At 41.4% G+C, this 109,909-nt stretch overlaps 1 protein-coding gene across 7 annotated transcripts; it reads left to right on the top strand.

The window, feature by feature from the left end:
* Positions 1–4,383: 4,383 nt before the first annotated feature.
* Positions 4,384–59,990, top strand: znf516 (zinc finger protein 516). 7 transcript variants are annotated; one of them, XR_009788929.1, is made up of 7 exons: positions 4,387–4,695; positions 40,651–42,906; positions 45,892–47,112; positions 50,595–50,699; positions 53,239–53,309; positions 56,435–56,588; positions 57,710–59,990. XR_009788929.1 is itself a non-coding variant. In XM_061776260.1 (7 exons), the coding sequence occupies exons 4-7, from the start codon at positions 41,166–41,168 to the stop codon at positions 56,623–56,625; spliced, it is 3,258 nt and encodes a 1,085-aa protein (XP_061632244.1). In that variant the 5' UTR covers positions 4,387–4,695; positions 16,717–16,785; positions 17,030–17,367; positions 40,651–41,165; the 3' UTR covers positions 56,626–59,990. The 7 variants fall into 7 exon arrangements, 5 of the variants coding, with proteins under 5 accessions (XP_061632246.1, XP_061632244.1, XP_061632245.1 ...); XM_061776260.1 differs by lacking the exon at positions 53,239–53,309 and adding exons at positions 16,717–16,785; positions 17,030–17,367 and having other exon boundaries at positions 56,435–59,990; XM_061776262.1 differs by lacking the exon at positions 53,239–53,309 and having other exon boundaries at positions 4,384–4,695.
* Positions 59,991–109,909: the final 49,919 nt, after the last annotated feature.

Consider the following 109,909-nt stretch of genomic DNA (forward strand, 5'->3'; position numbering starts at 1 on the left):
TGTCATAACTGAACACAGCTTCTTCGTTAAAAAAAAGATGACCTTGGTGGAATCATTTGGAAAGACTCGGACAAATTTTCAAATTGTCAAAACAAAAAAAATTTATGATGTGACCTTGACATCCCTGGATCAACTGCAGCATAAAGGGCTGTGCTCTACTCTGAGTAATTATTGTGATGCTTTGAGGTAATGCAAATGTGTGCCAGTATCTCTTTGTTAATGCAGCACTTGGCTAGAGCAGCACACATGATACCACAGGTTTGCCCTGAGGTGGACATAGTATGTCTGTATTGCATGCACGAGCAGCTGGGTGTGCTATCAGGTGCAGCTGCATGGATACATCTTGTATTTGCTCTACTAGTGCAGTGACAAGTGCTTGGGGAGCATTTTCAAATCCTTCCATTTTTAAAGGTGACGGTTCACTGGGGGTATGTTTTCTAAAATGCTATGAGCGCCCAGCAGAGAAAAGGGCATGTGCTAACGACATATAAGCTTCTTCACTGATTGATTCCAAAGGAAGCAGAGCGCGGACACCTTGGTGTATGTTGTGCATGACATTTATACAGACTAGAAAGCAGGTAGAGAGAGAGAGAGAGAGAGACAGAGGGAGAGAGGCTTGTTCTAGAAAGACTGCTCACTTATAACAGAACTTAGGAAGTACAGTATCTGAATAGTGACTCACGCTGCAAGGTGAGAGAAAGAACTGGTATTGCGTTGTCATATTCAGGGGAGTATGGTTGTTTCCTCCTGTGAGTCATTAACTATTGGACAGTGAATCTTTTATAGCTATGGAAGTCAAAAAATATTTGAGAATGTGTGTATGCAAGAAAATTTCATAAAAGTGATTGTGGGTGTGTATTATTTGTGTTAGCAGATCATAATTTGTAAATTATGAGTTTAGGGGATGATGATCTGGAAAGCTCTTATTTGTACATGTGTTCCAAAGTCTCATTTACACAGCATGCTATTGCATTACTAGGATTATATTACAACATACAGGTATTTATCTACAACGTATATCTGGCCTGTCTACACTTGTTATTATTATCAATGTGTTTTATTTTACAGTGTGTGCCCTGGTGAAGTGCTATAAAGCATTCTGCCTGCCATTATAATATAAAGGCCAGTCACTAATAAGACGTGTCTCCTAAGTCACTGGTATCAGCAGTCAGAAACATGCTTCTCTCCCTCATCCTCTCTCTCTCTCTCTCTCTCTCTCTCTCTCTCTCGCTCTTCCTCTCTCTCTCACTCTCACAATACTCATTTGAATGCCTGGGAATGTACATGGTCTTTTCTCACTCTCACAATACTCATTTGAATGCCTGGGAATGTAAATGTTCTTTTTTTTCAATCAGATGAGTCCGTGTTTCCACATCATACTTTATCACAGTCATCTTCCTTGTTTCTCCAGAAATTCCACTCCTCTAAGAGAGTCAGTTTAACCGCTTTCTTCCTGGTTCTCAAGAAGCTTGAGGCAAACATGTCCTAATTAATCGCCTCACTTTGGTTATTTTAGGGAGGTTTTCTTAGAAGACATATATTTCCAAGGTGAATCCCAAGGCATAGTGTATAAGACCGGCAACAAGAGGAAGGCTTACTGTAGTTAGACTCGCTGTCAGATGCTAAGTTTCTTTTTCTACAGCTGGCTTTAGAAACTACTTATAACAGAAGTGAGCAGTGTTTTTTCCAAAATTAGTAAATTTAAGCAGCTCTGGTCAGTTTTTTTTAACTGAAGGGTGTAGAAAAATAAATTGTGACATTTTCTGTATTGTTATAATTGTGGTATACAGTGTAACTAGAGACTCAGACCTTGCCCTCAACAGTACGTACGGTATTGTGTACCAACACACAGTAACAACATTTGTTCTCCAGCGTAATGGACCTCTTGTCCACATCTTAAAATTGTTTTAAACACTCTTAGCTGGTGTTATTGTGTGTGTGTGTGCGTGTGTGTGTGTGTGCACGCATGTGTGTGTGTTATGTTAATTGTCAGCTGGTATGGCTGTGTTGTATGCTTGATAGAGGATATGTGGCTGTTTCAAACACAACTTATAATTGTCTTTCATTTATGGTTAGTTTGACAGGTAACTCCAAGTGGGAGTGGCAATCAGCAGCTTGAATCCTCTTTTTTGAAGAATATTTATATCAGCCGAACTCTGCTTATTGTGAAGTGAGTGGAGCCATCTGCTGCCATGCAGCACTTGTATCTCAAGTTTGGGCTCAAAAGTCAAAGTAAAACCTCTACCGATAGACGGCTCGTACCTCCAAAAACTGAGTGAGGTCACTCGTGTGACCATTTGGTGATGAGAAAGCACGGCCTGCCACAGGAGCTGTTGAAGCAGTTCTACACAGCAGTCATTGAATCAGTCCTGTGTTCATCCATCACAGTCTGGGTTGGTGCTGCCACAATAAAGGACAAACTCTTACTGCAATGGACAGTCAGTACTGCCGAAAAAAATCTTCAGTACTCCTTACCCACTCTTGAGGACTTAGGCACGATGATGCAAAAGATGATGCAAAATCCTCTTGGACCCTCCACATCCTGGTCACCACCAGAAAAATGCAAACCAAAACTAGCAGCCATTCCAACAGCTCCTACCCTCTTGCCATCAACCATTTTACAATTCCATTGTAACAAGCTGAAAATTTAGCACATCTCTATTGAGTTTCAACTTTTTGTTGCTCGGAGGGTCACATAGGGTAAAAAGTGGTACAGGTCAGTTTGTCAGCCTCTAGAGCTGGAATGAAAGAATAGATCGTTTACTCGGGCAGAGTGAAGGTAGGGGAGGGTGAGTGAGAACTGGGAAGAGTTTGCATTAATACAATTAAGCAGGTACGTACATGAACTATTGTTAGTAATATTGAAAGCTTTTGTTGGCTTTAGCAATCCTGTCTTCGTGCAACATCATCTACATGTGCGCGCATGTCCCGTGTGTCTGTGTACATGTCTGTGTACGTTGTCTGTATGTCTGTGTGTTTGTTCATGGAGGCGGAAACGTGTGCTGAGGAGGAGTAAAGGGAGGAGGGGTCAATAGAATGTCTGTTTGCCGATGCAACTTTTTCCCTTATTGAAGAGGAACCTACAGGATGTCGTTGTTGCCTGCTGGGTTGTGGGTTGTGGAGAGGGCACATATAGGTCATGTAATCTATCTAGCTAAGTATTTAACACGTCACCATTTTTCTCACTACATATATTTTCAAAGATGCTATTGACCTGAAAATTTCACCAGATGTTGGAAACGACCCGATTAATCCATACATACAAAGAAAGTAGAACAAATTAGCTCAGAAATTAAGTTATGTGTAAATATGTGAAATGGTGCAGGGAAAAAGTATTGAACCCACCAACTGGTATTTATTTAAGACTTTGTACAAAAGCCTTTGTTTCCAATGACAGTTTCAAGATGCGTCCTGTATGGAGAAACTAGTCGCATACAAACAGTCTTCAAATCTTGAAGGTTCTGTGGGCTTCTTTTTTGGACCTTTAGTTTCAGTTCTTTCCATAGATTTTCATTTGGATTCAAGTCAGGTGATTGGCTGGGCCATTCTAGCAGCTTTATTTTTTTCCCTTTGAAACCAATGGAGAGTTTCCTTGGCAGTATGTTTTGGATAATTATCCTGCTGAAATGTCCACCCTCATTTGATTTTTATTTTCCTCGTAGATGGCAGCAGATTTTTGTCAAGAATGTCTTGGTAAATTTACCCATTCATCCTTCCTTCAATAATGTGAAGTTTACCAGTACCATGTGCTAAAAATCAGCCCCACACCATCATGTTTCCCCATCCGAACTTCACTGTTGGTATGGTGTTTTTAGGGTGATGTACAGTGCCATTTCACCTCCAAACGTGGTGTGCATTATGGCATCCAAAGACTTTAATTATATATATATATATATATATATATAAAACATGACCTATATACCGTGTATGTGCATAGCTGATTGTGCATGCGTTGGATGGGGACTGTCTCCTGATGAGAGAATTACCCACGACTATATACTTGGGGACAAACTTTCTGTTGTTGCTTTCAATTGTCGAACAATGTCGAGTCTCGCGCAGGGCTCCTTTCAACTTGTGATACATTCATGGACACACTCAAAGCTGCGACATTAACCAAGTCTCGCGGTATGACAACAGATCATACAGGGCAAATGTTTCTTCTCAAGGCTAAAAATATAGATAGTTGTATACTTACATAGATGGATGGATATGCACTGATAGGTATAATTTAGTCTCCCGCTACGTGTTACTGGGGGCAGCGAGAAGAGATTCTAATCAATGGTCCAATTGCTCAGTGTGTAATTAATATGGGACGGCTACAACCGTAATCTTCCACGCTTCTGCTGCCACTCACTGACTTCTACTGTTCACTTATGAAATTGAGCTTTCCGCAGTGTCAGTGAAGGCATCGCCGGTGAAACGACAGAGACGAGAGACACATACACACGGAGAGTGGAGTGAGAGAGGAACCTGTACTCTTCCACAACATAAGAGACTGGAATCCACAACAGATAATAATCGTTGTACTCGATTTCTGCAAAGTTGGCCGTCAATGGCTTCAAGGGAAGACACATAATTCTGTTATCCATGTTTGCCTCGGCTGGATATGGACTCGATCTTGACATTTGCTTTTTGGAGTGGCGCACCGGTCTTTTTGTGTGTGCGTGTGTTGGAGCTTCAACGGTGTTTCAACTGGTAAGGAAGTGACTGCAGATATGCATTTGTTCTTTTCCTGGTGTGTTTGCTGCGCTGCTGCCGTTAGAGTCGCCCGCTGTTTCGCCAAGAGCGCGTGCTTCCTTTGAACTACTCGTTTCCCATAAGAGTGACAAAACAAAAAGTGCATCTGCTACAACAGAGATAAAGGGTCATTTTGAGCAATTGCTGAACTCATAGGACACTGGAACCTCGCAAAAGAAGAGCAAACAATCCATAATGTAATTATGCGACAATGTATGTTATGTCTGGCAAAATAAGTTCTTTTTTTTTGGGGGGGGGGGGGAGCAATTTAGCAATACGAACTGAAGGTAGCAGACAGATGACAATAGGTCAAGTGAAAAATAAATGCAAAGCGCTTCAAAATTCTTATTTAAGGATTCAAGATTACTCTACGTAGTCATCCTCCCTCGGGAGGCAGACCTATCATAATTGTTATGTAAAACATAGTTTTTTTGTGTTTGAGAGAGAGAGAGCGAGAGAGAGAGAGAGAGAGAGTGTGCACGTCGGTGCTCGTGCGCGTGCATGCACGCAAAGCTGTCTCACTGGATGTTGTTTTACAGTTTATCTAAGAAGAATGATCAAGAATCTAGGCGTGTCCAATTTTAATGTTGCTGGAAGTTTTGCTGAATATAGCCTTGATGACACACGCACGCACACATGCGCGCGCACACCGACACGCAGTCAAAACCCAAAACTATTTGTCACGTATTTTACGTTTGAAGTTGGCCTATTTAATAACAATGGGCTCTGCTACAATTCAAGTAGCCTAGGTTTGTTTGTGATCTCCTTCACCTGCACTTGCTGTGAGAAGTATGTATTTCCTTCACTGGAAAGAGAAAGACGGGAGAGAGACGGAGACCAGTTTTGCAGACGGGATTGCATGTAGATCTCAGACACTATTTGATTTTTTTTTCTCCCATCGACAGCCAGCTGCTCTCACTGTGTAATCACACAACAGCCAGCAACACCACACAAAAGTAATTCATGATTTATCATAGCCAAAGTGAGTGAGTCACTGACAGTCATCGATTCTTTAGTCAGACAGGTTTTATGGAAAATATGAATAAAGACTCGATTGGGATCTTTTAAATCCTTACACCTGATTCAGTAAAAAAGAAAAACAAAAAACAGAAATATACTGTACAGTGTTTTCATGTAGCGTGAGAGTGTTTTCATAGGTGTCTCTATTGCTTGTTCAGCATTGTGTCGACAGAGACTGTAGAAAGTAAAAACAGGAACATCAACCAAGTTTTACTAGTTTTTTTTGTGGTTACAAGTTGTCTAATGACTAAATATCAATGCGACTGTGGCTATTAACTTTTTAAAGAATCCAATTTCAGGTTTAAAGATGTTGACCTGAATGACTCTTGTTGCTATCTTCCACTATTGTGCCATATACACATATTCCGGTTTTGTCAGTGGAGCTGTTTGTCTTTTGTAAGTAGCTTGTATGCTTCACATCCTCTGTGCTTATCATGAACTTTCAACTGCCATGACTATATCTTTTCCAAAAGTAAAGTCACCCCCCATACTCCCACCCCCACTCACCCACACACGTACATAAACACATTTTTGTCCCTGTATTTTGTGGATAGAATTTCATATCCAGTTAATATCTTTTTTTAGTGCAAGAAAGCGTTTTACTGATGTGTCAAGAAACAATGAGGACAAGGCAGGGCTTTGTGATGGTAGAAATGCATGTTTAACCCATGTGAATGAATGGAGCCTCACATTCCACAGCAGCAGCCCCCTTGCTGAATGGCAGCACTAACTGTTGTTTTCATTACTCATTACTACCTTGTGCCTTTGTCAGCATGAACATAGTCATTTACCTATGAGTCTGTAGACTCTATCAAAACATCAATATAGATTTCTATGGTAATAATAGTGTGAAATTTTCTGCCAAAATTTGTAAGTGTTCAGTAACTATTCCATATGTTTTACTCCTAATCAAATCTCACACACACACACACACCCATCTCATGCAACCCCCCTTCCCCATTTCATTGACTTGAATGCACTCTTGTATAAAGTACCTGAATGCGATACTCTCTTAAAAGTACAAGTATCTTAACAGAAAATAACTTTGGTCGAAGTTAGTCACCTTGAAGAATATAACTGTCTGTCTGACATTTGCTGTACTTAAATATCAAAAGGCGGCACGGTGGGCGACTGGTTAGAGCGTCAGCCTCACAGTTTTGTGGAGCGGGGTTCAATCCCCGGCCCCGCCTGTGTGGAGTTTGCATGTTCTCCCCGTGCCTGCGTGGGTTTTCTCCGGGCACTCCGGTTTCCTCCCACATCCCAAAAACATGCATGAATTGGAGACTCTAAATTGCCCGTAGGCATGACTGTGAGTGCGAATGGTTGTTTGTTCCTATGTGCCCTGCGATTGGCTGGCAACCAGTTCAGGGTGTACCCCGCCTCCTGCCCGATGACAGCCGGGATAGGCTCCAGCACGCCCGCGACCCTAGTGAGGAGAAGCGGCTAAGAAAATGGATGGATGGATAAATATCAAAAGTCCATCCATCCATTTTCTGTACCGCTTCTCCTCACTAGGGTCACGGGCATGCTGGAGCCTATCCCAGCTATCTTCGAGCGAGCGGCAGGGTACACCCTGAACTAGTCACCAGCCAATTGCAGGGCACATAGACACAACCATTCGCACTCACATTCACACTTACGGGCAATTTAGAGTCTTCAATCAACCTACCACGCATGTTTTTGGGATGTGGGAGAAAACCCACGCATGCATGGGGAGAACATGCAAACTCCACAAAGGCGGGGCCGGGATTTGAACCCCGGTCCTCAGAACTGTGAGGCAGATGTGCTAACCATCGTTCACCGTGCCCCCAAATATCAAAAGTAATTTAATGATATTAAATGTACCTAAGTATTGGAAGTACATGAGTAAAATTGTTTTGATTTATTTAAATGGTATTTTTATTTATTTAGTTTACTTTAGCGGTGTACAGTAGTTGAAGATCTGTTTCTTAGCTAATGAGTGCCGCTGGTGTCTGCTGGCATCAAAGCGGGGGTGGGGTAGGGGGGGGATGTCAGAGAAAGACACACTACAAGTTTTCCTATCACCTGCATCTCAATTTCATTACGTCCCTCTACCGGTAGGCCTGTCACCGTAACAATTTTTTTAAGACGATATATCTTACCAAAAACTATTATGATAAATGACAGTATTGTTGACTTTGATATAAAGATTTGAGTATAATAATCAAAGTACATCCTTAGCGAACATAATAAACAGTTAACTTTCCCTTTAACTGTCTCTGTTGTGTGGATCTACACGCAGCACAAGGAACAAGGCTGTGGAGCAGGGCCGGTTCTAGGAATACATACTTGAGGGGGCAGACAGAAACATTAGGGGGGCAACATGTGACTGCATATTTTTATTTTATATATTATCATTATTTATTTGGCCGCTAAGTTGGCAATTCCTGTACAGCATCTTTCACTACTTAACTTTGTGTAAAACACGCTTATAACACACAGGTACTTACTATAAACAGGGCAGTTATACATGTGTGTACTACTCGCTTGTCATTAAAGCACACAAAGAAATTTATAATCCTGTACAGTTTAAACACACTATCTTCCACCAACTGCATCTCAGGCTTAGCTCCTCCATTGTGACTCCTCCAGCCACTGTGACGACACCACTCATGCACAAATCATGTGAACCGGATCGCTCGAGTAGCAATTATACATGAATATGGAACTAAAAAATGCTTAAGGTACCCAAATTAGATCAAATAACCGTTTGTGGGACACTCATGAAAATTCTTGCAAATTAAACATTTCTGACTTTTTTTTCCTTTATGTCAGTTTTTTTCCTTGAATACAGTTGTCTCTTCATGCATATGTTTAGTTTGGTGGAGCTGGTTTTCTAAGAGAACAAAAGTACATATAGGCAAGGGCACATAACATTTGATCAATAAGTAGACTCAAAGCAAACCTTTTTCTATAGTGACAATAAAAGGCATTCTATTCTATCAAAACAATGTTAAGTCTGCAACATTCAAGCAGCAAACACATCACTTTTGTTGCTCTCACTTTGAAATTCAAAATTGCACCATTTCCAGCGGCGGACTCTTCAAACTTGACGATCTCCAAACGGGAGCGCAGCAGGTTCACTATGAATGTCACATCTGTGCGAATAACGTAAATTAGACTCCTCAAAGAATAACATTATACAAACACATACAATATAGAAGGCACTTATATGATAAAGATGTAAATATTTCCTTAATCAATAGATGACTTTGTGGCCAAATCTACAGTCTCAGTAGTTCAGATAGTCAACACAAAGCACGGAGCGGAGGAGACTTGAGGAAGCATGCGTGATTACGTGGATTTGGTTTGAGGGGGCACGGCATTTATTGGTTTTAGTTTATTAGTATTGGACGGAGCTAACAACCGGTCCAACGGCGGTCCACGAGTCCGGTAGCAGCTAATACGTACTAGCCTAGCCGCTAAAGTAGCAGGCCACTTCGCAGTGGAGCCGTCCAACTCGCGTGACGTCGGCTCACTGCATGAGCTACGCGCTGGTCACCACTAAAATGAGAATTTGTCGAGTCATTTATCCAGTCCGGAAAAAACTGTCCTTTTTATTTATCGAATGATTAGTTGATATCGTAATTATCATGAAGGCCTACCTCTCATGATAGCAAATCTTTTAGGATATATTTTCCCCCAAACTGTCATGATAAACGATAGTGTTGTTGATGTTTTTGTTTTAATACCACTGATGTAATTATATTAGAGCATAATAATTGAAGTAGATCCTTTTTAAGTACAATTAACTTAATTCTAAAGAATATTGAACAGTGGCATTGAAATGTAGAACAAATAATAAAATATCTTAGATGAATTAAAAAATATATATAAATAAAACAGACACAGGCTCTGTTCACAAAAATTGCACTTGAACAAAGATTAAACATTTGGCACAGAGGTATATATAGTCAATAACCCACGAAAGAAGTCTACATTTGATACACACCAGAGAAGTGTTTTTAAAGTCTTCCAAATTTGAATGAATAAAAAAAAAATCACCAATGAATAAAAAAAAAATCACCATGTCATGTAAAATGCATGTCAATCATGTAAAATAAGGCTCTGAAATCATGAAAAATTAGGCCTGACCTCAAACTGCAGGATGGTGGGGGCGTGTCCGTTGAAGGCACTGGAAATGAGCCCTTCACCTTCAATCAAATACTGTATGTTTGCTGTAGTCAACTACTGGCTAAATGACGTTTCTGGATGTTGTTGATAAATGGCTTTTGCTTTGCATAGTAGAGTTTCAAGTTGCACTTAGGGATGTAGCCCCAAACTGTATTTACTGACATTGGTTTTCTGAAGGTTCCCGAGCCCATGTGGTGATATCCTTTACACATTGATGTCGGTTTTTGATGCACTGCCGCCTCAGGGATCGAAGGTCACGGGCATTCAATGTTGGATTTCGGCCTGGCCGCTAACATGCAGTGATTTCTCCAGATTCTCTGAACATTTTGATGATAATATGGACCATAGATGATGAAATCTCTAAATTCCTTGCAATTGTACGTTGAGGAACATTGTTCTTAAACTGTTCGACTATTTTCTCACGTACTTGTTCACAAAGAGGTGAACCTCGCCCCATCTTTGCTTGTGAATGACTCAGCAATTAAGGGAACCTCCTTTTATACCCAATCATGGCACCCACCTGTTCCCAATTAGCCTGTTCATCTGTGGGATGTTCCAAACAGGTGTTTGATGCGCATTCCTCAACTTTCTCAGACTTTTTTGCCACCTGTCCCAGCTTTTTTGGAACGTGTTGCAGCCATAAAATTGTAAGTTATTGATTATTTGCTAAAAACAATAAAGTTTATCAGTTTGAACATTAAATATCTTGTCTTTGTAATGTATTCAATTAAATATAGGTTGAACATGATTTGCTAATTATTGTATTCTGTTTTTAATTATTTTTAACACAACGTCCCAACTTCATTGGAATTGGGGTTGTAGGTGACTCTCTCGACTCAATTTTGATCGTGTACAAGGTCTGCTGTCTATTTTGCAGTGATGGAATTGATCCTCTGCTGCATGGTGGGGGTTTCCACTCTTAAAGGGCAAAACTCACTGTGTTAGCCTAGAAACAGATCCAGGATTAAATTATAAACGAGCCTCTGTGGGAAACACTGCTTCATGCCATGGAATGAAAATTTTATGCAGCTACCACCTTACAACTTGTAATATACTGTATGTATACATTAGTGCTATTTGCTACGTTATTCGTAGTTGGTGCATTTTTGGAAACTAGCAGCAGGTGGGTAGTTAATCCCTTTATTTGGGTCACATCTGCATCCTCCCCTCCCATAAGGATCAATCAAGTCAGTGCCAAGCAAGTCAGGTAGTGCAGTGTAAAGCCACATCGCTATCTAAATTAGAGTCTAAGAAATTGATGTAGTAATCAGAGGCTTAATATTGAAGAGAGTTCGGAGTTGTTGGGTGGCAGGGGAGGTGCTGCTGTGGGGATTCAGGCACAGGCACATTTTAGTCTTCGCCCTTGCTGGCAGCAAGGGGCGAGAGGAATGTGTTGTGTTGGTCTCAACTGTTGATAATACCACTATTGTTTAGTCAGTGTGGCCAAAAGTTGAACGTTTGCACTGGAATTATTTTAAACAGTAGTGCAAGGAATCCGCTAAGATGAACTGTGAACAAACAATGATTTTGCTCATTTTAGTCATACTGCATGCATGAGGGAGGAGCCAAGTGGATATTTCATACTTTCATCATAGCTTCTTTGATGATCTGGGGAAATTAGTATCGCATTTAGAAGTTAAAACAGGAGACTTCCCAAGGGGGTTGATGGAAAGCAAAAACAGCTATAAGCGAGAGAATAATTGCGTTCACCATTCAGACACAAAAATAACAAATAAATAATAATGTTGCTTTTTTAGAAGTATCTTTAATTACAACATGGGTTACATTCACTTGCCAATAAAATAATTTGATATGGGTCATGTGAACAGAACAAGCATTGAAAATAACAAGAACTAAGGTTGTAAACCATGGGTTTGTGAGATCTTAATTGTAGTTTGGCGTTGTAATGTCTTCTAAGGGGGAAATGTTTAAAAGACTACAATATCCTATCAGCTTCAGACACATTCCCATTACTAACTCAAACAAAGCAATGTATCACAGCATCAATTCGGAAATAGGAGCACATTCTGAAAATCTGCTTTTGGTAAATGTGTTATCGAAAAATGGTTGAGATCCAAAAATAGCATATACATGTTTTTAGCATTTTCATTGCACAGAGCACCATTTACTGAGAATGTAAGCAGTGAATCTGGCCTATTACTGTAGCTAACTGCATTATCCAAGTTTATTTGCATCCAGTGCAATGTAATTATTAGACATATCAGCCATTTGCTATTATCTTACTTCGTGGTGATACTTTTATGTCTGATTAAACCCACTGATGACATCATTATGTTTAACACAAGCAATGCTTATTTATGCTGATGTTTTCCACAGTCATCTGCACCTCAGTGTGGGTGTGAATTTGACATATTTGCTGTTTGAACACTTCTCAATTCTACAAATAACCCCACTGGAATAACCTGCCTGCCTAGCACACTATTTCCACTCCTATGACTATGGCTACAGTTAAAGTAATGCAGTACAGCATTTGTCTTGCAATGGCAGAGGGCCTTATCAAACAGGAGGTCACCCTTACTGAGAAGCTAAAATAATCTGATCACAATGGCTAAGTATCAACCCCATTTATCAGTATGCTGTTTGTTTTAAGTCGGGACGGCCACAAGGGATGAACCTGTGTTGTGATGCAAGCAGATTTAGAGCTCTTTTTCAGCCTGAAGAGTAATACTCTCATTGGACTGTATAAAATGACATTTTAAAAGGAGAATGTTCTCACTTTAAATACCTTTTAGTGCATTCAATCAGCATTATCCCTCACTAACAATGTTGATTCCCTGCCATACACATCATTAATGATCCATTAAAATAGCAATTTTGATCACAGAACACCCAATTGAGTGTAGGAATTATTTAACTGTGCTAATCAGTTTTAGTTGACACAGTGATTATAGTTAATAGATTTATGCTTGTATTTCTGACCAGCTCATAGCATTGTTGCAGTGATTGATGCAGGATTAAAGAAGCGAAATAAGATTATCTGGGGAAAACCACGTGATTGTGATCAGGGATTGAAAGAGAGAGATAGAAGGGGAGAGCGGCTAGGGGAAGGAACAGCACTCTTCATCCAGTCCAGATGTCACTGTAGTAGACACTGCTTTGCACATGCACACATACACTTTTTAACTGAATATCATTAGAATTCTATTATTTAAACCCTGTATCTGTTTGCTCGACGAAAATGAAACCAAAATCAATACATATTATTTCAGATACTCTTCTGATTACAAAATAATTGTCACTAGTTTATTTGTATTAGAACATGCTAACACAATGTTTGACAATAAAAGCTTTTAGCAATTGCATTCTTTCTTTATTATATTTATTACATTAAAAATTAGGGGCCGCTGAATGAACATTTAAGTTATACACTTATTGTATCTTTAGCACCTGTGAAATACAGATAAATGACAAATCATATTTTGCTATATCATTACATCATGCATCATTTTACGAGCAGGTCCTGTTATTCAGAAAGTGGGGGCATATGAGTCCATGTATTTAGAAGGACTGACAGTGGGTCTTCTTAGGGAGGCGACATGGCACCTAAACTTAATCCAAACTCACAGCAGCCCAGAGGGCATTAAGAGTGAGTGGGGGTTGGGGTAACAGATTCTTAAACAGAGAGGCTCCCTCTTTTTAGCATCTGCTGCTTTGTTGCAGTTGATAAACACACTTCACATTTTTTAAATAATCAATAAATGTGTCTAATGATAGACAGTACAAATGAGAGTTCCCCATAGTGTTTTCTTATATCAATAGTATATTATTTGAGAGAAATAAAAGTGAGGTTTGTTATTGCCACATAGACAAAACAAAAGCGCTTTTCACAGCGGTTTTAGGCACAGTTTTGCACTGCTTTTATGCCTCGATGTTTTCTATAAATTTTGCAAATACAGAAAGTTATGACAGAATGTCTGCCAGCAGTGGAGGAAATAATACTGTAACTGTAACACTATTGAAAAATGTTGAAGCTGTAATTATGATACATCCCAGTTACCTCTAAAGTCTTCGAGACAGTTATGGCATCATCCTTGGATATAGATATTTGCAAAACTAAAGATCACTGGGAAACTGTTTGAGTTATTATTCTTTTATTAATTTATAAAATTGGTGAGAATGATGATGTGATTTTGAGACTTGTTAATTAATATTATTCTAAAGACTTGAAATCACAAGATGACTACAATGTGTACAATATGCATAATGCTCCTCTCCCAGCTACCATCTGACTAAAAGAACTCACTGAAAATGCAAAACCAACAATATTATTTGAAGTCACAAGTCAATTCCTGCTTCATGTGTTGAAGAGCTTCTCCAGAGGTTTTCCAAACTAGATATTATAATACATAATATTTAAAGAATATCTTGCCGTTACGGATTTATAAACATGTATGCATTCATGCTCGCATACTACTACAACTCTACTTTTACAACTCATTCTACTGAAATATGAGAAAAAAACCATTGGATAAACAAATAATACCTTTACACACGCCACATTGTCTCTTCCCATAATTCTTCAGTCAACATTCTTATTTGGGCAACTAAGAGGCTGGTTGCTATGCAGCTTCAACGCCAGTGATGTTGCCTGTCTGACTAACTTAGGGAAACAAGCTGGAAATGTCTCCAGGCTACTGCAGCTAATCATTCAGTCCACAGAAGAACTAATCGTTAGACGCTGATGTCAGTCTAACCTTGGGATGATGCTTTTTGTGAATGTGTGCATGCATGAGTGCAACTGTATAAGGGAGAGGGCCATGTATGTGGACCCTATCAAACCATTCCATTGTATGGGAATACAAAAAAATGACTATTGATGATAATTAGATAATTTAACGGTGTAATTTTACAAATAAGACGATATGCACTATGCCCAAGATTATTCATACTCAAGATGGCTTTTCAGTTCTAGTGGCATTCTAATCTCTGAATTGTTATCTTGTGACTCGAAATGACATGTTCGCTCATGTCTCATTGGTTTCACCCGTGTCATGTCATTGGTCTACTCCAATCAGCTCCCCTACCACTTGTGTCCTGGTGTTGCCAGGTGTTCCTCGTGTTTCATTAAAACCCCTGTAAACTGAAGAAAAACAGAAAGACACAGCACAGAGAAGAATTTTGTTCATAAATCTGCCAAATTTTAATGAATACAAAAATTGTCTCTTGTGTAAAATGAGGCTGCAAAATTGTGAAAAATAGAGCCCTCCTCCCAGCTCTTGGACGCTGTGGGCGTGTTCGCTGAATGCGCAGAAAACACGCCCAGCTTGACCTTCACCTGTCACTCAAATGCGTGCCTTGTGGCTCACACAATGTCTGTAGTCTGAGCCACAGACTAAATAATGTGTGCCACTGTGTTCAGTAAACAGTTAACTTTCCTTGAAGTGTCTCTGTTATGTAGACCCACACAGTGACACAACAACGAGGTGGTGACATTTTGTACAAGCCCATTGCCAGTTCACTCTTTAGCTTGTGAGCTAGTGGGCTAGCGAGGCGGCTAGCGAACATTATAAACAGTTAACTTTCTCGAAAGTGTTTCTTTTTTGTGGACCCACGCATGCTGCACGGAGCAAGGTGGTGGCAAATTGGACGGTCCCACCACTGGTCCAGGAGCCTGCTCGCTAGCGGGCCCGCTAACAAATGTTGTCAGCACTTATCATTCATTAATTTCCGTAACGCTTATCCCACTTGGGTCACAGAAGCACTTCAAACATATTTAACATATTTAGAAACAAATAATAATTTTATGTGTACAGCATTTAACTTTTCTTATGAAAAAAAATAACATAGTTAACAATAACACAATATTGCTAAAAATATATATATGTACCGACAACATTGCAACAAGTAAACAAAAAATATGAGCAAATTGATATAATTTTTGGCGGCACGTGGTAGACTGGTTAGCACATCTGCCTCACAGTTCTGAGGACCCTGTGTCGAGTTTGTATGTTCTCCCCGTGCCTGCTTTGGTTTTCTCCGGGTACTCCGGTTTCCTCCCACATCCCAAAAACATGCAAGGTTGGTTAATTGGCGACTCTAAATTGCCCGTGTGAGTGCGAATGGTTGTTTGTTTATATGTGCCCTGCGATTGGCTGGTGACCAGTTCAGGGTGTACCCTGACTCTTGTCCAGAGTCAGCTGGGATAGGCTTTAGCATGCCCGCGACCCTAGTGAGGATAAGCGGTACAGAAAATGGAGGGAAGGATAGACTTTAAAGGTCCCATATTGTGGCTATTTAGACCTCCATAGACTGACTTTCTAACATGCACTTAGTATAAAAGTGTTAATTTCATTTAAAAAAAAAAAACACCTTGGTTTTATCATATAAGTCTCCAGAAAAGGTCACTCTGACAGCTTCTTCTGTTTGACACAGTTTTGTATCCGCTTTGTCCATATTTGGCTAAGACTGCCCCTTTTCCTCTGATTTGTTGCCTCTGTATAGAAGACCCACTTGTCAGAGCACACGTGTTTGTTCTGTTGATAGCGCTGGCTCGGGAGCGGAGAGGTAGACGGAGATCTTCACTATTTGAATTTAGGCCTCTTGACAGACAAACGTTTTGAATTCAGGAATGCAGGGAAGATTTTAAGTCATATTTCACATATTTACGGAGGCACCATAGAGCCAATATTACATCCCAAATACTAGAAAAAGATGGTTTGGTAAAATATGGGACCTTTAATATGTAAGAACAGCGCGATGTAACTGACAGCCCTTGGTGTACAATTTTTGGCTACTCACCCTGTAAATCCAAAAATTGTATGTGTTTCTGCTCTTCTTTTACAGTCCGCATCTTCTTCGTTCTCTCTTTGCTGTTGCGTTCCACACCGGATGAGAGAATTCCAAAAAACAAATGTAAATCTAAAAATGTAAAATAAAAAATGTAATCTGTAAACTGTCAGAATTTTTACCACGGTTAACTGATAAGATGCAAGTTTTCCTGTGTGCTAATAAAATAAACAAAATGCTGTCCTCGGTAGTTCTCAAACCACCTCTTTATAGTGGTCAAACAAGTACATTGTCAGCTGCCTATTATATCTGATGTTATCTCCTATGGTACCACAAGATAATTGTTCGAAACCTGTATTTTCGCTTCCAGATTGTTTGGAGGCTGCTGTTTGCTACTCACCCCAGTTCCCAGTTGCCTTTCTGTCTGTAGCTTGGGGGCCTTGCAGTCAACTACACAGGAAAGAAGAGACCAAAGACAGGGAGCCTTTTAGTAGACCCCCCTCCTCTTCTCCACTGCAACACACAACCCCACATCCACCATCAGCACCACCACCTTTTCCACTGGCTCTTAAATCTTTTCTAAAGAATTCCCCAGCACACTTACACCCTCCCTTCAGCTATCCCCTTGGCCTCAAAGCACTGTTCCCACATTGTATCCAGATGTGAGGATGATCGCTGGGGAGAGAAAGCCCTAGGCAAGGCCCACTGGTAATGACCACCACGTTTTTATGTCAATATTTTATTATCTTTTTCCCTGACTATTTTTTAATATAAGCACATATCCATAAATGATAACTTTTATTATTTTTCTTCCTTCTCAAACAAAAAGACCTTACATTCAGCCCTAATCTAAGGCTGAGTTTTGTTGTCTTGGTAAAGTTGTAGCAATGTCTTTTTGTTATTATTATTATTATTATTATTTTTTTTTTAAAAAGTGGTTTCCAAAAAAAGGAAAATAATCTTCTTCTTGCTCTTGTTCTTGTTCTTCTTCTTCTTCTTCTTAAATGTACAATGTATTGTTGCATTAATAGTATACATTGTTGATTTAATACATCTGTTTTAATCAAAACTTTGCTTTTCGGTATTGTCTTTGTAAAGGCAAAATTGATATACCAATTGTGTTGAATCTCTTATTGTGTGCTTAATGTTATGACTGCTATAAAGCAACTGTCGGAATTTGAGGAATGCATTTTGTTAAAGATGCAGATTCATATGCACTTTCACAAGCATCCTTACAAGTTAGCTAAAATAGAAGAAAATAAAATAACCACAGCAAATGACTTTCATTAAGACTACTTGGACTGTGTTTCTTTATACAGTTCCCAATGTCACTGACTGCAAAATGAAGTTTTAAATTGTGCTAATTTTCATCATATAAAAGTATATCTGGAAAGTGCTAGTCTATCTCCTCATACTGGACTAATGTAAAAGTATCAGTAACTCAATAGTGAGGAAGTGGCATTACAAAATAGGATCTATGAGAACTGTCATGTAAGTGTGCCATTTAAGAATCATCTTCTAATTCTATTGATCTGAAGTCATCACATTGGGAGATGATTTGGTTACCCAATCCGTAAACTAAATGAAGTATTTTTTAGGATGCAGGTAGTACCCAAAATTGGATCGCAGATGACATCTAACTACTGTATCTTCAAAACTAAAACCTGTGACGAAAATCAGTTGCTTTTCCAACTGGTTCTGATCATCTAATCCCTGGCTGCTGAATTCTACTGAAAGATCATGTTTGGTAATCCCATCAGATTATACTTGACAAACCCAACAAAACCAGCCAATTAGTCATCCTAAAAACGGCCGTAAAAGGTAATCTTCCCCAAAAACAAGTCGTGTAAATGAGATATGAGTCACTAACCCATTTATAATGTCCTAATCTCATACAATTAGTCTCATACATGTGAGGAGAGGTTGGTAGGAACGCGCTACATTTACTCCGTTACACTTACTCAAGTAAAATTTTGCATGAATTGTACCTGTCAGTGTATATTTAATGAAGCATACATTTTACTGTTACTTGAATATTTATGTTAAGAACAAACAGAACTTTTACTCTGTTAGAGTACACACGCGCGCACACACACACACACACACACACACACGCACACGCGTCTGGTCAGCAAACAGCTTCTTCATTCAGTCATTTTAGTGGATAAAGCAAATAATGTTTCCGATGCATGTGTTGTTTTATTTTTCACTTAAAAATTTATATGGTGGTAGGTGTGTGTGGACTCCCATTGAGCATGAGTTTGAATGTGATCTGTTACTTCTGAACGCAGCCACATTCCAGTTATATGAGTGAGTGCATCCTTGTGCAGATTTATTTTTTATTTATTTTATTTAAGCTTTATTTAACCAGGTGAAAGACCAGTTAAAACAGAACATCCTCTTTTGCAATGGTGACCTGGCCAAGAAGGCAGCAAGTTAAATGTTAAGTACAAGTCAATCACATTCAAATTTATTACACTTGTTTATTTTCACCTCCCCTCTCAAAAAGATATACAAATAAATCAGTTGAGTTGCACAAATTCTAAGTCAAATTAATGGCGGAAAAAGTTCCAAAATGATTTATCTTGGTCAAAATTATTTTACAACACAGAAACTTAGTATTTGAATAGGGGTGTGTGTACTTTTTATGTCCACTGCAACCTTATTCCTGTTTTTCTTAATCTGCCTGTTGAGCCTACAGTATTGTGCTGTTGAACAAGTGGAAACAATATAGTATAAGACCATTTCTTGGAGCTGAATTTGCCTTAATTTGTTAATTAGATTTTATTAAGATTCCATTTATTATGTTTTAGATTAAGTGATATTGTTCAGCAAGATCTGAATTTGCACATTCAGATTTCATTGTTATTTTTATTTTATTTGCTCTGGTACTTTCGTTATATATATTTGCTATATGCTGTTTTTTTAAAAAATAAATCAGAAATTACTCAATAGTTACTCGGTACTTGAGTAATTTTTTTTCACTGAGTACTTTCTTACTCTTACTCAAGTAATTATTGAGAGGACTACTTTTTACTTTTACTTGAGTCAGATTATTCCAAAGTAACAGTACTCATACTTGAGTACAATATGTGACTACTCTACCCACCTCTGCATGTGATCCTATATTTTAAAGCATTTACCGATAGAAAAACAGTGGAATTTGACTTCACAGAAAAGGGTCCCCATCCAAATAGGTGCTCTGGGTGGGTAATTGTTCTGTCGGTCTTGTTTGTCTTCGATATTCATGCAACGACTGTGCAAAGATAGTCAGTGGATACTGCACACATCCTAATGTTACATATTCATTTCAATGTTGGAACGGAGACCAAAGTCCGACAAGCAGTGGGACTAAATACCTGGGCAATTGCCTCCACAGGCATCATTGTCCCAGATAGATCTTAGGTGGAGATTAGTGTGCTGTGTTAGTGTATGTGTGGATATTTGTGACCACTGTTTTAGCCTGTCGCAGAGAATACTTTATATTTGAGACACATTTTTTTTCTTTCTTATTATCTATTTGGAATAGTTGATCCATCCAACCATCCATTTTCAGTACCGCTTCTCCTCGCTAGGGTCGGAGGCGTGCTGGAGCCTATCCCAGCTGACTCTGGGCGAGTGGCAGGGTACACTCTGAACTGGTTGCCAGCCAATCGCAGGCCACATATAAACAAACAACCATTCACACTCACATTCACACCTACGGGCAATTTAGAGTGTTTAATTAACCTACCTTGCATGTTTTTGTGATGTGGGAGGAAACCGGAGTACCCGGAGAAAACCCACGCAGGCACGGGGAGAACATGCAAACTCAGTTGAGGCCGGATTTGAACGCGGGCCCTCAGGGCTGTGAGGCAGATGTGCTAACCAATCTCTACCGAGCTGCCGGCATAGCTGACGTTAAACACAAATCTTTACAAGGAAATTTATATCATACAATGTCATTGTTGTCAAATAGCTGCTTGCACTATGCAAAACACTACTTTTATAGTAGTACATGTTGTATTTGTGGAACAGCATCTAAATTATGACATTAGTAGGTAGTTACACAACCGCTATAATATTTTATTTTATTATTTTTTATTTTTTAAAATAAGATTGAATATGGCGCCACGGTGGCCGACTGGTTAGTGCGTCAGCCTCACATTTCTGAGGAGCGGGGTTCAATCCCCGGTCCCGCCTGTGTGGAGTTTGCATGTTCTCCCCGTGCCTGCGTGGGTTTTCTCCGGGCACTCCGGTTTCCTCCCACATCCCAAAAACATGCGTTAATTGGGGACTCTAAATTGCCCGTAGGTGTGAATGTGAGTGCAAATGTTTGTTTGTATGTGCCCTGTGATTGGCTGGCAACCAGTTCAGGGTGTACCCCGCCTCCTGCCCGATGACAGCTGGGATAGGCTCCAGACCCTAGTGAGGAGAAGCGGCTCAGAAAATGGATGGATGGAAGATTGAATATATTGTAAGAATTTATTTATTTAGTGCAGCAAAACAATCAGACCGAAATGCATTCTGAGCTAAAAGTTGGATGTTCAGAAACTGATGATTGTAGGATTTCTCTCGAGGTGTGTAGTCCCCATTTTTAGTAACTATATCCCACAGTCTTTGAGTCTGTGTGTATGTGTGTAAGGCTGTCCACTGCTGCGATGTGGAGAGAATGACGGTGTGTATAATTCTGCAGCACTTATTTCTTGTGTAAAATGGCCTGTCATCTTATGGTGGATGACTGGCTGCTTGACTGAGTTAATGACTATTTTGCTGCTTGGCTGTTTGTACAGTAGGTAACTCCCGTTGGAAGTGTGTAATCTCACCAGGGAAAGCTACATAAACATGACTAATGCAGCATTTGACCTCTTCTCAGGTACTCACCTAAATTTACCATTTTAAATTGAATGGCATGGATTGCATGTCCTCTCTCATCTTGTCCTATTGATTAGTTGTTGCAAGTCCTCAATCATCCACGCATTCCTGAGTTACAGACGTTTTTCTGCAGAGAGGCCTGAATTCAGTCATTCTTGAGCTTATCTATGTCACTAGCGAAGATCTCCGCCTTCCCTCTCCGCTCCCGAGCCAGTGCTGTCAACAGAACAAACACGTGTGCTCTCACAATTGGGGTTTCTACACGGAGGCAACCAATCAGATGAAAGGGGGCAGTCTTAGCCAAATATGGACAAAGCGGATACAAAACTGGGTCAAACAGAAGTAGCTATCAGAGGGTCCTTTTCTGGACACGTATGACAAAACCAAGGTGTTTTCTGAAATGAAATTGACACTTTTATAGTCAATGTTAAGAGAATCACTCTATGGAGGTCTAAATAGCCAAAATACCCATTTCCACTGACTTTAAACCATCTTGCATCCTGGTACTCATAGACATCTAACATAAATAGATCCCACCTTGGCTCGGAATTGTACGTAAACGTCGTCACCATATTAAATATGGAAAGTGGTGTGATTGGTGAAGATGTCCTCATTCATTTGCTTCTTGGTGATGTAACAACCATTTCACATTCAAAGTCAGATCTCATGGGATTAAACGGAAACAAAACCCCAAATGTTTTTACAAGAATACATTGGTTGTGCCACCACTAGTCTAAATGTGGCGTTCTGTTTGATATTGCCTTTGTGGAATAAGAATGAATCAGATTAATTTCATTTCAAGGGGGCCGCCATGTTTGGCAATTTGTCCCTGTGATGGTGATTAATAAGAATGAATCAGATTAATTTCATTTCAAGGGGGCCGCCATGTTTGGCAATTTGTCCCTGTGATGGTGATTAACATCACAACTGCTCTCCTGCTTGGATTGTGAACGACACATGACCAAACCCGGAAAACAGATAGCGGACTCCCCCCGTGTACGCTGCGATACCTAGCATAACTACGGATTGATGACATGATGATTTGAACCCAGATTTACTAACATTTTGTCCAAACCAACGTGTAATGAAAGATGATGGTCTCTCCATCATGTTTGCTAAATTGCAAACTACCTGGTGGCTTGCTAACTGTGTTAGTTGCTGTTGCTCATTAAAGCTTCTTTTGCAAGCTAAAAGTCCCTCGGTTTGCCTTGTGAGACTCATCATAGCCATAATAGTAATGTACAGTGGCTTGAATAAGTAATTTTAATCTGATTATTTGCTGGAGATTACTCGTTGCGCAAAAAAGTGGTCATATTACCGTAACACCTCATACTAAGCAACATATTACTGGGATCACTATTCATCAATTTCAATCATTAAATACAGTACATTTCCTAAATTTCAAAATGGTCAATTGTTGCAATGTTAATTGTGTTACACTTATTTTTAGGATGGACATTTTCAGCATACAACAGCCTCTCCGTCCTCGTTATTATCTGCCCCCCTTGATCGCTCTCCCTCAGGTCTTACTCTACCACTCTATCTCTTGCTGTGACTTTACATCACTACTTAGCACTTATCGTCCCTCTGCTGCCTTTCCTCTTATCACTTGTTCTGCATTTTCTACTCTCCTTGACATCCACCTCTCTTCCTCCATTCACATGCCCTGTTTCCCCCACCATTAGTGTATATTTCTTTCCAAACCCGGCAGGTTAACAAGCTGGCATGATTTCATCAATAAGAGTCACTAAAATAAGATTCACCCAGATGGGCTGCTCGACTTGTTTTTTTATTTTAAAGCTAGTCATTGTGATCATAATCTGTCTTTGTCTGTCAGGTGGCATATGAAACAAATGTGTCATGTAGTTGAAGTTTCATTGTGTTTTGTACAAAAACTCTTCGTCCTTACAATGTGATCACAGTTTGTTATTATCATAAACAAGCCCAATTCCTGGAGACTATCTCTTTCCTATCATTGGCAAATAAATCCAGGGCAGATGTTTAAGCACAATTTCTACCACCTTATACACTCTTTAATGCATATATAAATATAATTTATTCATTTGCAGGCCATACCTGATCTTTTTGTCATGAAGGAATATGTGGGTTTTCTCCGGGCACTCCGGTTTCCTCCCACATCCCAAAAACATGCATGATAGGTTAATTGAAGACTCTAAATTGCCCGTAGGTGTGAATGGCTGTTTGTTTATATGTGCGATTGGCTGGCAACCAGTTCAGGGTGTACCCCGCCTCCTGCCCGATGATAGCTGGGATAGGCTCCAGAACTCCCTCGCGCGACCCTTGTGAGGATAAGCGGCTCAGATAATGGATGAATGGATGGATGGATGGATGGAATGGGGATGCATGTTCAGTGTAATCCATTCTGTGTAATATTAATGACCTCCAATCTATAAACATTGTGATACTTCTTAAATTTAAAAATCTCTATTAGTTTTACTGTGACTTGCCTTATAATATTGCAAAGATTATTATTTGTTTTCGATTTTATGGTCACAACAAGTAGTGGATGGTCTTGTTCACATTTTTAAAGCTCAACACATTTATACTTTGATTTTTTTTGTCATTATGAATACGATTTGAAGATTAAAGAAGGGGTCACCAACCTTTTTGAAACTGAGAGCTATGTCTTCAGTGCAGATTAATGGGGCTACCAGTTTGAGACACACTTCTGAAATAACAAAATTCCTATAATTTCTGTAATGTTATATTTAATAATTAATTATATTCATCTACTATATGGGAAGAAGCGGTAGAAAATAGATGGATGATGGATGGATGGGAAGATACTGACCACGTTGATGGTTTTTCACAATAATTATCAATAATGATTTAACATGGTAGAAGATTTAAAGTCACTATGCAACCCTTTCTTTCTCTACATTTCTGTAAGTGTTAAAATTTTCAAATGGAAATCACAACATCCCATCACTAGTGAGCTATTTTTAGAACAGGCCCACGTGCTACTCATGTGATCCTTGGAGGCTACCTGGTGCCTGTTGGTGATTCCTGTGCTAAATTGTCTTTAGGTGAGAATGTGAGTGTGCATAGTTAGCCACCAGTCGAGGATATACCCTACCTCTCGCCCAAAGTCACCTGGGATAGGCTCCAGCTCAGCCGCGACCCTAGGATTTCATTATGACCTTGTCATTTGAGCCAGTGTTTCTCTTTTTCTTCTTTTTTTCATTATGGTAATCCAATAAGGATATATGTATTGTGCATTAGTATCACACTTTTTGGCATGATTGTACTTTCCATCAATGTGTGAGACACCAAGCAATGTTGTTTTTTTGTTTGAGCCCACACACATTCTCTGTAGGAGATTTTTGTGCAACGCTATCCTTGTCAGCTTACTGTAGTTTTGTGTGCATGAGTTTGTGCTGGCGGCAAGGAAGAGTCCAAACCAGGTCTGTTGCCCTTTTATGTTATCATACTGTATCTACCACTGACAACTGACTTAGCTGTGGCCCTGGAGATAAAAACAGGTTTAAAATCAAGCTACATAGCAACCGAGAACAATATGATCTCAAGTAAATGTGAAGGCTGAAGAATTAAATTCAAGCGTCAACATTTTCATTTGGTGTAGACATAATAGACGACGGACACTTAATACCCAAATACTCCATTAGATCACCGGGCAGCTATTACCTGGTGAATGTCACAAATTGCTATTTGTTTATAAATGATAAGAATTTAACTGCATTATTTTTATTCATATTACAGCTCATGCCCTTGTAGTTACAGTAGCTGTTGTGCCCTCTAAACACATAACCTATTCCACAGTTTTTTGTTTGTTTTTCCCCTACAAGATACATTTATGCTCATCAATTGAACTCTAAGCCACATTTTGAAGTATTGTTTTTTATTTATGGTAATATAAAGAAAACTATAAATCTGTGATATAGTTTAAAATGGTACTGTAGCTGCGTAGTGTGCTTTAAGACATTGTCCTCTATTTGTTTGTGCAACCAATCACACACTATTTCACCAACAAAGATTAGTAGTTTGTTCACTACGAAGGGCTATAATAGCTTCTCTCCATTTGATCATCTTGAAAAAAGGACTATCGTAGTGCACACTATCCCACTTAAAGATTTAGCGCATCAAAATCGTTTCCAGATATTGTGAAGGACAGGTGTGTGTGTGCTTGTGCATGTGAGAGTCCTCGCTTATGGCTGGGCCTTCTTGGCGCAATGACGAGCAAAATAAAACGGTTACATCAGTGTGAGTGTGTGAAAGAGTGGTGGGTAGTGTTGAGGTCACCAGTTTAATTACACTTCACAGAGACTGATTTAGGTCTTGCAGAGGTTGTTTGGGGCTGCAGATGGATGGAGGACAGCAGGGAATAGTAGAGAACAGGAGGGAGATGGTAACGAGAGTTCTGAGAGGAGCGGACATGCTGACATTGAGTGAAAAGACAGAGGAATTTCAATTTAGATTAAAATCGAGCATTGGTACCTGGCGTACTCTATCCATTTTCACAGATATTTTATCTTTTAATTTGCAGAAACATTTTTGTATTTTTCTGACCTATTCATTTAACCATGGTATTTTTTTCAGCAAATGCTTACGGTTTGGAAGAAAGCACTTAGGTGAATAGAAAACATTAAGACATCAATGATTGCGTTAGTTGTAATTATAATGGTACAGTTCTGAATGTTTTGTACTGTATGTGCTCATGTACATAACATTAATTGTTATTCTTCATTGTATGTCCTTATAAGGAAATAACCAAGATTAGTGTGAATATTGTTTCACTTAGGGCCATATGCCCCTATACGTGCAAGAGGGAAAAGGCATGCTGTTTTGTACTTTTCAGGCAGCTTAGATTATCCCTAAAATTTAAAAGCCTCTTTATACTCCCGCGGCCGACAACGCCTGCATTGCATCACGTGACCGACGCATTGGGCCGTGCGGCACCTGTGCGTCACTTGATGTGCACACGGCACAAATTGTTGCTGCGCGTAGAATGCCGCAGAGATCATCTCTCGTGATTGGTCCGTTTTAGTCACATGCTGTGATGACGTACTCAGCGTTTACCTTGGTTCTACATATCACATTTGCCGCTGCCTTCTTGATCGATTTTGCAGCATAATTAAACTTATCATCTGGTCATCTAGGTCCATTTGTTCTAGCAGACACTGTTCCACGGTCGCCATTGTTGTTGCTTTGTTCCTTGTTCCGGAAAGGAAAGTAAAAATGGCTCCCGGAATTGGCCAAAAAATGCAGAGTAAACGCCACCCTGTGATGTCCTAGCCAATACCAGCCGTAGCGACACCCCCGACTTGGAGGAGAACTGTTGCACATTTTCAAAACAGTGCACGTGGATTGCGCTAAAGTATAATGGCAAACTGCGTGTGGGATAGCCGTAGTGATGTCAGCGCTGTCGTCGCCCGCGCGAATATCAAGAAGTCTTAAGTCTTGTCACATTTGCACCTTCATGCCAGATACTGACGTGGGTGGAGCAATCCTAAATTATGGGCATTCCCTGTCAAATCTGGCCTTCCCGTGTATTGAGTTAACCACAGTCACACTTAAAGAGCCACTAAAGTGGCAAAAAAATGCCTTGTAAATTTGACATACCACAGAGAATAGTGTTTTTAAAAAGCCTGCCAAATTTGAATGCATAAAAAAGAAAAAAATCACCATGTACTGTATGTAAAGTAAGTCTCTGAAATCAAGAAAATAAGGCCCACCCACAAGTTGCAGGGCTGTGTGGGTGTGTCTGCTAAAGGCACTGGAGACAGACAGCCCTTCACCTGTCAATTAAATATGTTCGCTTGTACGTTGTGTGCTCAAATTGTCTGGAGTCAGCTACTGGCTGAATAATGTGTGCCGCTGTGGTTATGGTTCATAAACATCTAACTTTCCTGTGTCTCTTTTATGTGGGGGACGCACACACAACAACTCTGAGCAAGCCGCTGACGTATTAAACGATCCCACCGTTGTCGAGCGAGGTCCTTAGCTCGCTAGCTCGTTAGCGCTCGCCTGATTTTAGCGTGCATTATTCAGGTAAAAAAGAAAGGTCACATAAGACTACAGTACTTGTTTTTTAAAGCTATCATACAGCAGGGAAGAATGATGCCAGCCATGATTTACGGATTAGAGACAGTGGCACTGAAGAAACAACAGGAAGCGGAGCTTGAGGTGGCGGAAATTAAGATGTTGAGGTTCGCTCTCGGAGTGACCAGGTTGGATAAAATTAGAAATGAGCTCATCAGAGGGACGGCCAAGGTTCGATGTTTTGGAGACAAAGTTAGTGATCAGACTTCGATGGTTCGGACACGTCCAGAGGAGAGAGTGTCTGTATTTTGGTGGAAGGATAATGAGGATGGAGCTGCCAGTCAAGAGAGCTAGAGGAAGACCAAAGAGAAGGTTGGTGGATGTTGTGAGGGAAGACATGATGGCAGTTAGTGTTAGAGAGGAGGATGCAGGAGATAGGCTTACATGGAAAAGGATGACACGCTGTGGTGACCCCTAACGGGACAAGCTGAAAAAAACGAAGATACAGCAGGGAAGAACCAACAGAGCTCTGTCACAGATCAGAAAGCTCTTCAAAATACAACATTGCTTCCACCCATCTTTTACTAATACATGAAAAAACTAAAAGAAAAAACCTAGCATTGGTCGCACACTACTCAGTATAGTGAAAGAGTTTGTGTAAATGTACATGCATGTGAGATTCAAGCTTTAAAACCGAATTAAAAGGGAGATTGTGAAGTACGGTAACATCATTGTTTATTATGAGCAAGAACATGTTTTCTGTAAACTGAATTTAACGTGGAGAAAATGAGAATGCACCCAATGAAAGCTAAGTTTCTCTGTTTGTACGACAGTTAAAATATTTTTTTCCGTATTTACACTATTTATTCAGTATAAATATAATGGAAATTAGGGAGGCACAAACATTTTTTTTTCTTCTACCGATACCAATAACCTGCTTTTTCTCCAAGCAGATACCAATACTGATAACGGATATAAGTTTTTCTTAAAGGTTTCCAGGCCAAGGTCCCTCAAACTAATGGAAACCTAGCGCGTGGACTCCCTACTTAAGTATATTTTAAATAATTGTATTGTATACAGAATGCATTTTTATTCATATGAAATATAATTAAAAGGTGGCACGGTGGACGACTGGTTAGAGCGTCTGCCTCACAGTTCTGAGGACCGGGGTTCAATCCCCTGCCCCGCCTGTGTGGAGTTTGCATGGTCTCCCCGTGCCTGTGTGGGTTTTCTCCGGGCACTCCGGTTTCCTCCTACATACCCAAAAACATGCGTGGTAGGTTTATTGAAGACTCTAAATTGCCCGTAGCTGTGAAGGTGAGTGCGAATGGTTGTTTGTTTATATGTGTCTGCAATTGGCTGGCGACCAGTTCAGGGTGTACCCCGCCTTTTGCCCAAAGATATCTGGGATAGGCTCCAGCACGTTCGCGACCCTAGTGAGGATAAGTGGTATGGAAAATGGATGGCTGGATGGATGTTATCTACACATGATATATGATAATAAATGATGATATATTAGTATAAAACAATTTTAATTTTAATTGTATCCATCCATCCATTTTCTGAGCCGCTTCTCCTCACTAGGGTCGCGGGCGTGCTGCAGCCTATCCCAGCTATCATCGGGCAGGAGGCGGGGTACACCCTGAACTGGTTGCACATATAAACAAACAACCAGTCGCACTCACATTCACACCTACGGGCAATTTAGAGTTGTCAATTAACCTACCACGCATGTTTTTGGGATGAACTGGTTGCCAGCCAATCGCAGGGCACATACAAACAAACAACCATTCGCACTCACAGTCATGCCTGCGGGTAATTTAGAGTCTCCAATTAATGCATGTTTTTGGAATGTGGGAGGAAACCGGAGTGCCCGGAGTAAACCCACGCAGGCACGGGGAGAACATGCAAACTCCACACAAGCGAGGCCGGATTTGAACCCGGGTCCTCAAAACTGTGAGGCAGATTTGCTAACCAGTAAACACTGTGCCGCCTGTATACAGTATAACATGTAATGTAATATAAGAATAAAATAATATATTTTTATGGTCTCTATACACAAATACAATTAGATTGAGATGTGATGCAATGTATAAATGTACTTTGTTATTGTGGAATCAATACTATAGTATTGATAACACAATGAAATTGTTTTTTTTCCTCAAATTTGAATAATGCACAGGCTCAAATCTTTTTTTATTTTGAACAATATAAGAACAGACGATCATTCATGTTAATGTTTTTAAAGACATTTTTGAATTTGTGGTTGGGCAAAGAGCGCCAGCCAGGGGAGGCATGTTGGTGTTTGAGCAAGCCACCAGATGCGTCATTAGTGGATAAGAACTCACACTTTCCTCGCCGAACGAAGGAGGGCCGTTGTGTGTTTTGATGTTAATTCCATTTATAGATTATCTAATTTATTGTCCAGTGAGCGAACGGTGGAGGGGCATTTGCAGGGGTTAGCTGCTGTTACATTAGCTTTTAGCCCTCTGCGACAACCGTGCTTCCGCATGCGGCCAAACTGCCCCTGCTTGCTCCTCTATCGGCTTGAGCTCACTTTTTGTGACATTTTTGTTTGTTGGTGTGGCGTGAGATTTTTCAATTGTAAAATATGTGCCTTGGCTCCATATAGGTTGGAAATCACTGCTCTAGTCAGGTCATGTATTCTAATCAGTCAGGTCAAACCAGCATTACAGCATGACAGAAATCATGGGCGCTAACTTACTGTAATTAAATTACTTTATTGTAATTAAATTACTTTACCCACACCGAAACTTTAGAGCATGTTTCGACAGAACTGCGGCATGTTAATGTACAACCGTTAGTGCTAGCACTAGCTTGCTAGGCTATATAACGTTTTTGTTGCCTGCTTGCGAGCCGTATCGTATTAAAAGTACGTGACCATACCTCAAGCAAGCCTTAAACGAACGTCCTCTCCTGTCCTGAGCACAAGTGACCACCAACACACGTTTTCCCTATTTTGTCCTTATAATACAGTCGGCGCGATCCACTCTTGTTGTCGTCGCCACGGTAACGAGTGTATCCAGTCGCATTTGTGTTGACAAGATAAAGCCCAATGATTGTAAAAAAAACGGATGTGGTGGTATCAAGATTACAAGATTTTATTGCAGTAGTCTGACAGTGCGATCGTGAAAGATCAAATTTGTCTTGTCGTCTGATCTGGGCATTACGTGTTGTCTGTCACAGACGGGTTGTCTTATTTTTTTTATAATTTTATTGGCCATCAGATGTTTACAGTACTACGTCAAAAGGCTAAAAATAAACTAGCTTTTGGATTCAAATATACTGTGGACGATGGCGACGCGGAGTAAATGTCTTTTGCGGAGCCATTGATCGGATCGGCGAATTATGACATTAAAGCCGATCAGCCGATCAGCATAAAATGCTAATTATCGGCTGATACCGATCAGGCCGATAAAATCGGTGTAAAGTCTAATAGTTATCAGTCCGATAGTTATCGTGCATCCCTAATTGAATTGGTTCACGTGCAAAGGCTCTGTTAGAAACTTCCTAGTACATTGTATATTTTTGCCTTTGCTTTGGAAGTTGACACAATTACTGAAGATTAATTCATGTCATTTTTCCAGCCCTGTCACACACCCCTATGCAATAGCTCTGTGCCCTCCCACCCTCCCACCTGCTCCCTCTTTGGGAAGGTCTGCCTTAATCCCTACTAGATACAGCCATGTACTTCTTCTGCATAGGGACTGATTTGGCATATCATATATATCCTCTCTATAAAGTTTTCAATGAAATGTGGACAAAAAGTTAAAGGCTGCCAGCAAAGATCAGGTTTGATGTCAAGACTGTAAGGTTAGGCAAGGCAAGTTTATCTGCAGAGCACAATTCATACACAAGGCAATTCAAAGTGCTTTAAATGACAGCAAATAAAATAATTCCATAAAACATACAAATAATCATTAATGAATTAAATTGAAAGCGAGGAGATAAAATGTTTTCAGTTGTTATATGCACAGCTAAATACAACTGTTTTCAGCCTGGATCTAAATAAACATTGTCAGATTTGAGGCTCGTCTCAAATTTTATGGGAGACTGTTCCAGATTTTAGCAGCATAAAACTGAACTGCATCCTATCCATGTTTAGTCCTGACACTCGGCACTGTCAGGAGACCAGTCCCTGAGGTTCTCTGAGACTGAGAAGGGTCATATGGCTATAACATGTACTGTACTGTAGTCTGCGTACTTGTGGTAGGACACTTTATAGCTTCATATTAGCTGGCAAAATAGAAACATAAAGATTGAACAATAGGGATTCCAAGATTGGGCAACAACAACAGTGGTGATAGCCATTTGGTTTGAGACAGTTACAAATTTCAACAACGTACATCCTGTCCTCGTGATAGGAATTGTACCAGTTTAGAGCAGTACCACAGATTCCCACCCAGTGTTCTTACCTCTGTAAAAACATCACCTGGGTCGACTGTGTCAAAGGCAGCACTCAGGTCGAGCAGAATTAAAACTGAGACTTTGCCAGCATCTGTGTTCCGGCAGATATAATTTCTCATCTTGATCATATCTGTTTCGGTGCTGTGGTGGTGATTAAATCCTGACTGAAAAGTATCAAAAGAATTATTAGACAGGAGAAAGTCAGTAAGTTGTTGGTATACAACTTTTTGTAGGACTTTCTGTTAAAATGGCAGTTTTCATATGGGCCAGTAGTTGTTTAGTACTGTGGTATCAAGACTGCTCTTCTTTAGAAGGGGCTTAATGACAGCAGACTGAAGTGACATAGTGTGACCAGAGGAACAGTGGCGGTAACAAACTGCTAGCACAAAATTTTCATATCGAGTGGGTATTGGTAACTCATCAACGCAGTACGTCGATGGACCCAGACTGGAGATGATCTCTTGGACTGTTTTGTCAGTGACAGGTGGGAAATGTGGCAGCTCTAGGTGTCTACCTGGCTGCATAGTAGTTATTTGTGTAATGGAAACTTGCATTTTTAATGCCTTGAAATTTGTCATTGGGTTATATTGAAAAGTCATTGCACTTAGATGCAGAGGTTAATTCCAAGGGCAGTAAAACTGGAGGGTTTGTTAATGTGTTTACTGTGGGAAATACGACATGGGAGTTGTTACTGCAGTTTGTGATGATTTCACAAAAAAAACTTCCTTGTCTGTCAAAGTCTCGTAATCCTTGAACAACTGCAGACCCAACTGTTGGTTTTGGTGTAACAGACAGGTCAAAGTAACACAAACGTGATCAGATAAAGCAACATCACTGACATTCACATCTGAAATACTAACACTCTTAGTAATGAGCGCATCTACAGTGTGCCCTCTGCTGTGGGTGGGCCCAGTCACATGCTGAGTTAGACCCAACAATTCAAGACCAGAAGTGAGCTCTTTCAGTGTGCCTATGATTGGGTACACCCACATGCACATTCAAGTCCCCTGTAATGACTAAACAGTCGAAATTACTGCAAAGAACTGCAAGTAATTCAGTAAAATCATCAATAAAACAATTCTGCCATTTGTGTTTGTTTCTGTGGAGGATAGTTTAAACTCCATTTTGAATGACACATACACAAAGGATGAAAAAAAAAGACAATTTGTGGGTGAGTATATCGTCCCTGAATATGGCACAGACACCATGACGCCTCTGGTTTTGTCGTGTTTCAGGCACAAAATTAAAGTGAGGTGGACTGGACTCAATCACTGTAAAACAGTGAAATACGATTTTTTTCAGACAAAGCAAATACTAGCTCATTGTGGCCATCAGCCATGTTTTTTTGTTACTGTTTGACTGTGTTTGCCTGATGTCCGAACTTGTAAATTGCATTTGTAACTTCCTAGTTTTGACATATGCAGCATTAAGGATGGATGCGTGATTTGTGTTCAGTTTTAGACAAGAGTTTAAATCAGGTGTCAATTTATATTTAGCAGTTAGAAGCTCATCAGATAACAGTCTATAGTATAGCTATTCCCTTATATTGCACTTCTGCTATTTTCTTACATGCTCAAGTATGGATCCAGTTTTAGAAATGAGGAAGCAAAGTGTACACATTGCGTGCCTGTGTGCATGAAAGAGAGAGAGAGAGAGAGAGAGAGAGAGAGAGAAAGAATGCTGCTCTGCTGCAGGGGGACATGGGGGGGCGTCTACAGACTGGAGCACCCAGGGGTTAACGACTAGTGTGAGAAAAACAGTTTGATGGGGGGGAGCATGCACACCCAACACAGAGACACGCATATGCACATGTACCCTATCAAACAACAACACAGTATGCAGTGCTATTGAGAGCGAAACATGGCCTTTAGCATAGTTGTACTGTATTTTGATCACTAGATTACATTAAATTGTATAAGAATAGATAATGATTACCCAATCTAGCTCTCTAATTTTGATACTGGTGTGTAACCTGCAGGTGATTATCACTAACCACGAAGAACAATTAGCCTATAGAAAGTTGGATCACATCTGTATCATTAACTAAATGACCTGAGACTGAGAACCCATCCTTTTCCCTTGTGGTATGTCAAGTAATCCCACTAGCATGGAGCGGTCACCAAAATATAAAATAACAGTATTGACCTAAACACCTGCCACTTCCTGCACAAACATACACACAGACCCAGTGGACTCTTTATCTAATGGCCCTTCTCACGCAAATTGGGTGGGGTGGGCGTTGAGAAGGGACAAACAGAGCGCCCCCCCCATTGTCCTGGTTTGGTTTAATGCTTGGAGGGTGGGGGGGGTTACTGATAGAACCGAGGATAGTATGGGAATAGGGGAGGCCAACAATGCCACAAAATCCCCCACTGCTCTTACTGCTTATGAGCATGACCTGCTGTGACAGTCCGGTGACAGAAACTGACTAAATTGTGGTAAATCAGAAGTAATCTAGAGTTAGAGCCACAATCTGGATAACATGAAATGTTTGGAAGATTACTTTTGAAATGTAGTTGGTGACGAATACATGTTACCGTGTTGAAAATGTAATTGTAGTGTAACTATTTCAATTACTTTCTCAAAGTAATATAGCTAATTACATTTGATTACATGTTGCATTATGTCTGTACAGAATGTGGAAAAACACCATACCATGTTGACCTAATGACAAATGTGCATAATTTAGGCAATATTACTTCCTATGACAACCCAGACAAGTGATGTAATACAGACAGAATATTTGTTTCATCTATGTATTATTACATTTGCAGTATAATATTTGTAGATTTCACTTTCAGTTGCAGACATGAACTTTTCATCTTTTCAAAACCGTTCTCTAATTGAATCAACATTTTTTTTTCTCTACGAACTTGTTTTTTTTCATTCCACAGCTGCCCTGGAAACCGTCCATTTTCTCTGTGTACATTTTGGATGGACTGTAGGTCTGTTTGAGAATGTGTGTGTGTGTGTGTGTGTGCGTGTATACATCCAGCTGAGCTTTACCCCTCTCGCTCTTCACTACAGAGCTACAGCAGACCCCCTTGTCTAGTAGTTTAGCGCAACGAGGGAGCGGGGGTGGGGGGGGGGGGGGGCTTCGGCAGTTTGTTCATAATGGATTATTGATTGGTCTGAGAATACACACTGTGCATGTGTGTTAGTGTGTCACTGCATTTTAGGGAGAGCACCACTTTCTTTGTCCCACTCTGAGCAGCTAGTGTCTCCAATTCATGAGCAATTGTGTAGAGGCTAACAAGATTTTTTTTCTTTGCAAAGCATTCACTGTATGTTCTCCACTGCAAATCAGTGTGTGTGTGTGTGTGTGTGTGTGTGTGAGCGAGAGCAACCCTCTGTACAAACAGTTAAACTTTCAATGCTGCCTGTATGGAACACAGTTAAAACCCCACAGTGTGCACATCGGCTTCCAAAAGATGTGTGGGCAAATTTAAAAGCCCCCTCTGTTTTGCGCCTTAATTCCACATTTGCACTGCTTGTGTGCGGGTGTGTGTTTGTCAGCATTCAGACAGAAGGTTCACTATTGATTCTCCACTGTGTGTATTTGTCCTCAACTTTAAATTAGATGTCTCTTGGTTTGTATGGAACATCAGCGCATCAGAGATGACGGCTGTCCCTCACGAGAAGAACACAAATCATCAGTCAAGGAAGCGTTGCATTGTGAATGCATAAAATTAACTTTAAACCTTTGGGGCCATGTTGAAGGTTCTTGTCAGAATCAGAATCAGAATCAGAATCATCTTTATTTGCCAAGTATGTCCAAAACACACAAGGAATTTGTCTCCGGTAGTTGGAGCCGCTCTAGTACAACAGACAGTCAATTTACAGAACACTTTGGAGACATAAAGACATTGACAAAAAACAACAACAAACAACAATTGTGCAAAAAGATGCAGAGTCCTCAGTTCGAATGGCTAATATCGCAATAGTCCGGTGCAATGACCATTGTGCAAAGGGCACTGAGACTTCAAGGAGTGTATGCGGTTTAAAGTGACGAGTAGTGCGATAATCTGGGACAATGGTTGTGCAAATGTTACAGATACTCCTCAATCAGTGTGCAAATGGAGCAGATGCTACTCTGGCATGAGTGGCCACTATATGCAAATAGTGCAGCACGGCGAGACAACTACAGTGAGTGCACGAGTAATACATAATTGGCCCCACAGAAATGTGACAACGAACTCAAGTCAAAAAATTGCCAGCTTGTTGTAATGGAATTGTAAGTTAGCTGTTTAAGAAGTTGATTGCAAGAGGGAAGAAGCTGTTGGAATGTCTACTAGTTCTAGTTTGCATTGATCGGTAGCGCCTACCTGAGGGAAGGAGCTTGAAGAGCTGGTGACCGGGGTGGGGAGGGTCCGAGAGGATTTTGCACGCCCTTGTCTTATTTCTGGCAGCGTGCAAGTCCTCAAGGGTGGGTAGGGGGGTACCGACAATCCTTTCAGCAGTTTTGATTGTCCGTTGCAGTCGGAGTTTGTCCTTTTTTGTAGCAGCACCAAACCAGACTGTGATGGAAGAACACAGGACTGATTCGATGACCGCTGTGTAGAACTGTCTCAGCAGCTCCGGTGGCAGGCCATGCTTTCTCAGAAGCCGCAGGAAGTACATCCTCTGTTGGCTTGATGATGATATTTTCATGACTTTGATAGATTATATTACACACAGCACAGCCGAAATTGCTAGTATCCATCCGTTAAAGAAAGAAGACAATGAAATAACTTACGAGATTTTTGACTCGTATATATTGCATATCTGCATATATATATCCAGTACTTATTGCATATAAATATATATATATACAGACCCTTTCCAAAAAATAAGAATATCATGGAGAAGTTTATTTATTTCCATAATTCCATTCAAAATGTTAAGTTTTCATAGATTATAGATGCAGGGCCCACAATTTAAACAATTTCAAGTATTTATTTGTTTATTTTTACATAATTTGGGCTTCCAGCTCATAAAACCCACGAAATCAGGAATTCCAAAAATTTTAATTTGTGAGGAACTCACCATCCACTTCTTTCTCAATCTTGTAGAAAAAAAAGAAGAAAGAAATAAGGGTTAGATTAAATCAATCAAAATACGGTACTTTCAAAACGGTATGTTAATCTTCAATACTTGGTTGGGAATCCCTTTGCTTTAATCACTGCCTCGATGCGCCGTGGCATTGAGACAATCAGCCTGTGGCATTGCCTGGCAGTTACGAAAGCCTAGATTTCATTGATGTTTGCTGTCAGTTCTTTGTTTTTGGGTCTGGTGCCCCGCATTTTCCTCTTGATAATACCCCATCGATTCTCAATGGGGTTTAGAATCCAGTCAAGCACTGTGATGGTACGGGCATCAAACCAGGTTTTGGTGCTTCTGGCGGTATGGGCAGGGGCCAGGTCCTGTTGGAAGATGAAATCTGCATCTCCATACAGATCCTCAGCAGAAGGAATCATGAAGTCCTCTAAAACATTCTGGTAGACTGTTGCGGTGACCTTGGATTTAAGAAAGCAGTTTACCAACACCTGCACTGGACATTGCACCCCAAATCATGACTGATTATGGATATTTCACACTGGAGCTCAAGCAGCTTGGGTTCTGTTCTTCACCCGTCTTCCTCAAAACCCTTGGACCTTGATTCTCGAATGAAAGGCACACTTTACTTTCATCGGAAAAGAGGACCTTGGACCACTGGCCAACGGTCCCGTCCTTCTCCTCTTTGGCCCAGTTGAGACGCTTCCTACGTTGGCTCAGGGTCAGAAGTGGCTTGACCCGAGGAACACGACAGTTGTAGCCTATCTCCCGGATGCATCTGAATGTGGTGGTTTTTGAAGCTGTGACTCCCGCCTCATTCCACTCTTTCTTGATCTCTGCTAGATTCTTGAATCTTCTCTGTTTGATAATCTGCTGAAGCCCACAGTCATCCCTTTTGCTGGTGCATCTCTGCCACATTTTGTCCTTCCACTTGACTTTCCATTGATATGCTTGGACACAACACTCTGTGAACAGCCAGCCTCCTTAGCTATGAACTTCTTTGGCTTACCCATCCTATGGAGGGTATCAATGACGGTCTTCTGGCCAGTTGTCAAGTCTGCAGTCTTCCCCATATTGAACCCAACAGACATTTTAACCAAACTGAAGCAATTTAATGACACCTGGGGAAACCTGTGCAGGTGCTTTGAGTTTAGTTGATGATTAGTGTGTTAGTTGATGATCAGTTTCAAACATTTATGGCCTGGGCTGAGTTCATCACAGTATTCTAATTTTTTGAATTCCTGATTTCATAGGTTTTATGAGCTGGAAGCCCAAATGATGTAAAAATAAACAAATAAAAATTTTTAAAGTCCCTCTATCTATACAACTGGAATGCAGTATGACGTAGTTACTGCTGCTTTTATATAATATTTGAAATGGCAATAAGCTATGTGAACACTGAGTGGGAGTCTCAGTTTTTGGTGTTATCTACAGTACAGTACACAGGTATTTTAAAGTTTTTAACCCACTTCTGATTTTGTCTTCATTAAAGCTTCACTGATTTCAATTGTATAAATAGCCTACATAAATAAGTGGTTCTGGTACAGGGTATTAATTTTCAGTGCAAGATAAAAGGACGTATGATGGTTCGTGTGCGTAAGTCCTCTTGTAATGGTGATTAATTATCCTTTTATAATTAGAGCCTGGCAATCGCTCCACTATGATCTTTAACAATAGCATCAGTGTAATTTCATATAGTCCACCATTTGAGTTTCTAGAATCCTCTCTTAATTTTCATCTTTCAAAAGTTTCAGAATTTTAACAGTGATGGTATAATATAGTTGGTGAAAGTCTATCTTGTTCTATAGCAAGAGAGTTTATTGAGCTAATTTGGGGTTAATCTTGTTGTAAATATGGTAAACCTATAGGGTAAAGCAGAAGTCTTGTTATTCAAAAAACAAAATATTCTAAACAATAACTAAGCAAGTAATGAAAATAAATCTCATTGCCTGTGGCTAAAGTAAATAAACAGTATGTGAGATTAAATTTGTCCACAGTATCACAGTATCCCTCTTTCCTTCCCTTTCATTTTGACCCTGACTGCGACAGCATTCAGCTCCAGTGAGAAAAGAAGGTAAATTGTCTGAAGAGCCACTTCCTTTTGTGTACTTAAGAACCTTGTCATGTGAGTGAAGGCGGGCTTGTGAGGCCATTATGGGGAGGGAATATGGCAGCGCTGCTGATCTTGCTGATGTGAACACGGAACATCCTCCCCGCTCTTCCCCCACCGCGATTGTGTAAAGTGTCAACTCAGCTGGTGTGGCTTCAGAGCCCCCAAACCCTGCACAAATCACTGCACAATCATGCAGATGGATGTTGTGCATAAATACAGTTAAAGGCGATGGACACAGCCACACTTAATCTACAAGCAGTAGCCATATAGTATAAATGTACAATTACTGAGATCAGGTACAAGACCTGTATCAAAGTTTGAGCATTAACCATGTGTGTATGTGGTCAGCACGTCTTCCTCACAGTTGTTCTGGATTTCAATCTCCACATTCCCATTTTCTACATGGGTTTTCTCCAGAAAATCCGTCTTCCTCACACATTCCAAAAAACATACATTTATCCTTCCATCCATCCATTCTCCTCCGCTTATCCGAGGTCGAGTCGCGGGGGCATCAGCCTCAGCAGGGAAGTCCAGACTTCCCTCTCCCCAGCCACTTCATCCAGCTCTTCCGAGGGGATCCCGAGGCTTTCCCAGGCCAGCCGTGAGACATAGTCTCTCCAGCGTGTCCTCGGTCGTCCCCGGGGTCTCCTCCCGGTGGGACCTCACCAGGGAGGCGTCCGGGTGGCATCTGAATCAGATGCCCGAGCCACCTCATCTGGCTCCTCTACTCTGAGCCCCTCCCGGATGACCGAGCTTCTCACCCTATCTTGACCCCGGACACCCTGCGGAGTAAACCGCTTGTATCCGGGATCTTGTTCTTTCGGTACATACATGTACATACATAGGTTAATTGAAGCCTCTAATAGTTGGTGAGGTACCGTACAGTTGTATGGGTATGAATGGTTGTTTTTCTGTAATTGACTGGCAACCAGTCCAGTGTGTACGCTGCCTCTTGCCTAAAGTCAGCTTGCTTAGGCTGAAAGGGATACGCAGTAGGAAATGAGTGAATGAATAATCAGCTCAGTTTTTAGCTCATGATGTGTAAGTGTACCTAATGAAGTGTTCGATGAGTCTACATTTTTTTTTTCCGTTTTAGGATAGCGTGACCAATCTTCCTCATTTTTAATGTCTATCTTACTGAAAGGACTAATTCACTCATTAGAAATAATCTTAGAACATTCTCATATTACCTGTTCCAGTTTTATATTAAGTGTTACTGTTGCAGTCATAGCCTCTTATCTAGTTTTTGTTGAGCTGTGTACACAAATGTTTTCTCTGGGTACTCTGGGTTCCGCCCGGATACAAAAAATATGCAATTGACTCACTCACAAATAACCGGTCCAGGGTGTACCCCACCTCTCACCCAAAGTCAGCTAGAATAAGAAGTGTAATAGAAAATGAATGATCAAATGTACACTAATAGTGAATATGTCAGTGCAAACAATTTTGCTAACATTTTCTTTTTGTCTCTTTCCCATCTCCTCCCCATGCACCACTTTCTATCTACCTCAATATTCCACTTTCTTTGTCTTCATTCTTAGGTGGATTTTGTAGATGACTGCTGATATGTGTAAAATATGAAGATGGAGGACAGATGCCAGTGAAATGAATGAAGAAAGGAAGTGTGGTTTAATAATCATGATATCGAGACTTTTTGAAATGATACCTCAAGAGATGAAGAATTAAAGTCCCTCTTTATTCAGAGATAATTAAACATCAGATACAACTTTTTTAGATCTCTATCTCATAATGTTTACACTGTAAGGCATACACTGTTTTCTTTATGTTAGGGTACTGGTAGAACAGAATAATTCATATTGACCAAAATTACTGAGAGTGATAGATGAAGATGGCTAGATGGCATTGTTTCCTGTAACCAGACAGTGTTAAATGAGTTGCTGTGACAGCAGCTTCATCTCTGAATGACTGCAGGCAGATAGCATTTTAATTAACTAACAAAGGCCAACTTGACATCTCTAGATGTGCAACGACAGATAGCAGTAGATTGAGCTTTTTTGCCTGAAAGAGGCCAGGTAAACAGGGTAGATCAAATCCCATGACGAATCCTAGTGTGGGGGTGATGGATACCCAGGTGAGAAATCAGAGGGAAAGGTTGACTCCCATCAAGGCCAATTCTAAACATGATATTGAGGGTGAGGATGACAAAATATCAGGGTCTTACGACTGCAATGTTTGCGGCCGCAGCTTCCCTTTCCTGAGCTCTTTGTCACAGCATATGAGACGCCATACTGGTGCACGCCCTTATAAATGCCCCTACTGTGACCACAGGGCCTCTCAGAAGGGCAACCTCAAAGTTCACATACGCAGCCACAAACTGGGCACGCTCTCTAGCCACCACTCCAATGAGGACGAAGAAGGGGGCGCAGAGGAAGAAGAGATGAGTGTTTCAGAGGGTCTTGATGGAGGCACAAGTCCAACCAAGAGCAGCTCAGCTTGTAATCGCATGATCAGTGGCGATAATGCAGACAATAGTCGCAGGAAAGTGCCTGTAAGGAGCTTGAAAAGAGAGAAACCTATAAGTGACCAGCAGCCTTACTGCTGCCGTCTTTGTGGCTATGAGGCCCAGAGGGAAGACCAGCTCCTGAGCCACATTGAGAAGGTCCACATCACTGTGGACACAGGCGAGCAGACATGTGTTAAGGAAGAAGTCGTGGCTGAACCAGTTGAATCCCAGTGTGATGGGACCTTTCCCTGTGAAACCTGTGGCCAGGTGTTCACACAAGCCTGGTTCCTAAAGTCACACATGAAGAAACATGCAGGAATCCTGGACCATTGCTGTCGCATATGTGGAAGACGCTTCCGTGAAGCTTGGTTCCTTAAATCCCACATGAAAACACACAACACCAGATCACGCTCTCGTGCAAAATCTGATTCTACTGAGCATCCTGCCACTATCAATGATGTAGCACAGGATCCTGAAATTGTTGGCTATTTTGCGTCTGTCTACCAAATGTGCTCGAAATGTGGGAACCTGTTTCATTGCAAAGAGAGCCTGAGAGCTCATGATAAAGTCCACAGTCTTAGTTATGGAAAGAAGTCTCAGAACCAATCACAACTCAGTGATGATGAGGACTCACCAGCCACAAAGAAACGTTTGCTTGACTATTTAGGCCTTCAGCCTGTTGGAACAAAAGTCAAGGAGAATGAAAGTGATAAGATACAGGGTCAAAGAATCACAGAGCTTGATCCAGTTTGCAGCTACCAAGCATGGCATTTAGCTACAAAAGGAAAAGTTGTAGAACCAGTAGAGAACAACAAGCCTTCCAGTGATGCAGGAAGTATTGGAGAGGAAGAAGGTGCTACAGCCGCTGTAGTTTATGAGAAAGAGAATAGCAGTTTTGCCCTTCAATCTCAAGAAAAACGCAGCACAGGTCGCCGCAACAGCTCTGGTTTGGGAAACCAAGCCTCATCTGGAGACCAGACACCGGAAAGCCTCAGCGATTCAGAGTACCGACCGTCATCTCGCCAGGAACGGAGACGACCATCCCAGTCGCAAGGTCCCTCTAAATTCATTGAGTGCTTTGAATGTGGCAAGGTGTTCCGCAGTCGTCACCAGATGATTGTCCACCAGCGAGTGCATAGAAAGGATGGGGGCAGGACATCAGTGGGCGACAAGGAAAAAAGCAGAAGTAAAGACCAGTGGAGCTCCACCAGTGACCCAGAATCAGGCTCCCCAAACCGACCTTTTACCCCGGGGTATGGAGATTCTCCGCCAGCCTCCACTTTCAGAGACCAGGCATCTGAGATGGGCACTGCTAACTCAGGAGAGTTTCCAGGTTAGTCACTACTCACCAAAGAAAAATGCTTGACACTTTCACGGTGTGGGGCATGTCTTTTTGTCTCTGCAAATGGTAATGTTATCTTGGAGTCCAATAATGTGCCTTGATCAATGGATGGTTGGATTAGTTAGTGTAGGTTGGTATCTTTAGGGGGGACGACAACCATAAATCTACCAATGTGTTTCATTTTTCTGACGGTGTAATGACGTTTGTTCACTAATAAATACACTATATGGGCACAAGAAGTGATACACTTACAGGAAATCTAATGGAAGATACCAGCTACTGGGGGAATTGTTGTCCATTCATCCAGAATAACATTTGTGAAGTCAGAGGTCAGTGAAGATTGACAAGTGCGCCTGGACCTCAGTCTCTCTTTTACTTCATAGCCAAGGCTTCACACCGGTGCGTTGTTCTACACCAAATTCAAAACAGAAAAGGGCTTTTCCCAAACTATCCGCATTAAATTGGAAACATATCAATCCATCCATTTTCCATACCCTTTATCCTCACTAGAATCCCGGGCGTGCTCGAGCCTATCCCAGTTGACTCTGGGCGAGAGGCAGGGCACACCCTAAACTGGTCACCAGCCAATCGCAGGGCACATATAGATAGGCAACCATTCACAGTCACAGTCACACCTACGGGCAATTTAGAGTTTTAAGTTAACCTACCATGCATGTTTTTGGGATGTGGGAGGAAACCGGAGTAACCCACGCAAGGCACAGGGAGAACATGCAAACTCCACACAGGCGAGGCCGTATTTGAACCCGAGTCCTCAGAACTGTGAGGCAGATGTGCTAACCTGTCGTCAACCGTGCTGCAAAATTGGAAGCATGTGATTATCTAAAATGGCTTTGTGTGCTCAAGCATAATACTTTTGTCCACATAGGATTATGGTGCCTGTGTGTATGACAGTGGTAACAACCACTCTTCTCTTTTTGATGTGCTGACTTAATTTGCTGGCATAGCATCATAAGCATGTAATAAACTGAAGTTTCATTCATTGCTCATTTCAAACCACCCACTATAGTCTCATGACTCCACCAACGGGTAGTAAATATCTGGTCATGAAATAGGATTTAGGGTAGTTTTCTCCTCAGCTCTTCAGTGTTTGTGGAGTGGTAACAGATGCCACCATGTGGCTGAATATCAAAACTTAAAAGTACTTGTGTTGCATGTGTTTTTGTTACATACTGCACTGTAAAAATCACTGTTCCTAGAAATTATCTTTACAGTTTCACAGTGCACATATCAATGAAATACAACACCTTTATTAAATCTCACTGCCTTTTATTGGCATGGCAGTTAGGGAAAGGACATTTTTGTCACATCAGTAACCAATAAAGTGTATAAACAATACTGTAAAGCTAAACAAAAAGGTTAATCTGTCCTTGCAAGGGCAGACCATCGTAATTATGTGGATGAAATTTGGCAAAGTAAAGCTTTCTGTGTATGCAGCAAATGAGTGGGCTGTCTTACTCAGCTTTTCAAAACGTCAGTGTTAATGGCTAGATGCATTTGCTGTAAATGCTCAAAACTGTAAAGAGAGCATTAGCAGTAGTTGTTCCTAGTTTTCCCTGCTCACAGTAGTGATCAAAAATAGCAGAAACATTTCTTCAGGCATGATTGAGCTGTGAGCTATTTCAGGTCTTCCTGTCTCAGGAAACCCCCCCCTCATCCCCCTGTGTGTGAGTAGATTTTTTATTGGGTTGGTGTTTATCTCGTTACCTATCTTTATGCATTGTTTTACTATCATGACCTCTAATTTTATTACTTTTGCAACACCCAGTTAACATCATGTGTTACTTTAACAACCCTAGCAGTGGTTTTGGTGTATGTATACTTCAGAGTATTCACTCTGAGAAGATGAAGATTGAAATTGTATTCTTGTGTGCAAAATCAACAATGTGTAAAGAATGTGGAAAGTGTGTTTTGCAATCATCAAATGTGGACCCAAGATAAAAAAAAAAAAAAAAAAAAAAAACCAACAACACAATTTGTATGTAACATACAAATGTAGTGTGCGATGGTGTAGAAATACATTACAGCATGAGAGATGGACAAATCATTTAGTAACCTTATTTAGCTATAAGGGGGGTTGAAAAAGAAAACACCCCTCTATTCAGGGTGTTGTTTACTATCACTGACAGTAATGGCAAATCAAGTCAATATAGAATGTTTTGTTGTCATTGCATGGTTATTCCTAGTGAGTTTATAGTGTGTTCTGTATATGTTACATTATTGATATGTTGTACATACTGTACGGCCTATTCACATGTGCTTGTAATTAGATTTTCAAGACTTAAGAGATTTAAAATTGTATGGAAAAAAACAAACAAACAAAAAAACAACAGTGGCCTGAAAAACCATTCATATCCATGTTATCAGTAGACTGCTAAGCTTCCTATTCAGCTGTTTTATCATGGCAGCGTGTGAGCTGTGTATGTTGGTCATTGTTGCCAACAAGAAGTCAAACGAAAAACAGATGACAAGTTACTAGTGTACAAAAAAAAGGTAGAAGAAAATGGTACAGAGAGGATCTGTAATGTGACCCTGTGTGTGTCTGTAGCTGAGAGATAAATTAATGCATTTCATCAGACTTTTTTTCTGTTTTTTTTGTTTTGTTTTTATTGTTATTGTTATTTTTTTTATTGTAACACGCTAGATAAAACTTCTGTACTGAGTGTTAATTTCAATGACGATGGCGTTTTTTTCTCTCAAAGGTGGGGCGTCACCGCCCTCAAGTGGAGAAATCTTAAAACTGCACACAAAACTATATTCCTGTACAGTAGTCTTATTTGCTCAGTGTAGAACACCTGAATCTTTTAAATTTAATACAGTAGTAGTTTCAAAACAATATTTCGATTCATAGTTATAGAATCAAAATGTGTTTCATGAGCATAATTTTTTTCAGTTATTGTGGTGATGAGTAATTTGTTCAATATTTGACCTTTTGTGTTTTACATTGCTCGTTTACAGATGAGAAGCCTTATATCTGCAGCCTGTGTGACTTTGTTGCCACTGAGTCACATACCTACCTGGCTCATGTCCGTGTCCAGCATCCGGCTGCCTCCGAAGACAGAACCAGTCCCATTCTTAGAGTCACACCCAATGGATACCCCAAGTTGAAGAAAGAAAATATTCCATCCCCTCCTTCTCATCCTTCAAGTTGCTCTTCTCCCCTTGAGCCTGTTTTGACCCCTGTGGACTTATGTGTGAGGGTTGAGGGTCACAGGGGCCAAGCCCCCATCACCCTAGACAGGAAAATCCTCCCAAACCACAAATGTTCCTTCTGCTCCCATTGTACCCTCTATCCTGAGGTTCTGTGGATGCACCAGACTGTGGCTCACCGCATGACAAGTAGCAGCTCCAATCTGGTGCCTAAATGGGCTCTGAAAAAAAACACCAAGGGGCCGAGAGACTTGGCCTCCAGGAGACGTACTGGCCCCCCACCAGTCTTGGAGGGTAAGGACTGTCCTCCGCTGCCAAAACTTGCACGTGCCCAACGCACACGGCCCCCAACCCAGTCCAACGAAGTACTAAAGAAGAACAAAACAGGCTGTCGTGCAGGTACAACCTCATCATCGTCCTCTCACTCTTCATCTTTATTGTCGAGACCCTCCACTTCCACCTCAGGATCTCATGCTGCGAGAGTCTCTCAGAATCAGCCCCCCCGCTCCAGACCCAAAGTTGATATTTCCTGGAGGAGCTCGCTGTCATCCTCCACCTCTAAGGAGAAGAGTACCAGCACCCTCTCCCGTTCCCCAGCACAAAGCCTCAACTCTGCTACAGCTTCCAAAAGGGCAGAATGTTACATGATGCCTCGGGAGGGACTTGGCTTCATGCTTTCTAGCAAGTACAGTACCCAAGCAGAGTACAACCGCGCTAGAGGCTCCTCTCATCAACCACTCACCAACTCCCATGGCCAGCTACAGACTAATGCTACGAGGCCTAATAGCGTCATCCACAGCTCCACAGCGGGGCACTACGGAGCGATGCAAGCATGTGGTGGCATTCTGCAGACTTCTTCATCGTCATCCCTAACCTCAGAGGCTCTTGGGAATGTGAAGCAGGAGCAAACAGCAGAAATCCTAGAAATGCCAAACAACATCCTCAGCTTCCTCAAAAACTACAGCCCCCATGAACTGTCTGCGCTGTACCACCACTGGGGTGCTACTAACTCACTTTTGGATCCTAATGGTAAGGAAGTATTTTTGTTTTCTTTTTTTCTTTTGATCAATATCGCTCACAAAGCAATGAGGTGAAGAAGACACATCATACACATTTTATACATGTACAACAAATCTGAGCACCATAAAATAATCATTTTCTATGACTAGTCATAAGTTTGAATTGGATTTAGACTCGACAGTGATTGTATTGCGTGCGTGTAGATATCACTATATCTAAATGTACACTGACCAGCCACACAATTAGTTACATTGCACTAATGAGAGCCAACAGAGAGCTGTTTCTAAAATTATTCCATCAATAATTTATCATATAATAATGCAGTTTTGATTTAAATGAATGATTAGTATTGTTGTAATGGCACTGTACTGCATCATACTAAGGGGTAAATATTCATATTTAGCGACAAGGATCTGAACAGTAACCAAAAATAAAAGTGTCAACACCACACAGCACATTAACTCAACACATTTTTTTGACAAAGTTCTGCAAAATGAGGTCTTAAAATGACTACATTTAGTTGTGTGCATGTTTGTGAGGTATGATAAACGGATGGATCTGGGGCAGCAAGTATGCCATGTGTGTTTTTCAGTCTAAAATATGTGTGTGTATCTGTATATTCATTGTGGAATATTTTTATATTTGTCTGTGAAAGACGTGAGAGAACCTTTGGTGCGCTCAGGTCTGTGAGGCATGCCTCGTGTCCAGCTCCACTCTCCCAGAAAGCTGTCACAAACTGTTTAGGTCACGGCTCTGCCTGATGAGAGACTCGCACAGATGCGAACGGGGGAGGCAAAAAAAAATAATTAAAAAGAAATGGGCGAGAGGAAACATAAGAGGCAAAGAGCGAGAGAGCGAGATGAGACAGAATAATTACCCCACCAGCTGCTTTGGAAATGGTCATTACCGAACATCAACATTATTTTCCCATTTTCAGTTGTGTCTCTAAGGTCAAGTGGGGCTGTGTGGAGCTAGGGGTCAAAGACAACAGCCCCAGAGCAGACGCATGACATCACTGTCACCCGTCCAGGCGCATATCGTCACCATCCGCCTTAGCCCTTTGAGTCACATGCTATAAAGTGACCTTTTTTGAGCAGCTAAGTCTTTCTCCCTTTTCCTCTGCAATCTGTGTGTGTGTGTGTGTACGTGTGCTTGTGTTTTCCATCCAGCTCTGTCTTGTCTTTCATTAGTGCATCATTGAGAAGGGCTGGCAGCTCAGAGTAGAAGTGAAGTAACCAGAGGCTAGTCGGCAGTCGGGGTGCCAGAGACGCTCTCTGTCACCTCTCTCCCACTCCCTGATCTTCCTTGTCCTGCTTCCACCTGCTTTCCACATGTAAACATATGCAAATACACATGACACAAGGACACCGAAGAGGTTTGCAGCAGGTCTCTTGCGTGGACTTTAGTGTCACCATCATGCTCCCCAAAAGTAGAGTTAGAGTTACATAGCCATGATCCAGTTATGGGTCTTAGATACAGTGTTGACAATTACATATTTTTCCATTTTTTGCAGATTTTTTTTTTTTTTACACATTAAACATATAACATAAGACAAAAGATAATGATATTAAAAAAATAGGGAAAAGGTTGTTGTAAAGTTAAACAAATACTAAAAGACAAAGTATTGTAAAACAATCAAATGTTTTGCCTGTAATTCATATCTATATTGTTGTAAGTGTTAATGCACACAAAAAGTTGTTTTATTTATTATATGTATTTTTTTTAAAGTTAATCAGCTGATTAATTAATATTGTTATTGGAATTTTATTCAGCCAAAGATCAGAATTGGCATCAGCCTTCAAAAATCCATGTTGGGCGGGCCCTAATTCTGATTCAGCACATAGGTCATCATCCAGTTATCGAGAGGCGAGGGATTATAAAAGAAGTTTGAATAGTTGTGGCGTCAGTAAAAGTTAGGTCATGTAAGAAAAAAAATATCTTTACCTATAATCAAGCCCTGTCATATAACTGAATTGACGGCTTTGGAAGCAATTGATATTTAACAAATGATACTTTTCAACTTCAATTTTTATGCATGTGTGCATCATTATGTGTAACTGTGTGTGTAAAGGTGGTCAGCGTGTGCCCCGGCCAAAGCCGCGTATATACAACTCTTTAAACATATACACATGCAGGCACGCACACCTGACATGTGACACACGGGTAGCGGAGCGGGCACATCACAGCCGGGGCGTTTTAATTGCCTGTAATTTATGCGGTGTGTGTGTCTGGCTGTCAGCCTGTGAAATGATGCTGTGTGACAGCAGCAGTCCAGCCCCTAGAGCTAGCCGCTCATAATGACACATTAGACATACTAATGATGCCTGCACTTGTCCACTACTCATGCTGCCTACCTGCACCACTGCAGCCATGCTTCTGTGCGAATGTGCACGTGTTCAGTGTGTGCACACTACTGACCTCTACGACTTGATTTGGCCTCAAACAAAACAAACAAGGTTTTGGAATGAACCTTACAATGATGCTCATGTTTTTCTCCACTCCAATTTGTAAATAACATCATAGAATCAGCACTATTATCCAGATGTGTGAAGTATACTTTAAAAATGTTCCTATGCTATTTCAAGTTCCTTTTTTGTACCCCATTTGTCAGGCACTTGCACAAACATTTTTGGGGCCAGGTGCTCAAGCCAAAAAAAAGACACCCATCGCCAAAATTATTCATACAATTAAAAAAAAAAAAATACTATATATTTAACGTATGTATTTATTTCTGTTAACACAATCAACACAACCAATAGTACAACTATTAACAAATATGCTGTAACATATAACCTGTACAACGCAATTGGGGGGGGGGGGGAAACATTTAAAAAGGGGTAGTAAAAATAAACAACTGAGGTTATTTGCACAAGTGCACACACCCTCTTATAAATGGGGATGTGGCTATATTCAGAATTAAGCAGTCATATTCAAACTCATGTTAAATAGAGGTCAACACACACCTGCCACCATTAACACTGCCTCTGATTAACTCCAAATGAATAAAGGTGTGAGCATACTGTATGTACAGTTCTCCCAAGGACTTAAATAAATGCCCCGCTTATAAAAACACTTTGGGTGGAATTGATGACAGAGAGGGTAATTATTATTGTATTTTTAATACAGTATTGATGAATGAAGAAAAAAAGGGCTGCAGTAAAAAGGGCACTTTTGTTCATCCAAGGCAAAAGAGCAGGTGCTTAAGCACCACTAAGGGTCTATGTGTGCACATGCTTGCCATTTGTGTTCAATAATATATGCCATTCTCATTTAGCTAGTTAAAGCCACAAATAACTCCCAGAATGATGCAGTGCAGTCGTAGAGCTACCATGGATCAATAAAAATGGTTAATTTAATATCTCTATGACCGTAAAAATCTTGGTATCCTGGAATATCTACATATCTCTGGAGAAAGTAAAATAAACTACTAATACTGTATTTAACATCTTGATTCATGCCAGCCCTGCAAATGTGTATGTGTTTGTCTTTAGGGATGCTGAGGTCTCTCATGCGACAGGGACAGCATTTCTGCCACGAATGTGGGAAGAGTTTCAGTCAGCCCAGCCACCTGCGCACTCATATGAGGTCCCATACAGGTAAATAGCCATTTATACCTCTACACTACTCCCTAGCATACAAATATTCCTATTCCTTATAATGTGCTTACACGGCATATTGATAATGTACACTCTCCAGGCAAAGGTTTGTGTACCTGCATTATCTAATGGGATCCACTATAAGATACCACAGTAAATACGCGTTTACAAAGACAACTCAGCAGTTCCATGATTGTGGAAACATAGAGTACTTAACAGAAGATTTGGTAAACAATAGTTTGAAGTTGTGTCTAACTACACTTCATTATAATGTAAGCTGTTTCTTATATTTTGGTTACCTTATTTAGTTAGACGACTGGCAAAATATTAGTAGATTCAGCATAAATCTTCATTGTATATACTGTAGTGTAGTATGCATTAGCTGCGAATCATTTGACATGAGAGTCGCAAGTTGACGCTGATACAGTGGTCTGTGGTTGGTAGTAAAACAAAAGCAAATCACACATGAAGCAAGAGGAAGAGTAAAGGAAGTTAAGTCAACATGTAAGAATCGGCCAATATCCTTCTTTAGTTTGTAAAATAACCCCCCATCTTGTAATTATTCATCTTCTAGCACATTTGCAGTCATTCACATGACACTTGTGCACGCACATCGTCATTTTCTCAGCTATTTATCCACACAGAGACACTCACATGAATTATGGAGAATATATGCATGGAAGTATTCACACTCTCAACAATATTTCATTGTCGGACATTCCTGCATGTACCCAAATAAATAAAACCTGATCTCTTTGTTCAGTTGAGTGTGACAGCCTGTCTGTGAGTCCTTCCCTGCCCTGGGCAGCTTTCGCTATTTTTTAAACTGAAACATATTTTCTCTGGATACTGACCTGTGACAAATTGTATACATTATTAATCACATGTCAATTAGAGAGATGCAATTGTGCATTCCAATGAAGCACACCATCATTTATTCACACCAGTGTCATGAGGCCATTTGCATGTCTTCCAGTGCCATTTATTAGACAACTTCACTAAAGCTATATGCACGTATGTTTATTTATTTATTTTTTTTAATGTTATGATTCCTTACTCTGGAATTAAAAAAAAATCTCTGTCCACTTCACTGGTGTTTAAAAAAAAAGACAAAAAACAAAATCAAAATCTCACGAGAAACCTTTGCCAGATTTGCAGGCTGTGAAGCTTGTGCCAAAGCAACAGGTGGCACCATAACTCCTAACTGGAAGGCTTTTTTTTAAAAAAAAATATTTTTTTTTTTTTTAATTCTTTTTTTTTTTAAGCAATCAAGTAGCCTGAAAAAAAATTCGGAATCAAGCATTTATTGGTGGAGTTGTGCTCACTCCAGGGCGTACGCTGCCTCTCGCCTAAACTCAGCTGTGCTGTGTGTTAGATGGTTAAACAAACCTCACAAAAGAGGAGATTTCTGCTTCTTAAACCATCACATTAAACTGATGAATGTGTTGATGTGTCGAAAAAAAGGCATTTATTTCATTGGTAGTGAAAATAACTCAACAAGATCATCAACAGTCCTCAAAGCTACATTTGTTAGGAATATTACCACTTTATTATCGTAAAATTACAAAAATGTTCTTGTGATGTTATGAATTTATTGCCATAATATTTGAAGTTTCTGTATATGGAGTTACTTTCTTTTCTTTTCACTTGTTTGTACACGTTTGTGTGGATATTACTTTATATTTTCCCGATTTTCTATACCATACCATTTGTTTCCCTTCATTTCCTTTCCATTTCTCTTTCATCCCACTGACCTCCTCCCCTTCTCATCCTTTTGCTTGACTCTCAATTTCATTCTCGCTGTCCCGTGTATCTCTAAAATTCCTCTCCCTTTTGACAACTTCTATATTTTACTCCACTCCCTCTGGATTCCTACACTTGCGTTCTTTCCTCTGCCTCCTACCTCACTTGTCTCTGGCTCCACTATTCCCTCCCCTGTCCTGTCACGTCCATCATGGTAGCATGCAGTGATCACGGCAGACAGTGAGATAAGTAGCTTCTTTATGGAGAGTGTGAATGATATGTGGCATCGCCAGTGATTCTAAGTGACAGAGGCCAAATGGTAAGTGATGCAAAATTCAGCTTCCCTTAAGCCCTATTGTAAACACTCAAACACACACATGCACACACACAAAACATTAACACACTCACGCCTATCCATACACGGGCTCTGTAAACACTAGCCAAGACTGTAATTAATGTTGTCACCGACGATTGTCCTCAGCATAGACATACGCGCATAGAAAAGGCCAGCCACCCCGAGGCCTCTATTAAGATGCGTCATATTAAATCACTGACTTGGCTCCACTGAGTTCCATCGCCATCATCATCACCTTCACCACCGCCATCACCATTACCGCTAGCTCCCCTCCATTAGCATGAGCACTGGTGGCAAATGCCGCACTTCATTGTGCGGCTGGTGGCACGAGGAGAAAACCAAATGCTTGTGTGGGTCTTGATAGAGCTTTTAACCAGATGCCCCCCCTTCCCCTTCCTCCTCCTCCTCCTCCCCCACCCTCACCCTCCTTCTCACCCACAGTTGGGTTTGATTTTAATGGACTCCACAGAGGTACTGACGCTCACAGCACCGCTTCTGAAGGTCCCAAACAAGTATGTGGCACAATGGCTAATCACTCAGCTCCACCATTGCTTTTGCATGTGTCGTCTTTTTGTTGCACTTGTCTGCATGTTGTGCAATGTTGTCGACTTCTACCTGCAGTCGTGCTCTGTGTGTTTGTTTTCTTATTTTTTTTTGTGTCACACACTGCGCACCTGGCATCCTTACAAAAGATTTTAGTCATGGGGAATCATATTTGTACAAATAGTAAATTTTGTATTAAAAAAAAAAAAAAAAAAAACATGACGGCGGTGTGGGACAGACAACACTACAAGACAAATTTGCTCTTTCAGGATTGCAATATGTCAAGACTACTGCAATAAAATCTAAAATCTATTCCGATACCACCACATTTTTACGATCATTGGGCTATATCTTGTCAACTCAAATGCGACCGGATACACTCGTTACCGTGGGGACGACAACAAGAGTGGATCGCGCCGACTGTATTATAAGGACAAAATGGGGAAAAACGTGTGTTGATGGTCACCAGTGCTCAGGAGAGGAGAGAACGTTCATTTAAGGCTTGCTTGAGGTATGTTCATGTACTTGATCTGACTGATTAGAATACACCATCTGACTAGAGCAGTGATTTCTAACCTTTATGGAGCCAAGGAACATATTTTACAATTGAAAATCTCACGGCACACCAACAAACAAAAATGTCACAAAAAGTGGATACATTAATTACCTTATGTACTTCCTGCCATCTAATAGAAGACCCTTCATTTGTTGTCTGTCACTATGCCTAACTGGCATAAATAGATGAACAAAGATACATTATTTATTGTAAATATATTTTTTTAGCAATGAAGTATACAAGTATATACAGTAAATGAACGGTTTAGACACATTGCTCGGATCGGTGATCGGTTATCGGTTTTTTAAACTTGCTGATCAGCCCCAAAAATCTTGATCGTGTAAAGCCTAATATATATATATAGATATAGATAGATACGAGGTAGGCATGTAAAATATTTAATATTTTAATAGTTTTGGAAAAAGAAATCCTCCTTGTAACCTATACCATAATCTACACCATAAAGTTGGCATTGCATGCATAAGCTAAACATTCACCTCAAAATGGGACTATGAATAATGTTAGGCATAACTGGAAGCAAATTCAATTTTAAAAGCACAATACACAAATTATTGACTATTCAAGAGCCGAGGCCACAAATGATTTTGGTATATTGGATGCATTATATTTAGATTCCACTCATCAGCCACAACCAATACAATACTGAAAAAAATCCTTTGAATTCACTTAATTTGTACATACATAGGTTGCACATGATTGAAATATGCTCAACTGATGTAATTGTCAAGAAGAAAGGAAAATGTTTAAAAAATGACTTCAGTTTACTACATTTTAATCATGTGCAAGCTTTTTTTTCAGCAAAGAGCTGTATAATAATCAATGATACGTCTTTGATAGTGTAGTACCGCAGTGCATCAGACTAAGAGGTGTTTTCAATATGGTATAGCAATACATTCTCTTATTCAGCTAGTTAAGAGGGACACAAGTCATACTTTACATAACTTTTCTGACATATTTTCTTAAAAACTTGTAACTAGTGACTAAAGTGAAGCACGAGCATGTCAAACACGGTGATGTTGAAACACCGGTCAAGGAAGATTACATTTGATACAGTTAAATATCGAGGTAAGTTGTTGTTGTAAGCTACTTGACTTTCCAGCTAAACAAGTTTATCATTCAGGATTTAAATGACAAGTTCAAATTTCATATGCGGTTGGAAATAAATCAACAGGATAACATTTGCTGTGCACTGCAGTCAAAGGTAGAGACAATAAATACATTTAAAAAAAAAAAGTGTTTTTATCAGAGTATACATATTCAAAACTCGCAGCCTTCCATCCGTGAATGCCTTTTCTTTGTTTTTTGAGTCAGTCACAAGAGACAAGAATTGAGGCCGAGTGGGAAACAAAAGTAAATCTGCCCGGCTTTGACATTCACTTGTACACGCTGCACCCTCAACTTTATTAATCACACACATCACACTGACACACATACACGCGCACGCCCCACATGACTGAGATTTACCGCGCACTATATGAATGATGGGAGCAGGCGTCTGGCGGAGGGGTCCAATTAGATGCAGTGTTGACGTTGCTTTACGGTGACGATAACCTTTAGTATAATGTAGTGCGGCAGTCCCGTCAGCCATGTTTCCTCACAGGACGATGTCGGCCAGGTTCTTGCTTTCCTTTCACGTCCACTCCTCACCTTCTTTTCCAGCTATTTTATTATTTTCCTTTATGATTAATTATACCTATTTTGTTGTTATCGCTCTCTTCCTCAAACACCCCTCTTTCTTTCTCTCTGTTGTACTTCTGATGATGTATGATAACTGCTATATTTCCCTTGTCTTCTTCAGGGAAAATGCTGGGGGAGGGGCACAGGGAGTCATTTGTTTTCCAGCTGTGATATTCTTCCATTTATCAAAATGATAATTAGGTGCAATTAAATGGCAATCTCATTTGTTTTGTTCAGGTGTGAGTTGCTTATTTTTTATTATCTTTCTATTTTTTGCTGAGATCCAATGTCTGTCCCATTGTAGGTCAGTCTAATTAGAAGATAGGGTGTGTGTGTGTGTGTGTGGGGGGGTGTGGAGGTGATCATCGGGCGGCTGGGTTGATTGAGTGAAATACATGGAGATAAAATGAGGACTGTTTAAACAGGATTGTGTGGCTTAATTCTCCAGAAGGAGTTTGTCGGGCATGTTGCATTGAAATAAAACCTACACTATATGGACTCAAGTATTAGGACACATCTTAATGGAATAAATTAATTGTCTACAGGTGTGAATGTTTGTCTCAGGGTTGGATCTCATAGCAGTTGGGTGGACTAATTCCATGTTTTATTACATTTTCAGTTATTAGGTGTAATTGCCAGGTGTCTTAATATTTGAGTCCATATTGTGTATATAAAGTCTCCCTTCTTCCTTCTAAATGTGGCTTATGCGTGCCTTTTCCTCCCCATTTTATTTCCACTCGCTCATCTGTGGTTTACATGTCATGTCACCAAGTCGTTGGCCGCCACCACATGACCTTTTGGAACGTTGTGCTTTTGTGTGTGTTTTGTTTTGTTGTTCAGGAGAGAGGCCTTTCTGCTGCCAGCTCTGCCCATACAGAGCCTCTCAGAAAGGGAACCTGAAGACACACGTCCAGAGTGTCCACCACATACCTTTTGACAACGGCCAGTACCCAGATTCAAGGAACTTGTTACTGAGCCCCGAGGAGCAAAGAGAGTTAAGACCACCGCCCACCTCACAAAATCCGCATTAAGGCCTCTCTTGGACATCTGAACTTCAGTCCTGGCTAGTCAGGGACTCACATCAACTGAAAACGCCATCATCACATCTAAAAATAGGATGTGGCTCTGATCAACTTTGGATTTTATGGGCGACAATGTGAAACCTTTTCTTCGCCTCAGCCATCATCCTTTAATGAGGGTTTTCTATGTTGTTTGTAGTTTGAGGGAGAGGTTTTATAATGAATAAATACAAAAATGGCTTGGCTGCTCTTTACAGTACTAAAATAACACAATGGGAAAAGAGTAAACTATTAAGTCACAAACCTTTTTTGCTGTACTTCTTGGAAATAATGATCAGATGTGTGGAACGATTCCTTCTCAGGTCCTAGACTTAGCTCACTGGTATTTGAAAAAAAATCTTTTTAATGTAACTGCTGTGATATGCTACTGTAGTGGCCAACATTCTTCTCTTTCTTTATAAATCCTTTTTTTTAATTCTAGATGTATCCCTGATGGCAGAAATCTGTCTTTATTTACTTACTGATTTAATGAATTTGTTATCACCGATTATCAAATTGAATGATGTTCTCTTCAAATCTTTGAGCAAAAACAATAGGAATCAAAATATTTGAGAGGTCGCAGCAGCAAATCAGCTTTGAAAAAAAAAGTCTGAAGTGATTATTTGATTATCAAGTATAGTAGCTGATAAATGTTATCTGCATTGTATAACTGATGAATCGACTCATCATCACAGTCATAAAGACTTTTTCTTCTGGGCTAAAAGCCATTAAAATGTCTTGTGCGTGTCAGCATGTGCAAATGTGGTAAAGTCACTTGGCTCTACTCTTTCGTGAAATCTTAAGGGTGACCACTGTGAGGGGGGTGATTAGTGAGAGTGTGTGTGTGTGTGTGTGTGAGAGAGAGAGAGAGACTGCACTAATGCTCATTAAAAAGACTTGCTTTTTAATAGCCATTATAAATGAGTGTACCATTTTTATGGCCATACAATTATTGTCAATTGAAGAGGAAGGGGCTGAGTGCCGGCAGTTTCCATCTATATAACTCCTTTAAATTACTGAGCCTTTCTCACATTGACACTTTGACTTTGATTTACAGTGCAAACCTGCAGTGAGAGCGGCCTGAAGACTCAGATTGAAATTACACCAAGTAAAGGCCAGCTGGGGCATGTTTGGAGACAAATATGGTTCTGCTACTGCTAGCCAGTGTGATTGCTCTGTGCTAAATGGCTATAGTAGTTTTTTTGTGGTCTTTTAATTTGTCCAAATTTGCTGCAAGCTTTTTACACCCACAGGCTGACGTTAAAATCCCTCAAACGGGTCAAGGATGCCAGCTCGGGCTCACACCAATAGACATTACATTCTAACATTCCTACTAGTAAAAATATGCTCTGTTTGACCTTTTAATGACGTACAGTATGCTCACTGCAACGTACGACCACTTCAAGGTGCCTGTATCACATGTACCGGGTTACAGTTATCTTAAATTTGGTCAACTGCTTTGTGTTTATCACCATTTGCACTGTATATTAGCACTGGATGAAACAATTGATCACAGATAAAGTTTTGGTTTATTACTGAGAGAGACTAAAATTAAATTCTCACAAGGTTACTATTGAAGGACTTGTCGACTGTTAGATCGGAGGGTCGAACAGAAGTATTACAAGGACGGCTGTGGTCGGTAGTGTGTGTTGTCCACAGACCGAGGGGTCGCCGGTTCGAATCACGGCTCCGACTGTCTGCTGTCGAAGAGCCCTTGGATAAGACATTGAACCCTAAATTGCCTCTGGGTCGGCAATGTAAATGAGAAACTGTTCTCAATTGCCTTCCCTGGTAAAACAAAGGAAATTCCAAGATGGAACAGTCCCAACGGGGCTTTAGGATCTTCCTCTAGGATTCTTCCAACTTTTCTTATTCTGTCAGCCATGCTACCAAATAGTGATGTTGAACCCTATTGAATTGTAGAGCAGTCACAGTCTACACAGATGGTGTTTGCATGTTTTCCAGTCTATTGAAAAGGACGGTTAACATTCACGCTTTGTGGCCTCTATCCTCTGTGTTGTTCCTACCTCCTCTACAATGGCATGTTGATATGAAGGAGGGGCTGGTCTTCACATAGTTTTTTGTTGTTGTAGTATCCTCTACTTTGGGCTTGTCTCCTCAGCAACCCCTAAATTGAGTAAGCCACGCCTTGACTCATTGGATACAAGCAGATCATCACTTGTCAGGGAACTTAAGTGTTGGGTACATTTTTGCACACATAAACTATTCAAACCAGTTAACATACCGAGTAAGACCATTAGTTTATTTTGAAACCTCAGTAATTGTTTACAAAAACAAACAATGGATGTAAAACCAGCTGGTTGTTGAGATATGCATACTATGTTGTGTACCTTAATATGTCTAATGATACACAAAAGAGTGCATTGAAGGGTGTGGTTAGTGAAAATACTTGAAAATGGATATTTTAGCCTTGTAGTGTAGAATAGTACTAATAATGCCCACATTGTACAGAATTCCCTTTAAGATTAACTCCTCAGTTAGGAATTTGTACTCCGAAGTGTGACTTAGCGAAAGTGTGAAGCTGGAGTGACTAATATAAACTGTTTGTCTGTAATCCACTCTTACCAAACTCTTTATATACAGCGGTAGAACAAAACCAAATGCCATAATTAGTGCACTTAGACTAGATTACTGCTTTAACCTTTCATTCTGTTCAATTCTAGCCAAGGTTACTTTGAGAATGTTACTATAACAGTTACGGCTTATACGCTTGTAATTTTGGGTTTAGAAGCTTTTTGCATAGATTTTAGTGACATGATGTTTTTTTCTGTAATGGCTGTGTGTCACACCTTTTTTGTTATTTTTTTTCATGGAAGGTTTGACAAGTCAAGGTTATTTTTCATGAAGATGTAAGAGATTGTTCATAGTCTTTCTCTCCTAAATTGTAGGACTTTTGTCATTAGCTCGCCGTGTCTGGCCTCCCACAGTTTTTTTTTTCCTTCCTTTGGTTGGGGGTTTATCACATATTTGTTTAGTTTTTTGTGTCTGTGAGCTTTTTATTTGTATTGAACCTCATGATTCATGTACCTAACAAGACCTTATTATTCCAACTGTTTTGGTTGAAATCTATATTTATTATCACTTCAAAAAGGACACGAGGACAGAGGCAAGACAGGTTTTGGTAATTTTGATTTCCTAGGTCATTAGTTTGTTTGGGTGGTTGTTTTTTTGTTTTGTTTTGTCATTTTCAAGCCAGCAAGCCGATGTGAAAGCTCTACCTCGTCTGAGGCATTCTCAGTTCTGTTACACTTTTGTAAATTTCAAAAACATGTAATGTCATCATGTCCAAAATAAAGACACACAAAATGGTAACCTTTGCACTGTTTCATCTGGTTCTCCTCACCAGATTTAATCGCTTCTCAGCCACTGTGATGGAACACATCCACATTTAGATGAAACAATCTTCAGATTCATTTTTTTTATTCTTACTCACCTTTCTGGTGTGAACTTTACCAAGGACCCTTCAGTGTATTGCCTCTAAGAATCACAAATGACACAGCATGTTTTGTACACTGCTTTGCTGCTCACAGAACCTACTGTTGCCATTAGCACTCACTGTCATCAGCTGAGCACATTATCAAACAATTTCTGCACACACCAACACATATCATGGATAACTAGATTCTTCTGATGCCACCATAATGTTTAAACCAGTGAGCAGTCTAGTTCATTATTATGACATTTAAAAAGGAATTTTTCCCATTTTAGAGTTCCTGTTTTACAGATGCGCCGCATCAAGCATAGCAGTTCACTGATTTACAGAAGCGTCAAGTACACTATCCAATTAACTCTCAGCTATCCTGAAAATTACGTGACATTGAATCCTCAGATATCAATCTCACAAACAAAAAGAACAACTCGGTGGAATGCAATGTGTGTTTGAATACTGTACACAAGATACTGTAAATGGAGCAGGAAATGGTGGGAGTTGGCAGATGACAGATGAGCTGAACAGTGACAAACTAGCAGTCTAACCATTGTTGAACTGTTAACAGAAGTGGGATAAAAAAAAATTGTGGGGTTCCGTATTTGTGTTTATCCGATCACAACATGGAGAGCATCTATTTCCACCAGTTTCGGCAATTAGCAGCGTGCACTATGAAACAAGTGCTTTCAACGTGAATCGGTTAATACATTAATTTCAAAGTCCCAATATTTTTGCTTGTCCTAATGTTTGTTACTTTCTGACTAATGGAGATTGACCCAATATTAGGATTAGTTTAATTGGATTAAAAAGATGAAAAATTCTATACCAAACTCTAACCCTAGCTGGTAATTAGAACAGTTCTTAACCCAATGTTCCCTTCCAGTTCTTTAAACTCGTAATACATATTGGTTGACAAGTGTTTTCTATGAATCAGATTTTTTACAATTCAATTACAAAAAAATATCGTGACACCAAACTTCATTGGTTTCTCCCTTCTCTCATTCCGAAGGCCTGAACAAAGTTTGGTCCAATCAGTAAAGTAGTTTACTGGTTGGAAACATCAGAATCAGAATCAGAATCATCTTTATTTGCCAAGTATGTCCCAAACACACAAGGAATTTGTCTCCGGTAGTTGGAGCCGCTCTAGTACAACAGACAGTCAATTTACAGAACACTTTGGAGACATAAAGACATTGACAAAAAACAACAACAAACAACAATTGTGCAAAAAGATGCAGAGTCCTCTAGCACTTAGAGCAGTTCGAATGGCTAATATCGCAATAGTCCGGTGCAATGACCATTGTGCAAAGGGCACTGAGACTTCAAGGAGTGTATGCGGTTTAAAGTGACGAGTAGTGCGATAATCTGGGACAATGGTTGTGCAAATGTTACAGATACTCCTCAATCAGTGTGCAAATGGAGCAGATGCTACTCTGGCATGAGTGGCCACTATATGCAAATAGTGCAGCACGGCGAGACAACTACAGTGAGTGCACGAGTAATACATAATTGGCCCCACAGAAATGTGACAACGAACTCAAGTCAAAAAATTGCCAGCTTGTTGTAATGGAATTATAAATTAGCTGTTTAAGAAGTTGATTGCAAGAGGGAAGAAGCTGTTGGAATGTCTACTAGTTCTAGTTTGCATTGATCGGAAGCGCCTACCTGAGGGAAGGAGCTGGAAGAGCTGGTGACCAACCTTCTGCAAATGAGGTCAGAATGAAGATGTTGATATATATATATATTTTTTTTTAAATGTTGCTGACAGTTCTCAAATTTCAAACATCATTATTTATTCCCTATCTTTGCTGGATAGTATGTATCTTCAAAACAATATCAAAAAATCATGAATCTGTGTAAAGCTATAGATTAGTCAAAGGTAAGTCTACCATTCAAACGATTTACAGACTCAAATCAGATTACTCCCTGAAGCTACGCGGTTCTACAAACCTTTATTTATAGAGGTTTGAGTGGACAACATTGTGGCTGGACTTTTTAAAGTGTGACTTTATTTCCATGAGACAACAAAACTCATAATTTATCGGTCTAATGGAATGGCACACATTTCTAGGCTAATGTATCATTGTTTCAAGTCTACCTGCAAAATGGAGTAAATGCGGTCATGACTAGTGTAGATGAGGTGAAAACGCGTGAGACCAAAGCTATAAGTGCAAGCTGTTCCCTTTCATAGCATGTGACACATCTGATGGATGTGGTCTTTGTAGGCCCCTGGACTGTTGGCACCTTGATGTCCATGTGTGGCCGTGCGCTTGAAGGGGACCTGCCATGCAGCAGTGATGAGAAACCCATAGCCTTCAACTTTGAAGGACCACATAGGGATTTGTTGCTACTTTGCCAGTCTCTTTCATCCACTGTGTCAATGTGCACCATTTGTCTGTCAGTTTGAGTGACGGCAGAGTGACGGATTCCCTCTGAGAACATAATGCATAACGCTAATGCCAGGCAGGCCCGCGGGCTGAGAAAAGACTGCAGCTGCCCGTCACCCTTTCCAACCTCATCAGTCACTGTGACGGCCCTGAGCTCCCTGAAACCTGTTGGCTGACATCTCCTTTCTTTGTCACACTGCACAGTGAAATAGAATGACTGAATGACATGGAAAACATGCCAAATGTCAGTCTGATATGGATATGACAGGTAGATGTGAAGGAGAAAACTATCCTTCACGTTCATTCATTTATTCATTTTCCGCGCCGCTTATCCTCACTAGGATCGAGGGTATGCTAGAACCTATCCCAGCTAACTCTGGGCGAGAGCCGGGTTACACCCTGACCTGGTCGCCAGCCAAACGCAGATCCTTCACGTTCTCGTTTGATTTTAAAAAGGTATCACCACAGATATCTACTGATGCCATAATGACATGAAATGTTTCATTTTTCTACATTCAGACTGACTTACTGATAACTTAATTTGGAAGCCACATCGGTCATAAATTTGAGATTTTAGCAACATATGCCGCGCAAAAATGAGGCAAAGGTCAGCAACCATCAAACAATTAAGGCACTTTAGATGACCACAACATACAAGTTACAACATACTAACAAAATGCTGTCATCCCCTTAAAGAAAACAGATAGGTGGATCGAAATTTAGAAACGGTCCAATGTTAACGTCCCCTAAGTATATGCATGTTTTGATTTTTCTTTTTCTTTTTTACAACACTTATCCCATAAGGACAAGCCCCGACAAGGAGTGAGAAGAAGAAAGGTGATGTAAATTATATGCAGTAAGACTCCAGCATCACCACTTTGCATCAAAATTAAGGTGCTTTATTGTTTGTAAGCTGTAGTTTAATATTAACAGTGGTTAACTTCTTTGTGATCAAATCATATTAAGCATTCATCTTTGAGGTTAGAGGTCACTGATGGTGTAGTGGTACACTCTCCTGACTTTGGTGCGGGCAGCGTGGGTTCAGTTCCCACTCAGTGACGGTGTGAATGTGAGTGTGAATAGTTGTCCGCGTCTGTATGTGCCCTGCGACTGACTGGCGACCAGTTCAGGGTGTAGTCCGCCTTTCACCCAAAGTCAGCTGGGATAGGCTCCAGCACCCGCGACCATAACCAGGATAAGCGGTGTTGAAAATGAACCAGCACCACTATGAGTAATGTCGACTGCTGTTATTATGGCAATAAAAAGATCTAGGTATAATGAGAGGCGAAAGGGAGAACCGATCTTTTAAAATCGTGTAAACATTTTTGAAATGCCAGAACCAAAAATCTTACGAAACATGGCTTTTATGCAGTCAGTCGCTGGCTTCCCCAAAATAATCAGTAATAGACTACACTTTGTACGTGCGAGCTGGGTGTGATTCAAGAGGGGTCAATAACAAAAATTGTGGCAAAAGATCCAGGGTTACTTTCGCTATAGAATTAACACTTCCAATTCCATCACTTCAACTGTGACTTCGCTTTTGTGATGCTCTCCCAAATGTTACATAGTTTAAACCATCAGAGCTACCGAAGGTTATGGCTGCACCACTTTTACACCTGTTGCCAGATGCGCCACAATCTTACAGTAACATGCCCACCAACAGCGCGCACAGTCTCTTCAAGTGAAAACGCAATGTTCTCTCCAAAGGTTCTGCTGCAGCGTGGGAGTGAGCACATTGATCTGTATCTGCCACCAGGGAGCACTATGTCTCTCTAGTGCCTGCTGAATGGTTTTCCTCACGAGCACAAGGGTAACATCAGAGCCCAAATGGCACTTGTACATGTACAATTGCTACAGTGCCGTGGCTTCCGGAGGGCCAAATACATTTAAAAACACTACAGTGTATAGCAGCGCAACAGCCTTGACAATGCAGCTCCCACCCGAGAGTCGGGCTCCTCTACATTTCCCAGGCAAAAGGCCAAACACATTTACAAGACTTCAAGTATGCGCGACACAAAAATGCCCTCTCTGCAGTGAAATATGTAAATATTGCACTAATCAAAGGGTTGTGGTATCGCAAAATGCCACAGAAAGGTTATGACCCGGAGCCTGTGCTAATAGGAGAGCAGGCGAGGGGGAGAGGATGGAGGCATGGAGGGAGGGCTGGCGGCTTTGAGTTGTTGTGGTGGTTGGGAGGAGGAAGAGGAGGAGGAGGAAGAGGTGGGGAGGTGCAGAGGAGTGACAGCTACCACAGGCATTTCTCCTGCCTGAGGAGGACCTTCACTCGCTGACCTCCGCCGCCTGCACTCCAATGCTCTGACAGTAATGAACAGGAAGGGGCTGTTTATGCAGATCAAATGTTATTTACTCTCCCACAGTCAAGTGTAGCCACAGAGGAAAGAACGAGGACAGCACAAAAAGCAGGATATTCCCAAAGACCGTGGGCTGCCATTAGAACAATATGTACCAGAAGGCAGAGGCCTCGCTGGAGCACTGAGGTTAATTTATCCATCGCTATGAATTACAGGGAATAGTTTGCAGAGCTATTTTTTATTTATTATTTTTTTTTCTAGCTCGAGTCTCTTTTAAAATACTACATCGTTCTTTGGTTAAATGTTTGCGCCTGCAAGTATGTAAGTGAGCTTGACAATGAACTGCTCTTACTATCTATTTACTTCAACTATCTACCGTTCTGCCAAACAAAAGCTTATATCCAGAGACAGAATCAAGAGGATACTAACACACACTCTAGTCATGTAATATATTTTAAGCAGGATTAATTCTTCTCCACATTGACATGATTGGTCTTAAATAGCACAAACCTCAAAGCCAGAGGGAGGAAAAGCCTGAGTGGAATTATTCAAGGGAATGACGTTGGACGACAAGCTCAAGAACATAACCTTGAGCGGGAACAATGAAGAATCAGCCGCCAGAAAACGTTTGTGTTTTCACAAGCCTGCATGTCATCGTCATTGGTTTTCGGCTCAGCTTCATTTCCCATCAGCCCTTGTGAGAATTAGGTTGGATCTTAAGTATGTAAATGAGAACCTATTCCGTGGCCCCCGCCCTCTCTTTAAATGAATCCCAGGACAGACCATGACATTTAACATCGCCTTCACTAATTTGTGCTTAATAGCCAAAAAGTGATTAGAATTAACATTAATGACATTTCATATGTCTCCCCTTCTACATTCATTAGCCCTCACTGCTGCTAGTAAGAAGTTAATGCTGCTTCTTAAATCACTCTCTCCCCCCCCCCCCCCCCCCCCCCCCCACACACACACAGGCACTTTTTTCAGCTCCTTTTGAAGAACACAACAAGCAAGGAGACTTAAAAAAATATGGGTGTGTTTTGGGGGTGTCATCAAGCTTTTAAATTGGGAATTTAATCTATCGGTCACACTGTTTATCAATTGACATAGGCGTCACGGAAGATTAAGAAAAAGGGGGAGTGAGTACATCCCTTTTCAGCTTTCTATTTCAAACAAATACTGTCTAGAACTCTCCATCTCTTTTTCTCCCCAGTAACTATAGAACCTCTCCTCAGCAAAGGCCATAGTGGATAACACGGCATGAAGAAGTGTTGCATTCTATTGTGATTTCCTTGCTTGGATCAGCGCATGGGAGACTGTGACTGTGTGAAAAGTGAACATTGTGTTGGAATCAGAGGACACTTCCTACCTGCTCGCTGTGGCAAATAGTCATGATCCCAACCTAGGACAAGGACAGGTGGATTTGGGTTATTTTAGTGTTGCTGAGAGGTCACATGACCCTCCCAAGCATGTGACACAGGCCACCAACCTCACATTTATGTTAATTGTTGTAATTTAGAAAGAATGAAACCATAGTACAATGTGCGGATGTTGTGGAATAAACCATTAACAGGATTACCCCCAAACTACTGAACCAATTTAAAAAAAAACTTGCAGGGGTAGGCTATGGGCTGTTAATGAACCAATTTCAAAGAAGAGTTCACTTTTTTAATATATTTTTTTAAAGCATCCATTGCGCCTGAACCTATCAGAGACAGAAGTTGTCACTGATGAAGTGTTCAATCATTCGCCATGCACTCACCAGCACGCCCGCATCCTCACACTGACTTGTTTCCTTGGGCTTCAGGAGCTTTCCTAAAATGCTGAGATTATCAAATATATTAAAAGAAAGAATTAGACAGATTCCGAGACAAAAAGTAGACGAAACATGTAACGGTGTTCTAAAACGTTCTAAAACGGTGCAACCACAGCTGGGCTTCAAACACCCACTGCCACCATCCTCACTGGTTCAGGGATAAGTGTGCTAACAGCTAGGCTAAAAGTCCAAGATGCCAGCCTTCCAGCCAGCAGCCTCTCGTTAAGGCATCAGGGGAGTGAGGTTCACGTACTGGCCCAGCACTTTTGCTCGTCTCCATTACACCTACAAACTGCCTTTCAGAGTTGGAGGAGCCAAGGCATCTGAGAGGATTCCAAACCATGCAGAATTAGCAACATTTCTGCTCGACAAGTAAGTTTATCACCACTTTGTGATTTTTTAAATTGATTTTACATTTACATTTCAAAAAATTCAAACCAATCACATTTAGTGTTTTCCAGCACTCCCGTAATGGTAGTAACCGAGCAGCCGTGGCTAACATCGGCTTCTTTACAGTGCATGTTCGTACAGTCCCGGTCTATTACATGTTCAAATTTGTGATGGATGTTCACATTTGTGATGGATTATCTCGGCAAAGGAGAAATGCTTACTAACAGATATAGACAGATTGTGAACAATATTTAAGGGAAATGGCCTTTTGTGTATATAGAAAAAGTTTTAGATCTTGGAGTCCAGCTCACGAAAAATGGGAGCAAAAACAAAAGTGTTGCGTTTATATTTCTGTTCAGTACATATATATAAGTGTAATTTAAAACACAACATCACCAATATCTATCTGGACACTTCAACAAATGTTGTGGACAAAGGTAGGAGCGGGTATTTTAGCACGGGGCTGTGTGTAGAGGGAGGCAGTGTGAAGATCTAAGGTGATCATGGGTAATGGCAGGACCCTCACTTTTGACAGACAGGCCAATCTCCCACCGAGACAGACTCAAGAGAGACGTGTCAGTCTCCACCAGCACCTCGGGCCAGCTGCACAACCACTGTGCTAAATGTGTATTGGCAAAGTGTCGTGCCAATGCCATTAGCCAGCAGACCGAAATTCCCCTTGTAATTTTCTGTGGCACTCCTTGTTATTGGCACCTCTGATGAGTGCAGTATTTGAAACCTGGTTCAGGTTAAATAGATGACCAGTGGGCTGATTTCTTATCACTTGTACAAGACCATGTCTACATGCACAAACTATCATTCACTGCCTGACTCCATTCATAGCTCAATGACTAATGCTCATTACGCCAGTGTAAATCTCCAACCAGGAAGTCCAAATTCTAGCATAAAAGCTGTTGTGTATTGATCCGTCTATTTTAGATTTTACTGTCAAATACTTTGGTTATGGGCTACTATGGATTACTTACAATAATACTGTTTGTTTTATCATGTCAGGCTAATTTATGATGTAAGACAACACAACATCCATTTCAATTCAAGCCTACTGTGCATTATGAATTACTCACTTATTGAACAATTCATGATCTTTTTTAAATTAAAATAGCGATTCATACTCAAATGCCCACAATTGTACTACATGTTAGCTCATCCCAAGACTAACGGATAAACAGGGCTGAATTAAGATTATAATGTGCCTACCGCTAAATATAGTTCAAGAGTTTGTTCTGACAAGCATCTTAGTAGGCGCTCCTCCAAATAATAATGGAATATATGGAATGCACTGTATGTATGTGTGTAATTCTAAAATTAAGTCTCATTTTTACTCATGAAAGTCTGGAAAAACGTGTCCTCCCAGGTTTGATATTTTGACAAAATATGTTGTTTTGAGCACAGTAAATGTGTTATTTTTGTTGACTGTAACAGTGATCTTAAATGTTTGGATGATTTTCTATCGAATTGTTGTGAGAACTTCCTCTATACAATTGTCTCCATCAACTACATATGTTATGTTCCACTCTCTCTGATTGCATGTCTTTCTTTTTCAGTCTCCTTGGTGAGGGTTGGTAGGCAGAGCTTAATGCATCACCCTGCTGTCAATGGCAATAAGTGGTTTATAGGCGCAGCAGAAGCAGAAGGAAGATGCTGTATAATGTGCATTGCTTACCTACATTGTCCCCACGTAGTTCTTGTTCATCACTTGGTTCTTGTATATGGTCAGTTAGTCTGCTAGTTGTGCTTACTGTTTGTTTGTCTATTGTCGAATGAAAGTACCGCTACAATTCTGGCAGGGAAGGAGCCCAAGCTACTGTGTGAGGTCGAGAAGTTCCAATTAAACATAGTCGGGCTCGCCTCCACACACAGCTTGGGCTCTGGTACCAGTACTCTTGAGAGGGGTTGGACTCTCTTCCAATCAGGAGCTACCCACGGTGAGAGGCGGCCCTATCAGGCCTCCTAGGCCTGTGGGATTCGCCCGGAGTTCCTAAAGGCTCTGGATGTTGTGCGGCTGTCCTGGTTGACAAGCCTCTGCAACATCACATGGACATCGGGGACAGTGCCTCTGGATTAGAAAACTGGGGTGGTGGTCTTAAGAAGGCGGACCGGAGGGTGTGTTCCAGCTACAGGTGGATCACACTCTTCAGCCTCCCTGGTAAGGTCTATTCAGGGGTGCTGGAGAGGAGGGTGTGAAGTCGAATCTCAGATTCAGGAGGAGCAGTGTGGTTTTTGTCCTGGTCGTGGAACACTGGACCAGCTCTACACCCTCGGCAGGGTCCTTGAGGGTGCATGCGAGTTCCCCCAACCAGTCTACATGTTTTGTGGACTTAGAAAAGGCGTTCGACCGTGTCCCTCGGTGAGCCTTGTGGGGGTGCTTTGGGAGTAAGGGGTACCAAACCCCCTAATACGGTCTGTTCGGTCCCTGTACAACCGGTGTCAGTGTTTGGTCCACATTGCTAGCAGTAAGTCGGATTTGTTTCCGGTGAGGGTTGGACTCCGCCAAGGCTGCCCTTTGTCACCAATTCTGTTTATAACTTTTATGGACAGAATTTCTAGGCGGTATGGGGTAACAAACCCCTTGATACGGGCTGTTCGGTCCCTGTACAACCAGTGTCAGAGTTTGGACTCTTTTCCGGTGAGGGTTGGACTTCGCTAAGGCTGACCTTTGTCATCGATTCTGTTCATAACTTTCATGGACAGAATGCAAGTTAGAGGGGGTCCGGTTTGGTGGCCTCTGTATTGCATCTCTGCCTTTTGCAGATTATGTGGTTCTGTTGGCTTCCTCAACCCCCGATCTTCAACTCTCACTGGTGCAGTTTGCAGCCGAGTGTGAAGTGGTTGGAATGAAAATCAGCACCTCCAAATCTGAGACCATGGTCCTCAGCCGGAAAAGGGTGGACTTCCCTTTCCGGGTCGGGATGCTGCCCCAAATGGAGGTGTTTAAGTATCTTGGGGTCTTGTTCACTTTGTATCAGTCCATTGTGGTGAAGAAGGAGCTAAACCGAAAGCGAAGCGCTCAATTTACTGGTCGAGCTAAGTTCCTACCCTCACCTATGGTCATGAGCTGTGGGTCGAGACCGAAACAAAAAGATCCTGGATACATGCGGCCGAAATGAGTTTCCTCGGCAGGATGTCCAGGCTCTCCCTTAGAAATACGGGGAGAAGCTCGGTCAGCTGGGAGAGTAGAGCTGCTGTTTCTCTGCATTGAGGTGGGGGGGGCACTTTTCTATTACCAGCTGTGACCTACAAATACATTAAATCAGATCAAATTTTCACCTCTGGAGGAATTTGCAGCTTTGAACGTTCCTTTCACTGTTTTACAAATCTTACAACCCCAATTCCAATGAAGTTGGGACGTTGTGTTAAACATAAATAAAACCAGAATACAATGATTTGCAAATCTGTTCAACAGTCCGGGGTCTCTGTTGTTGTATTTTACGCTTCATAATGCGCCACACATTTTCAATGGGAGACAGGTCTGGACTCCAGGCAGGCCAGTCTAGTACCCGCACTCTTTTACTACGAAGCCACGCTGTTGTGCAGAATGTGGTTTGGCATTGTCTTGCTGAAATAAGCAGGGGCTTCCATGAAAAAGACATTGCTTGGATGGCAGCATATGTTCTCCAAAACCTGTATGTACCTTTCAGCATTAATGGTGCCTTCACAGATGTGTAAGTTACCCATGCCATTGGCCCTAACACAGCCCCATACCATCACAGATGCTGGCTTTTGAAGATTGCGTCCATAACAGTCCGGATTGTTCTTTTCCTCTGGCCCGTCCACAATTTCCAAAAACAATTTGAAATGTGGACTCGTCGGACCACAGCACACTTTTTCACTTTGCATCAGTCCATTTTTGATGAGCTCGGGCCCAGGAAGCTGGCGGCGTTTCTGGGTGTTGTTGATAAATGGCTTTTGCTTTGCATAGTAGAATTTCAAGTTGCACTTAGGGATGTAGCGCCGAACTGTATTTACTGACATTGGTTTTCTAAAGTGTTCCTGAGCCCATGTAGTGATATCCTTTACACATCGGTTTTTGATGCAGTGCCGCCTGAGGGATCGAAGGTCACGGGGATTCAATGATGGTTTTCGGCCTTGCCGCTTACATGCAGTGATTTCTCCAGATTCTCTGAACCTTTAGATGATATTATGGACCGTAGATGATAAAATGCCTAAATTCCTTGCAATTGTACGTTGAGGAACATTGTCCTTAAAACGTCCCAACTTCATTGGAATTGGGGTTCTAAGATTTGTAAAACAGTGAAAGGAACATTCAAACCTGCAAATCCCAACTTCATTGGAATTGGGGTTGTACTTGCTGCTTTCCCCCTCCTTAGGGAATACTCCTCTTCATCAGACCAAGACAAACAGGCTTTAAAAACTCAAGAGTCACCTAAAAGATGTTAAATAACCATACAGGAGCAATTTAGCTCCCGTGTAATTAGTATATAGTGTTTGACAACCTTGCTGAAGAAGTTTCACCCCAGAAATGCTAAGTAGTCCCAGCAGGAGTCAGTCAGGAAGAGGAGAGAGGCTCTTAACTGTTTAATGTATTCTTCGGCAGCCCAGAGGCCTCCAAAACGCTGTATGTCTTTAGCATCCAGCATACACACACACGCGCGGACACACACACACGCACACCCACGTACACACATACATGCACACACTCACATGTCTGTCGGCAGTCAGGCTCTGAAGGAACACTGCTAATGGGGCTGTTTTTAATGAGGCAGGAAGAGGAGAGTGACCCTTGGAAGGTGAATATCTCTCTCGCTCTATGTTTTCCAGTTCAAAAACCAAACGTGCATGCGAGCCTTCCTCTCTGGTGCACACACAACTGGATTTATGCAAAGATGTATTTATTTCTAATTTGTTTTAACTGCCTGGATTACGTGCAGCTCTCGCATTCATCCACTTCTCTCGTTAGAATTTTGTTTTGTGGATTAGGCGGCACGGTGGACGTCTGCCTCACAGTTGTGAGGACTGGGGTTCAAATCCCGGCCCTGCCTGTGTGGAGTTTGCATGTTCTCCCCGTGCCTGCGTGTGTTTTCTCCAGGTACTCCGGTTTCCTCCCACATCCCAAAAACATGCAGGGTAGGTTGATTGAATATTCTAAATTGCCTGTAGATGTGCGTCCAAATGGTTGTTTGTTTCTATGTGCCCTGCGATTGGCTGGCGACCAGTTCAGGGTGTACCCCGCCTCTCGCCCGAAGATAACTGGGATAGGCTCCAGCACGCCCGCGACCCGAGTGAGGAGAAGCGGTTCGTAAAATGAATGAATGGCTGCTTTAATTAAAAGGTTTGTGGGTAAAAAAGAGCGGTACCTCAACAAAGCTGCATTGCGCTAAATTCCTCAAGTTCCACTTCACGTTGCCAGGGATATATCCATCCTCAGACCATCAAATGACTTTATTTCACTAACTTTATGATCTTGCAGGAGAAAAAAAAAGGCTAACAAGGCGAGGTAGTTCTTCCAGCATCCAAAAGATGGCACACTATGTATGGCAGGATGAGGGCTGCGATGGTTTGGGAGGCTCGTAGCAGCGCGGCGGTGTCTGTATTTAACCTGGAACCCAGAGAGCGTCTGTGTTTCCTCTGCTGGGAATCTTCTGCTTGTAGGATTCAAAGAGGAGGAGGGAGAAGAAGGAGCTCGGTTGGTGCATGGATCATACGGATGCCATGCTTCTGCTCATGCTGCTCAACAAGGCAGAATGTGGCTCCTTTTACACTGAAATGAGCCTGAGGATATATAACATTTCATCTGCGAGCACCAGGTTTATTCTGTCTTCAGAACATGTTGAGTTAAGTGCAATCTGAGTGTAATGGGTTTTCTATTTTATGTAATATGAAAACAATCCTGGATCGATCAGGACATTTTGGGCTCTAAAGAATAATAACAGTTTGAAATTTTTAATTGTATGGTATACTTAAGACAAATATGTTAGTAAGCATCCTTAATAAGCCTTTTTGTTTTTCTCCTGTACGATGCAGAGACCGCTAACTGTATTGTCTATTTAACAATGCTACAATAGGAATGTTACTTTTTATACAGAGGAAAGCCATTACATTTGGCCACAATCGAAATGTTGATGATTAAAATTTACATTTTCATGTATTAATTGGCAACAAGGTCCAAAATAAATCATGTATTCTATTTAAACTTTGTATACAAAATTCCATGCACATATGTGAGCAAATTTGTCATTTAAAAAAAAATTCTTATTTATTCTATTTTAGTTCTATAGACTCTCAGACGTGAACAAGCATCGGGGAATCTTACAGTCTGTTCCGACTGTGTGATTACATTTGTTCTGGTACTACAATATTACTTAACATCATCGTCTTGAACATGCTCCCATTTGAAAACACACACACACACACACAGCACACACACACACACACACACACACACACATAGAGTGAGATACGCTCCCCATGGCCACTCTAAGCCCCTCTGAGCCATAAGAAATGTAGTGCAGGAGAAACCAGATACTGCCGGCTGTGTCACATTGCGTTTGCCGCCACCCGTCAGGAGTGGGTCTGTTTGACTGCCAGACGTTATGACAGCGTCAGTCATCCTGTACCCCAACAGCAGGCTGCAGGACACAGGAGAGGAACTAGACCTCCACCACAAGCTGACTAGGAGGCGCCAAGAAAACTGGCACACTTCAGCATTGACAATAACAATTAAAAACAAAAAAACAGGTATTTTAATACAGATCAACCTCTAAGGTCAAATGAAATCCAAAATGTTTCCCATTTAAGGAGAAATAATCTGTTCCAGGATCAAATTGTCACCATTATAAAACCTTTATTAACCCTAACTGCATTCCACAGTCTTAATTGGTATTTAAGAATAAAAATAGCTTCCATCGTTCATTTTAAAATGTAAAAAATAAATAAAATAAAGGCATCATGTGAAACTAAGTCATGTTACAGATATGCCTCAGGACTTATTTATAACAATTTTCAACAACCCCCCTCCCAAAAAAAAAACCAACAACAACAAAAAAACACTCTGCCTTAACGTTACAATCCCTCTTAAGGCTCGTCCTCATCTTAGAACAAATGTTGCAAAAAAGCGACAGAAAGTGCAAAATAATACACGCACAGAACAAATTCTTGATACTAGCTGAAATGAGATGCCGCAGGATGCTGATGTCTTTGGTTGATATCTTGAATGACAGTAGTAATTGTCTTAGGCAGAATTTTCCTAAATCTTTGTTTGAAACCAAAACCTCTACTGATTTTATTTTAAGATGCCTTTGTTAATCAGCATTGTTTGTATGCTTGCACTATAATCACATGTACGTATTTGTGTCAGATTGGCGGATCTGATAATTGAGCAGCTATCCTGTCACACTGGCCTTGAATGTTTACTTTGAGTTATGCCACTTCATGCATTTTTTATGATTTTTTTTTGTCTATGCCATAGTACAATACTTACTGACACACTATGTCATTGCTTAAATAATACAGATGGAAGCACAAACTGATTGCAGTCAAGGACACACATCAAGAGAAGAAAAAAAACAAAACAAAACAGGTGTGCACTCGAATAAAGCGGAGACTATACAGCCATGACATGTAGAAGATGTGAGGTCTGGTTTTCTCAGGACATCCGACAGCGCCGACAGCCGTGTGAGCTCCCATGTGGCTTGAAGAGTTTCCAGACAGCAGGACAGGACGCGTTGACATCGGCACCACCAGCCTCTCCTCACCTCCACATCCGAGCCTCATCCGCCGCCTCACACCTTTCAGGACAGCAACCCCCGAAAGAGCCTGCGGAATGAGAGGTGATGGACAAGGCGGACTGGTGCGAGCAAGTCGTCATCTCAGGCTTGAGACACACAAGCTTTATGGACAGACAGCTCCCTATGACATAAATGAACAGAGGCGGAAACACAGTTAAAGTGGTAGTCCTCAACAGGTTTTGTGTTTTAGTCATTTTTGTCTATGGGCAATCTTCACATTTTCCCCCTTTGTGATTCCTCTAAATCCATATTGCTATCGAAATCTTTTTCTAAAAGTCAAGTTTCTTCATTCAGTAGGCTATACTCTATAATGCTTGTAAATGCAAACATTCTTCATAAAGATTATTTATTGCTTTATTCACTCAGGAATGAAGGACACTGACAACATTTCAATGTAATAAAAGCAAAATGAAGTTGAACCATTTTAACAAACAACCTAAGAAATGGTAAGCAAAAAACACATCCTATTTAGATAAAACTGGATACAAAGTGAAACTTAAACTGAACATTTTATAAAAACTCTGGTATTGTCATTCCCATATACCACCATTGAAAGAGAGATTACTCAGGAGGTCGTACGCATGTGCAAGTAGGCCGACATCACATCCATGGCAGAGCACAGGAATACTGTATTGTTGCATATCTGCACTGAACATTAAGCTTCTCCAGAGGACATTTACTGTGACCAGCAAAAACGCACTACTCCCATTGCTCATATTGGGCACCCTTGTCACAGTATATACACATTTGTCTTGGTTTACACTGCATGCTTGTGCAAGTGACACAATTATTTTTTTTTGCTCTCTATTGACACAATTCAGATATGCATCATGACAATGCAAAAAAAAAAAAACACACCAAAAAAAACCCAAAACAAAAAAAGCATGCAACTGGATACCCTCAGATTGGAATCAGGCCTCATCCAAATGTTTTGGGAAATTTGGAAGGTTTGGAGGTAACCCTCATTTCAGTCAATTGGGGGAAGAATGCGCACAGGCTAACTAAACAGTACATAACGTTCTATATTTGTATTATTGATTAATTACTGTTTACTTCTGTGTTGTCAATGCCCAGTGTTGATGCTTGTATAATAATTCACATGTAATATGAGTGTCAGCGCATGCTGGTTGTTTCATGTGTTATGTGCATATACCACCAACATATCAAAACACAAATGAAAATACAACCCCAATTCCAATGAAGTTGGGACGTTGTGTTAAACATAAATAAAAACAGAATACAATGATTTGCAAATCATGTTCAACCTATATTTAATTGAATACACTACAAAGACAAGATATTCAATGTTCAAACTGATAAACTTTATTGTTTTTAGCAAATAATCATTAACTTAGAATTTTATGGCTGCAACATGTTCCAAAAAAGCTGGGACAGGTGGCAAAAAAGACTGAGAAGGTTGAGGAATGCTCATCAAACACCTGTTTGGAACATCCCACAGGTGAACAGGCTAATTGGGAACAGGGTGGGTGCCATGATTGGGTATAAAAGGAACTTCCTTGAATTGCTCAGTCATTCACAAGCAAAGATAGGGTGAGGTTCACCTCTCTGTGAACAAGTGCGTGAGAAAAAGTCGAACAGTTTAAGGACAATGTTCCTCAATGTACAATTGCAAGGAATTTAGGGATTTCATCATCTACAGTCCATAATAGGTCATCAAAAGGTTCAGAGAATCTGGAGAAATCACTACATGTAAGGGCCGAAAACCAACATTGAATGCCCATGACCTTTGATCCCTCAGACAGCACTGCATCAAAAAACGATATCAATATGTAAAGGATATCACCACATGGGCTCAGGAACACTTCAGAAAACCAATGTCAGTAAATACAGTTAGGCACTACATCCGTAAGTGCAACTTGAAACTCTACTATTCAAAGCAAAAGCCATTTATCAACAACACCCGGAAACACTGCCGGCTTCTCTGGGCCCGAGCTCATCTAAGATGGACTGATGTAAAGTGGAAAAGTGTTCTGTGGTCCGACGAGTCCACATTTCAAATTGTTTTGGGAAATTGTGGACGTTGTGTCCTCCGGGCCAAAGAGGAAAAGAACCATTCGCACTGTTATGGATGCAAAGTTCAAAAGTCAGCATCTGTGATGGTATGGGGCTGTGTTAGTGCCAATGGCACACATCTGTGAAGGCACCATTAATGCTGAAAGGTACATACAGGTGCCCTGTGATTGGCTGGCAACCAGTTCAGGGTGTACCCCGCCCGATGACAGCTAGGATAGGCACCTCGCGACCCTAGTGAGGAGAAGCGGCTCAGAAAATGGATGGATGGATGGTACATACAGGTTTTGGAGAAACATATGCTGCTTATTTCAGCAAGACAATGCCAAACCACATTCTGCACATGTTACAACAGCGTGGCTTCGTAGTAAAAGAGTGTGGGTAGTAGACTGGCCTGCCTGCAGTCCAGACCTGTCTCCCATTGAAAATGTGTGGTGCATTATGAAGCATAAAATATGACAAGGGAGACCCCGGACTGTTGAACAGCTGAAGCTGTACATCAACCAAAATGGGAAAGAATTCCACCTACAAAGCTTCAACAATTAGTGTCCTCAGTTCCCACACTTTTATTGAATGTTGTTAAAAGAAAAGGTGATGTAACACCGTGGTAAACATGACCCTGTCCCCGCTTTTTTGGAACGTGTTGGGCAATAAATCTCCAAGTTCATGATTATTTGCTAAAAACAATAAATTTTATCAGTTTGAACATTAAATATCTTGTCTTTGTAGTGTATTCAATTAAATATAGGTTGAACATGATTTGCAAATCATTGTATTCTGTTTTTATTTATGTTTAACACAACATCCCAACTTCATTGGAATTGGGGTTGTAAAAAGTTTTTATTACGTACACCCTTCTCATTTAAATGTACTCCACTGCAGATACGCCTCAATCGCTTCAGTTTACTTACGGTCGCTTCCTAAACCAACACTATCGTAGTGTCAAAGACACTGGACTTCCCTGCATGTCCAGCAGCATTTTGTAAATAATTGTTAAGAATTACATTTATCGCTATCGTTGTAGTTATGTGAGTTTTAAATACCTGTTATGTGTTGTGCTATCATTTTCTTCATACACTGAGTGAGAGTAGTGTTCTGTTTGGTGACCCCTTATCTTTTTTCACCGTTGTGAAGCTCATTTGTGGGCTAGTTACTAGCTATCGCATGCTTAATTAAAGAGGCTCAGCCTCAAGAGAGCTGAAGTACCTCTGATGGCACTCTCGAAGAAATGGAGGACTTCATCACATGCTTTCAAACGATGTGAAGGAAGAAGGTGAAGTACCGCACAGAGGCGATTCGACGCAAAGACGACCAGCGGAGGGAGTTAACTCTGCCACCAAAGGTTCCACGCAGTGAAGACCGGTGATTTGTTTGTGCCAGCAGCTCTTGCCACGAGAAGGACGCTTCCTCCAACCCGCCCCCCCAGCACCAGCACATACAACACCGGATTTGTTGTGTCAGCAGGGGACAACAAAGCTACCTCACCCACAACAGCGATGGACCTCCAGAAATGTACCTCATCCAAGAGTAGAAAGCAGTGCAATTCAATGGGTGGTTGGACGATGAAACAACGATCCATCCCGGCCTTGCTTTGGAAGGAAAGCTCTGCAGAACCTCCCGGATCCCCATCCACAAGAGTGGCTTGACTGGCTAGATATAGAGCCAGCGGCCCTCTGGGGTGCCCCCGCTGATGGAGAGGATGCTCCTGTCAACAGCGCAGTTGGCCCTGGTGCATCACTTTTAATCTGGAGCGTGGAGGGCATTGATCTGGCACAGCTCCAGTGTGAATAGAGGGATGACCCCAGCTGTATACAGAGATGGGTGGAAGCTGGCCAATGACTAGCATGATCAGCAGTTTCCATGCTGGACCTGGAGATGAAAGCCCTATACCCCCAATGGCCCAGCCTCGTCAGCTGCAGAGATCTCCTCACCTATGGAAGAACCTGGTGGGCAACCAAGACATCTTCCAACTCCTCGTATCCTGCACGTTGAGGTTGCAAGTGCACTTGAGGCAATACCAGTTTGGGCCACCCATGAAACTTGTGGACAATGACATCTTTCACACCGTCACAGACTGAGGGAAGCATTATGTCCTGGTAGAGGTGGACTAGTTCATCAATTGGCCTGAAACCTATGACGTCGTGGACTACAGTGCCATCACCATCACCGAGTAGCTGGCCAGTGAAATGTTTTGCCGGATTGGTGCAGCAGATGAACTGCACAGTGACCAAGGACGCAATTTCAAAGCCCAGGTCTTTTGTAAAGTCTGTTGCCAGCTGGGCAATAAGAAGACTTGGACGGCACCATTACATTCCCTGAGTGGCAGACTGGTGGAGCGTTTTTAATCACACCCGAACCCACCCAGCTTGTCCTCCTGACCAGCCCACAGCAGCGCGACATGGAACCTGCACCTGCCCTGGCTCGACAGACCCTCGACTGAGCTGAATGTCGTCAGAAGAGAATGTATGATACCTGCTGCAGAAGAGAGGAACTCACCGTCATTGCACAGATGTGAGCCTGGAGAGGAGGAAGGGCCTGTCCCCTAAGTTGATGAGCCAATGAGTGGAACCATGCACTGTCCCACCATACAGAGTCCACAGATGGTCTGACTCCATATCGACCCTTGACATCACCGCAGAGGGATGCCAAACTGGAGGCCCATCTTCCAGAGAGTGGAGCGCACCGACAATTCTCTTGTCGCTCGTAGAAGTTTGTCATTGACGCTTAAGTTGTAGGAGACAGCTACCAGCTAGTGTAGCATCAGAGGGAGTTGATGCTGGATGTACGTTGTACACTGATGTGTATATATAGATATATATATATATCTATATATACACACACACACACACACACACACACATGCACACACAGACACTACTGTGTGTTACTATACACATTTTTTCCCCTGGACATAACTTACCGCTGTTTGTGTCCTTCTGGTCCATCTTCCTCAGAAATGAAGGCCTCCCGTGAATAATTAATAAACAAAGCTATTAAGAATGCAGCAGACATTTCACTAAAGGTTCATTTCCCAAATACAATCTCCCTTTTGTTAATAAAGCCCATTAATCATGCAAGGATGTCACTAAACGCAAGGTTAATGAAACACTGCTAATGCCTGGCTAATCTATTTCCAGTCAGAAAGCTGTTGTCAGTGTGAGTGCTAACCTTTTAAACTATTTACGCTGCAATTCCGTATGTTGGATTGATGGATGCCAGGCAGGGAATGTCCATTACTTTCAAATGGAACACAGAGCAGAATGTGGGGTCAGCTGTGCGCCCAAGTCAAGAAACTTTACCTGCCCAAGGGGCTAATGAACCACTGACAAGATGCATGGGAACACTTCAAGACAGGTATGAATTCAAGTATAACATAACGACTTGATAATGGATTTAATGTGGTCCACTGAGCCATCCATTCACAAGCATGCCTGATGTTGAGCATTCAGCACTATAATTGTGTGCTGAAAGTCACATGCTGCTTGTGTGCTTGATGTGTGTGGCTTGTTCCCACTTCCTTTACCAGCTGTCAACCCGACCTATTAAAGAGTGTATTATTTTTTTATGTTCTGTTTGCATTGTGGCTGTGTACGCATGGCGTAGTGTAAGCACAACATTAGGAGAGATGTTTATTGTAATGTGGTGCCAGCTGAGCTGAGTTGCGAGCTGCTTGGAGGAGCGGATGACTATTTGATTGTTTGATGACAATGTGAGGCTCACATCTCGCTTCCTTTTGTCTGAGTCTCTGAAGAATGCTGACATTAAATGTTTGATGTTGGCATTCACAACTGATGTACAAATAAAAACCTTACCAGTGAGACATGGAGGCTTTTTTCTTTTTGTAATCTGACAGTACAGTATATTGTTGTGTTTCTATTCTTCCCTCATTCAGTTCAAGTTTACCTTTTCCCCCTTCTTTTAAAAGTTTGAGTTGATTTTTGTCTTTTCAGTTCTTTTTGAACATCCCCACTATGGAGTTAAGAAAAACATAAAGCTAGAATGGCACTCACTCAGGCCAAACTAGATCGTAATTTGGATCTGCACGAAATTGCAACCCTTATTGTTGCCATTAAAATTGAAGGACAGGTGAAAAAGTGAGTCAAAAACCCTTTTTCCACTCCAAAATTAAAATGAACCCTTCCCTCAGTTCTTGATTATTTGGTTTGATACTTTTAGCCCAATAGTGCCAAAATAACTAGAAGAGCACAGTGAAGACCTCACCCAATGCTGAACAGTCCTAAACATGCCACTCTGTCTGGTTTGGTTGAAAAATCATGGCCTGCAAGGCCATACTGTTCCACTGTGGGCAAGCAGGTGCAGATCCAGCTCTGCTTGGCTCCAAATGCAAGTGAACCATAAAAAAAGGGAAAATTAATTATTTTATTTGCTCTATTATTCGGACCCTAACCAAAAGTGAGTGAATGGGTTTTTCCTTAGCACACTGGCCAGCCTTTCACAAGAAGTCATAAAAATTGTTTGTGGAGTATGCTGTGTATAATCCTGCTAACACACAAACAAGCAAATGGCAATCAAAACAAAACTTATTGACCTCACGTTTGGTGATAATGACAAAAAACATAACACCATGCAAAGTAGCATGTAACTAACTTTACAAGTAAGCCTCCTGTGGAAATGCAATGCAGCGTGACACCATCATGCCAGTGAGTGGAGTTGATGCAGGAGATGCTGGTCAATATGACTCCTAATAAAGCATGAGTTCATTTCCCCGCTCCACTCCCCCCTGGCAACTCCATATACAAGTCAAATCGGCTTTTTGCCTCCCAAAGCCCTGTGATTTATGACCTGGCTCCACTGACCAGAGCAGCTAGTTTTCATTTTTGTTAAATCATGCGGCCCCCTAAATGAAACTATTGATTTAAAGTCAGTTTACTGAGGATTTAATTTGTATTTGGAAAATTAAAGCAGGTAACGCTTTATAATTTCACACTACACTGGTGTGGAACCAGTTATTCCTCGACTCGCTGTATCCTTAGAATAGCCACTAAACCCACACCCTCCCTCCACTCCAAACACACAAACATGCAGGCACACACGCCCACTTTTCTTCCTCATTTCACCCTTCCATCTGGTTTCAGTGGCCACTTTGTGTGGCCATTAATGAGTTTTTGGACAGTGAGAAAAGGGATTTATAATCCTGGGACTCCAGCCCGGACTATTCCATACTCAGTGCCCCTTTGCGCAGGGCTGCCGCCACAGCACATCACCACTTAGTGGCCCTTCTTTCTCCTGATTTCCTGTGACCTTGACTGGTACACAGTTTCTCAGTTTGACTTTCCTACAGTAGTCATAATTTCATTTACAAACAAAACCAAATCTTTGTGAAAAAGTGCCCTAGTGCACAAATCACAAACAATAAAGGCATATTTGGATGAATTTGGTGTGGAAGAACTTAGGAGCCCTGACCCTCAAACCCATCAAACCTTTGGGATGAACTTAAAGAGCCCTCTAATGTTGATATTACGGTAACATTATTACTTTGTCCTGATACCTTTGGCCTGTAACTCAGAGTCCTCCCTTTTGTTCAGTGGTTTGTCATTTTTACAAACTCTTCTTATTTACCTGAAACTTTGTATAATGATGAGTTGATGACAAATCAAAACTGAAAAAAAAAAAAAAAAAAAATGCTGTCACATCTCATCCCACATCGACTGCAATGCGATGTCTCCAAAATGGCACAGCGGGGACAAAAAGCTACTTTGTTAGTGTTTCCATCACAAGATGTCCCAGACACCGCCGCTTCTCCTTTTGACAAGAAGCAGAGAAATGATGCATCTCACCATTTCAAAAAAATGATACTTCCTGGCCAAAAAGCAAGCTACAATTACAGCTCATAACAGGGTGACATGTTTGTGTGTGATTGTACCTTATTTGTGAGGGAAGCTGCGTTCACTGTCGCCTTGCCTCAACTATATCCCTTCCCTCCACTGACGCTGTGGCAGCCAATGATCCCACCTCTCTACTCCCCGTACCCCCAACCCCTTCACTCTGCCATGAGCTCCTTCATTAGGCCCTTCATTAACCTCTCCTCTTCCTCCTGGCATTGAAAAGGCACTGTCTTTAAACCTTCCCTCCTTCATCACAGTTTTCAATAGTGAACATGTGGTTGAATGGGTGGATCACTTTCTCTGTGCCCCCCCCCCGTGCATTGATCGCTTTATATTATATTTAGTAAAAATAATCACAGTTATCACACTTCCTCCTCCTCCTTCCTTTTTGTCTGAACCTGCCGCTCGCCGGGTGGTGGGATGGCATGGCTGTCTCTCTGGCCTTAGCACCTCTGAAAGGACTGTGCATGTTGTGTGCCGCCATAAAAGAGAGGGAGGAACAGCGGGTCGGGGTGGGAAGCGCTAGCGTGTCATTAACTCCTTTCTTCTAACCAGGAGGAAACAGCAGTTTGACTACCATAATCCCGACCCCTTCCCCCACACCGCAACATCTTCTGCACCGACCAAAGCAACAGTCACCTCTCTCGTTTCTTTCAATCCTTCATGAACCTCACCACCCAGGATGACAATAATTGTTTTTTAACACATCTCTGATTTCACTAGACTCTTTAAATGGTGCTTACCCCTCCACCCCACCTTCATTCAGATGTCACTGGAAACCTGTGCTTTGGCTTTCATTAGTAGGGACCCGTCAGAGCTCTGGGTTCTTAACCTTTTAGCTCAACACACTGTGTGTGTGTTTGGTATTTCTCGATTCTTTTGTGCGTATTTGTGCCTAAGCTGAAAATTTTCCAAAATGGGCAAGAAAAGTTTTAATAATCCTAATTTTTTTACGTTTTCCCTATCTGGACCTATTTATATAAAAGATTCAGGAATTAAGTTCAATGGCTGACGAGAGCTGAGGTCACAGTTATAAACTCCAGGGGCATTACTTTGAAGGGGAAAACTTGATTTGAAATATAGCTTTTGCGACACCGGTCCAAGAACTTGTCAGACACACCTTGGACTGTATATTGATCACATGGTTTGAACATAACTGCATGATGTAAAATTACGGGCCAAGATTTTTGTTATATTCCAAAAGCATGTCAAGATCCATCCATCCATTTTCAACACAGATTATCCTGGTTAGGGTCGCGGGGCGCTGGAGCCTATCCCAGCTGACTTCGGGCAAAAGGCAAACTACACCCTGAACTGGTCGCCAGTCAGTCGCAGGGCACATATAGACACAGACAACCATTCACACTCATGTTCATACCATCACTGAGTGGGAACTGAACCCACACTGCCCACACCAAAGTCAGGTGAGTGTACCACTACACCATCAGTGACAGCATGTCAAGATGATGAATTGAATCAAATACAATGATAATATGTTATGATAAAATTTTATATCGCAGACCTTTATTGGAAAAAGGCCAAACAATTTACAGTGGAACATCTCAATTTGAAGAAGTGAATGTACACAGCGCACCTTCCAACCACATGCAGTAATCTCCTATTCCTGAGCCCGTTACTCATCAAAGTGTATGTACAGAATACAAAGAATAGTTTTTTTGTTTTTTACAATTTACCAAATACAGTGGTTAACATCTTTTTACACTTGCATGACAGTTGTTAAAATGTTACTTAAAACATTGCCAGAACATACAAATATCATTTTATGATAGTAAATTTGACCTTTGAATAGATGAATTCAATTTATTTTCTGTGAGGGGAAAAATATTCAATACACTGGAAAAAAGGGCTTAATTTGATTATGCACATTGGTTGTCTTCCCATGGGCTCACCATCTGTGGGAGGGGCCATAGGGGTCGGGTGCAGTGTGAGCTGGGCGGTGGCCGAAGCCAGGGACCTTGGCGATCCGATCCCCAGCTACAGAAGCTGGCTCTAGGGACATGGAATGTCACCTCTCTGACAGGGAAGGAGCCCGAGCCGGTGTGTGAGGTTGACAGGTTCCGACGAGATATAGTCATGCTTGCCTCTACACACAGCTTGGCAGTGAGACCTGGAAGGGCGTGATTGGGAGAATGGGACCCCCAATCAGAACCCGAGCGGTGTTCTGTTATTGGACTTCTGTGATCATCACGGATTGTCCATAATGAACACCATGTTCAAGCATAAGGGTGTCCACACGTGCACTTGGTGCCAGGACACACTAGGCAGTTCGATGATCGACGTGGGCCGCATGTCTTGGACACTTGGGTGAAGAGAGGGGCGGAGCTGTCAATTGATCACCACCTGGGGGTGTCTTGGCTACGATGGTGGGCGAAGATGCTGGTCCAACCTGGCAGGCCTAAATATATGGTGAGGGTCTGTTGGGAACATCTGGCAGAATACCCTGTCTGAAGGAGTTTCAACTCTCGCCTCTAGCAGAGCTTCACCCAAGTGGAATGCAGCTTTGGTGGTCGTTGAGGACAAACCCAGGCATGGGAGGACTTCGGTGAGGCAATGAAGAACGACTGCTGGACGGCTTCGAGGAAATTCTAGTCCACCATTCGGCGTCTCAGGAGGGGAAAGCAGTGCACCATCAACACTGTGTACAGTGGGGATGGGGCACTGCTGACCTCGACTCGCGACTTTGTGAGTTGGTGGGTAGAATACTTGGAAGACCTCCTCAATTCCACTGACACGCCTTCCCATGAAGAGGGAGAGTCTGGGGTCTGTGAGGCAGGCTGTCCTATCTCTGGGGTTGAGGTCACTGAGGTGGTTAAAAAGCTCCTTGGTGGCAGTGTCCCCGGGGTGGATGAGATTCGCCCTGAGTTCCTAAAGGCTCTGGATGTTGTAGGGCTGTCCTGGTTGACACACCTTTGCAACATCATGTGGACACTGGGCCCAGTGCCTCTGGATTGGCAGACCGGGGTGGTGGTCCCCCTTTTTAAGAAGGCGGACTGGATGGTGTGTCCCAACTACAGGGGGCTCTCCTTTAGAGACAGGGTGTGACGCTCGTTCATCCAGGAGGGGCTCAGAGTAGAGCTGGTACTCCTCCGCTTTGAGAGGAGCCAGTTGAGGTGACTCGGGCATCTGATTAGGATTCCCCCTGGACGTCTCCCTGGTGATGTGTTCCGGGCATGTCCCACCGGGAGGAGATTCCAGGGACAACCCAGGACATGCTGGAGAGACTATATCTCTCGGCTGGCCTGGGAACGCCTCGGGATCCCCCACGGAAGAGCTGGACAATGTGGCTGGGGAGAGGAAAGTCTGGACTTCCCTGTTAAAGCTACTGCCCCCACGACCCAACCCCAGCTAAGCAGAAGAAAATGGATGGATTGTCATTGGTTGTAGTCACTGATGGTCTAGTGGTACACTCGCCTGACTTTGGTGCGGGCACCATGGGTTTAGTCCCCACTCAGTGACGATGTAAATATGAGTGTGAATGGTTGTCCGTGTCTATATGTGCCATGTGACTGATTAGCCACCAGTTCAGGGTGTAGTCCGCCTTTCACCTCAAGTGAGCTGGGATAGGCTCCATCCCCCCGCGACCCTAACTAGGATAAGCGGTGTTGAGAATGGATGGCTGGATGGACATTGGTTGTGCGTGATTCAAATGTGGTAAACTGATGTAATTTTCCTTTCTTCACCACGAAAAAAAACTAGAATAATATATGTCAGTTTACCACATTTCCATAATCTGCAACCAATGTATGTGGTGAATTAACAGGGACTGTTTTTTTCAGTGTATGAACAAACCCGACTGATCATTGTCTCGGAATGGACTGTGTTCAACCTTAGAAGTTTTACTTCATATGCTGTGATGTGTTACAAGTAACAAGGTCCCCTTTTAAACTGATATTTTAGTCCAGGACATATTTCAGGGATTTCAATTTCTAGCTCTGTAAGTACTATCACACCTTGTGAATAGCCTAAACGATCTTTTAAATGCTTACAATCACAGCAGAAGGTCAAGCTCATTCCCTGAAAGCCAATGAAAACTCCAGAACACCAGAGAGGATGTGTATGGAACTGATCTTTAAAATATTTTACAGACATCATCAATCTTGAGTGCGGCTGTCAGTCAGATCCAGCTTTGATTGTCTTGGTCCCGAGAGGATGTGGCGCGACTGTTTTCAGGGTGATCCAGGACAGTAGTACGTTGACTGACTGTATGAGTGTCCCCGAGGGAGCTTGCACGAGGGTCTTTGGGCTGGGCTGCCAAGCTCATATCTCTCCTCTCCCATAAACATCACAGAGCACTGATGTCTTTAAAAGGTCCTGAATGACATCTGGGAGTGGAGGAACACTGTGATTAATCACCACGTTGATTCTCATGGAAATCACCCCGGGTCGATGCAGAGAGCGCGGAGGAGGAGGAGCTGAATACCGTGTGAAACCGACTCTGGCCAAACACACAAAGATGATTGCTCACAAGGGATTTTTCTCCCGATGTTATCAAAAAGAGGATTGCGCTTTTTACAATGGCCTACCTCTTTTGAATGCATTTTAAACTGTATTTCAAATCCGTACCTCATAAATTGCCTTTTTGAAACATTTACAAGCATGCATTGACAATTAAATAATTAATTGGTCATCTACAGCATCAGAAATTGTAGTGGGAAGAGTGGTAAATATACTTTACAGCACATTATTTTTAATGTAATTGATGAGCATTTTGCAGCTGTAAAATCATGTGCTTGAAGATCAAGTATACTATATATATACAGCCTCTGATTGGCCAGCATCAGGAATAACACTTTTGTTAATATTAAGGGGTAAGTATACAGTGGTAAATGTGGGATTACATATGATTTAACTGGGCACTGTGTTCTGAGTCAGGGACTCTAATTTCCCAAAGGAGGAAAAAACATCCATCCAATCTAAATGCTGTGCATGTACTGGTCTGGGTAATTCATCTAAGGGATCATTCAAATACAAAGCTCTCAGTGATAAATGTAAGCTTAGAAAGGCACAGATAGATGTGTGTGTGCTCAAAAAGGTGTGCACTACATTTGAGTAATGGTGGAATTCACAGCACAACCTCTTCATAACAAAGCCCAGAAAAGTTGAGGCTGACACCCGAAAAATGAATGAAAGTTCAATTCCGAATGTTTGTCAGGAGGTGTAGTTTATACTGTTTGGCATACCTGCCTTCCCCAACCTATATGTCTATGCCAGCATTAAAAACAAATAGCTGGACAGAGGAAAGCTGGGGAGTAGGAAATTTGCTCGACTGACACATTGATTTTGTCTGGCACGAAAGCACTTCACCCCCACCACCCCCAAACACACACACACGCAGACACACACATACATTTTTGAAACAGGAAAGCAAAAGCACCCATGCAAAAATATTCTTTAACAATGCCTGGAAAAATCACCCTATTGTTGTTTTCTTTTCATCGCTGTTTGTTTGTTATGCAGGATTATGCAAAAGCTATTGAACTGATTTCCACTACTGCTGTGGAAGGGTGGGGTGTGGAAAGAACCCAAACCCAATCAACCCGAGTTTAGGTGGAATCTGAATAAAGGTAAAGTATAAATATTTTATTCCCACTAGTTTTGTTGGCATAATAACAGATACTTGGAGATTTGTAACCTTAAGAGCCATTTACAATTATACCATTTTTAATTGAAAATTGATTAATAGTGCTGTTTGTGCTACACCCTGATTTGGCTATGCCTGGATCAAACCGTTACTGACGGATTTGCTGTCAATTTCCCAGATCGGGCCCGACATATTTTGTCAGGAACGACAAAACTCCTTGTATTGTGACATAATCCACGATCAACGATTTGGCGTCGGAGAAGCCATGCGATGCCAAAATGAAGTCTAGCATTTTTGATTTTTGGGGAGATTTTCTGTGTAGTGAGATATCAACGAGAACCATGCGATGTAGCACCTTGACGTTGACCAATGAACATTAGCTCAAGCTCTCCTTGAAGAATGGACAACCCAACCCATCCCCTCCGGAGCACCGAGGGACAACATCACACGTTTTTTCTTCTTTTTCTTCTTCTTTTTCTTTCTTTCAACACAAAAGATTGCTGCAATCAAAACGAGCGCCTCTCCCTCCATGATTGTTGTTGTTGCCGCCATAGCAAAGGTTATATCCGGTACTCTTGACATGTTTTCCAGTCCTGCGTCTCCTGACAGCTTGACTTGACAAGATCAGCCCAGTGATCGTAAAAACGGAATAGAGTGATATCATATTTGTTGTTTAGTTTTGTCAGTGTTCTGACCGATCCACGGCAAGATTTTATGGTAGTAGTCTGACATAGTGCTATCGTGAGTTCGATCCTGGCATTAGAATTTCAACCACAGATGACACAATTACAGTGCTGCAGCAAATCTTTAAAGATTCACAAACTTCTTCAAATCCTGTCCCCTTCATTACTTAGGTTGCACATTTGTTTTACATGCATTCCATAGCATCCTCAAGTAAGACAGAACTCCCAAATTGTTTTGTTGTTGTCAACTAACAAAGCCACAGGAGTAAGGGGGTGACAACAAAGAATTAACAAAATATTACACACAAATAAACATCAGCCTGGTTTTATAGCCGTGCAGCAAGCAGAAACTTGAATATGTTTATAATATAATTAATATGATTTGTCATTAGCTTCTTCACTTCTCTTTTCAGTACATATGTACCTATTATAAATGAACGAACAGCAGAGAACAATTGATTCCAACAGTTACTGCATTATGGATAAAAACCACAACTAATATGTGGATAGAAATTGCAAATGTCAGCGTGTCTAGGAGGACAAGCAGCTACGTATTGTTTCTTAATAATATGACCAAGTAGAGGCCTTCCTTGAACAAGGAACATTTCTATGTTGTCTGTATGTATCACACACAAAAAAACAAACACAAAAATGAAAAACATTTAACTAATCCCACATTTACCACTGTTCACTTAACATTTGATAATAATAATAATAATAATAATAATAGCAGCAGCACGGTGGTAGACTGGTTAGCACATCTGCCTCACAGTTCTGAGGCCCTGGGTTCAAATCTGGCCTTGCCTGTGTGGAGTTTGCATGTTCTCCCCGTACCTGTGTGGCTTTTCTCCAGGTACTCCGGTTTCCTCCCACATTCCAAAAACATGCAGGGTAGGTTAATTGAGGACTAAATTGCCCGTAGGTGTGAATGTGAGTGCGAATGGTTATTTGTTTATATGTGCCCTGCGATTGGCTGGCGACTAGTTCAGGGTCTACCCCACCTCTCGCCCCGAGTCAGCTGTGATAGGCGCCAGCCAGCCCATGACCCTAGTGAGCATAAGCGGTAAGGAAAATGAATTAATAATAATAATAGTAATAATAATAATAATAAGAGACTTCAGACCCAGATTCAATGCGAAGATTCAACATATTTATCAGGGTGAATCAGGAACAGACTGCATCTCTCAATCACATAGGCCTATTCCTGCATGAGGTAGTATTTCCTTATATACAGTAGCTAAACTGGTGTACTTGGCAATTACCAGAATTCCCTGGTTCATTTAACACATACATTCCTCTTAAATCTTGTTCTGTTCTGTATCTCTGCATTTTCCTGATTTTACAATAAGGACAATTAAGAAATAATACTGCATATTGTAACTTAGACAGTATCATTAAACGCATCCATTTCTACACTGAATGTAGGTACATCGAAAATTCAAGATTGTCACCATGTCGGTCCAGCTTAGCAGAAGCGGTTGGTTTTATAGGCTTGGTAAGCAGCAGAAAATGTGAATTGCAAATTTGGAAAGCCTTTACTTTCCTCTGCAGTGCTAATTTAGTGAGAGAGCTAAGTGGCTCATTTTTATGTGAACGCCATTGTGTTCCTAACTGTGCGGCAAACAATCACTGTTCTAAGGCAGAGAATAACAATGTGAACAATGAAGCAAAGAGAGACCTTTTTACTTTTTGTTGCTGCTTGCTTGTAAGAAAAAAAAACAAACAAAACGAAACAAAGAAAAAGAAAGAACATTGGTATAATTGTGTGCTAAAGCTGTGATTCTAAGATGTTAGGTTTTTTTAGGCAGGCAGCAAACGACAAGATGATGCCCTGCACAAAAAGAATGTAAGGAGGGCTGTTCCACATAGTGCTGCAGACGCACAACCATTCTCACAAGCGCACACATGTGCATACACACGAATGCAACACATAACAGTTGTGGCCCCTAATGTCATGTGTGTTCGTGTGTGTAGGTTGACAGGGATCAGTGATGGGTGTTAAAACATTTCAGGGCCTTGCGCTCCCCACAGCCATAGCATTGACAGTGTGAGACCTGCCACTGAGCAGCCTAACCTGACACTATTTATCACTGAGCGCATGCAGGAGTCAATGGTACACTGCACACAGCGACACACAATCTCCCTCACTGTCGACTGCACTCTGTCTCACTTCCGCTGCTTGCCGATTTCATTCGCCATCTCTGTAATGTGTCTCTTTGTCCCTCTTTTCCCCCTCGGAAAATCCTGGAAATCTTGCATGCATTTATGCACATCATAAATCAAAATGATCGTATCAGTCTGAAGCGCTGAGTTTTATTTATTGCAAGAAGTGATGATACAATAGAGTTCATCCTCTCTGTCTGATAGCTCATTATCAGTTGAGGATTAAAACTTTAATATGTGCAGGGCTCATTCTCAGTCACACTCACCAAACCCTCTCTCCAACAGTACACCCCCGGCTGCCTTTGAAGGCCTACATCTGTTTGTGATATGCAATGTAATACAACACTCACTCACACTCCACAGTGTCACAGATTCACAGTACGACAAGGGATTGACACGGTGTAGTTTCCCAAAAGGTCTTGCTCTTTACGACTGTGACCCTCTCGCTCCCACCCCTTTTCAAATTCTCACCCTGGTAACATGGACAGCCGATAATAGCAGACATGAATCTGTGTCTCCCTTAGCTCCAAACAGATGCTGGCTGTCCATAAATCACGTGCCTCCATTTTGTTGGGGAGAACAAAAAGCGTTGTTTCCGTAGGCCTGGTAATAATCCCCGTGCCCCATGTTGTGTTTTGTCTCTGGGCCGCCTCGTCTCCCCTCTCCTCTGTCACGCTCCGACTTCTCCACATGCATTACAATAGGAGCAGCCAGGTGATGAATATTTGTGTCTGGCCTGCCGTTAAGATTTCATTAATCAACCCACGACTTGAGAGGAAAGAAGTGTACCTGGTCGGCCAGCAGGCACGAGGCCCAGCATAGAACCTCCTGGGGATGACACGCAGCCATGTTGTTTTATGGACGAAGGCTTATTTGTTGTGTTGTTTCTCTCGATTTCGCTCCGCCTTACTCTTTAGTTCTTTCGCTAAAGATAATACATTTGGTTAAGAAGCGAAAATAACAATTCTCTCTTATATTTCAATAATAAACAATACAACGTATGCAATGGTTTTGTTTGTGTATATGTAGGCAGGACGACTATTGAACCGATTTACGCAAAACCTTCTGGAGAGGTGGGTCATGAGACAAGGTTTCCATTAAATGTTGGTGCTGATGTGGGTAATGGTGGCAATCCAATCTTATTGGCTTGCACTTTTATTATTAGTTACAGTTTTAATATGGCGTGCAATAACAACACAAAGCTTAAACATTTGTTACCTGCAAAATCAACAACAGGATCATAGTAGCTCAAAACAAATCATCAATTAATTCTGTTTTATTCTATTCTGTTGGATTATATTCTATTCAACAAAATAAACCAGTACCCATGAAAACTTACCTTCCTGGCAGTAAACTGGGTGACTACAGTGTCAACAGGTAGACAGCATTTTTAAAGCGTTAAGAGATGTAGTTGAGATAATCTGGGACAATACCACTGTTGAATTGCTTGATCATGACAGCACTGACTTAAGGGTGGCAGTTTCAGTAATAAGATTTTTGGCTTTAGTTCCGCAGCGTGACGAGGCGAAAGTGTGTTGTCTTGAACATATATACCTGGACATTCTTCATACAGTCTAGGACAAACACGATCAATCGGTGTGGGTGGTTGCAGACACATGCAGATATCTCTTTCCCCCTCCGCTGTTTCTTTTTACGGTGCTGGATAGGGAGTAACAGATGGCGAGACAGAGCGCGGGGATGATGAGAACGTAAAATGTGCAACGTTTACTCATTCGCTTCTTTATTGTCTTTCACTGCAGGAGTGGAGTGAAGGAGCGGGTGGAAAACAAACGGGTGGCGACAAGGACACAGGCCTCCTGAGCCTCATTCACCAACCAATCGGCCTTGATAGGATCCAGAACCAGCTGCTGAGGCACACTCACTTCACTCTTTTCCCTCTCACTCTATCTCTATCTTTCTACACCGTCTTCCCCACCAACTTGCTCACTGTCAATCAATTTGTTCTCTTTTTACTTTATATTTGCACCCTTCCCCTTCACTGGCCTCACCTTCCTTTCCTTTCTTCTCTGTAAAGCTGAGCATTGATGGATAGACATGTGCTGGCGTACAGAGGAACCTATTTGGACTTGTGTGTCAGCCCATCTTTATCAAATGTTGCAGAGGTATATTCTCTTGCTATGCTTCATTACTCTGGAATGGAGGGCCCTGAAATGTTTGACTGCTCTGTCTTCTCTCCTCAGAGCCCCACCACCTCGACCCCCTTCCCTCCCGCTCTCTCCCTCTCATTTATCGGCTGTGAGCTGTAGCATTGGAGCTGTTGAGTGAGTGTGAGCACGGCTGTCTTCCTCTCCCCGGACCGGCCAAGGGTACACGCCTTGTGGGGTAGTTATCGATTGTGTTGCTCAGACTGAGGTGCTAACGAAGTCCCTTCCCTGCCTGTCTGCTCCTCATGACAACCAGCTGCCACACCGGGTAGCCATTGGCCGAGCCTCAATGAGGTCTCTGCCAATCAAAACACCACTTGACAGGCCCTGTTCCTGAGGATGACCTCAGGATGACATCACTGGAAAGGCATTAATGTCATAAAGAGCTTGGTAATACAATACTGTAAAGGGCAGTGCAACATAAAGACGATCGATCAGAGCACAAGAAATCTAAATTGAGGTGTTTTGCTCGTGGTTGAATGAGGGGTCAACTCTCACTGAATTGCCTCTTGAGGAAGAAAAAACCCTTTTCTTTCCACTAGGTCAACAAACAGGGAATATCTTTGCTGCAAACCTTGTCTGCTAAGCTCAACATGTGTTCAGATGAACACCGTATGGACAAAAGTAATGTGGTGTGGTCATTACACCTACAGAAACTGAAGTAAAATGTGAAATATATCAACTCTTTGCAGCTTTCACCCTTTTTACAAGATTTTAGATGTGTGTCTGCAGGTATTTTTGTCCATTCAGTCGAAAGAACATTTGTGAGGTCACGGGTCACTTACTTTATATTGAACAAGGGGGTGTGGGTCAAAATCTCTGCTCGACTGTAGTTCATTCCAAAGGTGTTTGATGGGGTTGATGCCAGGGCTCTCAAGTTCTTCCAAATCAAACAACCATGTTTTTATAGATCTTTCTTTGGACTCTGGGGCACAGTCATGCACTATTTGGGCCTTGTCAAAACTGTTCCCACAAAGTTGGAAGCTTAGAAATGTTAACAATGTTAACAATGGATAAGTAAGTAAGGGGAAACACATTGTCGGAATGTCTTATGATTTTGGTGTGCAGTGTTTGAAGTTCCTACTAGAGGGAAGACGTTGGAATAGGCAGTTTCTTGGGTGGGATGAGTCCAAGACAATTTTACTTGCCAGCTTAATAGGGGTAGGGGTGCACAGTAATTCTTTCAGCAGTCTTAACTGTTGTAGTCTGACTTTGTGTTTTTTTCTAGCAGCACCAAACCAGACTTTGATGGATGAAAGCTAAACCGATTCAATGAAGGCTGTGTAGAACTGCCTCAATAGCCACAGGAAGTACATCCTCTGCTTGGGCTTTTTGCGGATGGGGTTGATGTTGGGCTCCCACTCCATGTCCAAGTCAAGAGATTGTAGTTCCCAGGAACATACAGCTCTCTGTGGTTGACACATGTCTGTTGGACAGTGAGAGGGGCTGCTGTGACGAAGGATGTGTCCCGAAGTCAATCATCTCTAGTCTTGACCGTGTTCAGCTCCAGATTGTGCTGGCTGTACCAGAGCACCAGTCACTTTACCGCCCATTGATAGGTAGACTTGTTGTCGTTGATGAGGCTAATTCCAGTGGTTTCACTTGCAAAACTTCAGGACCTTGACAGCTGGATGAGTTGATACACAGTTGTTCTTGGATTAAGCACACAATATAAACTTCCTTTAAAGGAGAAAACTGTGAGAAGAACCAATTCTGCCTCGACTGGTTGTGTTAAGAAACAGCAGATAGAGCGAACTGGATGGAGAGTTGGCTGAGAAACAATGTACAGTACAGTACTGTATAGTAAGTAAAGTTGTGCTTGGTAGTACAATACTGTAAAGGGCAAATGCTCTGGGCTTCAAGAGAGATCAGGACTCTCAGGATTCTTATATATGACAATGACCTAATAAAATCAGGAACCTGCAAGAACATCTGAAAACACTCTCATATACAATACCTGCAGGGCCAGTATTTAGCAATTGCATGTAACGTAAAGAAACACTACGTGGATGCACCAACTGCTTGCGCCCCTGCACTTAACAACTTTTTGAATATCTTTTGTTTGTAAACATGTGAGTTTATAATTTGATGCATGTAAGTAATGTTGATGTTGTTTGCGAGGTGACCATTAAGTGACCATGATGCTACAGCTTTGTGTTCCTTCATTACTGTTTTGATTGTGACATACTCACAAATGCCCAGACTGAATTTGCATGTCCTCTTGTTTCAAAGATGGCCACTTTCAGCATAGATGAAATGGAATCAGGAAACCAACTGTATAGCATGAAGTCAAAACAATGCACCAAATCAAAAAATATACTGTAGATCTTATCATTGGATGTGTGTGCAGGTTTTCTATTTCATTGCAAAGGATGACTAGAACAGATGGCACCAAATTGGAGCAGTGGCCAATTATGAATGTTAAGATTTGTTGTTCATTTTGAAGTTGTACCTGAAGCCAGAGGAGACAGTGTTCTTCCATTTGGAATTAACTGGCCTTTCCCCAAATAGCCTCTTTGGCCCTTATGATCCAGACAAGAGAAAGGCGGGGGCCACTATGGGATCAAAGAAACAATGTATAACCCTAGAGAAGCCATAACTCTGGACTTAAATTGCATCTCAAGTAAATGCCAGAGCGACCCAAGACGCCTGGTCATCATCTTCGTCATTTTAATGACAGTCATTGTCATTCTACCAAACAAAATCAAATTTGGACCAAAGATATTTGCAGAAGTAACATGTGGGGGATTTACTCCTAGTGATGTATTAAATGAGAGAACACATTTAAACTGGGAGATTTTTATTGTCACACATTTCGGTAAACATGATGAGAATGTGATAGCCATTCCTTTGAAGAAATATGCTCTGTTTTTTAAAAGCACGATTTGCAGTCAAATTGTTTTATAACCAGCGTGAAACCAGCGTTAATTGTGATGGCTCAAGTGTCTCTGATTATTTGAATTATATTCCTTTTTGCATAATTGCAGAGACAGATGAAAAACACAACAGTTGAGATGAAATATTAGCAAATGGTGATACATGTAAGAGTGGGTGTTATCAATATATTGCTTTCACACACTGGAGTGCCTCATATTTTGACAACCTATATAGCGCATTTAACCTTCAGTGTCTGTTTCTCAAAATGAAATTGCACTTGTGCAAGATGGGGGGAAAAAAGACAGACTCATATTACTGTGAAAAAAGATGCCTTTTCTCTGCAACAATAAGCAGTCCTTGAACTCCACGTCATTAAAGTGAACGCTATCATTTCCTTTCATTAAGATGACTGTGTGCAGACGCATATTGCAATTGGAAGGCGAAGCTGTGGCAGGAGACTCATTTAAAAAAAAACGCTCTAATCTGGAAAATGATTCCAGTGTTTTTCAGACGTTATATCCTCCCAACCTCGCATGTGAAATGCTGAAGAGAGCTGTAACATTTTGAGGCATTTAAATGAATCCCTCCTAAAAATTGCGCCCTGAGAACTGCTGCTGCGCCCCTGCTTTCACATATATTGCCCATTTCTTTGGTAATGAATATTGAAGAAACTGAATGAAATTTATATTTCCCCCTGCAGAGATTGTACTGATCACATGCAAAAAGGCCTCTCATAAATTGTGTTGCTGCTGTTGTTGGTTGGTGTCAAAACATCACGCCCTCCTCTGTTTTGCTCATTTGACTCAACGAGTCCCTCATACTGTATCCTTGTTTGGCCTAAGAGATTAAATGACTCTAAAACTGCAGTATTGCTATAGGCAGCCTGGCTGAAAGGCTATTTCAAGTGAAATGGACATGGACATAAATATCCTTGTGGGTACTTTGTAATAAAAATAAATAAATTAATTAATTAATAAAAAACAATGTTATGAAACGCACTGGAACATAAAGAAAGAAAGGGAGGCAGGGGTGGTTGTGAAAGGGGAAATATCCATCAAATTAACACATCAGTGGCTTTGATTGTAATCTCTCTGCCCTCGCTCGTGCTCTGCCACACTAGACAAGCGGCCAAATGTGATTTATCAATGCAAAGCTAATGGCATCAATATGAATCTAACTAAAAATCAATATTTCATTACCAAATTGTTAGTGAAAATGAAGAAAAATGGCCGCGGCCATAGCATTCTCCAGGGTAGGAGCATCTGGAGTTCAATGTGACAAGATGAGCGATGCATGACTGGGGGCCCGAGGAAGGACACAGCGAGGACAGGACTCAGTCTGGGCACACTTTGAACTCTCTTCCTCCCTCCCTCCCTCCCTCCCTCCCTCTTTTTTTCTGCAGCTACAACAATGTTCCTTTCACTTTATTATTTTTTTTCTCTGTTCACTTCCACTCTTTTCCTTCTTTCATATCTTTATCATGCCATTTCCTCTATCAATCTCCCCTTGTGTGTCAGCGGAGGACCACACAGTGTTTCACATTCCTCCTCAATTAATGACCAACTCCAACATAGAGCCACTCAATCTCTACCTTCTCCACCAACACCCCATCCCACTCCCCATCCCACTCGCATGGACACACACACATGCGCACGCACGCACACACACACACACACACACACACACACACACACAGACACACAATTTCAATTATTTTTGCCTCCTTTGAAGAGCAGTCAGCATTTTTTTTATCTATTCCCCTTCAGTCTACCTCTCTCCCTCCCAGTGGATATATCTCCCAAGGCTCATCGCACGTTCTGCGAACCAGCACTGCATGGCTTCTCCTGTAATGAGTGTGTGACCGAACGAGCTGAGCTTCGAGAAGGCCAGAAAGAGGGAGATTGGGTTGATGTTGTAGACCAGATCCGACTTCCTTCAAATATGACCTTCAATTATACTTTATGCGTTTTTTTTCATCTTGTGTATTTATCACAAGGAGCCAAGAAAGAGATGTTATCTTGGAGCACCTCTTCGCACCTCTTCACACTGCATGCTTACACACTCCTTCCAGTGTTTGGAAATCCTCCACTTCTACCATCTTCTTCCTTCAGCCCCTCCTTATTGCTGCTCATTTATATCTCCCCTGGGAGAAAGTGGTAATGTCCGAGAGGGCCATTTCTCTCCAGCAGGAGTGGACAGGTCCACTCCTCCCAATGAAAAGGGGAAGGGGCTGATTGTAAAACATGTGTCATTACTGTGTCAAAACACCACATAGCAAAATGACTCCATCCTTCGCCTTCAGTGTTTTGGAAAAAATTCATCCCCTAATTTATGGCTCATGAGATAAGCATCCCCCCGAACTGTGTTGGTGCGCTAAAGGGCTTGCAGTGACAAATATCGTACATGGGGAGAGCGGCTAATATGAATGCTAATATTGCCCCTGACATACAATAAATCGACCCCAGGTGATATGCGGCTTTGAATAAAGTGTTCATGTTTCCATAGCTGGGAGATTAACCTGCTATGGATTTTCATTGACATCTGCACTGTGTTGGTGCAAACATGTTACAACAGGAGTCTGTGAGGTGCTGTGGCTGTGAGGCATTTGTACAAATAAAAGAGGATTAAGAAAGAAACATGATCAGACAACATGTTAACAATTGGCAACAGTTAATTGCAATCATCAATCAATCAATCATTGTAATCATCTTCAACCTGAACAGTTACAGTGGTGCTTCCAAAGTTGAACAAAATCCATCCCGGGATACTTGACTTCCAAAAGTCTTTCTATTTTCTAAACAATTTCTACCATTACTTTTAATTTAGCCCAGGCTGTTTATTTAATGTACAGGCAATATTGTCAGTCAAATCTTAACATTCATCCGTAACTTTCATTGACGTGGAAAGACGACTTAGTCAATGTATATAAATAAAGTACAACTAAAATGAAGTAAAATATTATTACTATCTTCCACCCATCCATTTCCATACCGGTTATCCTCACCAGGATCGCGGGTGTGCTGGCGCCTATCCCAGCTGACTCATGGCGAGAGGCAGGGTACACCCTGAACTGGTCGCCCGCCAATTGCAGGGCACATATAAGCAAATGACCATTCACACTCACATTCACACCTACGGATAAAGCAGTCTTCAATCAACCTACCATGCATGTTTTTGGGATGTGGGAGGAAGCTGGAGTACCCGGAGAAAAACCACACAGGGACGGGGAGAACATGCAAACTCTGCACAGGCAAGGCCGGATTTGAACCCGGGTCCTCAGAACTGTGAGGCAGATGTGCTAACCAGTCGTCCACCATGCCCCCTATCATTAGTATAGATGATTATTATTATTACTATTATTATCACTTGAAATTGATACCACTTTTAACACATGTGACTTTAATTCTGAATTTTGAATTTTTGAAAACTGTCGTCTCCAATCCAATTCCAAAGTTAACGGACCATATTATTTCTCATTCCTTTCTCACTGAGTCAAAAACATAGTCATGCATTAAAAGCAAAGAAACTCTTATTGATTCTATATTTGGTTTATGTATTGCGGTAAATCACTGCTGAGCCTCCCTGTGGTCTTGTGAGGCATGCGTCTAAGAACGTGTCCGTGTGCTATAACAGAGTTTAAGATCATATCTTAGAAATGAGACTCTCAAGCCTTTTGCTTTGTATTAATGAATACATAACCCAAACCCTAAGAACAGGTACAGTAGATGATCAAATCTTAGATGGCGTGATAAATAATACATACCGTTCGTTATTAACTCAATCACATGAACTTAGTTAGGAAGTTAGAGCTATGAGTCCCACATGCTAGCACCTGATTAGAACCACCTTACATCTGTGTAGAAAACACTATGGTTAATCTATCCATTAAAGAAATTCAGATTAAGCTGCACTCACTTTCGATGTGGGTGAGACAGGCCAAATGGTGGATAAATATTTCATCTAATAGCGTTTGCATTATCTATTCCGAACCCTATCATTCAGATTTGGCTACATTTACCTGCTATATTATCATGATCAATCAATCAATTAATCAGTCAAACCTTTATTTATACTGTATCGCACCTTTAATACTTAAAAAGCAACATTAAGTGCTTCACAAGAAAAATGATAGACGACGCCAACACCTCCCTCCCACCCACCCGCAGTTTGATGATAACATTTATGTTTAAATTGTGTATAAGTGAATATTCACTGCACAGAAGACACAATAAACACTCAAAAGTGTCACCTTGGGAGGTGTAAAGCTGTCTGGAAAGTGAGACATCTAATAGGGTCATTTGGTTAGCAGTAGTATCTCAAATCCCCAAGTCCTAACCCTATAAGCAATTACAGGATTTTAATAAGCCATATAGCCACTGATCAATGACTCACCGAATGAATTAGTCCGTTTGGCCCAGTCCTCACCACACGACAACAGAAAGAGAGAAGGTACATGAGGCTGTAGGGACACAGAGGTCATAAGGCTTTGAGCGGGTAATAGAAGTAGTGTGTTGTTTCATAATGTGTAATTTAAAGTACTATGACTCTTGTGAGTGCATTACAACCCCAAACAAATTAATGGTCAGGTGAAAGTCAATACTTCTGCTGTTCCATAGTGAGTAAATTTTCATTTGAGATTTCCAATCTTCTATTCCATTGTATATTTGACACATTTTATGACAGTGTTTTATAGCAACTTTTGCTTAGATGCGCATCAAAAGAAAATAGTATTTATGCATCCAAAAGAATGTTATTAGTTTTTCCATTTGAGAAATTTCCCAATATCTGCAATGATGTTTCCCCATCGGAACGATCTCCATTTACCTCAGATATATAACCAATCACCCTCAACGCTTTATGTAGGTGAGGATGGTGGAGGGGTAGGAAGGGCCTCTGGGGTTTATCTGTGGAACATTCGAAGGATCTTCATGGAGCCAGGCAGGGTTTGATGGGTGAAGCACACTTTAGTGTGGTGAAAGCAGTATGACGAATGTGTGGAATGGGACATTTACATAGGAGAGGCAGGCTGTGCTTGCAGCCTCCCAGAGGTATCTATGGCTGGCCCAGCGCTGTGTCTGCTGCCTGTCCTCAGGGCTCGCTCTGCCTCTTCATTTCCATGCTCCATTTTAGATCAAGGCTTCTCTAATATTGCCACATTATCCAAGAAGGCAATCTAAGATTGGAATTTGATTCACTTCAGAAAGGATGTGCACAACCCCTCCCTTTTTTGGTTTTTAACTTTTTTGTATTGCATACCTGAAGTGGCATTCCACTATTTAGTTTTTACATACAGTACAATTATAATAAAATAAAATGGCATTATGTATACTGAAATTATCGTAACATGTAATTTAGATGGCGACTGGTTAGCGCATCTGCCTCACAGTTCTGAGGACCTGGTTTCAATCCCGGTTCTGCCTGTGTGGAGTTTGCATGTTCTCCCCGTGCCTGCGTGGGTTTTCTCCGGGTACTCCAATTTCCTCCCACATCACAAAAACATGCATGGTAGGTTAATTGAAGACTCTAAATTGCCTGTAGGTGTGAATGTGAGTGCGGATGGTTGTTTGTTTGTATGTGCCCTGTGCCCTGCGATTGACTGGCAACCAGTTCAGGGTGTACCCCGCCTCCTGCCTGAAGATAGATGGGATAGGCTCCAGCACTCCCGCGACCCTTGTGAGGATGGATGGATGGATAATTTAGATGGCACACTTTGCCTCTTCATTGGAATATGAGACAAGTTTGACACATGACTATCAAGTGATTCCATTGGAAATTGAAGAAAACAAATCATCAGTCATTTCTTCTGATTTACACAAGTACACTTCTGTGAGATAAGTTTGACACATGACTATCAAGTGATTGCATTGGAAATTGAAGAAAACAAATCATCAGTCATTTCTTCTGATTTACACAAGTACACTTCTGGTTCAGGGGCTGTAGCCATAAATCATGTACCGTAATTTCTCGTGTATAATACGCACCCCCAATGATTTGCAAATCATGGTCAACCTATATTTAATTGAATACACTACAAAGACAAGATATTTAATTATCAAACTTATAAACTTTATTGTTTTTAGCAAATAATCATTAACTTAGAATTTTATGGCTGCAACACATTCCAAAAAAGCAGGGACAGGTGGCAAAAAAGACTGAGAAAGTTGAGGAATGCTCATCAAACATCTGTTTGGAACATCCCACAAGTGAACAGGCTAATTGGGAACAGGTGGGTGCCATGATTGGGTATAAAAGGAGCTTGCCTGAATTGCTCAGTCATTCACAAGCAAAGATGGGGTGAGGTTCGACACTTTCTGAACAAGTGCGTGAGAAAATAGTCGAACAGTTTAAGGACAATGTTCCTCAACGTACAATTGCAAGGAATTTAGAGATTTCATCATCTGCAGTCCATAATAGGTCATCAAAAGGTTCAGAAAATCTGGAGCAATCACTGCATGTCAACGGCAAGGCCGAAAAGCAACAATGAATGCCCATGACCTTCGATCCCTCAGGCGGCACTGCATCAGAAACCGACATCAATGTGTAAAGGATATCACCACATGGGCTCAGGAACACTTCAGAAAACCAATGTCAGTAAATACAGTTCGGCGCTACATCCGTAAGTGCAACTTGAAACTCTACTATGCAAAGCAAAAGCATTTATCAACAACACCCACAAACGCCGCCGGCTTCTCTGAGCCCGAGCTCATCTAAGATGGACTGATGCAAAGTGGAAAAGTGTTCTGTGGTCCGACGAGTCCACATTTCAAATTTTTTTTGTAAATTGTGTCGTGTCCTCCGGGCCAAAGAGGAAAAGAACCATCTGGACTGCTATGGACGCAAAGTTCAAAAGCCAGCATCTCTGATGTTATGGGGCTGTGTTAGTGCCAATGGCATGGGTAACTTACACATCTGTGAAGGCACCATTAATGCTGAAAGGTACATACAGGTTTTGGAGAAACATGTGCTGCCATCCAAGCAACGTCTTTTTCATGGACACCCCTGCTTATTTCAGCAAGACAATGCCAAACCACATTCTGCACGTGTTACAAAAGCGTGGCTTCGTAGTAAAAGAGTGCAGTTACTAGACTGGCCTGCCTGCAGTCCAGACCAGTCTCCAATTGAAAATGTGTGGCGCATTATGAAACGTGAAATACGACAACGGAGATCCCGGACTGTTGAACAGCTGAAGCTGTACATCAAGCAAGAATGGGAAATAATTCCACCTGCAAAGCTTCAACAATTAGTGTCCTCAGTTCCCAAACGTTTATTGAATGTTGTTAAAAGAAAAGGTGATGTAACACATGACTCTGTCCCAGCTTTTTTGGAATATGTTGCAGCCATAAAATTCTAAGTTAATGATTATTTCCTAAAAACAATAAAGTTGATCAGTTTGAATATTAAATATCTTGTCTTTGGAGTGTATTCAATTAAATATAGGTTGAACATGATTTGCAAATTATTGTATTCTGTTTTTATTCATGTTTAACACAACGTCCCAACTTCATTGAAATTGGGGTTGTACTTTCTTTTTTATTTACTTGCTCTTATTTTGAAATTCAAAGCCCTACTTTTATTTAGTAAATTAGAAAACACAGTTGTGCTCATATGTTTGATTACCCAGGCAGAATTTGTAAGATGTGTACAATTCTTTAAAGAAAACATGAAGGACCAGGCGAAACACATTGAATTTTATTTTAATGGGATTAAAATTAAACAGTCAAGCATTTCACAACAGCATTATCATTAAACAAAACATAACCATAAAGAACGTAATGATGGTTGTTGTTCAGTCATTAGTCATATTTAAAAAAATAAAAATACATTTCACAAATTCTGCCAAGGTACGTAAACTTATGTCCACAACTGTACATATAGTCATATTGGAATGAAAGTGTAGGCTACACCTTTTTCATAACCACTAGGTGGCAGTGGCATAATAGACTGAAAGTGTACACATTCCTCATAACCTCTAGGTGGCGATGGCATTTTGGAATGAAAGTTTACAGCTTTTTCATAACCTCTAGATGGCGGCATACACTTATAAAATGTGAAAGTTTTTTCATTTCCCCCTATACCTATGTATAATGCACACTATTGACTTTTGTCAATTTCTTGGAGAATAAAATGAGCGTTATACACGAGAAGTTATGGTATTTCGTACATGTTTGATTGACACTGTTAGAGAACATACTTGAACATAATCTTTATTATTAGGCTGGCGACCAATCCAGGGTGTACCACACCGTTTTCCCCAATGTCAGCTGAGATAGGCTCCAGCTCACCCACAACCCTAATGATGTTAAGCGCTATGGAAAATGTTGGATAATCTTTAATATGGTTAGTGTTTTCAGTATTGTAAAAATGCACTGTATCCTACTAAAGGGAGCTCTTAATATTTTGCTTACATGATTTAGCTGCATGAAAAGGGGCAATAAACCTAATCTACCTAATGGACTTGCCTCTGAGCATACAGTATGTTAAGTGTACAGTGACTTATTTTATGACAAGTGATAATTACTGACAAACCTTGGTTGGAATCATATTAAATGTGCACACTCTTCTGTTCTGTTGTGCGTGGTAAAATCAGCACATTTTCATTCGGTGGTGTGGTTAATACAGATTTAGCAATATTTTCTTTAATATTCAATGCAGCATGTCCTTCAAATATAAATGAAAAAAAATTGAAAAAAAGCAACTTGGCCACATTTTTTATCACCAGATTGGCCAATACGTGTCATGTAAATGAGGTTGGTCCAATTTCCTTCATCCCTCAGGGTTGGATTGTGTTTGAAAAAAAATGGACGTAAAAGAAAGACAAAGGGATTAGATTTTTATGGTGAGTTTGAAACAACAAGTCTCTTGTAGGAGTGGATAATAGCCTTTTTGTCTGAATTTGCTTTGTACTTGTGTTGCTTCCTTGCCTTTGTCTATGTGTTTGTCAATACAGACTCTGATTAGCAGTCATGAACTAGTCATGAACTATCATGGATGTAGACTAATAAAGCAATGATTGTTAAAAACACAAAAGTCTTAGGCCTGGAGTTGGTAATCTGCCTTTAAATCATGTGCTTGGCTATCTCACTAATATAATAGGTCATGTATATGTAAAAAATAATTAGAAACCTCTGCAATGTTTATCTAGTACATACATTTTATTTGAAGTATATATTTTCCTTTGCATGAATTCAGATAAAACTCTGAAGGAACTCTAGCTACCAAAAACACCAAGAAAGGGTATACAGTACATACATGTTCTTAATTTCTTACCCTTTTTATGTTCCATGAATACTCCTAGGCATCCACATTATATGTACATATCCCGAGGCAATGATTTAAGAGCAAATTGAATTTTGACTCACTGGGGAGTGGGGAGTCCTGGCATTTAATACATTTAGGGTTGCATAGTTTACATACATTTGGTTAGTGATCCTGATAAGGCTGGTTTTACAGCAGATACAGATCCCAGAATCCAGTTCTGAATGAGTGTTAACTCATTCTATTGCTTGTAAGCCGATCTGTTCACTTGCCACACTTTAAATAAGGGTCCTTCACTCAGTCCCAATATTTTGTCAAAGTGAGGTTCGTTGAGTTTTCTCCGGGCACTCCGGTTTCCTCCCACATCCCAAAGAACATGGTTAATTGACGACTCTAAATTGCCTGTAGGTGTGAATGTGAGTGCGAATGGTTGTTTGTTTGTATGTCCCCTGCGATTGGCTGGCAACCAGTTCAGGGTGTACCCCGCCTCCTAGCTGATAGTTGGGATAGGCTCCAGCACGCCTGCGACCCTAGTGAGGAGAAGCGGCTCAGAAAATGGATGGATGGATGGAGGTTCGTTGAAACGCTGTGTTGTTATTATCCTTAGTATCGTGCCATTTTGATTGGGCATTTCTTTAAGGGTTTACCACAGCAACACAACATTAGTTGTGCACCTCAGCATTAGAGTGTGCGTCGGCCATTTATCACAATACACATTCTGCTATGGTAGGTCCACCACAAGTGCTCAAGCCTGGGTGTGTGTACTGTGGTTAGCTGGTCGTCTTAGCAGCCCAGGTGGTGTCACTCCTCTTCAGCCGCAAGCAATCCATCGACCTCTCGCCCGTGTTGGCCATCTCTATGGTGGCTTCTCTGTGAGTCTGTCCCCTGATGCCGACCTCCCTGAGGCACTTTGCTGTTGTACAAGCAACAAAGCACCTAGACACACCTTTATCTTCCGGCTTTTGTCCTCTGCCTGAGCTGTTAGGTTGGAGTAGCGCAGCGTCCTCCCAGGGAACTGTCAGTTCAATGATGTAGGCATGCTAGCAGGAATTAGACCAGATGACGAGATATTGCCGCAGGGTCGTTACGATTTCTGGGGGAAGATGATTCTCTGATCTAAATCGACTTGCATCTCCCAATCCCTAGCTGCATTTAGTGGGCCCAGATCAGGGATGGATGGGTTAGTCCTCAGCTTGTCCCTGTGCAGAACAAATGATGGTGGGTTTGGCGCACATCCTGGTTGTTGAATAGATGGCCGTTGTTGGATACTAGTCACTGATGGTGTAGTGGTACTCTCGCCTGACTTTGGTACAGGCAGCGTGGGTTCAGTTCCCACTCAGTGACGGTGTGAATGTGAGTGCGAATGGTTGTCCGTGTCTATATGTACCCTGCAACTGACTGGCAACCAGTTCAGGGTGTAGTCCGCCTTTCGCCCGAAGTCAGCTGGGATAGGCTCCAGCATCCCGCGACCCTAACCAGGATAAGCGGTGTTGAAAATGGATGGAATGGATGTTGGATACCCTGTTGTGCTCAAGTTTATTGGCCAAACACGAGGTCCTGGTTATGTCTCCATTTGTATCTGCTTTAAATCTCCCATATTTTGGCTATTTAGACCTCCACAGAGTGACTCTAACCACAGGCGTCCTTCGAGGCAGTGAGGGTCATGTCAAGCTTCACATTTAGTATATGTGAACTCTTCAACCAGGCGAGAAATTGGAAGTGACAAGGATCCCTCACTGTATACTTCAACTCTGCTATGGCATTTGGTAACTCGGAGCCACTTCCTCACGTATTCACTGGCTTTTAGAGTTGATTGGCATAGATAAGTGAGACTTCATACATGGCCAATAGCCACATGAGTCTGGGTAGTAACCTTAACTTGAAATACCAGAGCTTCAATTTCCCCGGTAGTGCAGTGTTGTTGATCTGCTTGAGGCCATCAGCCATGTCCTGCCGGATTTGCTGAAGTTGCCACTTGCCTCTGAGTTCTGCATTATACCGTTGTCCAAGGGTCTTGATGGGCTTCTCTGAAACTGTTGGAATTACTTCATCATTGATGTGGACCTGCTAGCCTGTTAGTTGGCCTTTGATGATTGGCTTGAGTTTCAAGCAAGCATCTAGTGGAAGGTTTTGTTGTTGTGTTGATGGTTATGTCGTACATGTACGCTCAAATTGGCGGAAGACGCAGGCCATTCTTGGTCCGCTCACCTCCTTCTACCCAACAAGATGCCCGTATGTTTAGCTTCATTGCCATGATGAATGCCAGCCGGGAAATTGTGTAGCCTGCCATGATGCCGATCACCAGATTTTGCCAGGCACTGGTGTTGTTCTTAAATGTTATGCAAAACTGGAGATCCGGAAAGTAGATCTTGACCACCACTGTCATGTCGGTTGACACACCAAAGATTTTGAGAGGGACTGGAATGAAGGCGTTGGCAATGTCTAAAAAAACTCAGTTCCTTTATAGCAGTCTATATATGGTTCCAGGCTCAATGCACTGATGCATCAATGAAGTTGTTTCTTTACAGGAATATAGAGAGCCTTTGGGCAGTGTTTATCAGAGTCCATATATCGTAACCAACTGAATGTCAAATAAAAGAAAATACCAGGTATGTTTCTATTGTATAAAAAAATGAAATGCTGAATTTGACTAACAAATATGTATTTATCAGGTAAAACATGTTTGTATTTAAAAATAAAACGAAGACCCTAAATATTGAAAGAAATATACTAAATAAATATTAAAGAAAGAAATTACAAAAAAAGGTTTTAGTGTGAACAGTTGAAGTTCCTATGTTGATAAATTACAGTTGCAAACATATTTAGGATTTGAACCATCTTAACTAATAGTATCACATAATCACCTTTAACACCCCTTTTCCTTGCTCTTCTCCTAAAGTACAACATTAACTGTTATTTTCTTTAGAACTTTATTCCTCTAGCTTCTGTCTCTGTCCTAATCGCATACCTGCCTTACGCACACCAACCTGATCCACTCGTGAATTTTACATATAAGTGAAATAGGTCTTATGGCGGCACGGTGGCCGACTGGTTAGAGCGTCAGCCTCACAGTTCTGAGGACCCGGGTTCAGTACCCGGCCCCGCCTGTGTGGAGTTTGCATGTTCTCCCCGTGCCTGCGTGGGTTTTCTCCGAGTACTCCGGTTTCCTCCCACATCCCAAAAACATGCATGAATTGGAGACTCTAAATTGCCCGTAGGCATGACTGTGAGTGCGAATAGTTGTTTGTTCCTATGTGCCCTGCGATTGGCTGGCAACCAGTTCAGGGTGTACCCTGCCTCCTGCCCGATGACAGCTGGGACAGGCTCCAGCACACCCGCGACCCTAGTGAGGAGAAGCGGCTCAGAAAATGTATGTATGTATGTATGAAATAGGTCTTATTTGTGTCTTCTCTTCAATACCGGTAAATTAACTGACTTGGATATGATTGAAGTTTAGACTTTCAGCTTTTTCACAAAATATTACCATTCAAGAGTTACACCTATTTTATGATTTTAATACTATTTTAATACTTGTATAAAATTCCTGCCTGAAGTATGGAGACCATTGGCATCACCAAACTAAGTTTCCAACATAGTGTTGCTTTGCCAGGCCATCACTGTAGCCACCTTCAGTTATTGGTTGGTTTTGGCATCACTTTTACCTTCAGTAAGTGAAAAGCATGCTCTTTGGCTTCAGAAAAGGCCATTGATTTGGCCATTGAAGAATATCGAATGTTTTTAGTGTGAAAAGGTATTGACTTGCTTTTCACAGTAACTCACATTAAGGCAACTAAGGTGGGTGACCGCAGAATACTTTCTTTGTTGAAGAAAAAAGGCAGATATAGCTAGAAAATATCTACAGTAAAAGTGAATCAGAAAGGAACAACTCATGATCCAAATATATATATATCCCTCCATCCATTTTCTGAGCCGCCTCTCCTCACTAGGGTCGCGGGCGTGCTGGAGCCTATCCCAGCTGTCATCGGGCAGGAGGCGGGGTACACCCTGAACTGGTTGCCAGCCAATCGCAGGGCACATACAAACAAACAACCATCCGCACATTGACACCTATGGGCAATTTAGAGTCTCCAATTAATGCATGTTTTTGGGATGTGGGAGGAAACCGGAGTGCCCGGAGAAAACCCACGCAGGCACGGGGAGAACATGCAAACGCCACACAGGCGGGGCCGGGGATTGAACCCGGGTCCTCAGAACTGTGAGGCTGACGCTCTAACCAGTGCCGCTATATATATATATATATATATATATATATATATATATATATATATATATATATATATATATATATATATAAAAATAAAAAAATAAAATAATAATTTTCATTGGTTCCATTCTTATTATACTGGATATTTTTCTTTCGATCTCAGTCTCATTACCACATTCAAATCTCCTCATTCCAGTAACAGACTCCATAGGTCATGTCAGTTCAATGCTACACAGCATGTAGTGAGCAGCAACAACAAGCTAAAGTACAGGGGACAAAGAGGAGGCATTC

Source organism: Phyllopteryx taeniolatus, chromosome 6, assembly GCF_024500385.1.
Source record: "Phyllopteryx taeniolatus isolate TA_2022b chromosome 6, UOR_Ptae_1.2, whole genome shotgun sequence".
In the NCBI taxonomy this organism is placed as follows: Eukaryota; Metazoa; Chordata; class Actinopteri; order Syngnathiformes; family Syngnathidae; genus Phyllopteryx; species Phyllopteryx taeniolatus.

Bases quoted from the DNA above. Each gene is read 5' to 3' on its own strand.
- znf516 (XM_061776260.1), top strand. From the start codon at position 41,166: ATGACGAATCCTAGTGTGGGGGTGATGGATACCCAGGTGAGAAATCAG. The intron at 42,907-45,891 runs GTTAGTCACTAC...GCTCGTTTACAG, and splicing joins TAACTCAGGAGAGTTTCCAG to ATGAGAAGCCTTATATCTGC. The intron at 47,113-50,594 runs GTAAGGAAGTAT...GTTTGTCTTTAG, and splicing joins CTCACTTTTGGATCCTAATG to GGATGCTGAGGTCTCTCATG.